Source organism: Mesoplodon mirus (genome assembly GCF_964341445.2).
Source record: "Mesoplodon mirus genome assembly, chromosome: 12".
NCBI classification, from domain to species: domain Eukaryota; kingdom Metazoa; phylum Chordata; class Mammalia; order Artiodactyla; family Ziphiidae; genus Mesoplodon; species Mesoplodon mirus.
The window spans coordinates 82,357,200-82,463,276 of NC_138988.1; the positions used below are offsets into that span (position 1 = coordinate 82,357,200).

Genomic DNA, 106,077 nt, shown 5'->3' on the forward strand with positions numbered 1-106,077 from the left:
AGGAGTGGACTTCCAGCTGGGGCCTTTACTGGGGAAACTGGGAAAGGCTTAGAGAAGGGAATTGGGGTTCAGCCACCACCATGTCTTACGATGTGGGGATCCCTCCTCCTGTGAGCTGAGCCACAATATAACCTTCCAAACTGAATTAGTTACATCTATTTGGGTGAGTTCCTAGATGGTGAAGAAAGCGGATTTTTCTCCAGTCATTCAGAATTAGCAGCATATAAACAATGTAAAACTAAGCACAGGTAATCAAAAACATTTTAATGATTAATGTTGAGACATTATTTAACATTGTGGGTATATCCAGATGAGCTAAAGCACACTTTGACAGCACACTATTGAATGTTATACTTTCTGTATTGAAATATGTAAAGACATTTGCAAACTAGTACCTAGGAAGACATACATTTACAAATACACACATTCTAGATTTGATAAGGTAAATGTAAACAGATGCTGTGACTCCTTCCAAACAGAAATCCCACAAGACTAGTTAAGAGAACCAACTGGCTCCCTATAATATGAATGTGCAAAATTAAAGCATGATAAACTGATATTTACATAAATGTCAAACCAACAATTCGTTCATACATTGTCAGTGACCTTCTCAGATGTGTCACGAGTGGTTCAGCGAATGTTTTTTTCCTCCAACGGAGAAGGTATTCAGAGGCTAAATTCCAACACTTTAAAATGACACACACAACAGTCCTTATCTGTTTGACCACTGCCTCTAGGGTATGAGACATGATTTTATGATAAGCAGTCTTATTTTTAAACAAGTATTTCTAAACAAATCTTTAGATTTGAAGCAGGATAAAAAAAGTACAGGTGCTATTAGATTTACATTAAACAAACCATCTCTATCGAGTCCCCCAGTTCTCTCACGCTGCAGCTATCTGTTTAATTTTACCTTACATTTTTCTAAGGTCCTTTCCCCACCTTTAATTCATTTTGGTAGGCTAGGCACATTTTCAAAGGAAGTTTGTGTCAAAACAAATAGTACAGAAATCAACCCAAATTTGGACCCTGGCAACCAGTTCCCCACTGCTCATCTATGGGACTCTGTCAAATGGTAAACATTTAATCATCTCTCTTGAAAAGTATAAATCTTCTCTCACAACTGGAAAGCAAAATGGGCTTTGTTTCCTGTATAAAAACACTTAGCAATTCTGAAATTTAAAACGGCCCGCTCATCCTACACACGTCCTAAAATCCTGAAGACAAAGAATATATATTTTAAGTTTCATCAAGACTGCTTTAGAACCCCCCCTCCCTTTTTACATTATTAATAGTGGCACTCAAAATAAAAAAATAAGATCTGTTAAAAAGTTAAACTGACTGTTCCACTAGATTTGAACCTGCCTGATTTAAAGCCGATATTACAAAACTGAAGGTGCCGATTTCACATGTACAAGTCACTTGAAACTATGTGTCACACGATAGTTTCAAAAATCATGGTCTTTGATTTTTCTGAACAGAGCTATTAGAAATGAATAAAAACTTGAAACATACCCTAATTTAAACTAATAACGCTTTGGGCCCTGTTTTTTAACTTTTAAGGCATGTGTGTTTCTCTACTGTTAACACCATTATACAAATTTACAATCACATGCATGATCTACAGTTAAAAAGAAAGTGTGGATTACAGTGTTATTAAATTGTGAATCACAATTCAGCACCTATCATGTTGTAACTAATAAGGCAACAGCAGTGTTGTATACTAAAACAACACGTTCTCCACAGTCTAGCGCAGGGGTCGGTGAGAGCCCAGAAATGTTAAAAATCTTATGCCTACTTGGGTAATCTGTCTACATTTTCTAGGGGTTTGGAACTGATGGAAGAGGTCCTACGTGAGTCACACTATTGTAGGCCGACTAGTTACAGCAGCTGTTAACGAGCATTGGGCACAATTCATTTGTGCTTACAATCAGACGACGTGGTTCAGAGGCTGTCAACCCTCGGGCCTCAGTCCTTACGCTGCTTCCTCGGCTTCACATTGTTTTCCAGAGAAGAAAAGCTGCTGGTGTGGCCGTTCACGGCCGTCACGGAGCCGTTCTGGTGGTCCTTCTGGTGTTCTCTCCTCCGGGAGGCCCCCTTCTTGTTGTAGGTCTGCAAGGCATAAGGGCAGGTGGGAACCACGGTGGGGGCCCAGCTGCGTCCCTAACGTTAGAGCCTTTGGGGACCCGTGCTATCATATCAAGAAGCAACGTCTGTTGTGGTCAAGCGACCAGGAAAATGTTTTTTTGCCACTGGTTTCAATCACTCTTCCATTTTTTTGAGGCTCAGCCTGGGTAAGTTCAGTGAGTCACAGGCTCACTGTATCAATGTTATTTGAGAGTTAGACAGAAAACACAATTTACACTTCACTCAGCTCTGCCCTTCCACGCTCCCACTGCGGTACCTTCTGTCACTCACATCCTCTGCCTTCAAAACTGCCTCATGACTTCAGCAACTATTTCGTCCCTTTATGTACAAAGCGCTCTGCCACGAGGGCAGTCAAAACAGGTGTGGCTTCAGCTTCGTCGGGCCCTATCCTTTTTTTTTTTTTTTTTTTTTTTTTTTTTTGCGGTATGTGGACCTCTCACTGTCGTGGCCTCTCCCATTACAGAGCACAGGCTCTGGACGCGCAGGCTCAGCGGCCATGGCTCATGGGCCCAGCCGCTCCGCGGCATGTGGCACGGGGCACGAACCCGTGTCCCCTGCATCGGCAGGCGGACTCTCAACCACTGCGCCACCAGGGAAGCCTGGGCCCTATCTTTTAACCTCCCTCATACCTGGTGACTGCCCCAAAGTGTAGCATGAACCACCAGCCCAGCAAGATGTGAATGCAACTCAAAGCCGCCACCCCAGGTGTGTCTGGGGACAGGTGTCTGTCTGCGTGGGGCGCAGGGAGGGCAAACATGCTGCCCTGCCCCCTCCCCACCCCGGGGGGGGAGGGATGCTCAGTGTGACCCGGCTTTACTCCCTCTGTCCTTGCTCCTGACCACCCCCTATATGCCTGCCCAGAACCAGGCCCTGCCCATGGAGCACGAACACACGAGCCCCAGGGGTGACGGGACACAGGGGAGTCAACAGTGGCCACAAAAGGTCAGGCTCCCCTGTAGGTAATCTGCCCTAAACAGACCCTTCCACGAGCAAAAACCTACACCACATCATGCACTTGGGAACGACCTGCACCCCCAAACCTGAGCAGCGGGGAGAGAAAGTGTAAGAAAACCAGGACGAAAGGCTGATTTCTGTCTATAGCTGGGGTCTGTGATGGAAATTTCTTCAGACATTTAATGAAGCCCCAAAGTTTAGGGCAGTGGGGCTGAGGGACATGGGGTTGAGACTCACCTATGGCGGGTCTGCAGTGGCCACGAGGGAAGCGGTACGGGGCCTGCTGGACAGCTCTGCTTTCCCACAGGGACCCCGAGCCTCCCTCATCGAAGACCTGGAACTCCAGAAGCCTGGACAGACTTCAGCACCTCCTCCTGCATTGGCAGTGACCCCCACCCCAGCCCCACCAAGGCAGGGGCTCCCCATTAAAGGAACGAATGAGGGCCTTGGCTGCAAGGACCCCAAATCTCAACCGCCACAGAAGAGTGAGATTTACCTGAATATAGAAGTTTGTGAAGAGGGTAATCAGAGAAATCATGTATCCAATCTGGAAATACAACCAACCAAGAGGGAAGGCGCACGGCCAGATGACCCCGCAGCTGGTCTGGATGATGGTCAGCACAAACTGTAGCTGGTGGGGGAGGAGACACAGCTGAGCACGTGGCCACGGCCCAGGGTCAAGGCATCCGCCAGATGGGCGCTCTACCCCGCACCCCCAAGTTTGGGAAGGAACACTTATTAACTTTTCTGTAGGTGCAGAGGTCATTTCAAAAACACGGTGCATATGCTAAACGTACCCGAACTCGTTATACATCTGAATGGGTCCTATGTATACACTCCTCCCCTTCCAACTACTGAAACCATCTTCTCTAAAGCTTGGGGAATAGCCAGCAACACTGCGTTGTATATTTGGAAGTTGCTGAGGGTAGATTTCACAACAGATACATATATCAAATCATTACGTTGTACACCTTAAACTTACACAATACTACATGTGAATTATATCTCAATGAAGCTGGAGGGAAAAATGGAAAACGTGTTTAAAAAACCTAATACACACACACACACACACACACACACACACACTTCAGGAATACAGTATAGGAGATGCAAGAGTTTTGGTTTTTATTTTCTTTGTAGGGGAAGGATGGGTGTGGGGTGTATGTTTAGAGGGACCAGGGACCTCACTACAGGACGTGCAATCCCACGGGACACTTTCCCCATCCTTATCCGTGGACCTTCTGGTTTGGTGAAGGCTGAGGCTGGCAGACAGACTTATACTCTGATTGGCATATAATGTTAATTCCCTAGATTATTTCTGACAAGTCAATCTTGAGAAGCAGGGGAAGGGCCTGGGGAAATGGGGAGAAGGGGCTAAGATAAGGCGTGGCTGCTGCTTCCTTTAAGGAGTAACAGCGGAGGGCAGGGCTCTGCCCACTGGATTTCGGGCCCACCTTTCAGTCCCTCCATGTAGGGAACTGTTTTTTGGTTTTGTTTGTTTCCTTTTTTAAGGTTAAGTATTCTAGACTGAGAAGAAACTGTTAAGTGGTGTGTAGAATAAATCTAGGCGAACTGGGTGCGATCTTCTACCTCAAAGGGCAGAGCCTAATGGGAGACCAACTCTCCAGGCAGCTCTAAATTCTGCTTCTGCAGAGCCACGCTGCGTGGAGCACATCGATCTCTGCGTCACTTCTCAAGTGTAACAAGGAGGCTGAAGAACAATTATCCTTCCTCACAGGTGGGTAAGGAGAAAATTAACATGGACTGTCCAGCCGCTGGCAAAGAGATGATAACGAAATGCCAAACACATAAGCAGCTCAGGAGGTCTCCTCAGATTTTTTTTTCCCCAGGTTATCTTTCAATATTGAAAAATCGCAATTGGCTTGGAGGGATATGAATCAGCTTGGTTTCCTTAGAAAAAAATGTACCAATAAGGCAAGGCCAGGGCCAAGAGTTTAATATCTAATATCGACAGGTTAGCAAGCTCTGGCCTATTGCCCCCATGTCCTCATCTATAAAAAAATAGGGGTAATAACACGAAATCAGGCTACTGGGACAATCCATGTAAAACTGCTTACTTGACATGAGAGCCTGGCACGTCAGGATTTTACTGTGAGTAGTAATAGTGTTAATAATTAGTTTACGAAAGAAATCAGGAAGGGAGAGAAATAGGGTGTATAATATACTGACAGCTGAGGAAAGCTTCAAGAAGGACAGTGGGAAATAACCACCAAGTGCAAACAGCTGCTGGCTGGCCCTGGCACGTGGGCCCAGGAAGGGGGCCGTCACCTGAGGCACAGCAGTGCCATCCTCACCACCACACAGGCTGAGAGGTCGCCCGGCACCTGCACCCTTGCTGCCTAATAAGCTAGCACCCCGGGCTCATGATCCTCCCAGCAAATCCTGGAAACACAGATACACAGATTTCACCTTGGATTTGGGTTCTAATTAGAAGACATGTGCACACACATAGGCTCTGTGCACAAACTCAGAACAAATGGCTGAACCTGAAGTCAGAGAGTTAGATTTAATCCTTGTTCCGCAATCCAACTAGCTGCACGCTCAGAGGCACGGTCTCTCCATCGACTGAAATGAACACGATTCCCTGCTCTGCCCACTTCAAGGAGTTTAACTGGACCGAGAGAGAGAGGATGGGAAAGCCACATCTTAGGTACTAGTAAACAACAATGAAGCCAGGAGGGCAGCAAGAGCACCCCAGGAAGAGCTTGGCGTTCCCCAGGTGGCAAGTCGTGGGGGAAAGAGGCCACGTCACTCACCAGCTGCCCCTGCGTGATGTACTTCTTCCACCAGAGGTATGGCCTCATGGAAGGGATGGACGACAGACCGTAGTACGAGTACATGAGGACGTGGATGAAGCTGTTAAGTGTGGCACCAAAATAAGCTGCAGGAACAGAGGGAATTGGGGAGGAGGATGCCTCAATGTTTCATATGTAATAGGTCACAAATAAAATCCAAGATTCCTTTTAAATAAAAAAAAAAAAAGTGTTTTTGAACAGGGGCTAGCAGACACCACGGCAGCAATCTGGCACTGCACGGGCATGCAATCAGAATTCAATTTCCACCCAGGGAAGGCAGTCGTCATGATGCTTTAAGCCCAGGGTCTGTTGCAGCTACCAGGTGGGCATCCAGCACAGGAGTCAGGAGACCACCTGCCCCACTCTGGCACCTAAAGGTTTTGCTGCCAGGCCCCCAGTGACTCCCAGAGGCAGCTGCCCAAGTGCCTCTGATTGCTGCGTTGAAGACGTGGGGAAGACAGCCGACGGGCGGTACGTTCAAAGCTGGCCGTCTCTACACATTTGCTGAGGTCTGGAGAGGTCTTTGAAATCACCTCCTAATTATTCCCCAGGACTGCAGTGCGGAGGCCATATATTCTTATCAATAATAGAGTCCAGAGCCTCGTTCCTTAGCGATGAGAGACCCATTATTTATGTCTTAATTTATAATTTCCAGTAGGACCAGCAGGTCTTTTTTCAGACTCTCCACCCTCTGCCCCCACAGTAAGCAATCAAGCAAAGCTACCAGCTTTCCCCCTTGTGCGATCAGACACACCAGGCTGGGCTATGACAGTAACTGGCCACGTGACCTTGGACAAGTCACGTCCATTCTCTGGTTGTTTCTCATCGGCCAGGTGGGGCTGGTGATGATCTGTCATCCTGCGGGATCTTTGACATTTAAAGTCCTCTTCTAATGTGGGGAGGTGCCGTTTCTATTAGAAAGTTAAGTCAGGTAACTCACGGCCATGAGGTGTGAGTTCTACCAACCCTTCTTTTGTCTCAGGGTTCTCCCAAACTGGAAGGAGCTGTACTTGGAAAGTCCTTTCTGGTTCTAAAATCCTCTATGTGAATCCTGGTGGGCCAAGTTAATCAAGGGTGGTGCTATCCTGGGGAAAAACATATGTGAATAGACTCAAGGGGTCCTGGTCAAAATCTGTTGGTGATGGATGACAGGAATTTTGACTGGGACATGTTAGAACTCCTGGGCTGAAACTGACGGGGACAACTTAAATCTCTGGAAATTACAGGACACTTCAGACTACAAGCGGTCCACATCCTTCTTAGAGAATTTACTTCAAATGTTGGTGCTTGTCACAGAAGCTGCTCAGCTAAACACGCTTCAGGAAGGCGAGGGTCACTATATCAGAGTATGTGCAGACTCCCTGAGGTGCTACAGCTAAAGCTTGTTCTCCGGTGCCCACTCCATGGTGTGATTCCATCTTCCTGGTCTGTCCCTGTCAGTCAAACATCTTCCAAATTATAGGGGAACAAGGATCAGGAACAATCTGGAATAGAGAACTCTGTCCTGATTTCTTCATGTGCCCCAGGCTGGGAATCTGGTCTTTCCCTCATCTTGCCAAGTCAGCACAGGATGTGCACCAAACTAGAAAAAGGTTCTGTCAGCTTGCTGAGAGCACAGGCCACGCAGACTATCATTAAAGGCAACCTGGACACCACGTTCAAAGGCTTGACCTAGATATCTACAGAAACAACACCTTTTCTCAAAGCCTTAGTTTCAACTCAGCCTTTCCGCTCACACCTGTCCCCAGAGATGCCAGACTCACAGTGGCCACAGGGGACCCAGTTCATCACGAACCACCAGATGTTGAGCATGGAGGCGTGGTGGTACACATGCAGGACTGTGACCTGGTGGTTGTTCTTGCGCAGGATGAAGAAGAAGGTGTCCATGAACTCAATGAGCTTGGAGAAGTAGTACCACCAGAGCACGCGGATGATCTAGGAGGAAGAGGCCGTCAGCGTCTTCCGGGTTCTGCGCTCAACCCCAGGATCCCACCGCCCCCCACCGCCCCCCGCCGACTGGCCCCGCCAAAGCCAGTCTCTCTGCAGTGCCTTCAACCTGAACACCGGGGGCTGGGTGGGGGGCTGGGTGGAGTGAAGGCAGGGAAAGCTCTCAAAGGTCCACCAACCCCTTTCAAGACTCTAACAGATCCCTGCTGGCCTCCTGTTCCCTCTGGAAGGAGCCTACAGAGCCATCGCAGGAAGAAAACCACATGAAAGGAACTTCTGCTTTCAGGAGCTGGTGTGGGGCAGGTGACAGACACAAGGCAAAGGAAGAAAGGAATCAGGGTATCCAGTGCCAGGTTCTGCCCAATTAAACGTGCCACACGGGGTCTCTAAGGAAATGACTGCCACGCTGAGGGTAGACTGCAGCGTTTTGTTAAAAACAAAACCCAAAAAACTCGCCAGAGTGGAAGCTGGAATCGGCAGACCACACCCAGAGGCCACTTAGAGGAATGATTAGAACACTTAAGACATCCTTCCGATCCTGTTTATATAAATAGAGCACAAATACTGATAAACGCATGCACATTTTTTTCCCTGGAAGCTGTTAACAGGACTTACTTTTTGCAGAGAGGGAGATTTTAGTTTCCAATCTATACTTTTCATGCTGCTTAAGTTCTCATACCATGTGCACATAATGCTTTTAAAGTTCTTTAAAAAATGTCCACAGGGATTACCTGGACAGCCATCTTGTCTTTTGAACAATTTAGCTATTAAAAAAAAAAAAAAAAAAAAAAAGACAATACCTTCATGTCTGCTTCTCCTCCACTGCGTGTGCCCTGACAGAAGAAGTTGTACTGGCCTTCCCATACTCCCGTCACTAACTGGAAAAAAAAGAAAAAGGGAAAAAGCGAATCACCAACAAAATAAGAACCAGGAGAAGCCCTATTCAATTAAAGTTCATTAATTTGGGAATCTGTGCAGACTGACCTTGGGCTGTGCTGAGGCAAGTTTGCTCCAGGCAAAAAACCATAAGGACAAGGGAGTGTGAACCAAGGGGGCTTTAAATGACTAGGGACTCAATGTCACAAGGGGCAGGCCCTGCTTTGCCAGGCTGCCTCTCTCCAGAACCCTCAGTTCCCCTGGGCCCGTCACAGGCACCTCGCCAATCCCGAGGCCCAAGTTTTCCAGTCATGGGCTTGGGTCCTGCCCTGCCACGGCCTCAGGGGAAACCACAGGCTTTTCTCAAACCTGACTGTGTAGGACCAGAATCACCTCAAGGGCACAGTGAAAGGCAGATTGCTGGGGAGTGTTTCTGGTCTGGCAGGTCTGGGGTGGGGCCCAAGAATTCCTACTTCTAGCAGGTTCCCAGGTGATCCTGATGCGCAAGCCTGGGGCAACCGAGTCCAGCCTGAGCCTCTTCACTGTTTTCCGCTGCTGTGTCATCTCCGGATCCATGAGTGAGACCTCTGCGAGCTGAGGAACTGTGCCCATGCCTCAGACTCACCTGCAGCAGAGGAGGCACTGTGGTGGCACAGCAAGGACCCTGGACTTGGGGTGCAGAGCTGCAGGGCTGCCAGTTCTCCATGAGGGCCTCAGCTGCCTCACCCACACGTGAGGATGACGCCCGGCTACGGGGAGACCTAAGGACCTGCTCCAACGGTCCAGAGGGAAGGTGTGATTTGACCACCCTGTGCGCGTCCACTATGTTCCAGCCAGCCAGACACCCACGAGATGCGCCTTTCTCCATGGAGACCGCAGCTCACCACCTCCTCCTGAAGCCTCGGCATCCTCAACTGTTCCCGGTGGCTCTCCCTCTGGTAGTCAAGTGGGGCCGTGGGAGGAGAAACGTCAGGTGGTCTGTCTTGTCGTGCTTGAGCTCATCTGGGGAGCCAACACAAGGAGCCGGCCACTGGGCCCCAAGTGTGGTTCTCAACGTGTTCCCCAGTCCAGCTGCGCCAGCATGACGTAGGAACTCACAAGACATGCAAATACCTGAGCCCTGCCTGGAGCTTCAGAGCCAAAACCCTAGAGAACCCAATCCTGTGGTCCCAATGCAGCAATGCCACCACCCGGGAGTTAGCTAGAAATGTAAAATCTCAGGCCCAACCCCAGACCCACTGAATCAGAAACTTCTGGACGTGAAGCTCCGCGGTGTGAAAACAGGTTGTTTCACAGGTGACTTTTTATGCCGCTGATGTTTGAGAACTGTTAAGCTGTGGCTCCCATTCCAGCTGTAGGACAGGCTCACTGGGGGAACTTTTAAAAATTGCTAATGCCTGGTGTCCCCCAGACCATTAAAGCAGAAGCTTGCAAGGCAATTCCAGTGTGAAACTAGGAGTGGGAACCACTGGTTTCATGCTACCTGATTCACGTAAGAAACGGTTCACCTACCAGCGCTGCACGAAAGATGTAACCGAGACACAGGACTTTAGAACCTCGCACTGACCACCTTCCCCTACACTGTCCTCCAACAGAGTTTGGCTGGGGGGAGGGTGGCGGCACACAGATGCCCTCAGGGAACATCAACTGATCAACTCACAAGGGTCTGAAGACAAACAAAGTTCCACCCTCAGAGACAAAAGTCAGCACACTCAACACCCTGCTTCAATCTGGTTTTCCTTCTACTAACTTCTTTAAGAGCTAACATGGTTTTTGCGGCCAAAGGCCAGCCCATCGTTTTATGATGAAAAGAACCCAGGATTAGGGAGCAGAAGTACCAGGGCTAGTTAGCAACCTGGGACATGCCAGCTAATTCCCTTAGGCCTTGGTCATTCTTTACTGTAAGCAGAAGAGGCTGGATTAAATTATTTCCAAAGGTTCTGTTTTAATTTTCTACAGTTACTAAGTTAAGATTTTTTTGAAAACGGACCACACATAAACGACACTATACTATCTTTGAAAAACCAGACCCATAGGTAATTTATTGGAAGGTGTATTATCTTTCTGGTCGTCCCCTTTCTCAAGTCATGCCAGTTAAGCACACCGCATGCAGACCTATCAGAAGTCCCAACAATCAAGATACAAAGTCTGAGTCTAAAGTGGACCGCGTGTGTGTGCGTGTGTGCCTGTGCTGGGGTGGAAACCTGAGGGAAGAGAGGTGTCATCTTGGCACAATGTTCTTTGCTACCCTTCCTTCTACGCCATGAGGGTGCTGATAAATTTTCTTCTGTGGCTGGAGGGTACAGGGAAAGAACTTTCTGGAACTCCACTGGGTTAAAGGATGGAGATAAAGAAGCCTAGATCACAGGTGTGAGCCTCTCCCAGGTGACATACATGCTCCAAGTGCAAAATCTGTTTCCCTTGTAGAAAGTCCCACCCCTTGAGCCCAGCTGGCTGTTTCATGATTCCGTGTTTCTGGTCACAGAAGCAACTAGGAGAGACAGTGTGAAGACTTCAAAGCAAACTCGTCACCACTTCTGGGCATCCCCTCTAAGCACATCTGCTTTTGCCCCTTGGCAGTAAAAAAAGGGGAAACAACTTTCAAAAACGCCAGAAGAGAATGTAAAATCTTTGTTCACAGAAGCCTTTCCTTAAAAACAGAAACTTGTAGTTCTTTTACATCACCAATGGGAGGGAGGGAGCACAAAAAATACTATGAAACAGCAAACCATGCCTGTTCCTTTATTTATAAAAACAGATGGCAGCTCTTTAGGCCTCATTTTCCTCACTCTTCAAACAGGATAAAAATAATACTCTGGCCTGTTCAGGCTGCCGTGAGACGTTAACAAGGTGTGTGTAATGCTTACCTCACCCAACCTGGTATAGAGGATAAGCACAGCAACTGTTAGAAATGACCATTACTTTATACTTTTCAACTGCAATGCTCTCTGCACCCATGGACCCCCATCTCCAGCTCTCAAAATCTTATTCATCCTTCAACGGGCAGCTAAAATTTTATTGTTTTTCATGATTGACCCCTTGAGCACTCCAGCTGAAGCCAGTCTCCTGCCTCTGACCCTAGGTGCCGTGACTTACACCTATTTGCTCACATAGGTGTAAGACCCGTCACCGGCTCTGTCTGAAGCTCCTCTGTAAGCTCTCAGAGGTTGTGGCTGCATATCTGCAACCACAGAATCCATCACGGGGGTGGGGGGAGATGGAACGGGGACTCGTACATAAGAGATGCTGAACAAATATTTGCTCAATAACAACAAACGAAGTGTTCAAGGTGCTGCTTCTTGCCCCTTAAATCTAGGCCCAATGTTTTATTTGCAGGGGAAAAAAAAAGTTTCTGTTCACAAGATGAAAACCAGTCCTCATCAAATGTCATACTGGTGACATGGAGTTTAATTCTTAAATATCCTCGGCTTCAAAGGCATAGGATATGTAACACATGAGGATCAAGCACCCGAGTTCAAGTTTATTCACCTAAGCTTCTCAGCCACCCTCCGTACAAGTGGCCAGTATCAGGGTCCTGCTCTCTCCATTCCCATCAGAAAAAAAACAGCATGTCTGAGTAACAGACCCCGGAGGCTCTCAGCCAAGGCCTGGCCTTCCCTCCAGCCTGAGAGGAGCGCCTCAGAGGAGACAGTGCTCTCGCCAGGCCTGGCTTCCCTCCAAGAGCTGCTCTGGGCAGCTCAACACTGCAGCCCCAGGGAGGGCCCAGGAGGTGGGACCAAAGGGGAGGCACTGGAAGTGAGGGCAGGGCTCTACCTTGACTTCTGCAGGTCACCCCGAGAGGGCAGGTCCGTGCTCCAGCGGAAAAGCAGGCCAGAGCGAGCAGCTGGCCACCACCTCCCCAGCTCCGGATCCCACCCGCCACTCCAAGAGCAACCGAGGGAGCACTAAGTACCCTACACCTGGCTTTTCCCCAGTAACCAAGACACACACAGCACCGCTGTGAACCACCACCCCTTCTCTGGAGTAAAGCAAACTTCAATTAGGCCGTGGGCGTGTGCAGAGCTATAATTAAAGCCTCGCTAGAAGCTTTCTTCTCTCCTTATGAGACAAATTCAATAACAAAAGTGGTTTCATGCATCTTTTCACTTAAAGAAGAAAACTGAGGTGAATATCACAGCTGGGTCTGGACGATGCAGTTCACGGAGTGGTTCATCTCTAGTTGACTGTCTAGGTGAGAGTTGACTTTTCTCATCTAACACCACAATTTAACCACAAATGTATACCCTACAGCATGATAACCACTTCCACGGCACTTTCTGTAATGCCACCAAAGCATCTCAAGAAACAAGATCATTTGAAACACTTTAAGCAGAAAAATGTCATCCTGTGTGGCCCTTATCAGTCACTCACCCCCAAAACCCAAGATGTCAGAGCAGTAAGGTGACCGCTTTCCAAAAGGGGCTAATGGATTTAGTGATGAGGGTTTGATGAGCTGTGTGGTTATTTCCCCCTAAGCAGAAATGGAATGAAAGTTAACGGGAACAGGCACTGTCCATGCTGAAATTCAACCATCCCAGGACCCGAGGGACTTTGCTAAAATAAGCAACGCCACCAAAAGTGTGTGAGGCTGACATCTTCCCAGATTTGACTGGTCCCGTGGGCATCTACAAGTGTGTATTTTTTAGAACCGGTACAAGGTCATGTTTTTATTAAGGAAACAGAGACGAGTAGTGATATGGCTGGTCCAAAGTCACACAGCTTCTCGGTGGTACTGCTGGGACCAGTCCCTAGGAATCCTGACTCTTGGCCCAAATGCAATGTCTCTAACAGCACTTCCAAGCTCCTCTGACCTTCTTGGTCTGTTTTTGTGTCTTTGGTAAGAACACAATGGAGATACTCTATTCATGAAGAATTCTATGGAAAAGCAGACCTTTCACTGCATCTTTATCTTCAGCAGATGTTTGGTTTCAAATGAACCATCAGCTACTCCCAAATTAAAAGTACCTCTTTCTCCAAGGTTTAGCTGGCCAATATTGGCAGTGCCATTATGGAACAGGGTTAAGTCAAAGCATGTGGTTTTGAATTTCAAATCTTTCCTGTCCAGAGCAGAAGGATGCCCATTAAGATAATTTCATACCCGTGACCTCCCAAAGTGTTTTTTTCCACTGAGGCCCAGGAACCCCTTGGGTTACAGCTGACTGCAATACTCTTGGTTACGTCATAAGGACAGGCTCTGTAAACTAGAGAAGGCTTCAGAACAAAGCACAAAGAAACAGCTTGTCCTCAGCCCAGCCTGACACAGGTATGTCTGGCATTCTTCCCTCAACCCTGGGCAGTCACTTACGCTGGCAGTCCTTTTCTCTCACTATTCAGCCTCCTGAGAGGTGGTTTCTGGTAAGTTGCTTCCACATACCCCACAAGAAACACTCATTTTATATTTTATGGGACCGGCTGGGAGAGAAAACCCAACCTGAGGCTCAGTGTTCTGAGGCAGTGACGCACAATGGCCTGAAGCACAGACTCGAATCCCAGGTCCACCCGGGGCTTTGCCTCTGCAGAAAGGGGACAGTGATGAACAGTGAGTGAACCCAGTACCTGGCATAAGGCAGGCACTATATATATAAGTCTTTGCTATGACTCTACACAAATGTCTGCTCCTTCTGCCCCAGTGCTTGAAGGCTCGTGACTAGGTCTGCACTGCGGCTGCTCCTACTGTATACAGAAGCCCCACCAGAGCATCCTCTGCAGAATTTAAAGAGAGACCTCCAGCTCACCTACTGACTCCTGCTTTACAAACTGAGTCTGCTTTAGTTGAGGATTTGTAGACTGGTTCCTTGTTACACCAGCTGTAAGGCTCAGTTACCAATGTCTGTAGGGTCAGTTTAGAGGAGTCAGGCTTGGCTCTGGACCAAAGCCAAAGCTTCCTCTCTACTGGAAGGCATCCCTTCCCTGTCCCCTGGGAGTGTGGCTGAGGGGAAGGCTGTCTGTCAGAAGGCTGAATCCTTCTCTCCATCTTCCCACTGCAGGCATCCCCTCAGGGCAGTGCCAGGTAAATGGACAGGCAGGTAACTGAGGCGCTGCTTCTCCCTGAGAGAAGCTTCTTTCTGAGCAAGGAGTTTCAGTGGTAAGGGAACTGTGAGTGAGAAGTGTTTTAGGCAATAGTTGGGCCTTTCCTATAAGTATTAATCTCACCAGAGTTTCAACCTCTGTTCAATGGGGAAAGGCAGAAGAGTACTAAATGTCTTTTTCAAAGTATTTTGGGAAACAAAATCATTTCTAAATAAAATTCAGTAATTACTTGCCAGGTCTCTTAAGTGTTTTTCCAAATCCTATTTTTTCCACAATAACATATCTATTTTAAGAAAGCCTGAAGGGAAAGAAAAACAAGACTGTTTAGAATATAATGTCTCCAGAGCAACTGCTCTGCAGCTCTATCGAGGACCTTCAAAGCCAGAGCCGGGGAGGCAGTGCTGTCGGGGGCCTGGGGAGACGTGCTGAGAGCACCGACGCCACAATTACAGAGGGAGCGGAAAGCACCAGCAAAACACCCTCCCCGTCAAATGCTCAACTTCTCTTATCCTCTGCATAAAGCAGCATCGGAAATCTTCAAGAGAAGATTCAAAGAAAAAAACCACTGACGTCTGGTCCTGGCAAGGCAACAAACCGCGCGAAAGCTGCACCACCTCCCCACCGTTAACACAAGGCAGAAATGCTACAGGAAACACCAAAAAAACTCCAACACCACTGATGCCTAACTGTAAGGTGAGGCTTCCCTTAAAAAAATAAGTCAGAAAAGAGGAAGTGAGCTTACATTCAAGTTCTTTTAAAAATCTCTTTTATTTGGGGCAGACACGTTTACCTGAGATGACCCCAGCAATACTAGCTTGGGATGCTTACATGGGATACCCAACAAACTGTCCTGTTTTTGTTTTTAAAAAAGGTAAAGAGGGGCTTCCCTGGTGGTGCAGTGGTTGAGAGTCCGTCTGCCGATGCGGGGGACACAGGTTCATGCCCCGGTCCAGGAAGATCCCACGTGCCACGGAGCGGCTGCGCCCGTGAGCCATGGCCGCTGAGCCTGCGTGTCCGGAGCCTGTGCTCCGCAACGGGAGAGGCCACAACAGTGAGAGGCCCGCGTAGCATAAAAAAAAAAAAAAAAGGTAAAGAAATTTAACATAGGGTCTTCCCTGGCAGTCCAGTAGTTAAGACTCTGTGCTTCCAATGCAGGGGACGTGGGTTCGATCCCTGGTCGGGAAACTAAGATCCCACATGCTGTGCAGTGTGGCCAAAAGAAACAAAAAAAATTAACGTTGATATAATAATTATTCCCAGAGGCATGACCTCACAGATATAGTTGGAAGAAAATTTTTTAAAGGATATTTTCAAATAGCGATACAGCAAATGGTTAAGTTTGAGATCATAGTTGTATCTAACTAGGAAAAAAACCAACATTTCCATGTTATGAAGTGAAAAAAAGAACAAGCAGTGAATTTTTAGAAATAAAAAATGTATAGTAACTGAAACTAAAAATGGCTGAAAGAGCAAATTAGACACCACTGAAAATACGAGTGAATTAGAGGAATGCAGGAGAGACATAAAGATGCAAAAAACACGAGAGAGAATACGTAGGGGTGAGAATGTCCAACACACGTCTAATAGGAGCTCCAGCCAGAGCTGGTGAAGCAGGAGGAAGCATCGAGGATATGATGCCTGACGACTTTCCCAAATTCAGAAACACAGAAATTCTCAGCTTGGATGCACACAATCCTGAGTGAGATAAATAAAAGTGGATTACCATCTAGGCACACTCTGTTTCATTCTTAAACAATTTTAGAAATATCTGGAAAGAAAAAGACTACCTACAAAATGAACAAAAATGGGAGTGTGGCAGACTTCTCTGAAATAAATCTGCAAAGTGCTGGGGGAAAATAACTGCTAATTTAGAATTCTGCACCCTGCTAAAATACTATTCAAGCATAAAGTCACATAAATGATGCTCAAACAGAGACTGAGTTTACCCTTCCCAGAAAAGGAACTACTTCAGAAGAAAACTGAACCTCAAAGGAAAGAATGGATTTCACAAATGAACAGTGTGCAAAGAAAATCAGTAAGCACAGACTGTAATGATGACTGTTTAGGACCTCAGAAAGAGGTGGAATGAAACACCTGCCAACAATAACATGGAAGATGGGGGAATCAGAGCCCAAATCTTCTACGGTCCTTGTATTGTTCAGGAGTAGAAACAGTAATTCACTTTAGACTTCATTAAGTCAAGGGTGCATGTTAAAAACTTATAGGTAATTACTAAATAATAGAACAACTTTTAAATCAGTAAAATGAAAAAAAATGCAACAGAAAGCAGGAAAGGAATAAAAAAAGAGCAAAGAAAACATACAAACACACACACACACACACACACACACAAAGGTGATAGAAATTATTCCAATATAACGATTATACTAAATGAAAATGGATTAAAATTTCCCCACTAAAAGACAAGAGAGTGTCAAGATTCAGTCATTTACTCCTAAGTGTATACCTGGCCTAAATAAATAAATAAATAAAATTTGCACGCAGGGACATGTCCAATAACATTCAATGCAACATTGTTTCTGTTTGTTTGGGGAGGAAGGTTTCTGATCAAGAAAAAAACACACTTTTTAATTCCTTCTTAACTGCAAAAGCCTTTTACCTCAAATGCCAGCATATACATTTATTTCTAGCTAGTAAGGCACATGAGAATTGCTGCTTTGGAGAATAATTATGAAAATAATACAATTTTGTTTCTGTAATACATTAAAAAATGCAAAACAAGTGAAGTTTCTGCAAAGGAGAAAGATAGTGTTGGGAGAGAATTCTCCAAGGATCTCAATGCAAAATTGTTACATTGGAAATAACGTACATGTCCATCCAAAGAAAAATGGCATAATAAACTCTTAACACTGAAATAATACAGAGAAGTTAAAACTAATGAAATGAAATCCATAAGATTCAACATATATTCTCAAAATATAATGCTGACTGAAAAAGCTATTTGATAAAGAGTATAAACTGTACACCATTTATGTAAGTTAAAAAAATTGTCTCTGAATATTCTGTAAGTTGTCACATATACATACATGTCTAGTAAAAGTATAAAAGCATATCCAGAAAAGAAACGAACTTCAGAAGAAAGTTAAATCTGTGAAGGGGCTGTGCTTTAGATGCATTTTTGTCATGTTTTCCTTTTTAAACAAAAAATTCAAACCAGTAATGTCAATACTTGTTAGGTACATAGATAAATATATTTCTATGATTTTATTTTCCATATTCTGAAGTAGTTTTAGACTTACAATTTTAAGTAAAAATTGCAAAGGTAAAGAAAAAATAAGTTTTGAATCTATGCCAATTCAGATCACCTATCGAGTTAGCTATCAATCATTCTCTAAAATTACATTTTAAATGTTCTGAATGTTTGATTCATTTCACTGAATTTTCTCACACTACTTCACAACACACAGTTCTAACTGCAAGGGAATAAACAATCAAAATAATCTTGTTTGTAATCTGTGATTTATCTTTGTTAAATAAAATAAAGTAAAACGTCGTTCTGGCATTTGCTTTTTTATGACTTAATGGTGAAGCCATGCTAACAAGGGGACAGAAAAGATGTGGAAGGAACATTGTAACTACAGCCAGTGAGGTGCGTGTGAGAGACGCAAGGCTGGCACCGTGGGCACCCCCGGGGGCACCGTGATGGGAGAGAAGGCGTCAGGCTCCTCGGGACCACGGGGAGGCAGGAGAGGCTGGGATCACTGCTCTAAAGCCAAGCCCTCTCAAGATGTCACAGAGGAACTGACCTTGAGAAGGGTCCTCAGAAACGAGACGGGGACTGTCGAACCGAGGCAGGCTTAGGTCTGAAGGAAGTGGAGTTTCTAGGTGGGCAGAGACCCAAAGGAAGGAAGAAACTGGTCTTGGGGGGTTGAGTGGATGGGGCACTGGGGCAGGCTGCTAAGGAGGGCAGCCAGCAGTTCTCTCCATTCAAGTTCAAGGTTGACGTGCTGTGTGTGCTGACTCTGCTTCCTGCTGCTACTGCTGAGTCCCGCGATCCCTGCACGGGGATGCTCCCCTCCGGACCGTGACAAACCAAGCAATTGGATCCTCCCTGCTTTGCTGACGAGAGGCCAGAGGCCAGGAGCAGGGCGGATATACCAAAAAAGTTCCAGGTCAGGACAGAGCAGCCCCCTGAGTGCCTGACATGTTAACTAAGGAGTTATACTACTGGGTGAGCCAGGGGAAACCTGAGTCCAGCCCAGGTACACCCTGCACAATGAGGGAAAAGTCACAATCTGGCAGCTGGTGGGTGGGGATTCTCAATCTTGGGGACAAAGGGAAAGATGTGTGGATACACTGTCTGAAAACACAGTGGGGCTTCCATTCAGATGAAACATGCCCTGGAGCTGGGAGGTGGGGGGGAGGGGGGGAGGGGGGCTGGAGGAGTAGGGGAGGGGGGAGGGGGGCTGGAGGAGTAGGGGTGTGGGTAGCAGGGCACACAAGGTTTTTATGTTTGCTATGAGGACACCGTTTTACAAAGCTGAGTGAGTAATGCAAACTTCTCTTCTATAACTTGACATTTTATTTTCGAGGCTTTACCACTGACGGTTATCTTAGACAACACCTAATTTAATAACTGAAAAAATGCTTGCCGTGAAGTCCTTTACTCCTAATCTGAAACATAACCACTTTCAAACATACTTCTATTCAGGGATTATGACCTCTTTCCCAGAAATAAACACCAAGTTCATGAGGCAATTAGAAGTAAAGCCACGTCTCTCTTTTTAATTTTCTTTCTACCAAATGCAGAAGCTATGACCAAGCTCTTTCTATACCTTAAACTCAGTTTCACAGTTATAAGACAGTCATTTGGTTACTTTTCTTCTTCTAGTCATTTTAAAACTTCGTGACTCCTCTCTCATTTCCTTTTTATCTCCCTCTTTCAAAATTTCTCTTCTCTCCTTGCAACAGTTAATTTTCTTTATATTAACCTAGAACTTTGCCAAGGTAGCTGAGAATTCATACCACAGGATTAAACAAACAAAAATATCAATGGCTACATATTTATTTTTAAGATTCTTTACAGACCCAAAGATGTAGATAAGCAGGTGGGTAAATAAAGACTAATCGTTGTGACCATGCCAATGGTGTGACCACAGGCAATGGCTCCAACTCTTGGGATGTTTCCCTGAAATGAGGGGCCCAGCTGGGTGCCATGGTCCCCTCAGTTTGTTCTGCTGTAAAATGCCATGACTGCCCCGTGTTTCAGTACTCATTGGACTATAAATGCTAAGCAAAAAAAAAAGAGGAAAAACCAGTAGCTAAAATGAAATTTAATACTTGATGAAAGATATGTTATAAGGGTATTCCTGAGGGGTTTATGTAAGTACAGGAAAAAAAAAAGTCAGACAAAATCAAAAAGAAATATCATCTAATGTGGGTACTAGGGTTTATTTTCAACTCGGGAATATCTGATCTGGGCCTATTTTTATAAACTTGATTTAATTTAAAGATTATTGCCCCCTTATCCATTACTTCTCTATGTACTCTAAATTGTGGGTTAAGCACGTTATTTTCCTCCTCTATTTCCTGAATCTCTCTATTCAGGGCTTAGATACTGCTCAACATCTTCCAATGTTTTCGCCAAGCTGTCTTGGAGGGAAATCTGTACTTCCTGGTACAATGCTTTTAGAACCCCCCAAATCCAGCCACATGCACTTGCAAGTGATCTACCCAGCACTCTTCTTCCCCTCTTTACCAGGGCATTACCTGTTTGAGAGGTTAATTATGAAGCTGTAATTATATCTCTAGGGCTTGAGAAACATATAAGGCAGATACTTAAGTTCTGTAAGATTTAATAGTCTTAAATACTTTGTCTCTAGAATATTGCTAGGCGTAATAATAAACTCTATAAGAGTCTTCTAAAGGAAATGGCTCTACCATCTATCAAGTAGGGGAAAGTAAACGGTTCGCTCTAAGACACCTGACAGCTTGCTGCGGCTTTGTCCCTGGAACACAGAGATGAGCACAGTGCTGGGCCCACTCCTGCGCACTGCCCTTGCCTCCAGGCCCGCAATCTCCACCTCGGAGGGTAATTAAACGGCTTTCGCTCTAGAACAGGCCAGAAAGGAAGCGACAAAGGAGCATTTCACAGACTGTCAGTCATAAAAGCGATGATAATAGCATCTACCAGCCTAGTCATAAAACCTTTACCTTGGCTTATGAAACACACGTGGGGGGACCAGACCCAGACCTCTCCCAGTGGCAGTGCCCTGACGATCAGACACGTGCTTCCCACCAGCTCCTGCATCACACACACACCCCCGCACACGCCCACACGCACACGGGGAGACCCCCGTCACAGCTCGAGGCTGCTGGGGAATTCACTGCAAGATTCGTATTGATTTCTCCCCTTTTCTTCTCCTTTACTACTCCTTGGAGAATTAAAGCCACAATGAAAGGTTAAAAATCCAAACAGGAGTACTTGCAAGTGTTTGTTTTATGTATGGCTTAAGTCTCAGCCCCAGAGATTCAGCAGCAGTTTTGTGCCGTAAACCTGAACAGTGTAGTTCTGCCCCTAAGAATGCATACAAATCGTACTTATCACGGGGGGAGCTTTCCTCCCCTTCTAGCTTTAACGGTTAAGTGACTATACTGTCAAAATAGGAGGCTTAAGTTTTGATTCCGATGTGTCTTTCACTCTTACTTAAGCCTTCGAGATCATCAAACTCGGTTTTCAACATCCCTGTTTTATAGAAAAAATGATGTGGCCTGAACTTAGACCATTCCAACCCTAAACGCAGACCTCACTATCTACTCTTCTTAGCTTTGAAAAAAATAACCTCTCAAAGCTCCAAGCTGTTTACAGTGATCAGATCAGGATGGAGAGGGCTGACCAACCACAAACATACTAAACGCAGACTCCGCCCACTTCCTTCCCCGGCTGCCTCCAAACAAGAACCAGGCATTTTTCATAATAAAACGCTCACAGATCTGTTTTTTTGCGTTCTGTTCATTTTCTACTCTGTGTTCTGCTTGCGTTAAGAGTATTTCTGAAAATATTAATTTTAATTCTGAGTATAATACAGAACATAAATAACAAAAAAGAATCCATAGCAAAGCCTTCTATTTTAGATAGATGTGCCCAGAAGGCACATTTGTACAAATAACTCTGGCGTTTTGAAACATCGATTTTATAATATCCTCGAAACGCATTACTGTACCTGCCCTCCCTGTTCTCTCCCCCCACGCAGCTGCCTTTCTCCACTTAGGGGCCCAATTCAGGACGGTGACACGAGTACATTTAAGTGAGAGGAAGCTGTGTTAACCTCTGACCTACCTCACAGAACATATAGAGAGACAGCAGCGTGAGTCCAAGGTTATACACCACTAAAATCCCCCGACAAGAGAACGGCGGCCTATTCTTCATGTATTTTGGTCCCAGCCACACAATTAGCAAGTATAGGATGGAGCAGATCAAAGTCGGGATATAACTGTCCAGAAGAAACCATCCTTTTACTCTGGGATCTGGAAAATATTAAAAGAAACAACATTTAGTGATTAACAAAGCAGATACAAAAATAGTAACAATGTTTTCCAAACATTAAAACATTAATTAAAATTTCCCAAGCCAACGAAGCAACTGGAAGAGGAACTGTGAGTCTTCAATATACAGCCTCAAGGTGAGGCTCACACTCATGTTCTGAATAACGACATGCGTTATTATTCACAGGTTTTGCTAAATAATTTTTAAAAATCCTTTCCAAAGAATCTTAAAGAAACCAAGGAGAAAGCTCAATTTTCCATTAACTGGATTGATTAACCAGGCTTGCTGAATTATGCATGGGACAAGGAAACCCTAGACATGGCAGTCTTTGAGCTCCAAAGCCCTCCATCCCAGCCCAGTGTCAGCCAGTCTGCCCAGCATGCGCAGACTCAGAAAACGTGCCACTCAGCCAGCTCAAAGATTGTCTGATTCAACAGGCAGCATCTGCCATAAGTGCCATGGGTAACAGCAGCGGGGGTGATATTTTAAAAAGTGAGGGTGAAGCAGCAATGACCAGGTAAGTGAAGAACAGAAGCTTGGGAGGGAAGACCTATACTGATTCAAGGAAATTACTGGCACAGGAGGGACCTCCCTGGCTCCCCTCCCCTCTCCTAGGCAGGAAGGAGGAGGAAAAGGAAAATTCACTCTAAGTGGCTGCCAGCGGCAACCTGACAGCCCTCCCGTGGCTGGGAGCAAACTCCCTGGCAGCTGGATCCCTTGGGTGTTATATGTCCCCTGCAAGACTCAACTCCATCCTCTGGCTGACTCCCGGGAAGCCACCTCTGCAGCACATCCCCCTCTGCATCCTGCTGCGGTGAGCCCCCAAACCTGTAGCCCGCCCTTTGCTCCACATACCCTCCAAGGCCCCCCTACTGTGGAGCTCAGAGGCACATGCTGGTTTCACCTCCGTATCTTCTAAGCAGCAGCAGCTAAGTGGGGACAGTGTCTCAGCCCCTTCTTTGAGCTCCTGGCTGGACCATCTTGCTACTCTCTCCAGTGTTCTCTCCCTTGACCTTGTAGGACAAGCACAGGTTAAGTGGAGCATGCATCCACTTGGGGAACCACTGTCAGTCTCCTTTCTTGCAGACACCCTAAATTCCCCCAGTGTTTCTTCTCTTGGCTTTAGTGGGAGATGCCCTCCAGCCTCTCCCCACTACTGATGCTAGGGTGGTAGCTGCCAGTTTCTGCCGAACTGTGCTTCTCAGAAGCCCTTCAGGGAAGCGGCTGCCCCAGTGAACTTAACAAGACGATTCTTAACCCCTTTTGTTCTCAGCTCTGGGCTGGAAGCCGTCAATTCTGAGAAAACAAGTTCCTCCGTAGCAACTAACATCAGACTGTTACAAATGTTGATGTGTACATAATCACAAATACAATAAATGCGCCCACAAAAACCTCCCATTTCCTTTTACTTAACACTGTTTTGCACCGTGCTTTTTAAATTTTATCACAGATCTTCATTCTTCTATATGACCAAGTATCCAAGTACTTCCTGGGTGGCTGGCCCCAACCCCAGGCGGTAAATCTTTGGGATCTGGTCAACTGTGGAGACCTAACCCACTCCCTGGGGACTGGCTCAGACATAAGCATGTGGAGCAACTGTGGCCACTGAACTCTGAGGAGATGACAGTTTGTGAAGAGCTCTGGGGAAGAATTTATTTGTTCTTAAAACCACACAAATGATCAGACTTCTCCCTCCTCCTCTGGAGGTGCAGCCTAGAGCAGCAGCAGCCACCTTGCAACCACGAAAGGTGGGGAAACCTATCCTGAGGAGAGAGCTGCTGATATACCGAGGATGCAAGGTAGGAAATGACAAGAACGGGGTTCTTGGGTATCATCACGGAGCCCCTGAAGTGACTCAGATCACATAATGTAAGCTAATAATCTTTATTATTGTTTCAGCCATTTAAAATTGGATTTTTGATCCAGCAATACTCAAAGAAGGCATCGTCCCAACACCAGCACAGAGAGATAGATCTGGCTTGTTCTTTTCCAAGGGCTGCACACGAATTTGACTTGTCCCCTATGGATGGGCTTCTAGATTATTTCCGGTTTTGACAAGCGATGCTGTTAAGGACCTTCCTTATACATATCTTTGCTGAGTCAAAGGACACGAGCATTTTAATTTCAACAGAAAACACAACTGCCCTCCAGAGAGGTTACCCCAAGTTAGACTCTTTCTCCACATCCTCACTGTTATCACAGATGGTATCAGCCTTATTTCATCTCTGCCTTACTAACATATGAAGCTCCTTTTATTGTTTTCTTTTGTATTTTAAAAACCACAAGTGAAACTGAGAATCTCTTCATCTGTTTAAAAGCCTCCTGTAGTTTTCCTAAGAATCTTCCTGGGAACTCCCAAAGTTCCTTCTTTACAACTAAGACATTATAGATGACATTAGAAGAAGGTGTAATATGGAGCTGACCTACTTCCTAAAAGGTAATGAAAGATGAAGAGCAAAAGAGCTCAGGTGTATATATCTAGCCATTGACGTGACACAACACAAAAGGACATTAAAAAGCCCTCAGGGGCTTCCCTGGTGGCGCAGGGGTTGAGAGTCCGCCTGCCGATGCAGGGGACGCGGGTTCGTGCCCCGGTCCGGGATGATCCCACATGCCGCGGAGCGGCTGGGCCCGTGAGCCATGGCCGCTGAGCCTGCGCGTCCGGAGCCTGTGCTCTGCAACGGGAGAGGCCACAACAGTGAGAGGCCCGCGTACCGCAAAAAAAAAAAAAAAAAAAAGCCCTTAGAATTGTAAAAGGGGAAGAGTTTTAAACTCCTATTGCAGCAGTGCATTTTGGAAGTCAGTTTCAGCTGAAGACTCACAAGAACTGAGGAAACCATGCCACCAGTAGTGGTGAAATCTGTGGCATTCTCAGGCTGCAAGCTTGACAGCAAACCTGAGCTCCAGCCAAAGTCAGCAGAGGGTCACAGCACCTGTGTCTCTGCCCCAGCAGCCAGGGGACCTCAGAGGACGCCAAGCCCCTGGTATCCAGGACAAAGCATTAGTCTAATCACTGGAAAATGCTCATGTTTTCTAGAATGTCTTCGTGCAATATTTACATGTGCCTGTAACAAGGAGCGGGGGAGCAAAACCCAAAACCACCTTACCTCGGGGGCCGAGCAATGCCTGGAAATAGGTACTAAGTGATGCATCAAAGTGTTCCATTTTAAAACCTATTAAGAAAAAGAGACATTGATTAAATCTCTACTCAAAATGCTTTTTGCATTTTTTCATAAAACAACAAGAACAAATTCTTTTCAGGGAACATGCTCTGGACAAGGTTAAGTTCCTCATGTTCAAACAATTTCTTTTTAAACTCACAAAAGTAACTTATGGGCTAAGTTCTAATTTGAAAATCAAAAGAAAAGACACAATCCCGTGAATCCACTTTATAAATGAAGTGCCAGTTTTCTGTGCTTCTTTTCTCAGCTCTGTAAAAACTCTCTGTGTGAAGCTGAAATCTCAGTGGGGAGAAGGATGGAACTGGATAGAAAGGAGGCAGACAGGGAAGTGCCCATTGGGGCAAACAGGACCGCCACAGGGAGAAGACAGTTCCTCTGCTGGGTACTTTTATAAAGTACTGTCTTAACGTACTCACGTCCATAGTAAAAAAAAAAATTCAAACATTTAAAATGAAAAGAGGAGGTAAGAAAAATCTCATCACTTTGCTCCAACACAATCCCTCCACCCCACTGTTACAAGGAGCCTACCGGTACCATTTCTTGGGTATACTTCCAGAGATTTCTCTCTTTTGAGCACAAAAGAAGTCATGCCAAATGGGAGTTTTTACAATTGTTGGTCACAACCCATTAACAGATGATCAAGTCAACTTCGCATTAGAAATAATAAACTGATCATAATACTCAGAGTGCTTTGCCCTTAGTGAGAATGAATACTGTCATGAATCTTCAGGATTACTGTACCATACTTATGAGTATCATGTACTCAGCTGCGATGTGAAATATATTCTTACTGTGGTAACTGCAAAAAGAAAAAAAGCTTGGAAAAATATTGCTGATTGTTTTCACTGACAACATCTTGGAGATGATCTCCTATCACTGGTTACAGACCTACCTCCATCTTTAAGACTTTAAAACTCCCTATTTTCCCCCCATTTAAGATTTACATTCACAGGGTACTTTAAAACCCCCTATTTCCCCCCCATTTACATTTACATTTACAGGGTAGCGAAGCATCTTTTCATCTGTGTATTGACTAGATTTTCTATATTAAAGTTAGGAGGCATATGTTTAACTGTCTTGGTCATTACTCTCATAGAAATAACCACAAATATTTTTGCTTCCAAAGGCAAAGGCAAAATCGGTTTCATCAACTAGGCAGTTAATCATTTGCCATCAATGACACCTTGAAAGCAGCAGCGACCAGGGTTCCGTTCCAGCATCCGTCCTGCCCTGGGGGGAGACTTGCAGGGCGCGGCGGACTCCCTCAGCCAAGAAGCCACCAGCTCCCACACACCCAAGTGCCAACAATAAGATATGCCACCTTTGTTGTTCAACAGTTACACAACTAGGTAGAAAAGCATGACAGGCTGGCAGGCGATTAAGAGGTTCCACATTGGGCTCCTTATCAGACAATTTGGGTTTGAAACCCATTTTTTCCACCTACTAGTAATATGGCCTTGGACAACTTATTTAGCCTCCTACCTGTAACATGTGGGAAATAATAATTGCCCCTCAGGCTGTTAAGAAGAGCAAATGATCTAATACATAATACACCTAAGGTCCTTAGAGCAGTGCCTGGCACGCAGCAAGCCCTCCCCTAAAGGTTTCCTGTTGTGTGTCTGCCGCAGGGTCCACTCCACGGTGGATACCGCCAGCGTCCGTGTGCCTTGCCCACTAAACTCCCATCAGTGAGCCCACAACGTCCAAAGCAAGTCCTAACACCCCCAGGGGGCAGCAATGGAAGGTGGGAGAGTTGACAACATCTCAGGAGAGAGGCATCTGTCAGCGTGAAGCATTACCTGAGCATGAAAGATGAGGCTGAAATGAACGTACTAAACCTACTGTGTACAAAGGATTGTTGAATAGGGAAAAACACAAAGAGTTCGCCTGGAGGCCTAGAACAGACTAGACTTTCACGATGGGGGAGAAGGCACGTGCTGAACACCAAAACCAACCAAGCTTGCCAACAAGCAGATGTTGGAAATGATGCATATGCGCGTTAACAACAAGCTGTAAACGTCCTAGCAAGTAACAGCATTCTGGGATCTAACATCAGGAACACACCTGACTAAAACAGTAAGAACATCCTTCTCATTTTTAACTAAGAGCCCTTTCACAGGCGCCTGTAACCAGTTTTGGTTTCTACATAGGGAGGATGTAGACAAGCTGGAAACAGGAGTAAAGGAATGTTCAAAAATGACAGGAAACAGACCTGTGGGGTGGAGGTGTGGGGAGAACATTCGTGGACTTAGGGAAAAAATGAGGCCCAGGAATGGGTATAAATGACCCATCGTTACAAAGATGACAATGCTGACATCATGGCCACAGAAAAGCAGCCTGGCTAAACACAAAGGTAAAATTTCAGTCCCATCGCACTGAACCCAGCAGCAGGCCCCCAGAAGAGACTACGGGATCTAGTATGCGGTGATACTGAAGACTTCTGTTACAGGCCATCTGCCCTGAACGATCCGAATCTGAACCCGTCCTGAGCCCTGCAGAGGTGGCAGCACAGGGGCTCATTCTAAGACGGAACATCTCCACACGCTCTGTCAGTAAGGGCCCAGCTGTTCTTAGACCACATTTCTTCTCAGCTTGAGGATTCTCTCAGGCCAGCAGAACTTTTCACCATCCAACTTAGGAACACGTGAAAAAGCTAGCCGAACAGTCACAACAGTAGTAATTTTCAGAGAGAGCTGCTCATAATTCCTGAAACGTCTATGTTGAAAAGGGGGAACATGGGGCCCTAACCAGCAGAGTCCCTGGCCGGGGAATCGGAGGCGTGGTTGTGGGCTGGACGCGGCCACGTTCATGGCTTTCCCCATCCTCTCCCCGGGCCACGCCCACGACTGGACACGTCCCGTGACCTGCTCAGAAGGGGCTGTTTTAACACTGGTCACCAGGAGGCTTCTCCAGCAAAGGTTTGCTTTCATCATCTCAGCACAGTTCTGAGTTCCTGTCCAGCTGGCCACACGTCCAGATCCCTTAATACCATGGATTCATTTCTCATTCACACCACACGCTTACCAAGCGCCTGCCCCGTGCCAGGCGCAGAGGCAGGACGGCCCTGACGGGTGCAGCAGGGAACAAAATTCCAGGCTGGGCAGGAACACACACGTAAAATATGTGACGTTAAGGGACTGTCAGCAAGAAAAAATAAAGCAGGGTAAAGGGGATGGGATCACGGAGAGAAAATTGACTTTGGAAAATGCAGTCGCCACTCGGAGAAGGTGACCACAGAGCGGAGAGAAAGGGCACTCCAGTTTGAGGGCCAGCTGGGGGCAGTGGCCTGGGGCCATCGCCCCTCTGTCCTCCCCTCCCCGCCCACTGGGGTTCACAGAAATCAACCCCACGGCGCGGGGAGCTCGTGGCCACCGGCTGGCAGGGGAGGCGGCTCCTTAGCTGCACTCACACCGGTCCCCGCGTCCCCTTCGCAGCTCCCCGGCTGGCCCGCCCGGCAGGAACAGGACAAAAGGTCCCAGCAAGTGAACTCCTCCCGCCGGCCCGGCCCGCCCTGCCCTGCTGGGCGAACTGCGCACTTGTTGAGCAGCCTGTGGGCTGAGCTGTACTCTTTTGTACTTTTCTAAAGGAACGAGAGAGGCACGGGGCCCTGCAAAGCCCTTGACACTCTGCCTGGCGATCTGGGATCACGGGAATGGCATGACCCACTTTGCACAAGGTGTCCAACCGCACGGCCAGGTCTGTGGCCTGCCTGACTGCGGCAGATCTCCATCTTCCAAGCTGCACGTGGGCCGGGAACGTCACTTCTTAACAACCAGGCAACCTACTGGCAGCTTGGGCGAGCTGGGCCATGCAGCTGCTCTGGACAATTGTACTAGCAGGGACCAAGCCCATGCGCTGGGCCCACGCAAGAGGAGCTCTGGTCCTGAGCGCAGCAAAAGAATAAGCCATTCTTTGATGCGACTGGTTCCCCACACTCAGACAGGAAAAAGGGAGAGTCAGCACCTCCCAGGGGCCAGATCACGCTGACACCAAGCCAAGCATCGCCTCCCCACCCTCTTTAACCAGGAGTCTCTGGCACTCGCTCAACCTACGGGGCCTCCCAGAATGACAGGTCACGACAGGGAGTAATCAGATACAGTAAGGAAAATTCCAACCACAACAGCATCCAAAAGCTCTTCACGAATTCAAGGGCCACACGCAGAAAATGACAACAATGAAAAGAGGATAAGGGTAGAAAACACGGGCAGGTAAATTAGAATAGACTTTAAAGAACTCCTCTTGTACGCACATTTCCCAAAAGACACTCTTAGTTGAAAGCCGCTTCCCACTATCAAATTCTGGAGTGTTTCTGGTAACCATGCAGCTGTATTACAATTGCGCCTCATTGTAAGTATCTCACTAAGAAAAGAAATGATTAACTAGGGCCAGTAATTACCCTGTATTAAAAGGGGATGAGAGAGCGTTCAGTACACCTTCATCCAAATCAAGGATTAGTTCTGTGACCCGCGCGCGGCAAGTTCCTGGCACTTGTACTACGTATTTTAGGGTTGAGGTGAGCCTCAGGCCTAAATTCAAGACAAACGTTCAAACTACCACAGCTCAGAATACGCAAACCTGGAAATACTGATGAAAACAGGGCACCAAAGGGCAAAACCCGAATCCCCCAAAGAGAGCCGGGCTCCTGTGGAAGATCCATCTGTCCATGAGTTAGCTCTCCCCAGGAGCAGGCCCAGGTGAGTCATCTGCGTGAGGCTGGACAAGCATTCGTTTTCACTGTGATCTAGTATCACACAGAATTTGCTGGAGGCTTGAAACAAGACACAACAAGCTTTATGGCAAACCAGTGCCCCCCCCTTTCCACGTGGCCCCCAAGAGAGACAACAAACTGTGAGCAAATGGGGTGGTGGGGTGACCGCAGGGAAGGTTGCTGGGGTTAAGGAGAGCTGCTCCCACTGCGATTCTCAAGATGAAGTTATTGGTCTTGGGAAGAACGCAAATGCTGAGCATCTGGGCCATTTATACCTGGAGCAGGAGAAAGTGAGAAAGCTACTGAGCACGTGAAAAGTACTGGGATCTTAAGGCAAATTTGTTTTAAAGGATAGCAAGATTTAAAAAAATTATCATAGTAAAGGAAGTTAATTACCTAAACCCACAACCAGGCTGTCTGCTGACTCTAAAGCTTAGCAGTGACGATTGATTTTCAGGGTCAAGCCCTGTTTTTTCTTGCTGCCAAGGCAAATGGTGGCAGGGAGCAGTCAACTTGCTTTGAAAGCCCCCTTTCCTGTGAAATCAGTCAAGTCACATTGCTTTTGGTTTAAAAATGTGTTTACTGCAGACATTTAACTACCGTTAGCTTCCTCATCGTGTCCTGTGTTATTTATTTATTCATTTAGAATTGTCACAGTTCATCTAAAAATGAGTCAGCTAAACTGAGCTTCCAGCTCCCAGGGGTCAGGAGGAAATCTCCCTCCACTTTCCTATTCTCCGACCCATTCATCCCCTTAACAGTCAACTCCTGTTAAGCAGGCATGGGAACATTCCAAGTTGCTGCCAATAACACAAAACATTAAATGGTGCTTTAATTTGGTAGTCACAACACTGTTTCTTGAATTTAAAAAGGTTTTTCTTGGTTGGAGAAAATCAGCTTGGGAATGAGAGGAGGAAAATAACCACATCTGCTCAGAAATGTTAAAATATACAACTGTCATAGAGACCCTAAGGAGAAAAACATCTAAGCACTAACAAGCTTCTAGATATGAAAGCAAGTTGACAAGAGAATCCCCTTAGAGTGCTGGCACTTAAAAAGAAGATAACTCCGGATTAAATCTTGGCTCGGGAGAAATTATCTGCCACATCAACAGTGGTCCCCTCATTCCGACAACCCAGGAATCTATGCTTACTCTCATTCCCCCACAGGCTTCTCATACTTTCTTACCCTCATTCTAAGGGCACATCCAACTCTCGTTAATACTCTGATAGAGTCATTCTCTCCTACTGTACAGCAAGCACATGCGAAAGGACACAGCTCTAGCCGGGCTTCAGGCCAGTCACTGCAAAGCTGGGGCACTGCCAGGCACCACCAAGTCCTGCTACAGGTCAGCGCTGCGGTTAAAGGCTGAGCCCCTCGTTCTGGTGTAATGGACAACTGGGGCGTGGGTGGGGGGAGCGGGGACTGTAAATGCTGCCACACTCAAGTTTTCCCTTATACAAAAGTTAGATGAGACAGGTTGAAAGGGAAGCCCACGTCACCTCCAACTCCTTGGTTGCCACCAGTTAACTGAAAAGCACTATTCTAACCATTGCCGGAGAAGGACATTCTATTCTTCTAAAGCGGTGGAGGGTCACACCCACTCTGTTCTTAAGTGAATCATCTGTGGTCCTTCCTCCCCGTTCATTCTGTCTTCAACCTTTTCTCCAAGTCCCAGGTTAGGTGTCAAGTGACTCCCCCTTGGCCTCTAGTAGCTTCTAGGGGAATTCTTATTCAGAGCCAAGGAACAGAACATATCACCAGAGTTCTTCCCCAGTAAAGATCCCACACACCAACCCACTTACCCCACAAGCATCTGGAGAGGGGTTCACTGTAGAAAATTACCCTTGGACGACTCAATTCTCATTTGAAATCAGAAGAATAAAACCAGTGACATTTGGCTTCGGTTGAAGCACACTGTCATCTGGAAGAAGACGAAGCGAATATAGACACAGAAAGCCCCTTGTCGGTGGATGAAGGTCAGGCTGCTGTGGGCGGATGGAGAGCTCTGCTGCCACAAAGAGCTCTGCTGACAGTAACTCATCAATCCACACGAGGCTGCGGTGAGACAAGGTGAAAGATCCGAGTGCCGGGATCAGGTCCTCCCATGACTGGTTTTATTTCTGTGCTCCCGGTGATGCTGAGAGCGACTGTCCTTCATGCTACCAGTCGTCGGAAAGGCAGCTGAATATTTAACAAACGCCTACTAGGTGCCAAGCAGTATACAGTACTGCTCGTTAGGAAAACGACGGTGACAGAGACATCACTCTGCCCTCCTGAAACAAAGTGGTTGGCAGTGTGCAAAACCCTGTGGGGAGCACTGGTCAGGAGCCCGAGAGCCAGGGTTCCAGTCCCTGCTCCACCACTTACTAGCTGTGTGACCTTGGGCCAGTTACTTAATTTCCTCACCTGTAAAAGAAGGGCCATTGACAGTGTCTTCTCCATGGGATTAAATGAGTTAATAATATATGTAAAATATTTACAATCATGCATGCACACAATAGATGCAAATGTATCTGTGTTATTATCATCATTACAAAGAACTCTGGCACTGACCAATTTCACATTCAATGTTCATGAGAGGTTTTGCTAAGCCATAGACTGGGGTCCCCTGCAAAGTCCATGGGCAATGAAACCTGCCCACATCCACACCTCACAGCTCTGGCATTCTCTACTTTGGATGGGATGACATAATATGTGCAAATCCAGGAGACTTTTAAGAGTCTCTAGATCAATTCTCTGGAATGTTAAGGGGACACTGGTCACTGGCTTCTGAGTGGCAGAGAAGATCAGTGTTCATACCATCAGCACAGAGCAGAAGTCAGTCTGCACCTGACATGCCTTTTGTACTCCTAGCAACTAGCACATGGTAGATGCCCAGTGAGTTCATTCATTTACTACAGCTGCAGAGGGGGCTGAGATGCCAAAGGTCACAGACTTTGGATGGAGCCGAAGTTTGAAGCCAAGTCTCCCATCCCACAACCTACCTCTCTTAAAATACCCGGTATGGCCTTTCAAGGGGCATCTTCATAAGATCATTGTAAAGAGGATGGTGACAATATATATTAGCAGTTTTGAGTTCACACAGCTTTATCCATGAGAATACATGCAGAATTAATTTTAAATAACACTATCAAGTTAAAAAACAAAAACAAAACCAGTTATATTCACAGTGGGATATTACTCAGCCATAAAAAAGAATGAAATATTGCCATTTGCAGCAACATGGATGGATCCAGAGATTACCATACTAAGTGAAGTAAGTCCGACAGAGAAAGACAAATATCATATGATATCACTTATATGCGGAATCTAAAACATAACACCAATTAATTTATATACAAAACAGAAACAGACTCACGTAGAAAACAAACTTATGGTCACCAGAGGGGAAAGGGGGCGGAGGAGGGATAAATTAGGAGTACTACGGGATTAACGGATACAAATTACTATATGTAAAATAGATATGCAACAAGGATTTACTATGTAGCACAGGAAACAATACTCAATATCTTATAATGACCTATAATGGCAAATAATCTGAAAATATATAACTGAATCACTTTGCTGTATACCTGAAACTAATACAATATTGTAAATCAACTATACTTCAATTAAAATTTTAAAAGATCAGTTGTAGGGACTTCCCTGGTGGCACAGTGGCTAAGAATCCGCCTGTCAATGCAGGGGACACGGATTCGATCCCTGGCCCGGGAAGATCCCACATGCCGCGGAGCAACTGAGCCCGCATGCCCTAAAGCCCACGCGCTGCAACTACTGAGCCCACGCGCTGCAACTACTGAAGCATGCTTGTTTGAGGGCCTGCGTACCACAACTACTGAGCCCGTGTGCTGCAACTACTGAAGCCCATGTGCCTAGAGCCCACGCTCTGCAACAAGGGAAGCCACCGCGATGAGAAGCCCACGCACCACAATGAAGAGTAGCCCCCACTTGCTGCAACTAGAGAAAGCCCTGCGCAGCAACGAAGACCCAATGCAGCCAAAAACAAACAAAATGAAAAAACACAAAAACCAAAAACAACCAGTTGTATTCACTCATGATGCTTGGTAAGAGAGACCTTAGAAATCTCCATATTAAGACCTATTTGGGAAGTCAGTGGGAAAAGGGTGGCAATCCTCCTTGGCCTCATTTTCATATGCCCATCATCACTTCCACTATGTCAATCAGTGATAAAATTATAGGCTTATGTTTAAAGTGTTGTGATTGTCAGTTATACTGTAATTATCTGCTCATTTGTTCATAATCCCCATTAAGCTCCAAGCTCTTCAAGAGCAGAACCTCTGATGTTCCCATCTGTGCCTTCAGAGCCTGGATCTGTGCCTGACAGATTGCCGATTACTGGCTGAAACTATGAATGAATGAATGAATGCCTTCACATCTTTCAGTTTCACATCAATGGGTTTGCCAATCTGTCTGCATCTCACAATCACCTAGAAGCTTTAAAAAACAGATTTCTGGGACCCACTCCTATAAACTGATTCAGTAGTCAAGAGGCTGAGAAATTTGTTTTTTGAAAAGTTCCTCAGGTAATTTTGATGAGCAGCCAGGTTTCTTTGGGGACTACTGCTGTGTATATAAACTGGGCTTTGGGACTAATGAAATCTGTTGCAGACAGTATCCATGTATTATATTACAATGACAGAGTCTAGACTAGGACAGGGGTCAAGGACAAAATGTTTCTGATTCCTACAAATTAGATTACAATTCCCTGTTTGCTCTAACTCCACCAGCCCGGGTGGGAGAGGGGGGGATCATCTCTTAAGCTGAAATAAACCTCATTAAGTCAGAGATCAGTTCTCCTACCTTTTAGACACAGTGTTACATAGCACATATAACATATAGCCAGCAGGCATTAAGTAGTGTAAGCCCTTCCTCCACTCTGGAATGTTGTTATAAGGAATACCCCGGGCAGGAGGAGGGACCCCTTACCCTCTGTCAGCACTTCCCAGGCTGACAGGTGTCATTGGAGGCCAGGCCTGTAAAGCGCAGTGAGGGAGGGTCTATCCTGCTCCCTGTCACCCCCAGCAGCTGTTCTCAGGACACAGGAGGGATTTAGTAACCACGGGCTTGGTCACACCGAGCTGGGGACGTGTGAGGTGCCACCAAGTGGCTGCCAACACCAGAACTCACAGCACATACCTGCCCACAGCCAACTGGACGTACTCCTTGGAAGGAGGCAAGGTGGACAACAGGAAGCATCCGGACACTGGCCAAGAGGTGGGCTCTGGCTCAGGCCCTGTTATTATCAGTCCTACACTGAGCCACTTCCTATCGGCTTCATTCCCTGGATTAGAGGAGAGAGGTGTCTTCATGTGAACTTGGCATCTGTGGAAGGCAGCCTCTAACGTGGTCCCCAGGGATCCTCTCCTGCACTGGACCAGGGCTGTGTGTAGGGCCAATAGAACACAGCAAAAGGGATGGTGTGGCACTTCTGGGATGAGGTTATAAAAGACACTGCGACTTCCATCATGGTCAGTATGCTTCTCACATGACTAGCTTCGGGGGACGCCAGCTGCCCTGTCGTGAGCCATCCTATGCGGGGGGGGCCAAGGCAGAAAGAAACCAAGGCCTCTGCCAACGCCCGAGTGAGTGAGGAAGCGGACTGCAGGCCCACTGGCACCTCAGCACAGACCCTGAGGCAGGACCACCCAGCTAAGCCTCTCTGGGCCTCCTGACCCTCAGGGACTGTGTGCGATAATACATGTTTGCTGTTTAAAGCTGCTGAATTTTGCAGTAATCTGTTATTTAGCAATAGACTAAATTAACAGGTTGGGGGCGGTTAGAGGGGGTTCTTCAAAGCCAACTCCCCTTTCCCTTGCCGGCTTTTCTGCTGGTTACTACGCTCAACCAAGGCACCAATTAGAAGCATGGCCCTAAAAAATAAACACACCCCCCCACCCCTTGATTTAATTGGAACGGGGAAGGAAATGAAAAGGCTTGTAATTGAAAATATAGAACTTGGTTTTAAAAAGAATATAACTTTCATTGCTAGTCTGAAGCTTAAGACAAGGGAGCTAAAATTTATTGAGCATCTATTACATACCAGATTTTCAAAGACTCCGTAAGGAATTATCCCAATTTTCCAGATGAGGAAACTAAAGTTCAGAGACTTTAAGTAACCTGGTCAAACAACAAGCAGACCCATTTAATTATCTGCAGGTTTATATGACTTAGGGTGGCCAAGTGTCCTAATTTATTGGAACTTGGTTCCCTGGGATTCAATATCAGGAAAAAAAAAAAAAGTCAGGAAAGTCCCAGGCACACTGGGAAGAGTTAGTTACCCTACTATGTACAAATCTTGTGCTCTTTGCAAACTACTACACAGTAGGTTTTTATTTTTTTAAGTACATTTTAAAGCTATCATTTTGGCAGCTTGTGATCTGCAATGACTTTTGAAATGTCACCTATGAAAATGGAAACCACAAGCCTTTCTAGCTTTTATCCACAGTATCCAAGAAAGGGTGTTTTTCCACCCCCGCCCCAGAATGAGTAAAACAATTGCTGTTATGATAAAAGCTAGCAAGGAAAATTTTCAGCCTCAGAGTTTCTGCAATCAGGTCCCCAAAGGATGAGTAGGTAACCCCCCACCTCACCCAGCCTCCTGGGCCCTCACAGGACTGCACCCAAGTCAGGGGCTCTGGCGTGAGGCGCAGGCAGGGCTACAATCTCCTCCTCCTCTACAGAAGCCCAGAGACAGCCCGTTGACACCACTGGGAACCTCCATATTAGCAGTGCCCGAGGGCTTTCCGTAGCTGGTTGGTCAGGTGGCCACCTCTACAGCTCTGGCCCTTTCTCTTTTAGAAAGATCCATGTGACACCCACTAGGAATGCTATCATCATAAAGACAGACACAATTGTTGGTGAGAATATGGAGAAATCGGAACACTCATACATCATTTGGGATTGTCAAATGGTACATCTGCTGTGGAAAATCGTTTGGTAGGTCTTAAAAAAGTGAAACGCAGAGCTATCATATGACCCAGCAATTCTACTCCTAGGTATATGCCCAGAAGAAATAAAAGCCTGTACACAAGTATTCACAGCAGCATTATTTATATTAGCCAAAAAAGGGGGGGGGGGTAAAACCCCAAATATCCATCAACTGATGAATAAATAAAAGGCAGTACATCCACACAATGGAATGTTCTTCAGCCATAAAAAGGAATGAAGTACTGATACATGTTACAACATAGATGAACCTTGGAAACATTATGCTACGTTAAAAGAAGTCAGACACAAAAGGTCACATATTACACGATTCTATTTTATAGGAAATGTCCAGAATAGGCAAATCCATACAGACACAAAGTACATTAGTGGTTGCCAGGGGCTGGGGGAGGGGAGGATGGGAAGTAATTGCTGACGTGTATGGGGTTTTTGACGTAATGAAAATGCTCTGGAATCAGATGAACTTAAATTAAAAATAAGTATTAAAAAATGAGAGATACTTAAGAAAAAAAGCTTTAAAATTCTGCACACTCAAGCTCACTTGTAGAAATCCTTCTACTAAGGAAATAAAAGCAGATGTGCATTAAGATTTAATTATAAGATTGTCATCAGTGACATAAGCAGCAGAAAAATACCCATCTAAAAGTAGCTTGCTAAATAAATTATGGTACAGGCATACAAACAGTATGCCATCATTAAAATAAAGTTACTGGGCATTTATTCCAGAGAAAAGACTGATATGCACACAAAAACCTATATGTGAATATTTACAGCACCTTTATCTATTATAGCCCCAAACTGGAAACAACCAAGATACTCTTCAACAGGTGAATTATTAAACAAATAGTGGTACATCCACACCATGGAATACTTCTCCGCAACAAAAGGAACACACTTCTGATACATGTAACAACCTGGATGAATCTCTAGAGACTTAGTGGAAAAAAGCCAATCCCTTTATATAACACTTTTAAAATGACAAAATTATAGAGATGGAGAAGAGATGAGCAGTTACCAGGGGTTAGAGATGGAGTGAAGGCAGGAGGGAAGCAGATGTGGCTATAAAAGGGCAACATGTGCTGATGGAAACGTCCTGTATCTTTTCTGTAACAACGTCAGCAACCTCATTGTGGTGGGTAAAGGGTACTTGGGATCTGGGATCTCTGTGTTATTTCTTAGTTATGAACCTGAAATTACCTCAAAATAACAAGTTACATTAAAAAATATCCACAAAAGTGGAAAACCAATAAACAAGACTAAGCATTTGACTTTTTAAAAAATTCAACCCCCTCACGCCCCCCTTGCACCTCCCACTGACATACAGTTGTGACTTTTTGGCATCTCTTAATGAGTTCTGCTGGAAAGGAATAGTGTGAACTATAACCTCATTCATGAAAACTTAACCCTTCACCTAAATGCTAGAGTTTTCACTACTTTAATTTTCAGAGCTGTCTGATTTAGCTTCCCAGTAAACGCTTAATTACCCAGACTACTCAGGCGACAGGAATACTGTTTGACCAGCCTAATGTTCTGATTGACTTCAAGGGCCCATACCTCTCACACAGGCCAGTTTTCAGAGAGTAAGAAAATCATTAAACGTATCAAATAAAATCTTCCCGAATAAAATCAAAGCTTTGCTGATTCGGGGGCATTCTGTGATCTTGAAGTGTTCCAGAGTCTGAACTATGAACGCCCAATCCCATTTTACAGAACCATGGATGAGCAGGCATAGCTAATTGGGATAAATCTGTAAATCTGTTACGCCTCTCTGGTTTAAATAAGAAGTTCCTGCCATCCGTTATGTCCGTGTCGCTTTCTATTCTACACAGAACATAGAAGACTTTAGGCATCATCAATAGTTTTGAGCTGTCAGATTCTAGACGTTTTTTGATAAATGAAAAATATGAAGAAAAACTTACTTCATTATGAAAAATAAAAACTGCTTTCTTCTATCTTTTGGGTCACTTTCTTGTCAATCCAATGAAAAACAGAAAGTGGCGAAGAGGCACTTTTATAAAGTGGAGGAGTCCTGCCATCCTGTGATTCCGGTTTCCCGGGTGTGTGCAGTGTGGGTACAAGTCGTGCCCTGCAGGGGGCCTTGCTGCCCTCAGGATGGGAAGGAGCCTTCCACGCCCACAGCTGCCCAGAGCACAGACACTGTCTAGCAAGGGCTGCGGAGACTTCTGTAACCCTCTCTCAAAATTCTCCAGTAAGATTAGATCTCTTCCTAGCAAAGCTTTTCTCCTTTTCACCTAGTGCTACTTTCAACAACTGTGCCACTGTGTTTAAAACCCCCTTGACGACCATTAAAGGTGAAATAACTGAGAATTAGGCCCTAAAGTGATTACATTTTAGTGGAACTCCAAGTAGTTTAGCAAGTCACATTAATGTAAATGAATACTCTGACTGGCTAATAACAAGATTTTCCCTTCATTTCAATTCTCCCCAAGTACCAATATCCAACTAGAAGCTGTCATAAAAGCCATTTTGCCGTAACAAAACAAAACGAAGAAAGGTAAGCCAGTGATCAAATTAGCATGAAAATTAGGTGCCCACCTACAGCTGGAACACTGAGGGAGAGACACTAACAGATCTGAAAATGAAAATTAAGGACACAGTTAGGAGGGGCAAAAATATTTACGTCTAGAACTTGTAAGGCACTGCAAAGTAAAGGAGCTGTTACCGTGGAGGATTCCTGGACTGACTGTCAATATTATGACACAGTGTGAGTGTGTTTCGTGTTTGATAATCGCAATCATTGTTGCTTCTGTTGTGGTCATCCATTTACAATGCTTGGTGTCAGTCTATTTATCTCTTGTAAAAATAAAATACAGTGTGTGTGTGTGAAAAAAAAAAAGAACTTGTAAGGTATCTTTCCTGAAGAAGTCAATCAGGTGAAAATTTTAGGAAAAGAATTGAGGCATATAAACCAGCATATACTGTTTAACAACATGCCTTTCGTGAGCATCAAATGTGTTTAAGGCATCACGGTAGGTGGCAGAGTAGGGAATGTGGTCCTTCCCCCTAAACTCAGAAATCTATCACCCAGCTGGAACCCACGTTCTTAGCTCATTTAAAAACACAAATGTTCCGAAACTAAAACTACGTATAAAATAGATAACCAATGAGAACCTACTGTATAGCACAGGGAACTCCACTTAATACTCTGTGGTGACCTAAATGGGAAGGACATCCTAAAAAGAGGGGATATACGTATATAGCTGATTCACTTTGCTATACAACAGAAACTAACAACACTGTAAAGCAATTATACTCTGATAAAAATAAATACCCCCCCCCAAAAAAACCCCACAAATATTCCAAGACAAGAACATTTAATTGGGGGGGGGATAGATATAAAAGAATACACAATATCCTACTTTGATTTGGAAAAGTTATCACATATTCCTAGGCAGAACAAAATAAACACACTTAACTTGAAGAAAACTAACAGGACTACAGAAGCAGTGACATGTTTAAAATGTATTATGGTTTTCCCCAATAATTTTCTTCATATACATGAACAATTTAATATATGCCCTCAGGTTGGAGAAGGAAAGGAAGAGTGTCTTGGTCAGCTTGGGCTGCTGTAACAGAATACTACAGACAGGTGGTTTAAACAACAGACATTTATTTCTCACAGTTCTGGGGGCTGGCAAGACCAAGGTCAAGGTTCACCTAACCGTTCCCAAAGGCCTCACCTCCAAACATCATCACACAGAGAGTTAAGGCTTCAGCATATGAAATGGGGGGTGAGGGCACACAAACGTTCAGTGTATAACGGAAGGGTGGTTTTGAGAGGGAAAGGGAATGACCGTAATTGCTACTTTTAGAAAACCTAGTCTCTAAGGTGAATCATTTTCATTCATTTACTCCCTCAAGTTATCAAAACATATAATCTCTACTTTACAAAAGGGTTGTGTTCCAGATGTTACTTTGTAAACTAGTCATCTGGCCTTTGGAAAATTCTATTTTCTGTATTCTACTTTCCATAGAAATAATGTGAAATTAGCAGTTCTGGACCTTTTGGGGATCCCACTCCAATTGTAAAAATATGATTAAAGCAAAGGTTAAAAAAAAAGTGAAGATGACCCTCTTTCTATCCCCAGATGACAGAGAATTTGGGTAAAATTGACAAACTCCCCAAAATCCTAGGGACCCTCAATCCCCAAATTAAGAACCCTAGCTATAAGTAGTTGACAAATCTTCAGATGGGCCCTAAACTACTTAACTCATAATGAAATGGTGCCTATGAGTACAGACTCTCACTATTTCTACAGGAAAATAATTTCATGTAATATGTATAATGTGAGGCTACTACCCTCTGGGCTCTGACACTTAACACTGTAATATGATCTTTGGTAAGCTGTACAGACACCCCCGTTCCCTGGACTTTACTTATTTTTTTTTTTTTCTTTTTTTTTTTCTTTTTTTGCGGTATGCGGGCCTCTCACTGCCGTGGCCTCTCCCGTTGCGGAGCACAGGCTCCGGACGCGCAGGCCCAGCGGCCATGGCTCACGGGCCCAGCCGCTCCGCGGCACATGGGATCCTCCCAGACCGGGGCACGAACCCTCATCCCCTGCATCGGCAGGCGGACTCTCAACCACTGCGCCACCAGGGAGGCCCTGTTCCCTGGACTTTAAACATGTGTGTAATGATGCCTACACCCCACGGGGTTGTTGTGAGATGATATGAAACGCTTGGGGCAAGGCAGGGGCACTTCAATTCGCGGCAGCTGCTTTTATGATCCTGGAGCACAGTCACTGCACCGTGGGAGGCACTGGGACACAGAGCCACAGGACACACACCTGCCTCCGGAGAAGTCAGTCTCGCTAGGGAGAAATGATAATTAGCAAGCTGAGGGAGGTGCCTTGACAAAGGACGTACCGATTCTACGTAGGGACCGGTGGGGCACAGTCACGTGTAAGGCTTGCCAGTGGGGGACAGGACAAAGGGGAGGGGAGAGAAAAGTGAAAACCCATGTTGGAGAAGCAGCTAAGGGCTCTACTGGTTGATTTTAAATTGGGGGCGGCAGGGGGTGAAAGTGAGGGTTGGCGGGAGGCTGGAAAGAGAGTGATATCAAGGTCAAGTCAGAAGACTGCCACAATAGTCCACACAGGAGATGGGGACACCGTGAGGCCACAGCAGGGGAGGGAACCAGGGGCCACAGGAGGGGTGTCAGGAAGGCGAGGGGAGCGAGAGGAGGAAGCCCCAATTCTGGTTTTGCCTCTGCACCCTGCACGCAGTGCTATCCTAATGAGTCAGGGAGCACAGGGACAAGTAGGAGGGAGGAAGGGAATAGGGAAGGTTCTGACCATCTAGAAATGTACCGCCCGGCCACTGATTCTGTTCATCATAGACGCATCGTGCCTGCTGAGTCAACAGGCAGGCCGTGTGTTGTGAATTACTGGAGTGCAAATTAGTGAACATTCACTGTAGTGATGTGTTCCCCTATAGGGAAAAATCTGCAAGATGAACTGTGCACTGACTGAGTAATGTTAAGTATAAGAAGTTCAAGCTTAAGCTAGAACCTAAGCCACGCATTTGTTTAGGGGTTTATGTTCTTCTTGTCCTAAGAAAACACTAAGCCAGCTACACTCCAACATGAATTACACACTTCAGGGGGTTGAATTATTTAGCAAATTGCTATTTCCCTTCACTAAATGGTCTGCTAATGACTGCCACAAAAAAGCTTTCCAAAGTCACTCTCCCATCACATCTCTCTGCGAGGATCTGAAAACCACTTAGGACAGTGCAGGCCACCATTTCAAATGATTTCTCTTATTTTCAAGTCCTTTTCTTTGAAGAGCATCATGATAATAGCAAGAGCAACTAACACTCAGTCCTACTACGTGCCCGTCTTTCTGCTATAAATTTACAAGGATGATCTCACTTGACCCTCACACCAGCCCTTTCACACAGCCCCTTTTCACAGGTGAGCACACTGAGGCAGAGAGCAGCTAAGTCCTTTATCCAAGGTCATGCCAAGAGCAGGCAGAGTGACTCCACAGCCTGCTCTTTTAACCACTGCACTCTAGTTCCTATGTTACACTGAAAATAAAAAAGGGATGTTTATTGCAGGAACTTGAAAAAATAGAAGCGTTTTTTTTGTTTGTTTTGTTTCATTTTAAGGTAAAAACAAAAAGCCTCTGAGAGTGTGGTAGAATCCATGTCCCTCCTTCTGTCATTTACAAGCAGAGTGATCTTGGGCAAGTGAACCTCTGAAAGCCTCAGTTGCCTCACCTGAAATATTCCCTTCAAATGGGAGTAAAAATAATACCTATGTACTCAGATGAAATGGTTCGTGTACAGCATTTAGCACAGAGCTATGCTAGTATTATATAATGAATATATAAATAAAATATAAATATATTCCACTATTCTGTATGCTTTAAAAAAGCATATACTTGTATAATCTTGCATTTCAACACTGCAGCAATTACTATCTTCATGAACCTAATCTGAGTTTTGGAGCAATATTTATATAAATGCTTTAATTATTCCCCCATTATTAGTCATTTAGTCTGTTTCCAAGTTTTTACTATTCTTTTTAATAAATTTACTTATTTATTTTTGGACACGCTGGGGCTTCGTTGTTGCACACGGGCTTTCTCTAGTTGCGGCGAGTGGGGGCTACTCTTTGTTGCAGTGCGCGGGCTTCTCACTGTGGTGGCTTCTCTTGTTGCAGAGCACGGGCTCTAGGTCTGCGGGCTTCAGTAGTTGCAGCACGCAGGCTCAGTAGTTGTGGCTTGCGGGTTCTAGAGTGCAGGTTTAGTAGTTGCGGCACACGGGCTTAGTTGCTCCGCGGCATGTGGGATCTTCCCGGAGCAGGGCTTGAACCTGTGTCACCTGCACTGGCAGGCAGATTGTTAACCACTGCGTCACCAGAGACGTCCAAGTTTTTACTACTCTTAAATAATATTGTGATGGCCATCTCTGCACGTAAAACTTTAGCTGTATATTAAATTACTTCTTTGAATGAGATTCCCAGAAATTGGCCAATCATGTCTAAGGGTCTTCACATAATATATATGGCAAAATTTCTTTCCAAAACATTTTCACCTATTAACATTCCTACCAGCAGGGACTATGTGAACAGCCTATATATAAGCTGCACCCTGGCCAGGACTGGGTAATGTCATGAAGGAAAAAGAGATTTTTTTTTTTTAGTCTAATACAAAATACTCTATGTGTATATTAGAAATATAAATCATACAGAAAGCCTAACAGCTGAATAAACATTGAATAAATGTATAAAGAGTCATTTCTGGCTAATGGTCATAAAAGAAAAATGAATAATAAATTCTGTGTATCCTCTACTTAAGAATTGATTTGTGAATATACGCTGGAATTTAATTGGTCACTTATGTTAAGAGTTTTTCCTTCTCTCAGGTTATCAGTAAATGGAACTGTCTGCATTCCACAAAGATCCCCCCTCAAACCCAGGAACTCAGTCTAGTTACCAATTTTTAAACCTCTAAGAGAAGCATTCGTCTTACATACACAATAGCGATCCTTGAAGACAGCATGTATTTAAAAATCACAGTCCAAGCATTTGTTAAGTATCTACTTTATCTAGGGACATGGACTGTTTTTTAAAAAGTGGACTCTACAAACCCAACCACAAAGGAGCCCCACAAAGCAACAGTAAATCCGGTTCTAGTAACAGAGGCTCATAAAACTAGCTTTTAAAAAGCCAGATGTTGGGGCTTCCCTGGTGGCGCAGTGGTTGAGACTCCGCCTGCCGATGCAGGGGACATGGGTTCGTGCCCCGGTCCAGGAAGATCCCACATGCTGCAGAGCGGCTGGGCCCGTGAGCCATGGCCGCTGAGCCTGCGTGTCCGGAGCCTGTGCTCCGCAACGGGAGAGGCCACAACAGTGAGAGGCCCGCGTACCGGGGCGGGGGGGAAAAAAAAAGCCAAATGTTTTTCTGTATTTAAGAACTTGAATTAAGATGATGCTTCCAGGTGGTTTTTAACTGTGTACGTAACATTTTGCAGAAGACAGGGCATTGTTTGCTCATCAGCAGCCAAGTCAGCCAAATCCAGTTTATGGCATTAGTATTACTATCAATAAAGTATCATAAAACAGCTTGATTTTTCCAATCCCATGTGGAGGCACTGAGGGAGCAGTTAGAAAAATATTTTGACTTGTTCACAGAGAAAGTTCATATGCATTTCACAGGATACAAATGAGAAACCCCAAGGTGTCCTCTCGCCTGCACTTTTCAGCTCAGTCACCTGCATCCAGAACAAAAAAGGTTGAACCCAAAGCTTCAATTTAGAATCAACCAACTGCTACTTGGATCATAAAAATCCTCATAACGACAAGTGGTCCACCATCGGGGGAAAGGAGATTTTGATCAGCAAAATGTCAGGCAGGCAATGAGATAAGCTATACAAGGTCTAACAGGACGAAATGGCATTAACTCTGGTCTAATTTATCCCAGCATCAAACAAATCTCAGATCATCACAGACTGTAATGCCTCATTAATGAGTTAAGAAGGCTTCGTTATGAAACCATAATATTCTTCCTTTAGAGAATCCCTGGCTTCAGGGTGGTAAGATCATTGAAAATAGAAAACACAATGATGATTATTTGAATAGTAACTAACACTGAACGCTCAGTGTGTGCTAAGCATCACTCCAGGCACCCTCACGTGCACCACTTAATTCAATCTTCTCAGTAACCTTGTAAAGGGTCTTTTCCCTACTTTACAGAGAAAGAAATGGAGGCTCGCATACTAGAAGGTACTGCACACGATGACAGAGGCTGTACTTGGTTCAGGGGGTTCACACAAACTAAGCTCTTAGCTGCCTCTCATGCTAAAATCTGACTAAGTTTAACTCTGCTAGGAAAAATTAAAGTACATACAACTGGCCACCTACAAATACCTATAACACACTACTGGGTTCTAAGTAATAATCTAAGGTTTTGTAAGGAATGACTTATGCCCAAGGCATCCTAACACCAAGACAATGGTGTACAAAACAGAATGTCACTGGACCCATGGTTACTACTGATTACAATGTTTATGGGACGTACACTTGATTTGGTTTTTCTTCCCCATTCAAATGAGTCAGAAAGAAGGTTGGTGTCCTGCTCATAGCATCAATGAGGTCATATTAAATCTCAGGTGGCAAGCCTGCTTAGAAATGACAGAAAAGCAAATAATGGTGATAATGTAATTTCAGTGAGGCTATAAGCTGAAAAAAATCTCAAGTGGAAACTTCTGGTTTAAGTGCCCTGGAGGATAACATGATAGGGAACAAGAAATGTGTCCACCACGTGCAGCACTGGTCAGTTTCTAGAGCCAGGATGAGTAATGAAATGAGTTCCCAAATCCCTTTAAAATATGGATATGCAGCATATAATTAAATCAGTATGGGCCTATCTCTATCTCTAGATATTACATCAACTGATGTAATTAAAAATACATAATTTGTTTTAGAACATGGATATATAGTTAAAAGATTTAAAAAATAAAGAGACCCATGGCAATGAGTTTGGGATAACGATCTAGTCTTAAACCAAGACAGAAAGCTGAGGAATGGGCTATCATAAAATCAGAATGTCTCCAACTCCAAAGAGTATCAAGAAGGAGAAGCATTAGCTAGAGGTTTGACATAGAACTTTCAGAGAGTACAAACACCAGAGAGGGCCTGTGGGGATATTGCATAAATAAGCACCTCCCCCCACGCAACAGCTGGGAGTACAGATTAACCTGAGGCCAAGGACTTTTTTTGGACGCTGATAACCCCGTTCCCACACAGCCTGAAAAAGGTAGAAAGGCACTGTGCCAAAGGTCGCTGGGTCTCCTGACTCTGCCCCGCCCCTAGGCCCAGTTCCAAGGTGAGGATCCCATCCTGGGGTTAAGTTCCATCAGGAAGGTCAGTGCTCAGCTCATCCTCCAAAACGCCATTTGCTTCACACTCTATTTACCACCGACCAACCTCCTCGGGGTTGGATGTCCTGTCCAAGAACAAAACAATGTATGGAAAGCTACGGCAGAGGAGAATCATGTGGGTATTACTCTTCAATCCAAAACAAATTCTAGGTTAAGATACCCATTACTGTGTCATAGATCAGCATATGATACTTACATTCAAGTGTCACATCTATCTATTTCAGTACCCATATCTTATCTATCACTTACAGGAATTTAGGGTGGTTATGAGCCCGCTACGGATACGTACGTGTGCCAACTATGTACAAGCACTCTTCTTGATGGAGTGGACAGGAAACAGTCCACAACTGTCTAACTTATCTGGAATCACACACACAGAGAAAGTTAATACCACAAGAGCACCCAGTAAAAGAGAAGGAGCGCCAAAGCACTGAGCACTGTGGGGAGGAGGGGGAGATCTGGGGCTGGGATGCCCAGAGAGGCTCCCCAGAGGAGGGGGGCCTGGACCAGCCCTTCAAAGAGGAGTAGGTGTGGGTAGGCCAAGGGATTTGGGAAGGGTATTCCAAATGAAGGACCATATCCAAGGAGCAGAGGGGGAAGGGGGCCGCCACCCTTTGGGAAGAATGAAGCGGTCACATGATTGACTGGCATGTGATACGATTCCGCCTTCACCAGAGAAGTGTCGGCAATGACTTAAAACACATTAAAACATGTGAATGCTCCATAAATGTTAAATGAATTTAATAACCGAGCAGTGGATCAGGGCAGACTTCACACAAGTGGCATGGGGCCAGGTTATTAAGGGTTTTTACAAGGTGGAAGGCTTAGGAGGCAGAATGCTGATGGGTGTTTCAAGCTGAAGCACAGCATGAAAGGAGGCGTGGAAGCGTGGAAGGATACGGCAGGTAGGGGGCAGCACACCTGGGCAACAACATCATCTCTAAGCATGCTGATGCTCTCCCCTAGTACCTTATATACATCCACCTCTCCCATCCGCACCACTATCCCAGGCCGTGTTCTTCCATGTGGACTCCCAGCTGGTGAGTCCCGGGCATCTAGCCCTGTCCCCTCCCATTCATCCCCACACACTGCATCAGAGCCACCAGAATTTACAGGCCCACTCCTGCCTGAAGCCTTTCAACAATGGTGTCCCTTGTTCTTTGGATATGACCTACAATCCCTCATTTGCTTAGAGCCCCTCCATCACTGGCTCACATCTGCTTCCAGCCCAAGACTGCCCTCCCCTCGTGCCCACTGCCCTGACCACACCCACCTCCCTCCACCTTCTCCTTTCTGCAGGCACGTCCTGTGCGGGGAAAGCTCCCTCAGCCTCCTGCATAAAGGTCCCTCTGACCTCACCTCTGCATAGAGGTCCTTCACTCAGACAAACCCTCCCTGACTCCTCTTCCCCAAAGCCCCAGGTTTGGTGAGGTCCCTCTGTTTACACTCTAATCACAGCCCAGATATGAACAAACACTGAGGACCTAAGTCCTCGAGGACAAGAGCTGTGTCTGTCTGCTTCACATGGACCATCAGCTCGGTGCTGGGCACACAGGGGTACCCACTGCATATCTGGGGGATGAGTGCTGCAGGGTCAAGAGGCTGGAGAGCAGACTGGGGACAAGATGGGGAAGACCCTGAAAGTCCTCTGACCTTTATTCCATAGGCAGTCGGTGAAAACAGCCGGGGCACCAGGCAGCCTCGCCAGCAACCCTGCTGCCTCCATCACTGCTCCCGGCACCAACCAGGGGGGCTGACTCCCTTTATGACCTTCATCAAAGGAAGCAGCAAGAAAGGCTGGGGCTGCTTCCCACGCCCCACCCCACACCACCCCCCGCTTCTGAGGAAGTCCCCAGAGCAGCAGGGCTGCCTCGCCACCCAGTGGGGCAGGAGGACACGGCTTCCACCTCACCTGCCTCAGATGTGCAGTCGGTCGGTTCATGCAGCAGGCGGCACGGTGCCCCCTGATCTGCAGGCAGAAGAGGCTCCCTCCGCTACAGATAGGCTCTAACTCAGGGCCCCAAATTTACCCCACTCGGAAATAGGACATTCCTCCCCCTCTTAAAGGAGGGTCCTCCCCCGCCTGTCCCCACTGGCAGCCAATTCGCTGTGGTGATTACCATTGCCTGATCTAGAACTTCGATGCCCATCCCCCCGCCCCCAGCGCTGGCTCCTGGGGTGTGTTTCCCCTCAGCCTGGACCTCAGTCGGTCATCCCACAAATACTCTTGACACCACATCTGCCCCTGTGGAGCCTTAATCCTCGATAAATCCAACTGGCCGAACTGACTCGTTTTGCTGAGATTCAGGCTGTCAATATGAATTCCCGGAAACTCCCTCGCCTTCAAATGTCAAGGCGCTTGTTACATGCTACAAGTGGATGAAACTCCAAACATTATGCCAAGAAGCGAGACACAAAAGGCAACATACTGTATGATTCTGTTTATATGAAATATGCAGAATAAACAAATCCATAAAGATAGAAAGATCAGTGTTGCCCAGAGGCTGCAGGGAAAGGGCAGGCAGAGAACGGCTGATGGGCACAGGGTCTCCTGTGGGGGATGAAAATGTTTCAAGATTAGACACAGGTGGCTGGAGCACCACACTGTGGATGAACTACATGCCACTGAACAGTCCGCTTCAAAATGGTTAATTTCAGGGACTTCCCTGATGGTCCATGCTTCTACTGCAGCAGGCATGGGTTTGATCCCTGGTTGGGGAACTAAGATGCCGCATGCTGCACGGCCACAAAAAAAAAAAAAAAAAAAAAAAAAAAAAGGTTGATTTCGTAGACTTTTGCTTAAAAAAAAAAAAATTCAAATACTTAAAAAAAAAAAACCAAAAACAACCTACTCTTTCCCCTCCCAATTCATAAAAGGAGGCTTAGCATCTCCTACTTTCCTGCCTCCTTCAAGAATTGACTATTCAACTCCACTTCCCCCTTTACCTTCAATTTCCTCTCCCTGTAGGATCCTTTTATCAGCTGACAAATCTGTTCATGTCTCCCCAACCTAAAATCTTTCCCCTTAACCCTATTTACCCTTGAATCTCACCTAGAACCACCTCAAGATCTCATAAAAAGCAGCCAACATCAAACAGCCTTCACATTTTTAGCTCCAATATTCCCTTTAGTTCTGTTTCCGGCAGTTAAGGCAGTCTACAGATGCTGAAACCTATGTGCTACTTCTAAAATTGGCAGATAAAATATACACAAAACTTATAAAAATGAATAGACGAACCTGCAAGAGACTCTGAGGTCAAGACTGAGCCGGGCATGAGTCAGTAAAAGGAAGCTGTCAGACACCCTGGGAGGTGCAGGGTCTAGAGAGACCTGAGCCACACATGGCTATTTAAATGTAAATTAATTAAAAGTAAATGAAAAAACTCAGTTCCTCACTTGCATTAGCCACACTGCAAGTGCTCTGTGACTGGTAACTACTATACTGGACAGTGCAAAATATATCCCAGAGAAACACCTCAGCATCTGGAAGCGAGCAGCTCAATGTGCACTGGCACCTCATTCAGACATCACAGAACCTGAGGTTATAAACATCTTGAAAGAAGTCCCTAGAGTAAAGGAAAGGGGAGGCAGATGCCGGGTTGACGAGTCCCCAGAGCAGAACTCTACATGATCAGACATACAAAAAACGCCAGAAGGGGCTTCCCTGGTGGCGCAGTAGTTGAGAGTCCGCCTGCCGATGCAGGGGACACGGGTTTGTGCCCTGGTCCGGGAAGATCTCACATGCCGCGGAGCGGCTGGGCCCGTGAGCCATGGCCGCTGAGCCTGCGTGTCCGGAGCCTGTGCTCCGCAATGGGAGAGGCCGCAACAGTGAGAGGCCCGAGTACCGCAAAACGAAAAACAAAAAACAAACAAAAAAAAAGAATTGAGCCTAAACCACTTAATCTTCTATTAAAGCCTTCCATGATTTCGAAACACTCCTGCAGGATTATCTCACACTACTTCCCTGAAGTACCCTAGTGCTGTCCTCAACCTGCAGAACTGGGAGCACCCGACACACCGGCTTCTGCTCCACAGCCACACGCACACCGCGTTCCAGTTCACACGCCACCTGCCCTCTCTCTGCCTTCTCTGAATGCTCACAAAGCCCTGTTGCGCCAGTTAGCCATTCAGCAGTGACACAAAGGGTTCAGGCAGAGGGATGACCCAGTGCTGCTCTGAGCCGGCTGTGTGGCCCGGGCATGCCATTTGACAGCCTTGCTTTCATCATCTGTCAAGTGAAAAGCAGCCCAAATTATTCTAAATCCGTTCCCAGTTCTACGAACTGGGGGGGGTTGTATCTATTTCTCTCAACCCCCAAAGTCACTGTCCAATCAAGGTCACCATCATGTCAACTGGATCAGTGCACTCCCTCCCAATAGAGGGTCCCTGCCTCCAGTCTTGCATTGCTCCCCACTCCCCAAAAAGCATCTTTCTAGGTTACTCACCTCAAAACCAGTTAAAGGCTCTTAGGAAAATGTCCAAATCCCTGAGTGTGGCCCCAGACCCCTGCTTCCTCCTTCGATTTTCCTCACTATCAGTTCCTCATATGCTACCTGCTTCCTCACCTCAGAGCCTTTGCCTGAATGCCTACTTCCTCTTTCCACCAGGCAGATGTCTGCTCGTTCTCCAGGCACCATGCCCTGGCCCTCCCAGTCTGATTTACAGGTCCTTCCTGTCTGCGCCCATAGCACCCCACACGACGCTCTCCGTTCTCATCACCGTGGAACTGGTATCTGTTCCCCGTCAGTATCCTCCAGACTGCAACTTCCACACGGGCAGCACCGTCAGTCAACCTCATCCACCACCCTAGGTACAGACTGGGGGTGCTCACCCAAATTCTGGATAGAGCGGCAGGACTTTTAGCTGCTCACAGCCACCCAGAATCAAGATGAGATTTCCCGGTCTGTCTTGCAGCTTCATGTGGCTGCATGTTTAAAGTTCTGGCCAAGCAGACATAAGCAAAATTGTCCAGGGGCAGTTTCTGGGAACTTCCCTAAGAGAAAGCACGAATGAATCCTCTGTCCTTTCTGCCTGTCTCTTCCTCCATCCTGCTGCCTCTAAGCCTTACACACAGTGAGCTAGGAGCCTACAGTTGGGTCATACCTGTACCTCTTTCTCCAGCCCTTTATGGGAAATACAATACCTTGTTTTGAGATGCCATTATTGGAACCATAATTATTTTGGAATCTCTGTCACCTGCACTCAAATTTAATTGTAACACACACAGCCATATCCACAGCACCAATAATTATCTGTTGCATCCAGTACATACCTCACCTCTTCTACTGGATTATAATCTATTTGTCAGTAGGTGTATTGTCATGTGTCTCTGCGGGATCCATGCACCCAAGCAGAGGGCAGCACACAGAACTCCTCAACGGGGAATAAGTGTGGATGGTCAATGAATTGATGACCACGTGGCTACTGATGCAGACAGACTCAGTCCAAGCTACACGGGCTACCTTAACTTTGGCTCACTGCTGCAGCCAACCAAAATAAAGTTAAAAAAAGAGTGTCTACACTACTATGTATAAAATAGATAACTAATGAGGACCTCTTGTAGAGCACAGGGAACTCTACTCGGAGCTCTGTGGTGACCTAAATGGAAAGGAAATCCAAAAAAGAGGGGATATATGTATACGTACAGATGATTCACTTTGCTGTACAGCAGAAACTGACACAGCAGTGTAAAGCAACTAGACTCCAATTAAAAAGAAGAAAAAAAAAAGTGTCAGTTCCTACCATTCTTTGATCAGGGAATAGTTCAGAGCCTAGACACCAGAGTTCACTCTCTTCCTTCCTCGGGCACAGGGTCACCAGTGTACTCTATCACTGGCTTACTCCACCTGAAAGCTCTACAAGGTAATATGCAAATAAGCAAAAGGTCCTTTAACACGGACATTAACAGAACAGCCTCTGCTCCTGGGCAGGTGGGTGTCTAGCAATTTGCTCTACTCCCTCAGCCTGGCTGGGGGAACAGCAACCCGAAGCAGGGCAACCAGTGCCCCAGAGCCCGCTTCCCCAGGTGGGCCCCTCATCTGTGCAGTGTTACGAAGTCTCAGGCTTCTCAGGCTATTGAGGCATACTCACCTTCACACAGCCATAAGCACAGGTTACAGAACTGATCATACTTGAAAGGTACATATTTAGAGACATTCGCACAAATAATTGCCAGATACCTACTACATGCCAGACAGTACACAGGTACCAAGGATACGCAGGGAGCATGCCAGACACTGAGCAGAGAGAGAAGGAAAGCACTAGCCATCCTCACTTGACGAATGAGGAGACTGAGGCACACAGAGGTTAGTTAGTTATGTATAACCAAGGTTACACAAACCAGAAGGGGTGGGAACATCTAATTGAGTCAGAAGCATCAAAGGTTCTAGGCTGTATGAGTTTGACTTACAAAGATCAGGGCCTTTTCCGTTATTTAGTTTGCTTTGCTTTTGTGTTTCTGTCGGTGGGGAGCAATTGAAGAAGCATCCAAATACAGCCTACAAGGCACATCTGGGGAGATGTGAGTCTGTGGTATGTGCAGAGTGAAAAGTGCAGGCAGGAAACGACGCTGGACCAAGGATGGCCCTAACAGGGAGTAAAGGAAGGTTTTAGGGTGGAGCGCATGATCCCATTAACCTGTCAGAAGACCTCCGTGACAGCACAGCTGGGAGCAGAACACAGGGAGGCAGGAAGGAGGAGGGGGAAACCAGGCACCTAGGAAGGACAGGGGGGCTGTGAAGGCTGGGGGGCGGCGGACAGGGCAGAGCCTGGTGACTGACGGTTGGAGGGAGCGGGGCAAGGATGCAGCTGACAGGAGAAGGACCCAGGCAGTGCCCCAGCCTGACGGCCTGGGCACACAGGCGATGGCGGTGCTCCTGGCCATGCTGGCCAACAGGAGACAGGTTTGGAGGGCAACCAGGTGAATCAGCTGATAAAAAGTTCTGAACCTGGAGCTCAAAAGAAAGACGTGGATTAGAAATAAAAGTCTGGGGTGGGGAGTATGACTCCGCGTGAGGGGGGAGCACGGCTCTGGGGGAGGCACGAGGGCCTCGTCCGCCCGGTCCCTGCGTGGCTGGCAGCTTGCAGCACATGGCGCTCTGCAGCATCCTGCCGGGGCCGGGCTGGGGCGGCCGCCGGGGCCCCCACGTGATGGGGAGACCCAGGATTCTCGGAGGCCGCAGCTGGCGCTCGGGGCCCTGCCTGCGGCCAGAGGAGGGCAGCGACTGCAGCCTGGGTCGGTCAGCGGCCTTTGGAGCCCGGCCAGTGCGAGGCAGCCAAGGCCTGGGCCTGGTTACCTGGGCGGGGGGGCGGGGAAAGTGGGGACCCGCCACCCCCGGGGACCAGTGGGAAGGTCCATGGAAGTTGGACCTGGTCAGCCTGTTTTCAGAGGGAGGCCCAGGTTAGAGGACCCTTTAGCCACTGTGGAGAAAGTTAGATCTTCAGGGTGCAGCTCTACAGACCCTTTTGGGTGTCGGGGGAGGGCCCAGCTCCATTCGCTCTCAGCCAGGCTGGGCCTGGGCCGTGCGGCGCCCTCATGTCACTCTGGCTGCAGATGGTCCACCTCCTAGGTCACTGGGAGAAAGTTTTCCTACCCTCCTCCTTTGTTGGGATGCCCTTGTTAATATTTTCGGCTCACCTGCATCTTTCTGCCTGGGTGGGTTTTTAAGGCTTCTAGGCGTTTGTATGCTTTTGGTTTAAAACCATGGGGGGAGGTATGGAGCCCATTGCTGGCAAGTTTTTTACTTGCTGATTATATATTTCCGGGGCTAGATTTTAAAGCAGTCCTTTTGGTTGTTACTAGGAAGACATGTTAGGGAAAGAAAAAAAAAAAAAAGAGTGACTTTTGTCGAAAGCTACATGTTTGAAAAATTGACCCAATTAATACAAGTTTTAGGTGAAGTTCTTTGAGACATGAAGGGAGGTAGGATGTGTTCTTGGAAAGGTCTTTTCAAATTCTGAAAGGCTTTTCAAAGTACAAGTGTTGGGGTTTCCCTGGTGGCGCAGCGGTTAAGAATCTGCCTACCAGTGCAGGGGACATGGGTTCAAGCCCTGGTCCGCGAGATCCCACATGCCGCGGAGCAACTAAGCCCATGCACCACAACTACTGAGCCTGGGCGCTAAAGCCCATGAGCCACAACTACTGAGCCCACATGCCACAACTACTGAAGCCCGCATGCCTAGAGCCTGTGCTCCGCAACAAGAGAAGCCACCGCAACAAAGAGTAGTCCCTGCTCGCCACAACTAGAGAAAGCCCACGTGCAGCAACGAAGACCCAACGCAGCCAAAGATAAATAAATAAATAAATAAATTTACTTTTCTTTCTTTTTTTTTTTTTTGCGGTACGCGGGCCTCTCACTGTTGCGGCCTCTCCCTTTGCGGAGCCCAGACCCCGGACGCCCAGGCTCAGCGGCCATAGCTCACGGGCCCAGCCGCTCCGCAGCATGTGGGATCTTCCCGGACTGGGGCACGAACCCATGTCCCCTGCATCAGCAGGTGGACTCTCAACCACTGAGCCACCAGGGAAGTCCTAAATAAATAAATTTAAAAATCAATCAATCAATAAAGTGCAAGCATGGAAAAAGCTTGTGGCGAAGGGTGGCAAGAAAAAGCAGGTCCAGAAGTTTACTCTTGACTGTACCTGTCCTGTAAAAGATGGAATCATGGATGCTGCCAATTTTGAGCAGTTCCTTCAGGAAAGAATGAAAGTGCATGGAAAAGCTGGGAATCTCGGAGGAGGTGTTATAACAATCGAAAGCAGCAAAAGCAAAATCACTGCAACTTCCGAGGTGCCTTTTTCCAAAAAGTATTTGAAATATCTCACCAAAAAATATTTGAAGAATCATCATCTACGTGATCGGTTATGCATAGTTGCTAACAGCAAAGAAAGTTACGAGTTAACATTACTTCTAGATTAATCAAGATGAATAGAAGGAGGAAGATGAGGACTGAAACTCAGTTATCTGGAGTATTTTATATGAATTCTTAAATAAAATTCAGGAAAAAAAAAAGAAATGTCTGAGATGGACAATGGGTTGGGTGGGTGGGTGAATACTTGAATCCATGGGTTAAGTAAATCACCCACTGAGATTGGTTTTCCAACAGTACTTTGCAACTATTCACCTACATCTTGAATTTCGGGAAGCACTTTAAAATATGCCAGTCCCATTTCCTAAAAGATGGTAAACTCAAGCATGGAGCTCTGTACCAGGGCTCAATGCAGAGCATCCACCTCACTCTGCACTCACAGCCACCTTCCTCTGGGTCACCGAGCCTCTTCCAAACCTACCCCGCCTCGCAAAGAAAACAAAAAGGATCTGCCATAACAAGCCCAGTACATACAGCATTCTCCTGGGTTCACGAAGTCCTGAAACACTGTCTTTAAGGGGGTATTTGGAGAAGCTCCGACCTGTTTCACAGGACAACCGCCTTCTTGGCTGAAACAAACTTGCAGACAATGGAAGGCCGCACAGATCTGGATATGAGATCCTCTGCAAGCCTCCAACTGGTCCCTTAAAGACCCAGCTTAAAGAGGCCGAGCTCTACTTCAACCCCATTTCTAACATACAAATCAGACTGCAACTGCAGCAAATAGCTGGGAGACAAACATTTAAGAGGCTTTTAAGCAACATTTTGTGCTATGGGCAGCTACTTATAATTCTAAATCTGACTGTAGCCTGATGTGATTACTTGATTAACTGATGTGATTACTTGATTAACTGACGTGATTACTTGAATATTCAAAATAAATTGTCATGTTCTCCAAGCTAAGTCATACAAAATATACAAAGGCAGCGTTACAGCCTTGGTTGAAATTAAAAGAGGGTGGAGAAACATAATTAACAAAGATAAGTTATGTACCACCCTGGAGAGAAAATGTCTTAGATTTTAATTCAAACCTGTGTAACATAAATAAGGGTGTGACACGAAAACACATTTCTTTTTAAAAACTCAATCTATTGACTCTTGGCACTCAAATTTCCAACATTTTGAATGGGAAAGTGTCACTTTACCAAATAAAAAGAAAGCAACCTAATAATGTTTAAACCAAAAACAAACAAACAAACAAAAAAAACCCTCAATCTAAACCTCCATATTTTATAACTGTTGTTCAGGTGTGTGTGTGGGGGGGGGTGGGAATGGGAGGAACAGGCAGAGTTAAAATGTGTTTCCAAAAGAAAAAAGCCTGGTACGATGTGGCATTTTTAAAAGCAAACACAACCCAGCAATCAATCTATCATGTCCCCTACAGAGTGTCTAAAGCCAACAGTTATTTTATCACCTGGTAACATTCCATGTTAATACATAAACCATTCTGTGAATTTTGTGATCCTCGTATTTTAGGAATTACGGTACTTAACAGGCATCATAATGTTGTCAGACCTAGTGACTCACACCCACAAAGAAAACGAGGAAGTCCTAAAAGAGTAAGAATCCCAAGAGAACTGAAGGGCTGGGGAAGATGTTATTCTGAACAGCCCGAACAAGCAGCCTTTAACCAGGCCTGTGTCAGAATGACCCAGATGTTCTCAAAACACACAGGATGTACACCTCTACTCAAGGGAGACCAGACAATCCGCAGATGGAGGCTCCCTGGGGGATGTGGGTGCCCTTTCCTCCCAACCCACACCCCTCAGGTCTTAAACACCTTGTAGATCAAACCCAGGTGGCGCTGGGGTCAGACAAGGAAACTGACGTTGGATGCCCTCAACCAGTCTGGGTTTGAACCCGGCCTCTGTCACCTGCTAGCTGGGGGGCCTTGAACAAGTCGCTTAACCCTTCTGTGCCTTAGATTCTCGTCTGTAAAACTCGGGTACCTACCTCATGGGAGGACTTGGTGAGGCCAAAATGAATTGACAGCCGTAGAGCACCTTAGAAAAGCGCCTGGCATGTAGTGTATTTAGCACGCACAGGACAGCCTCATTCTCTTCATAAACTGCAAACACTGCCAACTGCAGTGTCATTTATTCTTCTGAAGAACATTATAACAGACGATTGAGTCAGCTGAGTAAACAATGCTTCAGTGAACATCTTATCCAATAGAGGGACTGTTTTTTAACTACGCTCATCAAATTACGTCAGTCCCCTACTTAACTTTTATGTATAATACCGATAGTCTGGACACCCTCCAAACGAGGCACGGGTATCATCACCTGCAAGTTCTACACAGAAGTCTCAGAGGTGCAGTGACTGGCCTGCCGGAGCCTGCCCAGCCTTGGGGGGTAGAGCTGGGTCCCTATCCTGTGCAGGTGCTAACCTGAAAGGCCTCTTCGCCAATCCCCTTCCTATAGCTTTGCTAACTTTAAAAAAAGCACAGTAGATGCTCTTAATAAATGCACCTCAGATCCACAGTAGAGCTAAACATTCGGAAGTTTTGTAAGAAGTAAACTCAAATTTTCACAGAGGTACGTATCAGCTCACAAACAGGGCAGATAGAGGTGTCAACAACTCCTGTAGATATTAAGGTAATGTGTTTCTTCTGCCAAAACCTGAAGCAGAGGTACCCTGAACGCTACCCTCAAGGGACGTACAGCGCACGGCCAAACTTCCCAGGGAAGCAAATGAATAATTATTGAATTCGGTGTCGTAAGAACTCTTCTTTGGGGAAGGAGAAATTCACAATTACTCTGTAGGAGTGTGTGCTATCCCAAGACAGAAGGAACAGGTACTCTGGGGTTCAAAACAACTCAGATAAAATAAGGACCAGAGTGGCCAATTCTCCAGTGTGGCTTTAATTAGGTCTGTTTAGTATGCACTTATCAGAGATTAGCTCTGACACAGTAAAACTGTTGACAATGGGGAAAGAAAAGGGCAGAGGGCGTGTGCTAGCAGGAGGACGTGAACCTAGTGTCAGGACTGTCATTCGAAACTGCAGGTGTTTCAAGAAAATGGTTATTCTAACTGCAGAAAGCATGAGAGTCCCAGCACTAAAAATCTTAAGTGAAAAACTATTTCCTAAATCCCAGTCAGCAAGAAAACATACATCAAACAAAAGGTACCAAAGTCTAACTTAAGATGCAAGGAATACTGAGACATAGCACACAACTGTGCTTAAATAGGAAGCATACGGATTCAGTCTTCCTAAAAACTCACCAAGTATGAATATTTTCAATCCAGGGCCCACACAATTCTAAAAGCAAATGCGTTAAGTCAAATAAAAGTGTCCCCGTAGAGGAAACGTGCCAGTGGGAATCAAAGAACTTGGTAATGATAACATTTATGGGTTGAAATCGGGATCGGGTGGGAGGAGGGATTCTATGACAGAAACTCAAAATGAGGTCAGTCTACCTTCCTGAACAGCTCACTTTGCTAGGCCGGAACGTCTCCAGCGGTTACGTTTAACCTCTTAAGGAGAAAACTGTAATTTCCATCACTGATTCTGACATCTCCCTTACTGAGACCCATTAAATGACTTCAACTTTCATTCTCTATCCCTGGCCAAACAGAAACAAAGGATTTGCTCTCGGCAAAAGTGAAAATAAAAAATTTTCGTTCTGAGACGGACTTGAAAATCACCTTGGTGTAACTGTTTATTTTTAAAGAAAGGGACCAATGCCCGGAGTTGATTTTCTTAAGGCTGATGGCAAGTTCAGGATAGGGAACCAGGGCCGCCGGGCTCTATACAAGGATGAGGCGCTCTACCTGAACCACGGTGCCTTCCAAACCTCTCAGCTGACTTCCGTTTTAATAACAAAGAAATATGCGTGTGCTTTACCATAATCCTGTATTAGGAGGCAATGTTTATTTTAATATCTCTTACGGGAGCTGAGGTAACTCAGTGGGTAAGAGGAACCCAGAGGCCTTGGTTCTCACTCCTGGCTCTGCCGGCAACTGGCTCCATGAGCTTCAGCAATACTTGAGACTTTACTTTTCTCACCAACAATACTTCATTAAAAGATGGGAAGCATCCTGATTTCAGTAATATTAGAATGCGAAAGAGGGCTTGTGTGATTTTACCATGCCACTGACAGTAAGCTGCATCTCTACCCAGATATGTTAAAATGTGAAAAACTGCCTGAAAACGGATGAAATGTGGTGGAAACACACACCTGTAAAGTGGCAGACAAACACCGGCTGCAAAGAGGACCGGGGACGCGAGAGGGGGAGAAAGGGCCTGTCTGGATGGAACGTGGGCCCTTAAGATGTTTCCACCTGAGGACAAAGCCTCCTCCCTCTTCCCCCATGACACCGCATTTCTTCTAACTCCCAGGCCTGAGAGCGCCCTTCCTCTTGCTGGCCCTCAATCCAGCTGGTCTCCAAGTTGTGTAGATCTTGTCCTAGAAACAACCTCATGTGATTAGCTCACTGCAGTCTGTGCTCATGGCTGTGGCTCCAGGTGAGGCCTCACCACTGCCCTGGCCTCCAACAGCCTCCCAGTCCACCCTATACAGCCCCGGTGTCCGTCCCTGCCAGTCCCCGCCACGTACTCTGACCACACTCATATTCTTGGAACACAGGATTCACAACACACTCCTTCTGGTTCAAAAGCTTCAGCAGTCCTGTTACCCAACATCTCAGGAAAGACAGCAGGCTAGTGGGTCAAGACCACCCAGGCTGGAATGCTTTGTGACCTTGGGCAAGTCTAAATCTTCTGAGCCTCCATTTCCTCATCTGTAAAGTGGGAATGCTCACAGTACCAATTAATAGTACTTGAGATAAATCCACATAAAAGGGCTCAATGCAGAGTTTGATACGTAATAAGTTTAATAAAAGTTAGCCCTTGGGCTTCCCTGGTGGCGCAGTGGTTGATAGTCCGCCTGCCGATGCAGGGGACATGGTTTGTGCCCCGGTCCGGGAAGATCCCACATGCCGCGGAGCAGCTGGGCCCGTGAGCCATGGACGCTGAGCCTGTGCGTCCGGAGCCTGTGCTCCGCAGCGGAAGAGGCCACAACAGTGAGAGGCCCTCGTACCACACACACACAAAAAAGCTAGCCCTTATTATTATCAACAACTTGCCTTTCTAACCTTTCTTTCCACTTCTGCCCTATTAGCTTCAGGCAACTGGGCTACTTGCTTTAATGCCCAATGACACATGTTTGCTCTCCGAACTCCCTCTCCTAGCATGTCCATCCTCTGACCTCTGTGGGCCCATAAGATTCCTCTATGACAGTAAAGTGAAATTCAAATATTGATTCAGTTCTGTTTCATTTAATCCAATCATCTCTTTGATGGGGCCTGACATCCTTGGAGGTCCTTATAGCCGACACACCCCCATGTCCACAGAGGCCCTTCCTGAAAGTGTAGTTAGCAGCCAGGTAGGTGAGATGAGATTTAAATCCACTTCCTCAGTTAGGGATGGGCCCCAGGTTATCAGATTTCATTGTTCTAGTTATTACTTCAAGTAACCAAGGCCAAAATCAATCACCTCAAGGCCAAGGACCCTCTTTGGAAGGTGATGGGAAGGGAAGTTCCCACATGAGAATATGGTAACAAGGGGTCCAGACTAGCTGGCAGTCATCTTGCAAAATCAGCCTATGGACATAACCAACATCTGAGGAGACTTCAGAGACACAGAGCAAAAGTTCTGCCTATGGGACTTTTCAGGTCAGATGGTCATTTAAGCCCATCTGCGTTGGGTTTTCTGTCTCTTGCACGAAAAACAGGCCCATCAGTGCCAGGCACTGATACATCTAACATGGTGAGCTCTACCATAAAGCTTTCCCAGAAACAGTGAGACAAGCCCCCTGGAAATCTGCTTCTGATACCCTTCTAGTCCTAGGTGCAGATTAAGTATGGGTATAAAAGGATTAAAGTGTAAACTCATTCAGGAAGCCCTTTGGAGTCAGAAACTGTCGTTCAGCTTTGTATACAACCTCTTCCCCCAAGACACACACACACAGTACACACTCAGTAACTGACAAGTCAATAAATGAATAAAGAGAGTAAATCAAATGTGGGCTAAAAGGAAGGAACAGACTTGACACAGATTTAAAAATGGCAAATTGTTAATCTTGGATGGCTCGAAGATGGACCTTTAATCATGAGGTTAGATTTTTAAGTTACAGAGTAACAGAGTTACATAAAGGGCAGAGCCCACTGACCAAATCCTCCCAGCAGCAAGGACAGAGGAAGGAGCAGGTATGTTACAGGAGACAGAGCTATGTGATTTGGACAAGTCACTTGGCATCTCTAGGCCTTAGTTCTCAATTCTTTTTTTTAAAATTTATTTATTTATTTATTTATCCGTTGGGTCTTCACTGTGGTGCACAGGATTCTCACTGCAGTGGCTTCTCTCGTTGTGGAGCACGGGCTCTAGGCACGCGGGCTTCAGTAGTTGTGGCACACGGGCTCAGTAGTTGTGGCGCGCGGGCTCTAGAGCGCAGGCTCAGTAGTTGTGGCGCGCGGGCTTAGTTGCTCCGCAGCATGCGGGATCTTCCCGGACCAGGGCTCGAACCCATTTCCACTGCACTGGCAGTCGGATTCTTAACCACTGCGCCACTAGGGAAGTCCCAGTTCTCAATTCTTTATAAAAGAGGTAGGAGATAGCACTTCTTACAGGGAGGCTGTAAGAATTATGTACGGAAAGCAACTATTAATAGGAAGGTGGGGCTTCCCTGGTGGCGCAGTGGTTGAGAATCTGCCTGCTAATGCAGGGGACACGGGTTCGAGCCCTGGTCTGGGAGGATCCCATATGCCGCGGAGCGACTAGGCCCGTGAGCCACAACTACTGAGCCTGCGTGTCTGGAGCCTGTGCTCCGTAACAAGAGAGGCCGCGATAGTGAGAGGCCCACACACTGATGAAGAGTGGCCCCCCGCGTGCCACAACTAGAGAAAGCTCTCACACAGAAACGAAGACCCAACACAGCAAAAATAAATAAATTAATTAATAGGAAGGTGCTCACATCAGTAATACCTGAAACTGAATGCATGCAAAGACAGACCTATTTTGGGTAACTAACGGAAAGATTATCCCATCAGTAACAGAAGAGTTGGTAGGCACAAAGGAGGTATTAAACATAATTACAAATTTTCTTAGGGGAAGGATATGGCCCCGAGTAAGAAAGAAGTAAAACCATCACTCACACTCTCTACTATCTACTTAGGCATGAAAGTCACCCTAAAGGAAAGTAGACAGTTTTGCCTTGATTTGTATAATTCAAGTTGAAAATAAGACACCCAAGTACCGATACTCACTCCTACAAACAGGAGGGCAATCAATCGTTATGCTAAGAGGAAAAGAGGAGGCAGTGGAAAAAAGATCCTTGCAAACATGCAAAAATTAAGAATTCTGACACCCCTCCTGCACAAAAAAGAAAAATGAAGCTCAGTCGATCCCAGGGAAGGGGATAACTCATCTCATTTTCAAAAGTGACTTTGCAGGAATACTGGCATTAGTGTCTGTGAAAACCTAGTTTTTGCATATTTTCCCAGTTACTTGAGATTCTCCAGCTTTATCCTTGGCCACATCCCCTAAACCTCACTTCCCCTTCCCCAAGAAGAAAAATAAGTGAAGAAGAAACATTTATCAAACTACTATTTGGCAAGCCCCATGCTGGGCACCTTCAACTGTGTCATCTCTTGGAATCCCTAACAATTCTGCAACGTGAAACCTGTGGACAGACAAGGAAATTGAGTCAAGAGGGTGAGGACAGTGTCTGAAGTTATGATGTACTTTTCTTGAAAAAAATCTGGCCATCAAATCTTAATACACTTTCTACTTTCACTTTTCAGCCCAGTTCTGTTCTATATTCTGTAAAATTAACCTTCTGCAACCATCAATAACACTCTCCCTTTTGTCTTCAGTTAGAAACAGAAAAGAAATACAAAAAAGAGGAACTGTACAGAAAAAAATCCTGGCAATGAGAAGTTATAATCTGGGGTAAGAATCTAAAAGGGACATGAGTGACATTTCTCTTTCAAGTACGGAGCTTTCCTTGGAGAATCCCAGGCAGCTTCCGAACGAACTAAAAAAGTGATCCGCTTGTCCCCTAACTGCAGATGGAAAGTTAGTGTTAGTCCACAGCCAAACCGGCTGTGTCCCTATCTGAGATTATGCACCGAACGCTGCTGGCTGCGAGGTGGTGCAAGCAAAACAAGTGCACACCAACAGGTTATCTACGGAGTGGTTAGGCGGACAAGTTACAAAACCTAACAAGCAACGTTAGCTCTTCCGTCCTACCCTATAAAGAAAGCACTTCCTGCCACGGGGCCCGCTATTAACGAATTAAGGCTGCTCGCTCCCCACTATTCTCCCGCCGCATGCCTAGGTTCCGCAGCCCAGCTCACAGGTCATGCACTGGATTCTTCCATACGGGACTCCTCACCCCTCGCCCCAAAGTGGGCCAAATGCATTATACAATTTGCAATCAAGAAGCCAGGAGCTGAGCTGAACTACCATCGTGAGCAGGGGAAACCATCAACCTAAAAGTGCAAGGGCACGGAACGGTTGCAAGACACAGTTTAAAAGAACAAGCCTTGCTCCAGGCACGACTCCCTCCACCCCGAGGCGGGCGTGCGGACGCGGGGGTGGGGTGGGGGCCGAGTCTTATTGCGTGTAAACTGTAAAAGAGCCTTTTCCTTGCCACTCGCAGCAGACGCGACCCCAGGGCTTCCCCGGCCGCCCCCGCGCTCAGACTCCCGCTAGGGTCGCCCAGGTGGCTCTCCAATCCCCTCCCCCGCGCTTCCCCACCGGCCTCCCCGAGGATCCGCGGGCTACAGTTATCTGGTTTTAATAAAACCCGAAGCGTTCCCGGGCTAGCGGGCTCCCAATCCGAGGGGCAGAGGCGGGAGGGTAAGAGAGAAAAGGAAAGGCCGGAGGCGCCGCGCACCGACCCGCGTTGCGACCCCGTGGCAGCTCTCCCAGCTCCCTCGGGTTTTGTTCTACCCTGAGGAAGCGCGATCGCTCTCGGGGCTCTTCCCCGGACCTCCGGCCGCGCGTTCATCCCGCCCGGGCGGGCAGACCCGAGCGCAAGAGCCCACCCGCCCTGCTTCCCGTCGGCGCGCCGGGTGCGTTCCCGCCGCGCCCGTCAGCATGCACACCGCCCGCCGGCAGCTTCCACCGCCGAACAGGTGAGACAGCATCGCGCGTAAACTCCCGAGACGCCCGCACAGCTCTCCCCCAGCCCGCCATCGCGCCCGGGAGCGGGCCGGTGCCCCGGGAGCTGCCGAACTCCTCCGCCACGCGGGCGCAGCGCGGGCCGCGCCGGCAGTCGCCCGTGCGCACCGGGCTCAGGACCCAATGGTGGGTCGCAACCCTCGGTCCCGGCCGCGCGCCGGCGCGGGTGTCATGGCCGAGCGGCGGCCGGGCGAAGTTTCCTGGAGCCGCCCACTTACCTCTTAGGCCGAGGGTGGCTGCGGCTCCGAGAAGCGGCGAGGCGGCGGCGACGGCAGCGCCCGGGGCCAGCCGAGCCTGGAGGAGGCGGGAGGGAGTGCCGGGCCAGCAGCAGCCGCCGGGATGGGAAGAGGAAGGCTCCGGGTATCTACAATCTGAACGTGGGCTGACAGTGACATCACAATGGCGCGGCCAGCCAATCGCCGCCGGGAGGCCGAATCAAGCGCTATGATGTCATGCGGCCCCGGAGCCAATCGCGAGACAATAGAACTTTCGTGATTGTAAATTCCAGAATCCGACGCAGTGGGGAACCGTGGTCTGGGTTGGTCCCCTCCGGTTCACGTGTCTCTGGGCAATTTTATCCCCTTTCTTCCTAATAAGCCTGCGTGGAACGCAGAGCCTGCGCAATAGCACCAGTGAAGTTCCCGATGCCCTGAACTCTGATTCTCTTAGTGCCAGGCGTGGCGAGGTTGTGTGGCCGCGTTTGGACAGCAGAAGCCCACTGTGGTGCCGTCTTCTCGCGGGTTCTGGAAGGGAGCCAGTTCTTCTTGGTTTTGGATGAAAGGGTTAAATGCCTGCGGAGATCACCGGCGCGAACAAGATAAGGCAACAACAAAAAAGCGCTCGAAACTGATGCTATAGCTTAACTCCCGGTGGGTAGATTTACCGTGATTTTTCTTAGGGATTCTGATTTTCCCTTAGTGATAACTACCAACTCCATTTCTCCTCAAGAATTTTTGTAGAAGGAGAAAATGTGGTGGAGTAAGTGACATCTTTTCAGCTAGACAGGTTTAAGCGCATAAGACAAAGTGCTTTGTGCTCAGGGCACAAGTGGAAGATCCTTGCTGTTTTTCATTGATATTTGGATAACTTAAGGCCTTCATCATCCTAGTATCCTATGCTTTCCCCATATCAAGCCCCAGAAATTAAGCCTTTCTCCCAGTGCCCACTGGCTGTATTTCTGTTACCCCATGCCCATGGACCCAACATAGTCAACTGTTTAATGTAGGCAAGTTTATTCTTTTACGTATTTACAATGTTTTTCATGTGCCAGCCGTTCCAGGCCCTCGGCCATTGCCCATTGCCTTAAGAATACAGGTGTACAAACTATATACAAATGAGATAATGTAAACATAAACAAATAACAAGATTTTTAACAGTCGATTGCCATTCAACTCCACAAACACTGACTTCAGTTTGACAGATACTATGCTAGGTGTTAGAAATAAAAAACTGCAAGGATCCCCTCCCCCTGTGAAATGATATAGTCAGGAAACAACTACCATGCAGAATGGTAAACACTACGATGGAAACCAAGATAAGCAGATTAATGAAGAACTTTCTGTCAAGCAGCGTGTGAAAAGCATATGCCAGAGGCATAGAAGAGTTGGGCAAATGTATCTTCTTTATTCTTCACTCTTCTGCCCGCAGTTAAAGGCCAGAGCTGGTTCAGCTCTTCATCACGCTAACAAGTTCTATCTTTCCAGGTTTTAAAAGTTTCAAATTTAACTTGATATTCCAAAAATCTCCAGTTTTACACCACACACAATTGTTTTTGTTGTGTTCACCTATCAGTAGAATGTTTCGGCCATACTACCAAAATATCTGTATTTATTTTTAATTATGGACTTATATAACTGTCAAGTCATACATTAAATATTAAATAATTTTTCATATTTTAAGAGAAAAGTAAACACAAATTTCTCTTATTTTATTCCTAGCCTTCAAAGGATGCCTTTTCATATGCCTTAGTTATTGTCTGTGTATCTTGGTTTCCATTAGAGCATTTTTCACTCTGCATTGTAGTTTCCTGACTGTCCCATCTTCTTGAATCCATGGGAATGCTTGTACCTTCACTTTAAAGAGCCCTGCGTTAGATTGTAAACTCCATTGGAGGGGGAACCATGTTGAATTTTGCTCATTATTTATCCCCAGATCTTACTACAGTCCCTGGTGTATAATAAGAGCTTAGTAAATATGTTTTGAATAAGTGTGTGAGCTCTTACTCCCCCTCACCATCATCACACTGGTGCTTCCATTTTCTGCTCCAGAACTCCAACCCTCTGTCACATAGTTATGTCCCAGGACTATTGACTCCTCTCAAACCTAAGTTAGTAAGGTCATGTTCTCATTCTTTACCCATCCAGAGACTTAGGGTTCCCAATACATATATGATTTAGGGAGAAATTTCTGCCCCCCAGACAACTCATCTTAACCCTGCAGTGTAAACTGACTACCATGACTTCAGTATGAGTTACTCCATATGGCAACACCATTGCATTCATGGATAAAGTTGCAAGAAATGACTCTTCAACTTAACTGTGGGTATTTTTTTCAAAATAGATCAAGAGAGTGCCTAGGATTCCATGCCAGGGTTCAAGGAAAGTGTGTTCCTGAGTGTCAGAATCAAATTCCTGGCCAGTTGGGTTCTAGACCCTGTGCTGGAGCCATCCCAATCCTTATAACCAGCCTGTCAAAAATGAACCCAAGTAGGTGCAGTACAAAGCCCTGTAACTCTTGCTTGTTTCCCTATAGCAGTGGTCCCCAACTTTTTGGCACCAGGGACCGGTTTCATGGAAGACAATTTTTCCACAGACCGGGGTAGGGGGTGGGGGCATGATGGTTTCGGGATGATTCAAGCACGTTACATCTATTGTGCACTTTATTTCTATTATTATTACATTGTAATATATAATGAAATAATTATACAACTCACCATGATGCAGAATCAGTGGGAGCCCTGAGCTTGTTTTCACTTGCCACTCACTGATAGGGTTTTGATGTGAGTCTGCAAGCAATTGATTGATTACGGTCTCTGTGCAGTCAAACCTCTCTGCTAAGGATAATCTGTATTTGCAGCCGCACCCCAGCGTTAGCATCACCACCTCAGCTCCACGTCAGATCATCAGACACTAGATTCTCATAAGGAGCACACAGCCTAGATCCTTCACACGTGCAGTTCACTGTAGGATTTGCACTCCTATGACAATCTGATGCCACTGCTGATCTGACAGGAGGTGGAGCTCAGGCGGTAATGCGAGCGATGGGGAGCGGCTGTAAATGCAGATGAAACTTCTCTCGCTCACCCACCGCTCACCTCCTTCTGTGTGGCCCAGTTCCTAACAGGCCACGGACCGATACCAGTCTGTGGCCCGGGGGTTGGGGACCCCTGCCCTATAGCATCCATGGTAGTCCCCTGAGAAGTGATTGCTGAATTATCTTCACGTAATAGTTAACTATTTTATTCCTTCTCCTCTCCCTCCTCCTGCTTTTCTTTCTTTATTTTTACATTCTGGCAGCATTTTCCCTTCTGTGATCCCAGATCTCCTCCAACCATACACTTCCAAGTGTATCAGAAGGTTGCTTCAGTATTGAGAAATATTGGGAGATTTGTTCTATTGTTGTAGCATCTGAAGTTGAATTAAGACATATGATTGAAAGTTTCATTAGAATGCTGTTCTAATGAGTGTTGATTTAAAGATGAAATACTACATGTGCTTAGGAGGTATTTGCACAACCTAATGAAACCTCTCTTTTGAGATAAAATACAAGCCTATGTTTGCCTCTGGACATTTGAATGTTGATGAAAATATAAACCAAGTATAAGCTAGTTTATGCTAAGGGTAACACTATTCAGTCTCTGCCTTTTGTTTTTCCTCCCCATGATCTTACTTTTTTCTTCTTTTCTAATTTGTGTTTTCTGTTATCTTGTTGCCAGGGGCTCCCATTGGCCTAGAGATTAAAAGGCAGTTTTCTTTCCTCCTCAGACCTTGGGGTTTGTTCCATGCTTCCTCTGTTACTTGCTGCTACTCTTCCTTGTTGCTGGTCAACATGTAACCAGGTTTATCTCTATTCCTGTCCTGAGTGTTCATCCTAATGGATGTGAGCTACTGAAAGGCACTGCCCATGCCTGTCTACCATGTTGTTTTCCCAATGGCTAGCAGAACCTCCGATAAATAGCGGATGCTCATAAATATCTGCTGAATGAGTGAACAATTTGACCTGTTTCTGGATTCTCTGGTCTTTTCTTCTCCACTTCCTTCTATAGTCTTTAGTACTCTATCTGGGAGCAACTGGGCAATGAAAGGCATCTGTGTCCTCACTTCCCTCTATCTATATTACTTCCTAAGTGTATTATCATCCCCCTTTTATGGCTTTGGATTCCATCTACAATCTGCTGACTCCCAAATGTATTTCTCCAGCCCAAACCTTTCCCCTGAATTCCAGACTTATATACTTAACTGCCTATTAATGACTCCTCCTCTTGAGTGTCTGTCTAAAAGGCATCTCAAACTGAGAATACTAAAAAGTGAACTCTTGATTTTTCCCCAGACCTGCTCCCTCTGTGGTGTTCTCAAGACAAACACCCTAGAGTTATGTTTAACTCCTCTTTCTTTCACATCCTATCTTCATGCATCAGCAAAATCCTGCCTAGTCCATCATCAGAACATATCTAGAATCTGTTTACTTTTCACCCTCCTTATGACAGCCACTGGTTTAAGTCACTATCAGCTGTTTCCCAGAATTTTGCAATAGTCTCCAACTTGACCTCTACTTCTGTGTTTTCCTCCTACAGTCTATTCACAACCCAGCAGCCTGAGCAATCCTCTTAAAACCAATGCCAGATTAAGTCACTTAAAACAATCTATCAAACTCTTAACTCAGTAAAAGTCAAAACCCTTAAAACAACATATAAGACCTTTGTCATTTCTTGGACCTTCTAAAGCTACTCTGTCTTCCACCTGCAATGGCCTCCTCCTTATTCCATGAGCACACTAAGCACTAGAATTGCCTCAGGGCCTTTGCACTTACTCTCTCCCATGCCTAGATAATCTAACCCAGAAATCTCCAAGGCTTATACCCTTGCTTCACTCTGATCTCTATAAATGTCATCTTTTGGAGAGTTCTCCTTGATCACTATCTAAATTTGTAACATCTCCCTCCTTGCCTCCCTTTTACTCTGCTTTATTTTTCTTCTTAGCACTTATCACTGTCAGACATACTAGAGGTTCACTTTAAATTTATTTATTTATTTATTTGGCTGTTCTGGGTCTTAGTTGTGGCATGTGGGATCTTTGTTGCCATGTGCGGGATCTTTAGTTGGGGCATGAGGGCTCTTAGTTGCGGCATGCATGCGGGATCCAGTTCCCCGACCAGGGATCAAACCCAGGCCCCCTGCTTTGGGAGCATGGAGTCTTAGCCACTGTACCACCAGGGAAGTCCCTATAGGCTCACTTTTAATATTTGTTTATTCTCATCCCCTTGTTAACTCACTGAGGGCACAGAGTGTCCTGTTCACCACTACTTGAAACCCCAGCACCTGGAACATTGCCTGACACCTGGTAGGAGCTCAGTCAGTACTTACTCAATGGATAAATTAATGAACAAATGAATGGAAAATTGAAATGCAGGTCAGTAAGATATGCTTTTACTAGGAAACCCTTGGCCAAAAATTAAGTCTAAGAGAAAGAAAATAACAACTACAATAATTTAAAAAATTACTGTCAATGGGTAATATTTTTCTGTTCCCCATTAATGATAGTTTTTCCTGCCACCTTTCTGAAATGTTAAAATCTGAAAAGTTAACACACTCCAAGAGAATACTTAACCTTTTTAAAGTGCTATAAAAGAAGAAAGACTATAACTATGGTTACGATGAAAAAGACATACCATTGTCTTAAATTGGTATGAATTCGGGATGTTTTACTCTTCTATAAATGCATCAGTTACCTTTTTAAAAAATTAATTTGTTTTTGGCTGTGTTGGGTCTTCGTTGCTGCGAGCGGGCTTTCTCTAGTTGAGCGGGGGCTACTCTTATTGTGGTTCTCGGGCTTCTCATTGCGGTGGCTTCTCATTGCGGAGCACGGGCTCTAGGTGCGTGGGCTTCAGTAGTTGTGTCACGCGGGCTCTAGAGCACAGGCTCAGTAGTTGTGGCACATGGGCTTAGTTGCTCTGCAGCATGTGGGATCTTCCCGGACCAGGGCTTGAAACCGTGTCCTCTACACTGGCAGGTGGATTCTTAACCACTGCGCCACCTGGGAAGTCCTGCATCAGTTATCTTGAATATCAAGCACTTTCTCTTGAAATAGAGACTGTTATGATATTTATTTAGATGATAAGTCAAATTTGGCACCAGTTCTTTTTCTTTTTACTACTTATAAATTTCTAAAGCCTTTCCCAATACACTCTCCTTTTATCCTTTCAGCACCATAATGAGATGAGAAAATTGAGCCACAGAAGGGTTAAGTGACATCGCAAGGCTGCAAAGCCAGTTAGTGAAGAATGAAGATTGAATTCAGGTCTCAGTCCTCAACCTCTTTACAGGCTGAGCTTTGTCAAAGATAAGATCTTAAATCAGGAGAGCTTCTCAATGTGTCTTTTACTTTGCTGGTTATCGAAAGAGAAATTTCTCAATTGATATATTTCATTCTATAACATACGAAGGAGCTAAAGAATTCTAGGAAGTAGACAAAAGCAGATGATAACCAAACTTCTGGCTAAAAACTATGTGCAACTGGCAAAGAGTAGTGACATGGTTCTGTTGTTAAGAACATGCTTGTGTGGACTATGTCCTGGTTGAGCAGTGTGTTCTATAAGTGCTCTAGATGATTTTGGAGTTGGTGATATAGTACAGAATATGCTTTGCCCTAATTCTGTTATTTATGAAACAAGTTTAACAAACATTAGCCATAATTGGTTTAATTATTCTAGGTTATGTGATGTATTAGTTATATGCATAACGTGTCATAAAACGCCTTGCTTTTGTACACCTGCAATTTATTTCATTTTAGTTATGTTTGGCTGTGTTGGGTCTTCATTGCTGTGCACAGGCTTTCTCCAGTAGAGGCGAGCGGTGGCTTCTCTTGTTGCAGTGCGCAGGCCTCTCATTGTGGTGGCTTCTCTTGTTGTGGAGCACGGGCTTGAGGTGCATGGGCTTCAGTAGTTGTGGCTCACGGGTTCTAGAGCACGGCTCAGTAGTTGTGGTGCATGGGCTTAGTTGCTCCACGGCATGTGGAATCTTCCCAGACTAAGGCTCGAACCCTTGTCCCTTGCATTGGCAGGGGGATTCTTAACCACTGAGCCACCAGGGAAGCCCTGTACACCTGCAGTATTAGACATGTTCTTACATGTCGAAAACTGTCGGTGCCATTTCTTTTCACAATCTCAAATTCCCTTTTTGCTGAGAGTAAATGTGGCATCTTAAGTGTCAAATGAAATCTACAAGTGTATGTTGCAGTTCTATTATTTCTGCAAACTATTGCTTGGCATCTGTTGGTGAAGCACTTTTTTTTTTTTTGAAATTCCTATACTCCCTGATGTCAGGTTCACTCAGTCAATTCTCTTTCAGGTTTAATAGCTTTATAGTACTGTCTTCTAATCTGAATGATTAAATGATGCACTGCCCTCCATCAGATGTATTTCAACAGAATGGACGCAGGTATACAACTTAAAAAGCTGTCAGATACCCCATGCTTCCACTGCAGGGGGCACGGGTTCGATCCCTGGTCCAGGCACTAGGATCCCACATGCTGCATGTGCGGCCAGAAAAACAAAAAAAACCAAAAAACAAAAACTGTCAGATACCCTATACACATAAAATTGTTTAAAGTCTAGCAAGTTAAAAGTACAATCATATGTTATTACTTGTGCATTTTGCTAATCAGGAAGATTAACTTCTACACAGTCTTTTTTTTTTTTTAAGATGTTGGGGGTAGGAGTTTATTAATTTATTTATTATTGCTGTGTTGCATCTTCGTTTCTGTGAGAGGGCTTTCTCTAGTTGTGGCAAGCGGGGGCCACTCTTCATGGCGGTGCGCAGGCCTCTCACTATCGTGGCCTCTCTTGTTGCGGAGCACAGGCTCCAGGCGCGCAGGCTCAGTAGTTGTGGCTCACGGGCCTAGTTGCTCCGCGGCATGTGGGATCCTCCCAGACCAGGGCTCAAACCCGTGTCCCCTGCATTAGCAGGCAGATTCTCAACCACTGCGCCACCAGGGAAGCCCTCTACATAGTCTTAACCTATATGTTGTCTTTTCATTTTTCTCTCCACCTCCTCCCACCCTTTTTACTTTCTGAATGTAACCTAGAACAGAATGTTTCTTTCCTATTCTCCCTGTAACCAGAGCACTCTGTACAGGCCTTTGTTTTATCACTTATGATATTAATATTGTAATTATTTGCTTTTACTTCTCTTCCCCAACTCAAGGCTGGAAGATGTGTCATTTATCTTTGTTCCTCTAGCATTATGCTATACCAGATACATAGTAGGCATTCAATGAATGTTTATTGAATCAGATTTTCAAAGACCATTTACTTTCTTCATGATAAAGACGGCAAATAAAACATAGTAGGCTGTTTCAGGATATGCATGAAAGACTTTTGGAGCCCCAAGTTTATTTCAACAGTTTAATGTTCTTTAATAATGCAGTAGGCAGCTTCTGAAAGTGCCACGAATGATCTCTGGCACCTGATACTCATGTCCATGGATTAGACCTAGTAACTTGCTCCTAATAGATAGAAAGAACATGGCAAAAATGATGGGAAAAAAATGATGGAATGACATTTACAAGATTAGGTAGAAAAGAAGTGACTTCTATCTTATTGGCTCTCTCCATATAGCTTCTTGACTTGCATGCTTTGATGAAGCAAGGTGCCATGTTGGAGGTGCTCACATAACAAGAAACTAAGGGTGGCCTCTAGCCAATAGACTGCTAGGAACTGAGGTCCTCAGTATGACAGCCTACAAGGAACAGAATCCTGCCAACAAAGTGGATCCTTACCCAGTGCAGCCTTGAAATGACTACAGGCCCAGTGGGCATCTTGACTGTAGTCCGTGAGAAACCCTGGAGCAGAGAACCCACTTAAGTAAGTGATGCCCCGATTCCTCACCTACAGAAGCTTTGAGTTAAAAATGTTGTGCGGGACTTCCCTGGTGGCGCAGTGGTTAAGAATCCGCCTGCCAATGCAGGGGACATGGGTTCGAGCCCTGGTCCAGGAAGATCCCACATGCCGCGGAGCAACTAAGCCTGTGCGCCACAACTACTGAGCCTGCACTCTAGAGCCTGTGCTCCACAACAAGAGAAGCCACCGCCATGAGAAGCCCATGCACCGCAATGAAGAGTAGCCCCCGCTAGCCGCAACTAGAGAAAAATCCCGCGCACAGCAACGAAGACCCAACGCAGCCAAAAATAAATAACTTAATTAAAAAAAAGAAGTCACTAAGCTCTGAAAGTGAGAAAGCCTGGGAAGTTGCGTTCTGGTTAAATAAATGAAGAAAAATTCCCAAAGACTAGGGATACAGGGTGCTACAGTGAGTATATAGGACAAGTACAAAAAAGACAAAATGAATATTCAGGAAACATTCATGAATAGTCTATTCACTTCTTAAATTAACCTGGGCACCTAGCAGGGTATCTGCAACTCAGTTAATGCTAGGTTGATATTTACTGAATGTTCTTTGGGGACCTGGTGTGTGCCAGGAATTGAGATAATAAAACTACAATACTTGGTAAAAAGGTGCCACAGGAATTCAGGTATTGGAGAGGATGAGAAAAGGGTTTTCAGGCAGCAGGGCCTTTGCGAAGGCTATACCCTCCACTTAAAACTGCCCACCTCCCCTTTTGCAGGTCTCAACTTAAAAGTCACCTTTTCAGATAGGTCTCTCCTATTACCCCGGCTAAAATCAGTTCCTCACCTCCTTTCCCTCAGCCACTAGTTTACGCTCAATTCACAGCACTTCACACAATCTGCGACTGTTTTGCTTGCTATTTTTATCCCTACCTTCCCAATTAGGCTTTAGACTTTGTGATGGCAGAAACAAGTCCGCCTTGTTCACTGGGGTGTGCCAGGCATAAAGTATGGGCTCAATAGATATTTGCTGGATGACCCAATGTAAAATGCGAAGTCAGAAAAGGGTGCTGGTCGAGGGATGGAAAAATGCTGCGTGTCCGGACATGGATTCCTGTCATAGCTCTTCCTCTGAAGAGCTCCGGGCCATCTTTGCACCAACAGGCTCCGAGAGCCCAGGAGGGATCCTCAGGGAGTGGGGACGCCCTTAGCGCCGGTCGGAGGGGCGGGCGCTGCTTTTCCTCCCCCACTCCAACCTCCAGCGCCCGAGTCTGGACCGCAACACCTCCGGGGCCCCCATCACTTCCGGGCCCTACAGCCACGCCGGGCCCTGGGACCACAGCCCGCCCCCCGGACCCCTCCTCCACTCTCAGGGCGTGGGGACCGTTAACCGCCTGCGGCGCAGGGCGGTGCCACCCCGGCCCCGCGCCCGGCCGCGCTCCACCGCTCGGCGCCCTCCGCGGCCCCGCCCCGCTCCCCCGCTGCGGTCACCCCATTCATCCAGCGGCCGTGCCCGCCAATCACCGCGCACCCACAGCTCCGCATCTGGCGATGGGGCGGGGCCACGCCGGGCACACGCTCATCCTTTCTTGGGCCCGGCCTGGGTCAGTCCCGGGCAATGACCTGCCTCGGCCTCGCGCTGACCCGGCGGGCACTTGGGTGAGGGTGGGGAGACGCCGGGCGAGGGGGCGGAGAGCTGTGCGGGCCGGACGGAGGAGTCCTGGGATCTGAGGGTGGTTGGGAAGAATGGAAAGTGGTCTTGACTGCAGTGGTCCCACGCCCCTCGGACCTAGAGCCCAGAGCATCCAGATTGGCGCGTAGGAAGCTCCCAGTCCCGAGCCGCGCCCCTGGGTGGGGCAGGAGAAAAGGGGAAGATGAAGCAGCAGGAAAATGTGGCTCTGGACAGCTCAGCCCAAGTGCGGTGCTAGGCGAGGGCTGTGGAGAGAAGCCTGAAGTCCTTACTCATCTCTCACAGTTATCTTTTATAATCCGGGAATTAGCCCGCAGTGGTAGACTTTGTTAATGCTCGTCCAGGCTGCCGAGGGTGGGGATAAAACAAAAGGCTGCTTCTGTAGAGGTAAAATTATATTTACTCTTTGTATCTTCAAAAATTGTGTGATATTGAAAATATCTGTCCTACTATGTTTCATAAACGGGCTTTTGTTTTTTCTTCTGAGCTATCTACCGTAATGTCTTATTCATCAGGAAGGATTAAGAGGAAACCTGGTGGCTTCTCTGTTGGTGGCAGAGGTCACTCCCTTCTTCCTACCCCTCCCTTCTGCCCCCTCCCCAAACCTTAAGGCACAGAAAACAGTTTGACCGCAAACTGCTGCTAGATATTTTCACTTCTCACCTCGTCCGCCTAACCAGTCTGTAGTAATAGGTATTATCACCTGTTTTAGATGTCAAAACAGGTTCAGAGGGCTTCCCTGGTGGCGCAGTGGTTGAGAGTCTGCCTGCCGATGCAGGGGACACGGGTTCGTGCCCCGGTCCGGGAAGATCCCACATGCCGCGGAGCGGCTGGGCCCGTGAGCCATGGCCACTGAGCCTGCGCGTCCGGAGCCTGTGCCCCGCAACGGGAGAAGCCACAGCAGTGAGAGGCCCGCGAACCGCAAAAAAAAAAAAAACAGGTTCAGAGATTAATCTGGCCAAGTTCACAGTTTGTGTATCGCAGAGTTTGGGCCCTTTCCACACTTCTTACCCCCGGATCATGGAATCCACAATAAATGGAAGGTAGAAAGGAATCTAATGCTTTTGTCACCCTTAGCTAAGGATGGTGCATCTAGCCCAGTGTGCAAGCACTTCTTGGAGATGGGTTTGCATTTCTTGAGAACTCTGTCAAGTACATAGTTTTCGTGCCAGAACTTTGAAGGGGAGAAGGAGAGTTCCTTGAAGCTCTGAAATGCTAGGTCACATATGGGCTGATGTCTTTTGTAACCCTAGCATGACCTGAAACAAAACCCCTTTTTGTAATTAAGTATTGCCTGCCGGGATGCTGGAGGGCTGCCCAGCTCTTGTTCAGGGACTTCATTCTTTGTGGCAAGCAGAGTACAGAAAAGTTGGATCAAAGAGTTAATTAGGTCACAGAATGCTTTTTGGAGGGAGAAAGTAGCAAACTATGATTAGACTTTGACCTCAATCCAATTTAACAGATTGACTGGGTCTGTCTGCTCCATACTCCAGGCTGTGGACACACAAAGATGGGTGAGAAGCTTTTCCACCTGCTGGAAAAGATTACAGTTAGGGTGAGGTGCATTAGTGACCTGAGTGTATGAATAACAGTAAAGGAAGGCAGTACATACAATGACAGTAGATAAATACAAGCTAAGAATTATGGTTCAGCTTTGACCAAGCAGCGTAGGTCAAAAGGCTGAAGAAGGAAAGAAGGGCCCTTTTAAGAGCCAAGCTGCAGAGTCGGGACTTTTCTTCACCAGTCAAAGTGGCCTTTAAAAGAAATGCCAGCCCAACTTTCTTAAATGTTCTTTAGTAGCTTTCCCGTTGCGTTTGGTACAAAATCCCAAATCCTTACTATGATATAAAAACCTGCATAAGCTGGGTCCTGCTTACCTGCCCATCCTCCCCACTGTCTACACTGAGTCCTGCTTATGTACCCATTTGGGGCCCCGCTGTCTACACTTGCACCATTCTCCTCATCTCTGTTTCTCAGAGACGAAACTTTTTCTCACCCCAGGCCTTTCACACATGCTGACCCTCTGCCTGTCACTTTACTACCCTGCCTCTCTTCTATACCCAGTTCCCCAGCTCATCTGTCCTTCCTTCTCAGCTTCAAGTTGCTTCCTCTGAGAAGCTTCTTTTCTACATAAAGCCCACTATCATAACTCCCATCAGAGCTGTTTTTTCTCCAGGTACTTATCAAAAATTTTAAGATATTGTTATTCATGTGATTCTGTTTGACATCTGCTTGTCCTGTCATCACACCCTCTTTTTCCATAAGGTTTATAACTATAAATATGTGTGTGTGTGTATATACATATATATGTATATGTATTTATGCAATTACTTGTTTTTAATGTCTGCTGGCCCCACCTGGTTTTGGGCTCCATGCAGACATAGATTTGTTTCCCGTTATATCCAGTGGTTAGCACATTGTCAGTGCTCAATAAATATTTCTCGAGTTAATGATCAGGATCAGTTGTTGAGAAATAGTGGGAGGCAGGCTGAGTAAGGTAGGATGGAGTGGATTGTATAGTACCAAAAAGAGGTGTTTCTACTCAGTTTGTTAGACCTGCGCTCTTCAGTATGGGAGCCACTGGCCACACGTGGGTATTTAGCACTTGAAATGTGACTAAGGAACTGAATTTTAAATTCTATTTAATTTTAATTAATTTACATATTCTAAAGTATATTTGGAACAATGTGGGCGTGTGAATCTACTTTTTCAAATATATATTTTATGAAATCTAAACAGAGATCAATTTTTTTGTTGAAAATTTATCATCTGAATTGAGAAGAAATACGCTGGATTTTGAAAACCCCATACAAAAAAATAATGTAAAAATAATGTAAAGTATCTCATTTTTTCCTACTGATTACATGTTGAAATTGTAATATTTTCAATATATTAGGTTAAGTAAAATATATTTTTAGAATTAGTTTCACTAATTCTGGGATATGCCCAAAGAACTGAAAATGGGGACTCAGACAGATACTTGTATACCAGTGTTCATAGCAGCATTATTCATAATAGCCCAAAGATGGTCACACCCAAATTTCCATCAACAGAGGAATCAATAACCAAAACGCGATATATATAATGAAATATTATTCAGCCTTAAAGAGGTGTGAAATTCTGACACACACCACTACAGAGATGAACCTTGAAAACATTATGCTAAGTGGAACAAGCCAGCCACAAAAGGACATATTATACGATTCCACTTATATGAATAGTCAAATTTATAGAGACAGAAAGTATAATAGAGATTACCGGGGTGCTAGGGGAAGTGGGGGTGGGGAGTTAGTGTTTAATGAATACAGAATTTCTGTTTGGGATGATGCAAAAGTTCTGGAAATGGATAGTGCTGATGGTTGCACAGCATTGTGTAAGAACTTTAATGCCACTGAATTGTACAGTTAAAAATGGTTAAAATGGTGAATTTTTACCACAATACCCTTTTAAAAATTGATTTCACTTATTCCTTTTTACTTTTAAAAAATGTAGCTACCAGGACTTCCCTGGTGGCGCAGAGGGTAAGAATCCACCTGCCAATGCAGGGGACATGGGTTTGATCCCTGGTCCTGGAAGATCCCACATGCTGCGGAGCAACTAAGCCCGTGAGCCACAACTACTGAGCCCACGTGCCACAACTACTGAGCCCGCATGCCACAACTACTGGGCCCGCATGCCTAGAGCCCGTGCTCTGCAGCAAAGAGGAGCCACCACGACAAGAAGCCCATGCACTACAACAAAGAGTAGCCCCCACTCGCAGCAACTAGAGAAAGCCTGCGCACAGCAACGAAGACCCTGCGCAGCCAAAAAATAAATAGAATTTTAAAAAAATGTGGCTACTAGAAAATTTAAAATTGCATAAGTGGCTTTCTCATTATGTTCTATTGGATGACACTGGGTTAAACAATTGGGAACCCTGGGGATGGATGAGTAAATTTCTGAGATGAAGGTTTCACTAATGTCTGTGGCACCAGGAAGTCTGCTTTACAAGGAGGGTAAGAGGGTAGCAGATAATGATGAACCCAAGAATTTAGGATTTGGTGGAATACGCTCTGTATAAAAAAGCATATGAGGAAAAGCCTGGGGAGTGGGGAGGGATGCACAGTAAGATTTAATCTGGGAAGGGCTTTCTTTGTGGCTGAAGTGAGAACCTTCTAGAGATAATGTTATCTCTACTGTAATGGGATAAGTTGGCAGTAAGCCCAGCATGGTGTTCCTTAATTGTTGTGGGATCACATGGGTACTGTGTGTGAAGAGCTTTCTAATCTGAGGCGAGAGTGGGGTGAGAGGCACAGGTGAGGCGCAGGTAAAGTTAATCACAGGTATGAAATTTTTTCCATTGTGATCAGGGTGATGCTTTCCATCTGCTCTGGCTTCTGCAGAGAAGCTCGAGCTTTGGGGCTATTTCTACCAGTGCCACATATTTGATCTTTTATATAAAACTGTGAGAAGTTTCATTTGTTATGACTCCCTGATACCTCAAGTATAGAAACCCACTCTTCCAAAATTGCACTGTCACCAGCTGAAGAACGTTGTTCTTGGAGAATGGTTGTCTTCATGTGTCCAACATTGTCCTATTTGTGAGGTTTTCAACCACCCGGAAGACAGGCAAGTACTGACCCAAACTTAGAATGTGCACTGGGCCCAAGGACAAAATGTATGGGAGAAGGTGGCAAGACAGCGGTCGGAGACAAATTCAACTGTTCCACGTTTTCTGACGCTCAGAGAAGCCAGTGGGAGATACAAGATCCAGAACTGATGCAGGGCTGATCTCGTGGATCCTCAGGGATTTGAGCCTGGCCCCAACACATCCTTACAGCCTTCTACACAGTTTAGGAAACAGCCCAGCTCTTTGGGTTTGCCGCAGATTAAGAATGGCCATCACTGAGGCTGGACACCAGGTCCAGCCTGGTAAGCATCTCCAGAAGTAAAATTTCACCTGGGTTGGGCTGAAGCTGACTCTGACCCTGGGAATATAAGGGGGGAAAACCCAAGCTCACTGGGGAAAAAAAATCTATACACCGGGCTTCCCTGGTGGCGCAGTGGTTGAGAGTCCGCCTGCCGAGGCAGGGGACGCGGGTTCGTGCCCTGGTCCGGGGGGATCCCACGTGCCGCGGAGCGGCTGGGCCCGTGGGCCATGGCTGCTGGGCCTGCGCGTCCGGAGCCTGTGCTCTGCGGCGGGAGGGGCCACAACGGTGAGAGGCCCGCGTACCGCAAAAAAAAAAAAAAAAAAAAATCTATACACCTAGAATATGAATTCAGTACTTTATAAAACAATGCAGGGTCATTCTCTGCCCAAATGAAATCAGAAGCATAATAGAACTGCTAAAAAACCTATGTATCTATATTTATTGCTGTTTTTCAATTAGTGTAGTTTAGTTCTTTTTAAAGATCTCTGTGAGACCTAAGATTATATCCTGGTCTGACCATTCCAATAGTTATCAAAAGTCAGTCCCTGGACCAACTGTCTCCAGCATTGTTGCTGGTACGGGGTGAAGGAGTATATTTTTAATACCATCCAAATTGCCATATCCTAACCCCAGTGAAAATAGTATCTTTGATGGGACTTTACCCTTAACTCCTACTGTAATGGCCAGATCATGGCTAGGACTTCGCATTATGTTTTTAGATATCATAAGTAATTGAGTTTCTAGTGTGAATTATTCCTTTTTGTCAGTTCTGAAAAGAAAGCTCTATTTCTGTCCTCCACTATATTTAAGACATTCCATGGCTATGTTTGCTCTTGACCAAGTAAGAATTAGAGGTAGTTATCTGAAAATAGAGGAGGATCTGCTTTGGCCTTAATCTCTTAAGTAACAATTGGTTTAACTTAACTTGGTAATGATTCTAGCATCCATCAATTCCCACTTCAATGGGAAATGTGAGCATAACACACCTTCCCAGGGAAACGAAGAGGCATGGGGAAGAAGTACTCATCTATTAAATGCTTCGATTGTCTGAGATTAACTATACAGATATGGCTCCAAACAGGAGACTATGAAAAATCACTATTTTATAAATTAACAAGTTTCTTGACTCATTTCTTCTTATCTGTAATGCCAGAGAATGCATTTCAACTACAGATGCTAAGGGATTAAGAGATCATCTAAACCTTTTATTCTAGCAATAACTATGTCATATAAATGTCAAGGTTCTTTAATCTTTTGGATGGTTCTGAGAAAGCCCCAGTGGTATTATATGTAATGTGATTATAGTGTCTGCACACTGAATTGTCCTGGTGTGGACATTTCTGGTTTCTAAATTTGTGGTAGAAGTTACTGTAGTTGTTGATTTTTATGAGAGAGGTTAATGGTTATGGTTCTGTGTGTTTCTTGTGCCTTTGTTGACAAGTCTAAGCTATCTTCCTAAAATCATGTAAGTATTTACATACTAACATTAATTAGAACGTTAGTGGGAAAGGCAGAAGCCATCGTTTTTGGCTGTTTCTGTTTTCTAAAGTGTTCATAAATTCCCAAATCCACATATTGGTTTTAACAAGTACAGATTTTAAAATCAGCTAAGCAACAGCCCTCAAAATAAAAGGAAGACAATAATTCACTCTCAGTATTCTAGATTAACAAATCAAATTGTTCTTTAAAATTGATCCTGTACCTCGTCAACTTGAACATACAACTTTTACACAGTTGTGCAATTTTGGTTCTGCTTTTTCTTTTTTTAATATTTATTTATTTAGGCTGCGCCAGGGCTTAGTTGCGGCACGTGGACTCTTAGTTGCAGCACACGGACTCTTAGTTGCAGCATGCATGCGGGATCTAGTTCCCCGACCAAGAATCGAACCCGGGTCCTCTGCATTGGGAGCATGGAGTCTTATCCACTGGACCACCAGAGAAGTCCCTGATTCTGCTTTTCCTTAACCTCCTAGTTAATTATAATTTTTTTCTATTGCTACATTATCTTTTATAAAATGTCCATTAAAGGATGGTACCACAGCCATTGCCTACACCATTGGTGCTCAATGCAAATTTCTAGGCATTGAACCAAACCTACTGAATTCAAAATACAGTCGACCCTTGAACAATGAGCATGTTAGGGGCACTGATGCCCCGTAGTCCAAAATCCAAGTGTAACTTTACAGTGAGCCCTCTGTATCCGAGCTTCCTCTTCATCCTCGGATTCAACCAACCTCGGATCGGTAGTACTATAGTATTTACTATTGAAAAAAATCCGCATATAAGTGGACCCATGCCGTTCAAACCTGTGTTGTTTGAGGGTCAACTGCACTGGGGGGTGAGCTCAAGAACCTTATTATACAGTTTGCTTTACCAAAAGCAGTCATCCTGAGGTTAGAGGACAGCAGGGCCTTTAGAGCTCTGCTACAGCTGGAGAGGAAAGTCATTCTTTTCCACTGTTGTAAGTTAATGTTGCAATAAATATCTTTGTGAACATATTTTTTCCTTCTTTGACTAATTCTCTTATTTTTGGTATATCATATTGAACCAAAAGTATGCATACTTTTTTTAATCTCTCCTGACTTTCTTTTCTTTCCCCACATTCATTAATCAATAAACATTTCCAACAGCAGTAAACCCGATTTTAGCTACCTGTTGAATCCTAAATGTGAGACAGCCAATAGTTTAAATCTAAGGAGGTTAGTGGATATAAGACAAAATTCTTCCATACTCTACCCGGTTGACTAACTAGTTTAGGGAAGAAGGCAGCAGAGGTGCGAGGGATCTGCAGCCACACACGGGGAACTGATCAGTGGTAATAGTATTAACTAATGTCTGTGAACGTCTTCATACTTAGAGAGCAAGTTCACATCCATTATCTGATTAGTTTCTCTCAACCCTGTGAAGTAGGTCGATTATTCTCATTATTTTTGAGGAGGTCAAGACAAAGTTGCTAAGCAATTTCCCCAAAGAAGCTATTCATTTTCTGAATGTGCAAGGTTTTCTGCCTTTTCTGTTCTGTGTTGCCTCACATCATACATTGAGATCTATTTATTGGTGACATCCTATTCTTTTGTGTGTGTGTGTGATGATTTTTAAAAAAAATTTTATTGGAGTATAGTTGATTTACAATGTTGTGTTAGTTTCAGGTGTTCAGCAAAGTGAATCAGTTATACATATACATATATCCACTCTTTTTTAGATTCTTTTCCCATATAGGCGATTACAGAGTATTGAGTAGAGTTCCCTGTGCTGTACAGTAGGTCCTTATTAGTTATCTATTTTATATATAGTAGTGTGTATATGTCAATCCCGATCTCCCAATTTATATATTTTTACTATAATGTGCAGAGAGGTTTTCTTCTTTATCTCTAATTTTATTTCTGTTTTTAAAATTAGACAATTGCAATCAGTTCAATTTAAAAAAAGATAATAAGCAACAATTAGTTGCAAGGAATGGTACTGGCTACTGCAAGGAATACAAAGGTGAGAGGGCACAGCCCTGCGCCTCTTGGAACTTTCATGTGGGAAATGTCAACGGCATATTTCAGACAAGAAGGGCCCAGGGACTGGAGAGGGTTTAGTCAACTTTCTTCTCTGATGGTTGGGGAGACCACAGTCTAACATTAAAACTCCCCACCTGAGTTATTCTGAATAGTCCCCCTGTGCTGGTCGCCTTCTCTGGGCTATAAGCTCTTCGTGGGCAGGGCCTGGCTTCCTTTGCCCATTTCCATCCCCATTGTCCATGCACTGCCAGGTACAGACTGGGAGCACACGAAATGCCTTTTTGTCCTCAATTTCTTCCATACTGAATATGCCTCCTGATATATTTCCTCATTCAACAGGTATTTATTTAGTTTCTACTATGTGGTAGGCACTGCTTGAGGCTCTTGGGAGATCAGGGAACAAAACAGACAAAAAGCCCTTCCCTCCCAGAGCCAAAATGTATCATCACCTTTTTGCTTTCCAGGAGTTTGACACCCATATGGTATATGTTGTAGGGATGATGTTGAGTGTCTCTGCTTATAGCTTCAGTTCTTCTGCCCTCTTATTGCAAAAGAAATGTGTGACCTCTAATAGCTAAAGAAGTTTCAGGTACCTCCCTTTTACCTGTTTCTGTTAAACTTGAGTCTGCATAAATCTGAGCTTCAGAAGAATTTTTGAAATTTTAGGGAAATAATTAGGCAACAGAGAGTGAAGAAAGTGTGTAAAATTTTGGGAGCAGGTCACTGACCCAGGTGGCCAGAGTGTGGGCCTTGTGGAGCTGAAAGCTGGAAAGTTAGGCCTGGCTTGAGATCAGAGTAGAGGGCGTCGGGAGAAGCCATTTAGGTTTTGGGTACCTGAGAGTGCTTTGAGGTTTTTGAGGAAGAAAAATAAGATTTTACCTGGGTTAGGAAGGTTCCCTTGGCAGTGGTGAGAAGGATTTGCCAGATGGGAATAAGAGAAATCAGGAGCGGCTTAAACAGAGACTGTTATGAAATAATGGACCTATAGTCAGACAGAGAAGAGAGGGGAGAGACTGCAAAAGGAGAGAATTCATGAGGTGACGGGCATCTGAGACATGGTTGGTGACATTCATTATCTGAAATTCAGGGCAATAAGCAGGCTTTTGAGTGATGGATTTGAGCGATATAATGAATGCAATTTTGGATATTTTGTACCAATTATCTAGGACAGTACAACGCCTGTCATTTATGCCAAGTAATTATATTTAATTCAGCTCAACACATATTTCCAGAGTTCCTACCACTTGTTAAGTGTTAGAGACCATACAAAGACAAATAAGACAAATCTTGCCTTAAATGGCTTTCACCCAGATGAAGGAAATAACTACTAACAATAATAAAAGGTAAAAATACAATATTTCATAAGAGGGGTACAGAAGCCATCAAAACCTGAAGAAGGAAAAGACTATAATCCTTTAGGGGCAAGCTCTAATGGCTAGAATAGGACAGACTAGGAAAATAAGTTTTTAATTTAAAGACATTTGTTGGGACTTCCCTGGTGGCGCAGTGGTTAAGAATCTGCAGGGGACACGGGTTTGAGCCCTGGTCCGGGAAGATCCCACGTGCCGTGGAGCAACTAAGCCTGTGCACCACAACTACTGAGCCCGCGTGCTGCAACTACTGGAGCCCGCACACCCAGAGCCTGTGCCCTGCAACAAGAGAAGCCACTGCAACGAGAAGGCCGTGCACCGCAACGAAGAGTAGCCCCCGCTCGCCACAACTAGAGAAAGCCCACGCGCAGCAACGAAGACCGAGCACAGACAAAAAAAAAAAAAGAAATTCATAAAAAAAGACATTTGTTTCTTAAATGCTAAAAATATCTATTGAAATCATCAAATGCAGAGACATCTAATAAATATTGACTCAGTGTGCACCCAAGTATAATGAATATACAATGAAAATCTTAGTGAATTCCTTCCAAGGGAATGGCATGAGCTGTGTGGGTGAAAATTCATGCCTAAAAACAGCTAAGAAAAAGAGACTGGCAAAGACAATTTGGGATATTTTGACATACTGTAGACTATACTTATAGACTGGAGATGTGCACACTTTGGTGATCTCTTGTTTCTGCTCCCGGATGATTTGACTGATAAACCAAGTCAGTAGGCTTTCTCTGGGGTGGTCAGTTCCCAGGCAACTTGGCTGTTGAGGGCAGCTTCTTTAAGTACTACAGTGGACACTATGAGCACTTGGACAAACCTCTTTTGCAACTCCTAGATTTTTCAGTACTATTTTTCTGAGTTCGTTGATAAAAACGAATATGCCTTTTCTTCCCAACTGTCAGTGGTGAGTTCTCTGGTAAGCAGTACATGAGAGCCAGGCTATGCTGCAGACTGGTCAGTGTCCATCTCCTTCCACATGCAAATATTCCTTCCTTCGTTGGTCCAGTTACAAATATGAAAAAATGCGTTTTTCATATTTCCTCAAAATATCCAACCATTGCCTCAGAGGAGGCAAACGCTTCCCTGAATGTCAAGTATTACACCAGTTCCTGCTCTTTCTGACCACGAATATAAGTTTTCATCCATGTGCCTTCTTCTCTCATCCTTTTTTTGCAGTTTCCCCTTTTCTTTTATAGTAACAGGCTGCTTCCTGTCTTCCAGCTGAGCAGTATTTTTTCATATCTCTAGTATCAGAAGAGTTAGGAGTGTGGTCCATGATTCTATCAGCTCTTTTTCTTTGTTGTAGATGATAAACTTTGTTTTGTTTTCAGCATCTTTGCTTTATTTAATAATTGTGAGGCTGGCTTCTAATGGCACATCATCATTAATTGCAGAATGAGACAGCTCAGGAGGTGTGACTCTGTGTTCTTTCAATAGAGCTGACATGTCATCGCTTTCAACTTGAGTGTTCTCTGACCACCAAACAGGAACACCTGTATTCTCCTGTTTTTTGTCCCAGGACTAGGAGGGTGACTGGAACCACCAGCTACAGCAGACTTCCCAGTATCTCTCAGCCAAAGCCTCTGCCCCATCCCAGACAGGATGCAGAGATGGCCTAGGATCAGGGTCAGATCTGCTCAGCAGGGAGTGTTAATTTTAAGTCTGCATTTATTTTTAAATTTTATTTATTTTTAAAATTTTTATTGCAGTAACATTGGTTTATAACATTACATAAGTTTCATGTGTACAACATTGTAGTTCCACTTCTGTATACCCTCTGGCATGCTTACCACCAAAAATTTAGTTTCCATCTGTCACCATACCACTGGTCAACTTTACCCACTTGGCCCTCCTCCCCTCCTCCCCACTGTACCCCTTCCCATCTTGTAACCGCTACTCTATTCCTGTATCTATGTGTTTGTTTGGTTTGTTCATTTATTTTGTTTTTTGTTTGTTTGTTTATATTCCACATATGGGTGAAATCATACAGTATTTGTCTTTCTCTAACTGACTTATTTCACTTAGCATAATGCCCTGTGGTTTCATCCATATTGTGTGCAAATGGCAAGATTTCATCTTTTTAATGTCTGAGTAATATTCCATTATACATATATACCAGCTTCTTTATCCATTCATCTGTCAATGACACTTAGGTTGTTTCCCTGTCTTAGCTATTGTAAATAATGCTGCTATGAATATAGGGGTGCATATATCTTTTCAAATTAGTATTTTTGTATTCTTTGGATAAATACCCAGAAGTGGGATTGCTGGATCATATGGTAGTTCTATTTTTGATTTTTTGAGGAAGCTCCAGACCGTCTTCCATAGTGGCTGCACCAATTTACATTCCCACCAACAGTGTATAAGAGTTTCCTTTTAAATATGTGCTGGTTCCAGCTGTTTGCATTACAAATCTAAGTTTAAAAAAATTCCTACTTTCTTTTTGTATATGTTTCTGTTTATAAAAGTAATACAGATTCCTTGTAGAAAACTTGAATTGTAGAATGCTAAAGTTTGAAGAAAATAACCCAAACTACCCATCATATCACAATTCACTATTAATGTTTTATTTTATTGCCTTCCTGTCTTTTGTCTTTTGTTTATAAAACACCATTTATACAAATATACTTTAGTGTATATATGTATATATATATACATATATATACAGCATACTTAATTTTTCACTGTAATTTTGCTTAGAAAATTTTGTGTTTTTTTATGTTTAAACAAGAAATCCTTTGTACTTTGGAGCTGTCTTTGTTTCCCTCTGTTACACATTTACTTGATACAAGAACCCTTGTGTCTGGTCAGCATGGGACCTTTGGCCACATTCTTAGCACAGCAGATGAATATAAGGAGGGAGAATTTTGCCACTTTACCAATTCTGTTTAGAGTATCCTAGTGCATATGCATTCATTTCAGTAGCTTAGTGTATAATTTGATTATTCTAATGCAAGACAGGATAGAAATGAACAGTCCTAAGTCGTGCCAGGAGCTGTTTCATAAAAGACTTGGATTGACCTGGGGCCATCCCATTAAACATACCCAATGCAATGGTCTATGCAGGCCTTAAAAATTATTTTCAGAGAATTTATCATCATTTGGTCAGATGCTTAGAATCCCTAGTTGCTGCAGCTGTATTTATATAAACCTGATGGTCTCTACGGTTCAAGACTGGCTGCAGCTACAGGTAGAGACTAGTGCATTCAGGGAGTAGGAAATTAAGAGTGCGAATCACCCGCCCCGCCCCCCCATCTCCTCCACCTCCTTTCTTTTTTGAAACCTTGCTTTTGGCCACTTCAGTGGAGCCCAGACCTAGAACTTCAATTGTGTTTCTAGAAAACCATATGTAAGTGGCCACCCTGTTAGGTTCTTTTCAGGGTCAGCTAGGAAGAGAGAAATAACATTTCTAAGCTTTACTGACATCTGCGGAATTCACTAAGCAAGGTGTGTCAGTGATTAAAGACAAGTATCTGAAAATTCAGAAAAGACTCCATTTTTGTTTTAGGCCCTTCAAGAACAGCCTGATTAGCTGAAACTGACTATGATGTCAGCTATGACCATTGCCAAATCCATACCCCATGTCAACTCAATTGCCACTTGTAGGCATGAAGTAATCTCATAGTTAATTTAGGCAGAAAAGCTGTGTGTGTGTTTCAAACATTTATTGATTTAATCACCTTGTTTTTCTGTGTAGTGTTGTGTCAAAAGCGCTTCAATTTCTGACAGAGAAAGATGTTATCGTAGAGCATAGCGAAGGACAATGTTCTATAAATTTGGAAACTTACTGAGTCAGAATGCCTTAGTACTGAATTTGTGACCTGCTCCTTGAGATACGGTTAACCAAGGTGGGTCAGAGGATGAGGGCATAAGTGTTTCGGTGTCAGGGTACCTATAGCATGTGGATTTCAGAACTCTTTAAACTTCCTTTAGATGATTATGTAGAAGAATAGCAATAACCATTTATTAATCGTTATTAATAGCTAAATTAGTCAAGCATATCAACACACCGAGTGCTGGGTTAACCACTGTATGTGCTTTACCATATTTCATCTTCATCACAGCCCTATAAATTGGCTGGAGTGATAGTTCCCATTTTGTAGAACAAGAAACGTTAAGGGCTTTTCCAAGGTCACAGAGCCTGAAATGACAACGTCAGGACTTGAACCCAGGTCTGGTTGACTACAAACATAAGCTGTCAAGCTTTACGCTGTGTGCATTACTTCTTGGTGATTAGCCCTTACATCTTGGCAAATCAATGGTGAGGCTATTTTACTGCATTCAGGTTCATGGATAATCTCATAGAGCAACACCAAGCCGAGACTTCAGGTAGAGAGTGTGAGCCTTCTCCTGCTGTTCTTGTTTCCTTCTCACATCGGGATTCTGCAGACACAAGAATACGAAACTGGGGGCTTCCCTGGTGGCGCAGTGGTTGAGAGTCCGTCTGCCGATGCAGGGGACGCGGGTTCGTGCCCCGGTCCGCGAAGATCCCACATGCCGTGGAGCGGCTGGGCGGGCCCGTGAGCCATGGCCGCTGAGCCTGCGCGTCCGGAGCCTGTGCTCCGAAACGGGAGAGGCCGCAACAGTGAGAGGCCCGCGTACCGCAAAATAAATAAATAAATAAATAAATAAATAAAAAAGAATACGAAACTGATGTGTTTTTTATTCTCAGGGAGTGCATGCTTTTCTTATCATTTAAGTCATTTTAAAAACTACAGACAGATCTCACTTATGCTAAGATGCTGCACAAAATATTAGCACATAGAATAAATTACTACATTAAAATTACAACGGGACTTGAAATATTGGTAAGTAGAATCTAGCAGCACATTTCAACAGAGAAGAAATGCAAAAATAGTTGTAAAATGGGATTAATATTATATAATCAGCCATACTAGTTGGTTAAGAAACATATTGTGATCATTCTAATGCTAAAAAGGCATTTGACAAAATTCAACATGTATTTTTAATAAAAATTCTCGGGCCTCCCTGGTGGCGCAGTGGTTGAGAGTCCGCCTGCCGATGCAGGGGATACGGGTTCGTGCCCCGGTCTGGGAGGATCCCATATGCCGCGGAGCGGCTGGGCCCGTGAGCCATGGCCGCTGGGCCTGCGCATCCGGAGCCTGTGCTCCGCAACGGGAGAGGCCACAACAGTGAGAGGCCCGCATACCACAAAAAAAAAAATAAATAAATAAATAAATAAATAAAAATTCTCATAATAGATAGGTATATATTAATATATCCTCCACTTGATAAAAATGTGTATATTTCAAAGCAAATACCATTTCACATTTAATAGTGAAGCACAAAAACACTACTTATTCTATGAAAATTAAATGAAAAAGACCAGAAAGTGTATTATTGCATGCTATAGTGAACACAGTTCTGAAAATAGTATCCAAACATTTTAGATTCATAGCCTAGCCCAGCACTGGGCATACAATAGAAACTCCGTTATTTGTGGAATTAGTTAATTAATGACTGATAAAATAAGGTTCTGTTTTGGAATAGAGGAGGCAAAATTATCATTATTAGTAGATAATATAGCTTTATTCCAAGAGAATCAACTGAAACATTTCTAGAAGCAATAGGAACATTCAGAATAGTAGCTGGTTTCCAAATTAATACGTACAAATAGAAAATATTTAGAAAGTGTAATGGAAGGAATGATCCCTTGTAGTCTAACAGACCTAACTACCGTAACAGAAAATACCTATCCTATATGAAGACAACCTTACAATTCTACTGAAGATATTAAAAATGTACATACTCTGCTCTTAGATAGCAATTATCACAGCGTCAATCCTAAATTAATCTACACAGTAATAGAGACCTAATAAAAATGCCAGTAGGAATTGTCAAAACCACCCAATTGATTAAAATTTTGATAAGACTCAATATAGGCGAGGGATTTGAGGAAAGAGTAATCCACTATGGTGAAGAGCTAATTATGTGAAAATTTTTCTCTTTTAAGATTTTTAAAAATATTTATTTTATTATCATTTATTTTTGGCTGCATTGGGTCTTTGTTGCTGCATGCAGGCTTTCTCTAGTTGTGGTGAGTGGGGGCTACTCTTCCTTGCGGTGTGCAGGCTTCTCATTGTGGTGGCTTCTCTTGTTGTGGAGCACGGGCTCTAGGCGTGCGGGCTTCAGTAGTTGCAGCGCGTGGGCTCAGTAGTTGTGGCTCGCGGGCTCTAGAGTGCAGGCACAGTAGTTGTGGTGCACAGGCTTCGTTGCTCTGAGGCATGTGGGATCTTCCCGGACCAAGGCTCGAACCCGTGTCCCCTGCATTGGCAGGTGGATTCTTAACCACTGTACCACCAGGGAAGCCCTAATTATGTAAAAATTTTAAAGAGCAATTTAATAACACCTATCACAATAAAAAAATGCATATATCTCTTGACCCAGTATTTTCACTTTTAGAAATTTATCCTCTGGGTAATTCACAACATGCACCAAATTAAATATGTATATAATAACACATATGTCTGCATAAGAAAAGATATGTATGTTTGTACAAGGATTTTTTTTTGCAGCCTTAATTCTTTTATTGCTTAAACAGTGATGACCAGAATTTATTACTTTTTAATGAAAAAGAGGTATTAAAGTTTGTCTTACACTCATATGTGTGTATGGGCGCACATGTGCATGCACACACAAACACACACATACACGCACACACACACACACGGGACCTTATCTATTTCTGAGAATTCTTCCTAAAGCCACCTTATAGGGCGGTGGTTTTATTTAAAAAAAAAAAAAGGCTTGTTTTTTCTTTTAATGTATACCTTAGCCTAGGTCCTCTAGAAAGCAGCCTGAGGCAAAAATAAAGTGCTGACACTTTATTTGGCAGGTCCCAGGACTTGTGGGTGAGGAATAAAGAGAAGGCAAGGCCAGGAAAATTGTGAAGCAACACAGTGGTTCCTCACTGGCTGCTGTTTCCCAACAAAGTACAGAGGGACTCAGCTGGTGGCTGGCTGGGTGGGCAGTTCAGGCAGGACGTCTCAGGAAGAGCTGAGGGAAGAACTGGGCCTCCTAGTTGTCTGCAGAAGAGACAAAGTTGGGGGAGTTTTTTTTCCCGTCTACTCATCTCTCTTTTCTTACTGCTTAGGGTTCACCCCATCGGGACTCCCCATGCATCTGTGTTGGGTGATCTGGCTCCTCCATGGCTGGCCGAAAAGCCAGACCCCAAACCCCAGAGTGTGGGTCTTCGAGTCTGAAAGTGAAGGCCAACCTGGTGGGTGGTTTCAGCCTAAAGATGGGAAGAAAGGAGGCAATCAGGGGACTCAGAGAAGACAGGGCCTGTGCCCAGGGCAAACCAGGAGAGAGTACTGCCAGGGGTGTGTGTGTGTGTGTGTGTGTGTGTACTTCAGCCTCCGCGAAGCCAGGTCAGTGGGCCACCCCTGAGCTGGTCTGTCTTCGGATGCCCCAAACATCAGATAACCCTGCTGGCTGGAGACACCCTTGAACCGCAGGCAGTTGCTGTTTGCAGCTCTATTTGCAATAGCAAAGCATTGGCAACAATCCATTTAGGTAGAATATAGGACACCAAAAAAAAGAATTCTACTCAGTGGTTGAAAAAAGAATGAGGCATCTCTTTGTGTTGTGACATAGGAATGTATTTAAGTCTTTCTAAATCAATAACAAAAGAATAACTTATATAATGGTATATATATTATAATTCCAGTTGTGGGGGAAAAAGAATATATGTATATGTTTGGACCTGCATAAAATATTTTCTAAGGCTACGGAAAAGCCTGTTGAAAGATACTGTTAGTGTGAAAGCTCTGAGGAGAGAAACCAGTGGGAAAGGGCAGGGGAGATGTTTATTTTTTACCTTCTGCACATCTCTGCTATTTTATTTTTTTTTTGGTTTATTTGAAGTATTTTTAATGCACACATATCATTTTTAAAATGAAAATTAAAAGTAAAATGAAACATTGTGCCTGTAGTTAACAATATTGCATTGTACACTTATTTGTTAAAATGTTGTATCTCAAGCGTCTTAGCACAAGTTAAAAAAAAAGTAAAATGAAAAAGTATAAGTGAGACATGCTTGAGGTAGAAACTGTTAAAAATATTAAAAAGGATAAGGAGGAAAATAAAATCCACCTGTAATTCTACCAGCTGGAGACACTATTACTATTTTGTGATGTTCCTTCTAGTATACTTTCTGTGCACACACGTACGTAATTATAACTTTAATTCAGATGAGATCATACGTATGTATAGTTTGTGGCTCATATTTTATTGAGTCAGAGATTCTCCAGGTTTAAAAAAATCTTCAAACCACCATTTATGATGAGAGATAAAATAAGAGGTTCTCTTTTGGAACAGATGATGACTATACCATAATTTGTTTACTCATTTATGTGTTTCTCCACTGACCTTCTTAAGTGTTTTCCCTTTATCAGGTAAACAATCCCGTCTGCCCCATTCTTGGCAAAGCTCTGGGCTGTAACCACACTGTAGTGTCTTCCTCCTAAGACAGCGGTGAGGATAGTCTTGGGGACCCACAGCAGTGTTTCCTGCACACGTTAGCAGCCCCTTTGAGAGCCTTCTCTGATTGTCATTCCTAAACATCACTGCCTTTCACCGCTCTGTAGCTCGTCACCAGGTTTATATCATCGTTGTTACTGTTAACAGTGGGAGTGTGGTATTTTTGTCCATAGAATCGTTGCCCCTTGACGGTACCATGTACGTCTTTGTTTTCTGTCTCCCTACCTGGATTGCAAGCTCCACAGATGGCAAGGCCTTTGTGTGGTTTTGTTTCATTTTCTGCTGTATCCCCAGTGTCTAGATTAGTGTCGGGCACGTAGTAAATCATCAATAACCAGGAGCATGCAGGAAGAGGATCTTCATTGATTCTATGCCTCTTTCCTACTTAAAAAAAGGTAATTACTATTCAATTGCTAAGTATAAATACCACCTAAGCAGCCCTTGTGTAATCAGTATGATGTATTTCTTGGGTTCCTCCTGTTTGCTCTCAGAATTACCAAATGTTACATCAAGATACAACCCAGTAGGTGATCTAATCTATCCTTTTACAGATAAAAGGATAAATTAGGTTCATCACAAGAGTAAGGGTTGGAAAAGTGAAGGAGGAAGAGAAGGATTTAACTCCTCAAGAAATTTACATTCTAAGATGGAAGAAGACATGAGAAAGAGGGAAACAGTTTGAGGCAGTACATCATTATGTGTCAAATTATGTGTGTAACTTCATTTCTACCTTTGAGGATTTTATAATCTCATGAAAGACTATTTAAGCAAATGATATTTTTACAGTGTTCAGTAAAGACCAAAGCAATGAGAATTTACAGTAGGGGGATTGGGTTTGGGGAGCAGACGGATTCAGACGGGAAGGATTCATTTTGCCTGTAAACGTTGCTGTGGTTCCCAGAGGAAGGGACAGTTAAGCTGGAGTTGAAGGTATATAAAGAGTGCTGGTCAGACATGGGGGTATAAGGATGAAGGCATTAGAGCAGAGGGAACCATACAAACAAAGGCATGGAAAAACGAAAATGCTGGGCACCATTGAAAAATGGCAACTCTCTGGTATCTCAAAGCCAGGAGAGGGATTCTGGCCAGAGAGGGAAGGAGGCAGAAGATCTTGGGACAGACTGTGCCTCTGTGCTGAGGGTTTGGACTTTTTCAGTTAAGAAATGGGGAGACCCTGAGGGTTTTTCCGTGGGGATGTGATAAGATCAGATCTGTCTTAGGTGATTCTGATGAAAGGTCCATGACATATTGGATTGAGCTGGAGAGGAGAGCTAGAAACAATGAAGAAACTTCTGCAGTTGGTGGTTACAGTGAGACTTGTTGGAGATTTGAATTAGGAAACCTCTAGAAATGAAGTAACCCTCTTAATGCGTTTAGAGATACTTCAGAAGTAAATTGATTGGAAGGACTCAGGGACTTATGAAGGCACTTGGAGGAGTGTTTATAGGTAAGTGCAGACTGTGATATCACGTCTGGGAGAAACTCAAGGTTTTCAGGCTGTGGCCTTAGCCAGACAAATTAGGAGAGGAGCAAACAACAATAACAACAACACCCCAAATCCAAAGCAAAGATAACAAAACCCCCTGAAAGTTAAAGAAAACAAAGTGAATCTCTGCCTCCACCCCAACCCTCAAAGTGACTCAGGTCCTTTGTGTTCCAAGGGTCTCAGCACAGAGGCTGCACGTGGATGAGCCCTGTTATGCTAATTCAGTATTTTTAAACTCCTCCCTTCCCCTCACTCCGTGTAAGTGTCTCTGCCTGAGGCAGAAAAGCCTTTTCTGGTTTGCACACAGTCACCCTGTTGTGCTGGAGAGAGCCTTTCTTCAGCCAAGTCGGAGAAGAGGCCATTGCAGCTAAAGATGGCGGCCACTGTGATATGCTCTGTGACAACCCAAAGCAGGTGTTTCCCTGGGTTACAGACTCTCTAACCATCTAGATTACTCCCGATGCTCCCTTGTTCCTTTGTGATCCTCACCCCTCCACTCTCACTACACTTGTCCCTCAAACAATGTCCATACCCCACTGTTGATTTCCAACCCTAACAAGACTACTTCAGGTGGATGTGACCTTTGGCTCTTTTCTAAACTGTAAATACCCTTTCATTGCTTTCTCAAAATTTCTCCTTTCCAAAAGACTTCCTTGATCAAATACTATAATTCTGCTGCAAATCTCTGACCTCCTTTTTTGTCACTCTGGAAGCTGTGTTTGTATTTATTGTCTGTGGGCCCTGTCTGTTATTTGATTGTCAGCCCCTTGTAGGCTCTTCTCTGCTCAACCCGTTTTTGGTGACAGCTAATAGACAAAGCTGGACACTAGCTAAAGTGGTCAGGGCAGATTTTAGTTAGGAATCTACTATGACAATAGGGAAAAGGGTCTAGTGTCAACTGAACTCAACTTTGACTTAAACAGAGGTGACTGGGCATTTTAAAGAGAGAATGAGAGGATACAGGGGACGGTCACTGGGGGCTCCGTAGAATCAGGGAGGTGAAAACTTATAAAAATACGAGGGGAAAAAAGGGTTGGTCCATGTGAAACCCATCTGGGTTTGCTAACTGGCTCCTAGTGAAACCAAGCAGGACCCTGTGGGGCTCCCGGGCACGGAAGCCTGTCTGTGTCCCCCGTTTCTTGTTTGTAGGGAATAGGCTTTAGCCCCCATGAACTTCTCTGAGCTCCAAAGGGCAGGTTCAAACAGTGGCTAATCAGGGAAGGGGGGTGGATGCAGAGACAAGGAGGGAGGCAGCCAAGAAACAAGAGTGCAGTCTTGGGGCAGGATCTTAGTTCTGCCTCAGGGGATACACATAACAATATCTTTGAGCTCTTCTGCAGAACTAAAACTCCCAACAAATGGAAGATGTTGACTACTTGATGAAGCATTCTTCAGAGAATATCAGGAGATCGTCTGAGGCCAGATTGAAGGAAACACAGAAGCTCATCAGGAGATCACCTGAGGCCAGATTAAAGGAATGCAGCCCCTGCACACACCCTGATCCTTATCAGCAATCCTGCCCTTGAACCATTGCTATAAAACTCCTCATCAAATTTCCCCCAGGTTGGGATACAGTTTGTGAAGGGCACAAGCCCGCTGTAATAATAAAATAAATAAATAAATAAATAAAATTAATTTTATTATTTAATTTAATTAATTTTTTATTGAAGTGTAATTGACTTACAATATTATATTAGTTTAGGTGTGCAACACAGTGACTTGATATTTTATACATTACAAAATGATCACCATGATAAGTCTACTTACCATCTGTCACCATATGAAGTTATTACAATATTATTGACTATATTCCCTATGCAGTACATTACATCCCCATGACTTACTGTATTTATTTTGTAACTAGAAGTTTGTATCTCTTAATCTTCCTCAACTATTTCACTCATCCCCCCATGCCCCTCCCTCTGACAACAACCTATTTGTTCTCTATGAGTCTGTTTCTGTTTTGTTTTGTTTCATTTGCTTGTTTTGTTCTTTAGATTCTGTATATAAGTGAAATCATACAGTATTTGTCCTTCTCTGCCTGACTTATTTCAGTTAGCATAGCACTCTCAAGGTTCATCCATGTTGCCACAAATGGCAAGATTTAATTATTTTTTTATGGCAGAGTAATATTCCACGTGTGTGTGTGTGTGTGTGTGTGTGTGTATACCATGTCTTTCTTATCCACTCATCTATTGATGGACACTTAGGTTGTTTCCATATCTTGGTTATTGTAAATAGTGCTGCAATGAACATAGGGGTGCACATACCATTCTGAATTAATGTTTTTGATTTCTTTGGATAAATACCCAGAAGTGGAATTTTTGGATCATATCATTGTTAACAACTTGTTATTTGTTGTTTTTTTTGATAATGACCATTCTGACAGGTGTGAAGGGATATCTTGTGGGTTTTTATTTGCATTTTGCTGATGATTGGTGATATTGAGCATCTTTTCATGTGCCCGTTGATCATCTGTATGTCTTCTTTGGAAAAATGTCTATTCAGGTCCTCTGCCTATTTTTTAATGGGGTTGTCTGTATTTTGATGTTGAGTTGTGAGTTCTCTGTATATTTTGGATATTAACCCCTTATCAGATATATAGTTTGCAAATATCTTCTTTCATTCAGTAGGCTGCCTTTTCATTTTTTTGATAGTTTCCTTTACTCTGCAGAAGCTTTTTACATTGATATAGTCCCATTTGTTTACTTTTGCTTTTTTCCCCATGCCTGAGACAGATCCAAAAAATATTGCTAAGATCAATATGAAATGCATACTGCCTAAGTTTTCTTCCAGAAATTTTATGGTTTCAGGTCTTGTATTTAAGTTTTTAATCCACTTTGAGTTTAATTTTTATATATGGTGTGAGAAAGTAGTCCAATTTGATTCTTTTGCATGTAGCTGTCCAGTTTTCCCAGCACCATTTATTGAAGAGGTTGTCTTTTTTCCCATTGTACATTGTCATAGATTAATTAACGATATAAGTGTGGTTTTATTTCTGGGCTCTCTATCCTGTTCTATTGATCTATGTGTCTGTTTTTTGTGCCAGTACCATAATGTTTTGATTACTGTAACTTTGTAATATAGTCTGAAGTCAGGGAGCAGTATTCCTCCAGCTCTGTTCTTCTTTCTCAAGATTGTTTTGGCTACTTGGAGTCTTTTGTGTTTCCATATAAATTTTAAAATTATTTGTTCTAGTTCTGTGAAAAATGCCATTGGTATTTTGATAGGGATTACGTTGAATCTGTAGATTGCCTTGGGTAGTATGGTCATTTAAACAAAATTATTTCTAATCCATGAGCACAGTGTATCTTTCCATTTGTGTGTGTGGTCTTCATTTTCTTTCATCAATGTCTTATAAGTATGAAGTACAGGTCTTTTAACTGCTTGGTTAGATTTATTTTTAGGTATTTTATTCTTTTTAAAGTAACCGTAAATGGGATTATGTTAATTTCTCTTCTTGGTAGTTCATTGTTAGTGCAACAGATTTCTGAGATAATTTTGTATCATACAACTTTACTGAATTCATTTATTAGTTCTAACAGTTTTTTGGTGGCATCTTTAGGATTTTCTATATGTGGTATCATGTCATCTGCAAACAGTGACAGTTTTACTTCTTCCTTTCCAACTTGGATTCCTTTTATTTCTTTTTCTTGTTTGATTGTTGTGGCTAGGACTCCAATACTATGTTGAATAAAAGTGGCAAGAGTGGGCATCCTTGTCTTGTTCCTGATCTTAGAGGAAATGTTTTCAGCTTTTCACTGTTGAGTATTATGTTAGCTGTAGGCTTGTCATATATGGCCTTTACTATGTTAAAGTATGTTCCCTCTCAACCCACTTTGTTGAGAGTTTGTATCATAAATGGATGTTGAATTTTATGTATGATACTTTTAGTGTACTGTTGAATTTGGTTTGCTAATATTCTGTTGAGTATTTTTGCATCTATATTTATCAGTGATATTGGCCTGCAGTTTTCTTTCTTTCTTTCTTTCTTTCGTCTTTATCTGATTTGGTATCAGAATGAGGCTGGCCTCATAGAATGAATTCAGAGGTACTATTCCTCTTCAATTTTTTGGAATAGTTTGAGAAGGATGGGTGTTAACACTTCTTTAAATGTTTGGTAGAATTCACCTATGAAGCCATCTGGTCCTGGACTATTGTTTGTTGGGAGTTTTTTTTTTTTTTAATTACTAATTCAAGTTCATTATTGGTATATGGTCCATTCATATTTTCTATTTCTTCCTGATTCAGTCTTTGGAGATTGTACTATTTCTAGGAATTTGTTCATTTATTCTAGGTTGTCCATTTTATTGGTGTATAATTATTTATAGTAATCTGTTGTGATCCTTTGTATTTCTATGGTGTCAGTTGAAACATCTCCTCTTTCATTTCTGATTTTATTGTTTTGGGCCCACTTCTCCTCACTATTGGATTGTTCTATAGAAAATGCCCCAAAGTATATCAACTCATCCTTGATTATTTTGATATATATCTCTAAAATTATTTGTAAAACACAATATCTTTATCATATCTAAAACAATAAATAAAGTTCCTTAATGTCATCAAATATCCAGTCAGTTATCAAATTTCCCCAGTTGTCTTATTAACAAACAACTCTTATAGTCAGTTTGTTTGAATTAGGATTTGGTTAATATACCTCTTACATTTATTTTAATCTATAGTTTCCTCCTCACTCTTTTTTCTCTTCTTTGTAGCTTATTTTTAAAGAAATCTGGTCATTTGTCCTGGAGAGTCTCCAGCATTTTGTGTTTTGCTGACTGCATCTACATGGCCTTTCCTTTTCCCTTGTTTCCTGTATTTCATGAAAACCAACAATTTAATCTACTTCATATTAAGGTTGGAATATTTAGCAAGGATATTTCTTAGGTGATGATGTGTTTCCTATTATATCACATCAGAAGGCACAAAGTCTGGTTGCCTCTCTCTTTGTGATCAGTGGATGTATCCTGATGGATAGATAAGATAGAGCAGATTGATGATGATGCTAATATCATAAAGAACTAAGATTTCAGCAGAAGAAAAAGAGATATAAACATAAAATCAAGATAGGTAAATAAAACCCCTTTAACCCTAAATTTGATTGGACGGTCAGAATGAAATTATATTTTCTCTTTTAAAAAAATACAGATTTCTTAACTCTGTTCATGGAAAATGCCTATTAAAAAACCATCTCAGGAACAATGGGCACACTTAAGTCCATATTATAGTCTCTAAACATCATTTCTCACTAAAAGGTACCCAAAACTCCTTGGAGAAATGCATGGGCCAGGTCTGGAGCAGGAAATATATGGAATAAGTCTGGAATTTTCTTGCCTTTCCTGTGTATAACTCAAGATATACAAGTGTTACCGAACACACGTTCATGTGCCCGACACACAGTGAGGCCAAACAAACTGCAATGTCAGAGTTTGGGACAGAGAAAGGTTTATTGCAGGACCAAGCAATGAAAATGAGTGGCTTGTGCCCCAAAACCCCAAATTCCCCCATGGTTTTTGGGGAAGAGTTTTTAAAGGCAAAATTTGGGGTGAAGGCTACAGGGTGTGTGACTTTCTTCTGATTGGCTGCTGCTGAAGTAGAAGGGTGGTGCTCCACCCTTCTTCTTGTGCTCAGCCTGAAGTTACCATCCTCCGCCTGGGTGGGGGCTCTAGTTCCTGCAGAAGAACTCAAAGGTATTGCTATGTATATTCCTTGGGAGGAACCAGGATGCTGACCCAAGCCTGCACTGTTGTTTCTTGGCTGCTCCTCCCTTGTTTCTGCATTCCTTCTCTTCCCTGATTAGCAACTGTTTCAATCTGCCCTTTGGAACTCAGGGAATGTCAAGGAGGCTGAATGAAGCCCGGGAGGGCCCCACAGGGTCCTGCTCCATTTCACAAGGAGTAAATAAAGTTCTTTACGGAAAGATTCTAATAAATGAAAAAGGAATAAAAGAATTAGACTTTCACTACCTTGCAACTCTCAATGAAATAATGGACCTAGGCAAAGTACAAAGTTAGATTATTTTGTTTCAGCTTGCCCAGTTTACTATTTTATTCTAAGAGAGAGGGAGTATGATGCCGAAAGCACAGCTTCTCTGTACACCGGTACCAAACTGAATCTTGGAGACAGAGTTTTGGGTGAATTAGAAAGGGATAGCTTTATTACTTTGCCAGGCAAAGGGGGACACAGCGGGATCCTGCCTCAAAAAACTATGTGTCCCAACTTGGAGAAGACAGCGAGAAGTTTTATAGTAATGGTTCGAGGGCGTGATCAGTTCGTGGACATTCTTCTGATGGGTTGGTGGTGAGGTAAGTAGGAGTCAGCATCCTCAACCTTCAGTTTCCAACTGGTCTGGGGTCTACATGCTTGTGGGCAGCATACTGTCCTTAATTGTTAACTTCTCCCACCTGGAGGGGGTTTCAATACCTGCAAAACAAAGTTACTGTTGTGTGTATCAGTTGATGGGGAACCAGGACCTTGCCCCAAGGCTGCAATACTGTTTGTCTTGACTGTTTCTCCCTGGTCTCTCATCCCCTCCCTTCCTCAATTAACAACTGCTTGAATCTGCCCGTTGGAACTCAGGGAAGGTCAAGGAGGCTGAATGAAGGCTATTTCCTATAATCAAAGAAATGGGGGACACAGAAAGGCTTTATGCCCAGGAGCCCCACAAGGCTCTGCTCGGTATCAAGTATAATTTGGGGGTCCTCCTTGTTCCAGTCGTTAGGATGATCTGTGCCTTGCTCTAACACCCCTCCATCGTGAGTACTAAATGGTCAGGCCAACAGTGTATATTCTTCAGTGATCACAGGGAGGCTGAACTAGCATCAAGAGTGCTGGTTTAGCCTTCTTTCAATGGAGCCACCCTTACCTGGGAAACTCTCCTGCCAGGTCGTTAACAACAACAAAGAATTCTATTTCAGGAGGCTTACTCCCTGTGTCTCCATGCTGAGGTCTTCATGGGATTCCCATGAGCAATTAGTGATTAACCATCCCCAAAGCTGGCCATGCTACCCCAAGAGGGTCCATCCTACCTTCCAGTGGATCCCTGACCTGTTGATTATCTTCCAGAAAGTTATGGTGACCGCCTGGCCAGTTGCCCTGCTCACTGCACCAGTTGAATGTAAAAATGGACAAATGGCCAAGTAGCGTGTATATCAGGCCCATTAGCACAGTATTCACTAGGGAAAGCTCATGGACACAGGATTGGTCTCCCCTTATCCATCCCAGGTGGAGCTGAGCCCCAGACTCCCTCTTCCTTGTGCTGTGGGACATTTAAGCTAAAAGATGGAGGAAGCATAGGCCCCTCCCCTGTCATCAGGATGGGCCCATAGCAATATTGTATGGCATCACCCTGTTTCTGGTCTGATCCTGCCAGATGATCAGGTTGGGAGAATCACCAGCCCTCTCACAGTGTGATCAGGGACTGGGGTCCAAGCTGTGCAGTGACAGCTCTTGGAGATGGCATGCTTTTGGCAGGATTTTCCCGGTGAGTGTTCAGGACTGAGGAAGTTCCAGTCCCAGCCTCAGCCCTGGCATCATCAGGATGAGGGGGATGCAAGGATCTAACCCAATCTGAATTGATCACAGGGCCACAGCAGCTTGCAGGGAGCCTCACAGGAGGCCCACTCCTTTTCTGGGAGACTAGCCTGCTGGGGATCAGTCCTGGGTACCTAATCCTTTCATCTCTGGATATTTGGGTTGTTTCCAGGCTTTTGCTATTGGAAATAGTGCAGTGACGAATAGCCTTGTGCTAAACTCCTTTTGGAAATTTACCCTCTTATCTTTGAGACAGAGTCCTGGACATGGAATTGCTGGGTCAAAAGCCATGTGTAGATTTTCTAGATATTACTTATTCCCTTCTTTAGGGGTTGTGCTACTTGATCAGAATTTTTTAAACATTCTCTAAGCAATTCTAATGGGCAGGCAGTATTGAGAACCACTGGTCTAGAATAGATTTCCAAAAATTTCTTATGTCACTTGAAAATTATAATATTTGTGCTCTTCCGTTTCTTGGTATCTCTCTCTCTCTCTCTCTTTTTTAGGTCTTCAGTTAAAAAAAAAATTCCTTCAAGTCATCAGCACTGCCATTAGAGGCCCTTAAATCCTTCCTGGCTGAAGGTAGTAGTAATGTCCTACATTTGGACAGCAATTCCACTAACATCACCTTGTCTGATCCTCCCAGTGTTTCAGTGACCTAAGGAAGCTGATGTTATCATCTCCATGTTACAGTTTTGGTGTAGAGAAGGGAGTTGACTATCTATAATGCAGAGCTTCTTAATCTGTGTTCATGGGTGGGCGTCAGGGGAGGACCTCTGAACCCCTTAAATTATATGTAATATTAATGTGGGCACAATGCGGTGGTAGTGGTCATGGTGGGTGACGTGGCCCATGGTTTCATCAGATTCTCAAAAGGATCTATTGCCCAAAACAGGCTAAGTGGAAAGAATGTGGGACCTGGAATCAAAAGAAAATCACCCAAGTCTTTTCTGGCTGCGTGATGGGATTGAGGGAGACTTGGTGGCTAGCTGCTGCCTGGTTCCTCAGCAAGTGGACTGAGTTGATCCGGCTGATCTGGCATTCCCTCCTCTTAAGGGTGGGGAACGGTGTGACCTAAACCAGGCTGACCCAGGTAGAAGACAACTCAGCCACTCCCTTTGTGTCCTTCACAGTGTCTCACACTTTGAATTGGAAGGGTTGTGGTGGGCACACTCTCTCCTTCTGTCTACACTCCATCACGCCCTGTTGTTAGAGATTCACATCTGGACTTTGCCAGTTTCCCCTGTGGAGACTCCTCTCTCAGATCTCACAGATGCCTCCTAGTCACGGAAGTCTCAGCTCAAACATCACTTCTTGGGCTTCCCTGGAGGTGCAGTGGTTAAGAATCTGCCTGCCAATGCAGGGGACAGGGGTTGGGCCCTGGTCCGGGAAAATCCCACATGCCATGGAGCAACTAAGCCCATGCGCCACAACTACTGAGCCTGTGCTCTAGAGCCCACGAGCCACAACTACCGAGCCCACGTGCCACAACTACTGACGCGCGAGCACTTAGAGCCCGTGCTTCGCAATAAGAGAAGCCACTGCAATGAGAAGAAGCCTGCGCACAGCAACAAAGAGTAGCTCCCGCTCATAGCAACTAGAGAAAGCCCACGCGCAGCAACGGAGACCCAACACAGCCAAAAATAAATAAAATAAATAAATTTATTTTAAAACCCCCCCAAAAAACCAAAAAAACCCACTTCTTCTGAGAGGCTTCCCTTGGTTAATCTAGATTAGCACCATTCAAAAGACCTACGATGGGGGCTTCCCTGGTGGCGCAGTGGTTGAGAGTCCACCTGCCGATGCAGGGAACGCGGGTTCGTGCCCCAGTCCGGGAAGATCCCACGTGCCGCGGAGCGGCTGGGCCCGTGAGCCATGGCCGCTGAGCCTGCGTGTCCGGAGCCTGTGCTCCGCAACGGGAGAGGCCGCAACAGTGAAAGGCCCGCGTACCAAAAAAAAAAAAAAAAAAAGTCAAAAGACACAGGTGAAGTTGATTTGTTGATTTGATTTTAATAAAATCTATTTTATTTCATCTAATATGTCTAAAATATCCTTTCAACATATAATCAATATAAAAATTACTATTGGGATATTTTACATTCTTTTTTTGGTACTAAGTCTTCAAAATCCAGTGTTTATTTTCCACTTATGACTCATCTCAATGTGGATGAGCCATATTTCAAATGCTCAATAGACACATGCAGGCTAATGGCGACGGTACTGGAAAACCCTAGGCAACCCTCCCCTGCCCCCGCCCCTGCTCAAAAGGCCTGTTTTATTGCTTTCATAGCACTTATTATAATCTAAAATGATCTTATTTATTTGTTCTTTATGTGCTTACTATTTGTTTTCCCTCCTAAAATGCAAGCGTCATGAGGGCAGGGATTTTAAACAGTTCACCCCTGTGTCACCGGTCATCAGTACTCAGTAAATACTTTTTAAATTGATGAACAAGTGAATGCTTCCTTGCTAGAGGGATGAAGAAAGAATCAATGATTGAGAAAACGGATGGAACTGCCTGGTCTCTAGAGGCATTTGAATGTGTGACCCCTGCCTCAGCCAATCACTTGACTTTTCTGAGCCTCTATAAAATGAGAGTAATTTTATCAATTTTATAGGGTTGTAAGAATTAAATAATAACGGTGTGAAATCATTTCATAAACTATAAAGCTCTCTGTAAATGGCAATTATTTTTATTAAGTGACTTGCCCAAATGTAGATAGTTAGTAACTGTGTGGAAGAGTGGAATCATGGCATCCTGGCCCTGCCACTTAACCAGTCACATGACCTGGGCACGCTGCTCACCCTTTCTGACCTACTAAAACAGAATCTCTAGGGAAGGGGCCTGGTGAGCTGGATTTTTAACAAATGTCCCAATGATTCTTATTATCAAGCAAGTTTGGGAAACACA

The 106,077-nt window shown here is 44.7% G+C and overlaps 1 protein-coding gene and 1 pseudogene across 2 annotated transcripts; one reads left to right on the forward strand and one right to left on the reverse strand.

Annotated features, from left to right (window-relative positions):
* Positions 1-249: 249 nt before the first annotated feature.
* Positions 250-65,480, reverse strand: ELOVL5 (ELOVL fatty acid elongase 5). Its single transcript, XM_082638698.1, has 8 exons — positions 65,316-65,480; positions 25,386-25,451; positions 22,072-22,259; positions 8,666-8,743; positions 7,682-7,853; positions 5,880-6,004; positions 3,599-3,733; positions 250-2,112 (listed from the first exon to the last, which is right to left on the reverse strand). The coding sequence occupies exons 2-8, from the start codon at positions 25,441-25,443 to the stop codon at positions 1,969-1,971; spliced, it is 900 nt and encodes a 299-aa protein (XP_082494824.1). The 5' UTR covers positions 25,444-25,451; positions 65,316-65,480; the 3' UTR covers positions 250-1,968.
* On the forward strand, positions 54,135-60,975 carry LOC309813152 (large ribosomal subunit protein eL22-like; annotated as a pseudogene). Its single transcript has 2 exons — positions 54,135-54,279; positions 55,611-60,975. The product of its transcript is annotated as a large ribosomal subunit protein eL22-like (transcript).
* Positions 65,481-106,077: the final 40,597 nt, after the last annotated feature.

Coding starts and splice junctions, on each gene's coding strand:
- ELOVL5 (XM_082638698.1), bottom strand. CDS start 25,443: ATGGAACACTTTGATGCATCACTTAGTACCTATTTCCAGGCATTGCTC. Junction 8,744..22,071: donor CTCTCTATATGTTCTGTGAG/GTAGGTCAGAGG, acceptor TTTTTTTTCCAG/TTAGTGACGGGAGTATGGGA. Junction 7,854..8,665: donor GAGGAGAAGCAGACATGAAG/GTATTGTCTTTT, acceptor TCTTCCTCCTAG/ATCATCCGCGTGCTCTGGTG.